Source organism: Phascolarctos cinereus, unplaced genomic scaffold (assembly GCF_003287225.1).
Source record: "Phascolarctos cinereus isolate Bilbo 61053 unplaced genomic scaffold, phaCin_HiC Scaffold_1;HRSCAF=81, whole genome shotgun sequence".
Taxonomy (NCBI): Eukaryota; Metazoa; Chordata; class Mammalia; order Diprotodontia; family Phascolarctidae; genus Phascolarctos; species Phascolarctos cinereus.
Window position 1 is genome coordinate 129,132,653 of NW_027555514.1, and position 144,179 is coordinate 129,276,831.

Genomic DNA, 144,179 nt, shown 5'->3' on the forward strand with positions numbered 1-144,179 from the left:
GAAATTTGTGGGTTTTTTCTTGTGATATCTCTTGGACTGAAAATTTTAATAAACAAATCTGATTTTACAGGTGGGCAAGGAACTGTACTTAAACAATATTCAGATCATTCAAACATAGATTTTCAAATAAGTAACAAATGTGTCATGTAGTACAGCATAAAATTTTTATTGGCATTTGAGATAAATGCATTACTCACCAGTGGATATGCCAAAAAAAAAAAATCTCCACCCTCTTTCCACCCCCACAGTGCTACAAATTATTATTTATTGAGCAGTGACAAAGTGCCTTGGAGTACAAAACACAGAAGTCATCATGGCTATCTCTTAAGTTTAATGCATTTTACTCATAGTGTTAAGACCAATAATGGTTACCATTATGCAATGAATGAGTGCATGGAAAAGCATTTATTAAACATTTACTGTGTGCCAAGTACTGTGCTAAACACTGGAGAATATAAATGGCAATGGAGGACAATCCTGTGCTCAAGGAGCTCACGCTCTAATGGGGTTGGGGTGAAGGAAAAAGGAGGCAGTAAGTGTAAAAGAGTTGAGCTACAGAGTAGATAACAAAGCCCAGGACTACTCTAAAGCAGATCAAATGACATTGCCCAGAGGTCTGAATGGTGTAGTGTCAGAGCAGATGGTAAAGCTAGGTAGTCCTCCATCTTAGCAGAAGAGTTGTAGTTGATAACTTGGAGACCATCTTATCAAAATAGTCATGCTACTCTTCCTGCCCTGCCACCCAAGGTGTCTTGGTCTGAGGAAGGGCAAAAGGAAGACCACTCTACCTTTCACTTCAATAAGCAATCCAAAGTCATCCAGTTGTATCCTGTGCTTAAATATAATGGTTTGGGACCAAACATTACTTGAAATTCTGCAAATCAACAATCCAACATTTATGAAGCATCTATTCCGTATAATATCAGGTGCAAGGTATACAAAGACAAAAATGAGAGTCATATCCTTAAGGGGCTTATATTCTAGTGGAGTGAAACTGCATGTACATAAGTAAATTAATAAAGTTAACTTCAGGAAGGAGAGAGTGCTAACAAAATGGGATCCAGAAAGACTTCAAAAACTGGCTTCTCAATTGAGCCTTGAAGAAGGCTAAAGATTGTGAAGAGTAGAAGTGGTAGAGATTTTTGAGTAGACAGCACAGTTAAATCAATGCTAGGAATATTAACTTGACTGCTTTAACTTTGTTGGGGTTTGTTTTGTTTTGTTTCATTTTAATGAGAGATTGGAGAAAGGGAGACAAATAATGAAAATATTGAAAAGTAAGGCCAAGAGATGAACTAGTGTAGCACCTCTGATTAGATAGAAGGGTATAGCTAGCAGATATTGTAGCAGTAAAATGGATACAAGTTGGCATCTGGAACATAAGGGTCAAGGGAGAGTGAAGAGTCAAAGAAGACTGTGAGATTGGAATCCAGAACTAGAAAGATGTTGATGCCCTTAAAGGAAACAGGGAAATTTCAAAGAGCAATTGGTTGGGAGAAAGGGGCAAATAATGTAATGAGTTCCTTTTGGTAAGGACCTTACAGATCACTTAATCCATCTTTATAATTTTACAGAGGAGGAAACTGAGGCTCAAAAACTTAAGAATGTGTCCAAAATCAGAGTCTGACATATGTATGGAGTGTCCAGGTGCAGAACGGCAGCAGACAGTTATTTGGGACTAGAGGTGCTGATATTTAAGACTGAAATTTAGCTCTGTAAGTCATCTACTTGGAAATGATAGTTCTACATACGGGAGCTGATGGCAGGCAGCAAGGAGAGACCAGGTCAAAACTTTCAGAGATGACCCATACCTAACAGGTGGGAGCAAGATAATTACCTAACAAAGGAGACTTGGCTCATCAAAAGCAGTTAGGTAGAGAACCAAGAAAGAACAATGTCAAAAATGAGTATGTTTTTCTCCATTCTTTCTGTGCCTGAATGTATTTGCTGGTAAATATTGCCCATCAACTAGGATATGTAATCTTACTCTGATAGATTTTAGCCACTTTACTGTTATGATTAGAATTTTAGGCATCCTGTGGGATAAATCTGTAGCTAAATAATACACTTATTAAGGAGTTTTTCCACAAATGATGTGAAGCTTTTAACCTTACTTTGATAAATCCATGATCACATTGATAAAGATGATCTCTCCACTGGTCTATATTATAATCCATCCATGCCTTTCTGTTTTATTCTACAGGAATCCTGTGCAATACTCAAATACATTGCCATTAATCCTACATAAAAGAATTTACCCAGTTTCCCACTAGCCTTCTTCTAATTCTTCTTGAATACCAGTGCATTTGATAAAGGATGTTGATATGCCATCCTTTAAGAAAAATGACTCAAACATAATAGCTTTGTGCTTTTTCTTTACTGTTTTAACCTGCTCAGATAACTTAATCAGTTTTTTTTTTTAATATATGAGAAATCTCTTCTCAAACTTGTTAAACTTGTGCTTGTTTATTAGTACTATGGGCTAGACTTGACTCAGGTCTTAGTAGTTTAGGTTCATCATTGAAATGAAATGAGACACTTGTAGAATCAAACCACAGTTAACCAAAGTGGATTTCCTTGGCCATAGCAGGAAAAGAGGATATTCGGTATGGATATAACCTCAAGACCTTTCACCATCTTGATCTGTTACAAGCTCTCCAGTTTACCAACTTAGAGCTTGATTATTAGTTCCCCTGAGTGCAGTACTAGAATTCAAGATTTGCTAAAAAGTTTTCTCCACCTTAAGTTGTGTCTGATGATTAGATTTAAGGCATCAGTCAAACATTACCTACTATGTGCCAGGCACTATGCTCTTGCTTCCCTGAGTCCCAGTTAAAACTTGAATTGCTTAATTTCTATCTACATCTTATTTTGCATGCTTTTAAAGTTAATCAGTGGCATATATGTATGAAGGAATTTTTTTATGCTTACTGTTAACATCAGATGTGTAGGATTTCAGGTTAGTCCATAAGGAACTTTGTAAACCAAGAAGAACACTAGATTTAGGATCTAGTGGACCTGAGTTCAAATCCCAGATATTTAGTACCCGTGGACAATTCCTTTACAAAGAAGGGGCTGCATGACTAGATACGCTGATTTTAAAGGCCCTTCTTTCTATGAATCTTAAGAACTTCTAAGCTTCAGTGGACTTTTGGAGTCAAGATTTGAATCCTGGTGCTGCCACTTAGCAGCATTGTGACCTTGGGCAAGACACTTAACAATTTTGATCCTCTACTTATCCAAAAGAAGACATTGTAATGAGTATTAACCAAGTCTTCCTATGTAAAGTGCTTAAGGTCTGTATGCTTAGAACTTTTGTATAAAAACTAAGCCAAATCTTTAACTTAGAGTTTCCTAATGAGTTTTCAAGGTTAAGTGACTTGACCATAGTCAAACTGCTAGAATCAAAGGTGGGATTGAACCCATCTTCCTGAATCCAGGTCCAGCAATCTTGCCACTAAGACAGCAGCTTCTTAGAATAATTTGTTTTATGTAATTGTCACCTATTAATGTTTCTTCTTGAAACATTTTCAGTTAATTTCACAAATTGGATTTTCTGTGTGGTAATCCATCTAGCATATCTATAGTAATCAGATAATTTTAAGAACGAGGATTTGTATACACAAACAGAAAGCAAATTAAAGATTCCATAGTGTTTGTAGGACCTTCCCACAAGGATTCTCTTTAAGTTAAATTTAACAGATTTTTAAAATATTATGAAAAATTCTACATATTGAGGAGGACACTACCAGATTCTGGAAGGCAGTTTAATTACCGGGAGAAGCTTTGCCAATTCCTTATCTCAAAGGTGAGGGCCTTTACTAAGTAACTTTTAGAGTCCTTTCCACCAATAAAGCAATCCTATGGGAGTGTGTGGGCTTGTATGCCTGAGGAAGAATGGGGCCCAGAAAGGGAAGATAGAGATTCTGAGGATGAGTTTTGCCAAATTCATATTTTTGCTTGTAGTTGGTCCCATCAATGGCTAGTCAATCTAGACCCATAAACATGGGAACAGCATTAGAAAAGGTGGGACAATTATTCTCATCTCACTGACTAGTTAGCTAGTATAGAAAGTATTCTCCCAAAGATTCGTCAAAATTGGAGATACTGAGTTTTGGAATCAGATAAATTAGTAATCACAGCCCAAGATGTTAAAGAGAATTGGGAAAGGCAAATTTGACTAATTAAAGGAGCAGCTCTATGTGTTTAAAGGTGGTGGTGGTTCTGGTGGTAAAGTGGCAGGTCTCCCTTTACCCTGGGAAACTAAGCAAACAATGGCCTTAACTAAGAAAGTAGACGACTCATCTGGCTACAGTGCTATGCTGGAGCTGAAAATAAGCTAATATAAATATCCAGAAAAGAATTGGTTTCCACATAGTGCAAATGAGCTGTTACAGTAGCCACTAAAATTTGTCACTGGGGTATACTAAAATGTGCAGAAATGTTAAGTTTTGATGGAGATAAGCTTCAACCCTTTCTGAAAATTCCCTTTCCTTCTCGAACATCTAGACATTCTACTAGGAACCAAACCAAAGTAGACAATAACACTTTAGGGGTGAGGACATATGGCATATCCCATTTTTCTTTCTTGTTAAAATGTCAAGACTTTGGGTTATGTGTCAGGGATCTTCAGATTTTGCTGGAAATCCACAATGGAAAATGGTTTGCTGCCCTACAGCAGGTTCACAATATGAGATTACATGTGTTGGTAAAGTACATTCGCTTCACCACTAGTTTCATGTGGTGTTAGTGCTACTCCTTCTATAGCAAAAGAAGTGAAAGGTTCACTAGTGTGGCATTCCACTCTGGCCCAAGAGTTAAAACGTTGGTGGAGAAGTCTCACATTCCATATTATTCATAGTTTGGTCTTCCATTTGCTTTTAAAGTATAGGAAAAGATGACTGGCCAAGAAGGGAACAAATATCTACTGGCCTAGGTGGGAGGACACATTGATTTTAAATAGATTGAGGGGTGTGAAGTAAAGAATGCTAAAGAGCTGTAATTCTTTAGATTTGGAAGGCACGAGTGATCTGATCTAGCCTCCCTCTAAGGTCAATAAGGGGTATCTGGGTGAACCTTTTCCCACATCTGGAGCTTGCCTTTCTCTCCAGCTATTTCAACCTTATACTTTTCACCAAGCCAGATTTTAGCCTTCCCTGACACGTGGCAACGTCTCCTTCTGCCCCTAGGATGCAATCGGGAGTGGATTTAATCAGTTAAAGAATTCCTTTTCCAGGAGGTCTGTTTCAGGTTTAGGTCATTCCGTGGAGCCGCAAAGTAATTGAAGGAGTGCAAGTCCCATGGTCATTCAGTAATCTTAGGCGGAGGGGAAGGGCTTTTAAACAGGATTGTTAAACGCCCCATCATTTTTGATTCCCCATGGCTGTGAGAGCAGAAATGCATGCTGGAGGGAGGTTTGTCTTTTAGTAAAGAAGTTGCTTTACTCATCACTACAGAGAATCTAATTTTAAGGTCGTAATTGTCACGTGGGACGTGTCCATCGCTCCAAACCGTGCCCCCCCCTTTCCCTTCTAGGCTACTGGGGAGCAAAGCCCTAGGGGATAGGAGATGGGATAGTGCTTCTCGCCCCCCTTTCCTAGAGCCCTTTGGGCCATGCAGCTCTCTATTCCCTTGGAACTTGAGTGGCTGGGTGATGCTAATGCACCACCAGTTTGCATCCGGGACGAAGTCCCAAGAACATCTGCAATTCCGGGACCAGAAGCGGGGTGGGGGTAGTATCCTCGAAGGACTTCTGCTGCAGGGGCTTGCCTAGGTTGGTGTTGGCGGCTGTTACTCCCCCCACCACCTTTCCCAGCCAGGCCTTTTGCTTCCTCTGGAGTGAGCCCGGCTGCGTTTCCTCCGCCCTCTCCAGCCGGCACATACCGACCAGCACTTCCCTTGGGTCTCGCCCGAGAGATACGGAGCGGCCCTGGCGCGGAGCCCTGCTCTTCCCAGAGTCGTGGGTGGCGCGGTCCTCGTTTTCCTCCCCTCCCTTTCCGGACCCAAATGTGGATGTATCTGGGTCAGCCTGGGAGGGGCCGGAACCTGACCGGGGCTGGGCGGGGGGAGGTGGGAGAGGGGGCGCGAGCTGAGTTGACAGCATCTTTCAGGTTTTTGGCATCTTCATGTTTCACGCCCCCATCCCTGAGGGGTCCCAGCCCACCCTCATCATATCATTCTCACCCTCTTCTACTCTTGCTCGGGCAGGGCTCCCGGGGAAAAATGACACTCCAGTGCATCCTGACAGAACCCCGCAGGAGGGACCCCAGTGCTTGCGGGGTGGAGAGGGAGCTTTTCCTATTGTCTTTCTATCCTGAAGTCCCTAGGCCCCGGGAACAATACGAGATAAAACTGCAGTCCTACCCCACTTCCTTGAGCACTCGCTGGGTGGCCCGGGAGGGTCTGATTACCACCACCACCATCCTCCCCCCACCCCACCCCGAATACACACACGCCCCCAGGAAAAGTCCAGTGAATCTTCGGACAGAGGTTGCTGAAACACCCAACTCTTTCCCGGACGTAGCGAGTTTCACCTTCCTTTCCTGAACATGACTAATGACACTTCTTCAGTATGGGTCAGTTGAGATTGGAGGTCCCACCTCCCACCCCCTCCCGGACCCTTTGGTTTCACAGAGGTATTAACCACGTCTTGGGGTTTGATTTCCTTCATCTTGACGGTCCCTAACAGAGAGTCCCGCCCTCCCCGCAATACACACACATTCCCTCTATTGGGGGTGGGAGAGGGGGGTGAGACGGCGCAGCGTTTGGAGATTCTGACTCCCTTTACTGCCTGAGGCTAATTCTTCTGGCTTGCCAGGAGGTGTGTGAAGAATCTAACTGGCCAAGAATTATTGATGGGCGAAAGTTGGGAGGAGGTCAAAAAGGTCAAGCGAAGGGAATAATATGCTCAATGCTGAAGGTTGAGTCCATGTCGTCTTTCTTCGTTTCCTATCCCTAAACAGTTTTAGGTATACAGGTTCCATAATCATTCATTCCTATCTCTTAGTTCTTTATTCTTTCATGCTAGGAACATGTATTGAGCGCCTGTTGTTTGCCAAGCACTTAGGTTAGGCTTAGAGATTGCAGACAAAAAGAAAACAGTCCCTAGCTCTCAGCTTTAAGGAGATGAATGTACAGAGATAAAACTGAATTACTTGTCTCTCCCTTCCTATCTCCCTGCCTGCTTTCCTGTCTGCTTTGCCTGTCTCCCTCCCAGCCTTACCTGTTTTGTCTATTTGCCTGTCTCTTCACTCCTTCTACGACCAGTATTTGTATGGAAACACCCCCCCGCCCTTTTCTACTCCCTCGCGTCGGTGTAAATCACGCCTCAGGAGATTTCTGTTTGCAGGAGGGGTAGGGGGTGTCTCCTCTCCCCAGCCGGTGCGTTCCACCCAGCCTTACGCCAAGAAGGAAGTCTGGAGCTGCTGGGGTTGTTCTCTGTAACGTGACTGCAAGGTGACTACCGGCCTCCTCGAGCCTAGTCAGAGGTGTTTCCCCCTTCCTTCCCTCCCTGTCCCCTCCGCCCCAACCCCGAACGTCTCTTGACATCATTTCATCCATCAGAGCTTAGGGGGAAAAAAAAAAGCCACCCACCCAGTGTGTAAGCAGAACCCTCCTCATCTCCACAGCCGTGCCTGCGCTCAGGCTGCGGAGAAGAAAAGAATGGAAACAGGGGAGCAGGAGGAAAGAAGACGAGCCCTCCTCGTGCGGTCCTTTCTCCCCGCAGCCTGGGAATTCGCTTCGGGGTGAGGCGCTCGCTCGGGGGGGCTGGAGGTCATCCCTGACCTTGAGCTCGCTCACTCCCTCTCCGTGTGAAACTTATCAGTGAGTCTTGCCACTCGCAGACGCGAGAAGGGGGCGGGGGGGAAGTAGGCTGCCGTGACGGGACGGGACGGGACGGGACTGGAGACGCTCTTCCCCGCGGCGGCTGCTGAGTGTTTCTTGTCCCCGTTATTTCTGTTCCATGGGATGGACCCCGCACGCACGTTGTGTCTGACCTGATGCGGACTGAAGGGTGTTTAATATGAACTCCTCCTCTCTCTTTGGAATCTGGCTTTCTGTTCCTCTGATCTTATCCTGGGTAACCCCACAAGTCAGCTCTTCATGGTGGTAAGTTCAGCACTTGACAAGGATTTTTGGAAGAGGGAAACTGGCACAGTCCTGGACCAGGGAGACCCTTTTCTGGGGGCTTTCTCCTGGTCAGAGACTGACTGATGGCGAATCTCAAATTCCCCGCTCGCCCCCCACCCCATCCCTCCCAGCTGCAGTTCAGCCTCAGAGCCCCTTCTTTTCCCACGACACGTCCCCATCCTGCGCCCCTTCGCTCTTCCCCGACAGATCATTCCGGCTTTGACAACCTGGAAAAAGCCAAATTCTTGCTCGAAAGAGTGATCGGATGTTGGTTTATTTGGATCCAGGATAAAGGCAGCAAAATGAGTCAAATTCACATCCTGTGGGGAGAAAGACTAACCGAATCTCTGGCACATACGTGTGTGTCTGTGTGCGTCTCTCTGTGTGAGTACAGCCATGGTTATTAACCTCCAAAAGACTTGAAGGGCCGATTGAGGCATGGCTTCATTTTTTTATCCCGAGAAACAATTAATGAGTGCTTCTGCATCATTTGTGTTCTTCCAAATTCCAAATGCCCTTGCCTTAATCGGGCAGAAACTCGCTATTCAGAATTGGTTTTATTGACTCAAGGCAGAGAGGTGACTATCCTCATTCCATCTTTCAACCAATGGTCTTTTTAAAATTTTTTAAATCAAGGCACTCTTTTGCAAAGCCATGACACAAAGAACTTTGGTTCTGAGCTTTGAAAACTCAGTCTTCGACCCATAGAAAAAAAAAAAGGAAATGATGTTTAATGGCAATGGGTCTTCGGATCCCTAGACAGATGTTCCAGTGTGGGAAAACCTTTCCCTGCCCCTGCCCTCTACTGTTTAAAGACTCTACAGTTGAAAACCCCTTTACATCCCTGCAACTAATAAGTGTAAGAACAGAAATGGGAAGGTTCAGAAAGACCTGTTATCTTGCTATTTATAAAGGATCTGACAAACCTAGCTTTTCTCAAGCCCAATAAAGGAACAGGGCAGGGAGATGACTGGAGATCTTCAAACCAGCAAGCCCAAGCTGTTGATGGGAAGAGAAGTTCAATTTCGGCTTAAAACCACTTAGAATGGGAAAAGCGTTTAGCCTTGACATTGCTGACATAGGATCAAAGATTGATTTATCAGACTAACCATTTTTCAATAAAATGACTATTTCTGTTTCCATAGGTGTATAAACATTATTTATTGCTACAGCTTTTTGTCACGTTGTCTCTTAGCTGTCACTTAAATATATATTTTTGGAAGTCACAGCTTCAACGATTTTATGATCATATAAAATAATGAAAATACAAGAAAAAGACATTTTCCCTGTTTGATCGCTTCAAAAGACACCTATGGCAGCTTGGGTTATATGAAAGGTACCTTTCTAAACAGTTCACTACTAATAGAGAACATCTGGGTACAGATGATGATGTAATTTAATTTTTGTTAAAGTTTCTTTTCAAAAGTCCTTTACCCAAGCTATAACACTCAATTTGATTCTTCCAAATATTTCATGTCCTTAAAAACAATAGAGGGGTTTTTTTCTCTAAGATTGTCTTTTAAAGAAAACAAGCTGCAAAATGGACATTTAAAACTGGGTCTTGAGCAACAATAGAAGACCATGTCTATAATCATAATGATTTCACATCAGTTAACACAGATGCAACAAATTTCTAAAATATTTGATTAATCTTAGGCAGGAGAGAGAAGGTGATCTCAAAGACAGATTTTCCCCAAAGCAAAGCCAGAGCACAGTTTTTTCTCTAAGAGCTTATTGAGCCTCTCTTAAGCTTTCTCCCAAAAATGCATTACATATCTCCTTTATTCTTCCCTCCCTACCCCATCCAAAACACCTTCTTTCATAGCAAATGTCCCGGTCACTATTGGTAGGCTTCCAGTTAGCTTCTGAGGAAAAAGCAGAGTTCACAGCATCACAGATTCAAGGGACCTCAACTGTCAATTAGTTCATCCTTTCATTTTACGGAGAAGGACAATGAGGCCCAGAAAGATCAAGCAATTTACCCAAGGTCAGATTGCAAATGGAAGAGCTGATCTTTGAACCTAAATTCTCTGACTCCAAATCCGACATCCTTTCCATGTAATGCTCTAGTCTCTTAGATTTGTTTTGCCAGATTACTTCATTATCACTCAGGCTATCCAGTAAATAATAAATTACCTTGAGACTTAATATGAAGCACTTTCCTCAATACCCTTTTGAGGTAGGTATGAAAAGTATCATTGTTACCAAATGAGATGATAATTGTAAAGCACTTAGCACAGTGCCTGGCACATAGTAAGCATTATATAAATGTTAGCTGTTGTTATCATTCCCATTTTACAGATCAATAGACTGAGTTGTTAGATGACTTGACAAATAAACAGCAGAAATGAAGTTTAAACTCAGGTCCTTTGACTTCAAGTACAGAGTTCCATTAGAGTGAGAAGGGTCACTAGAGTCCAGCCCCTTTGATTTATAGAGTAGGAAACTGAGGCTTCCTCATAATGGTACAAGATCACATCACTAGCAAACGGCAAAGCTTCAACTAAAAGCCCAATTTCCTGACTCCTATCCAATGTCCATTTCACTGCATACAATGTCCATTTCACTACACTGACATTTGCTCCTATTTCATAAGAAAGTTATACAAGAAGAGTACATTTGACAAGTGCTTTGAGCTCTTCTGACCCTAAGTAACAAAAATAATTATTTTAAAATACTTTTTAAAGAATCACTTAGCAGAACCTGCCCCTCTTGATTCCTGCAGGTATCTTCAGTAAGTCTTTTTCTTTCCTTTGGGATGACTCCTTGCCTCGTAACTAGCCACACTTTCTTGCCATCAGTCAGGATCCAGATGTCAAACTCCAATAGAAACAGGAGCCACTAATTGGGGGTACATAAGGATTCCTGCAGCCTGCATTAACTTTAAAAAACACAGATTAACATTATCCATGTCCTACCGTATTTTTATTTATTTTCTTAAGTGTTTCCCCATTACCTTTGAATCTGGTTCTTTTGACACATCTACTATAGAGTTCTCCCTTAGGAGATCTCAATCCTGCCCACTCGTTCCCTAGTTGCTCTCTTTCCTGTGTTTGCTGCCTGCAGGTACATGAGAGCTGTGGGCTCCTCAAGGGTCATGTGTGACAACGTGCCAGGCCTGGTCAGCCGCCAACGTCAGCTGTGCCATCGGCACCCGGAGGTGATGCGCTCCATCGGCCTGGGCGTGGCAGAGTGGACTGCTGAGTGTCAGCACCAGTTTCGACAGCACCGCTGGAATTGCCACACCCTAGATAGAGATCACAATCTCTTTGGCAAGGTCCTGCTCCGAAGTAAGTACCTTCTACAATCAGAGGGCACCAACATCATCATGTTCTTCCTTGTGCTTTTCAAAGCACATTGACAAATCTGATTTCATTTTCCCTGCACAGTAACCCATTTAATAGGTGAGGAAACAGATTTTTAGGTAGTTAGCTGACTTGCCCAGCCTAAATCTCACACCTAGCTGGTGATGACCTCTAGGCCTCCTGCCATCCAGCCCAGAGCTCTATCTATTATACCATGCAGATGTATTTTCCTTTATCATCAGGACAGATAATACAGTAGAGTCCCATTTGGATTTCTTGCCTCTTTTTCATACAGCTATGTCCCAAAGGGACATAGAAGCAAAGGATGAGGATGGTTCGAGTCTGGCATGTAGTAGAGATGTCCATGTTTGGAGTTCATGCCGTTATTATTTTTGTTGTTGAGTCATTTCAGCTGTGACCAACTGTTCATGACCCCATTTGGGGTTTTCTTGGCAAAGATACTGGAGTGGTTTGCCATTTCCATCTCCATCTCATTTTACAGATGAGGAAACTGAGGCAAACTTGCCCAGGGTCGCAAAGCTAGGAAGTGTCTGAGGTAGGATTTAAGCTCCTGACGATGAGTCTTCCTGATTCCAGGTGCAGAGCTTTATCCACTTCACTACCTAGCTGCCCACTGCAGCATTCGTTAAAGTTCATTATAATAACCTCCTTTTGATTTAGCCTTTTACAATTGATGAGGTCCTTTCCTCATTACAACCCTATAAGGCTCAAGTATTTATTGTTTTCCTCCTTATATAGTTTAGAAAGCAGGCTGAGACTAAATAATTTGCTGATAGCAGTATAGTGACCAAGCCAGAACTTGAACTAAGGCCTGATTCCAAATTCAGTACTGTAGGGTTTGGACTTGGTTAGGTGTTCAACTAGATCGTGCTGCCTTTTCTCTAGGAAGTATTTTTAAAATGCTTAACAGTTACTTGGATTGGGTAATCCTCCTCACTGTCATCCTGTACAGGGAAATATTGTGTTCTCACTCCTATTTACTAGCAAGGAAACTAAACCATGAATCAATTAAAAGAGCACTCATTAAGTGCCTACTGTGTGCTACAGTTCTAGGCTCCAGGGATTCAGAGAATCAAAGTGATCCAACAATTTAGCAGCTAAGACCAAATGCATTGGCTCTAAAAATGAAAAGTTCTAGGCTCAAATATAGGCTCTGCTATTTACTGACAGGGCCAGGACAGCTATGTGACCCCAGTGGTTAGAGTTCTGGGCCTAGAATCATGAAGATTGATCTTCCTGAGTTCAAATCGCGCCTCAGACACTTCCTAGTTTTATGACCCTGGGCAAGTCACTTAACCCCATTTACCCCAATGTCCTCATCTGTAAAATGAGGTGGAGAAGGAAATGGCAAACCACTCCAGTGTCTTTGCCAAGAAAACCCCAAATGGGCTCCTGAAGAGTCAAACATGACTAAAACAACTCAACAGCAACAAAATTTACTGACTTCCCAACTGTGTAATCTTGGGCAAGTCACTTACTTAACCTCTATGAGTATGTTTTCTTGTGTGTAAAATGAGAGCATTGTGTTAGATCTATAGATCCCTTCCAACTAAATTCTGTTGTTTTTAAATACCCATTCAATATCTTTGATTTTCCCATCTGCCAATAAGCCTATGAGCCTTTCTCTAAATTAAGTTATAGACTTGTAGGTGGGACCTTCGGTAAGGATTTTCTAATGGTATAATTGGAGGGGGGGGGGGAGTGTTTTTAAGAAGAAAGGCCACCTTGCTAGCTAGAAGTAAAGGGAAAGTGATCCTCAGAGCTTGATATCTAGCTAAGAGCCTCTTTCCCAGCTCAAATGAAATGCTTCTGGTTTCTCCACAAAATGCTGCCATTTGGAAATCAGACCAAAAGCAAAGCATTCTATGTGTGAATATCTAAAACCGGAAATTTTGCGTTTGTTTGTGCCCTGCCCACCTTATGGACACAACCTCCCCCCCCCATGCCTAAAAAAATCATCCAGGCTGTACACTCCATAGTACCTAATAGAGGGTGTTTCTATCATGTATTCATCACACCCCTATGGTTTTATGAGGCCAAATACATAGCTGAATGGCTGTAAAATCCCTCAAGGGAGTGATATGCTTACTGTTAGTGCATCCCTAGAGCTAATTTATTGCAATATTATAAGAACTAGATCCTTCTACATTCCTTTTGGAGTTTCGATATGATGTAGCAAATTTTTTGAAGGTTAACAGCAATTTCAGCTGAATGGTATTTCAAGGCTTCACCTAGATTAGCTCACCAATGAATCAATCAATAAAAGTTCTGATCTCTGTCCAAAAAAAGTTTATAGGTGCTGATGCCAGCCTGAGGAATTATGAGCTATGTTATGGGAATGCCTTCAAGTGGTAATTAAATTCAAGATAGAATGGGCATTTTCTTATCCAGAGTGTTTACATACATTCTGCATTACAGTGTGCCAGTTTGTAAAATTATTCCAGTTAAAAGCTGAGCCTATGATAAAGCTTTCAGACATCCCTATAGTGTGGAAATTTTCAGACCACAAATAGAACTAAATAGAGGTGGTTTCTGATTGTTGATTTCCAACAATAATAAGTTTATATAAGCTAGGGGATTCGTCCATAAAATACTTCGAATAAATCTTGCCAATAACTTCATTTCAGTGAATGCTGTAGAGTCAGTGGGGGCTTGGAAGAGGGGAAGACAAGTTGATAGATCAATCTGGTCTAAGACCTAACATGATTTTTGTTTTTATTCTAATGGCTTCAGATTTTTTCAGATAAAGCTGAATTAATTGAATAAAAGCACAAAAAATAGAATATTCACATGAAACTATGTTTATTCCTTCTTTTCACAGAAGGCCAGATTCCATCCTTATATACTCACCCTCATTCCCATTCAAGTCAATGAGGATTTTCTGTTGAATATGGGAGGGCAGAATTTGGCCTGAAGTGGCTTATTCTGGAAATAATCATGAAATTCCATTGAAGCCGTCCAAAAATGTTAACAATTAATTGTTTGATGAGAAGTTCCCATCTCAGAACTGTGAAGAGGTCTGAGAGTTGTTGTACTTATAGTTGTCGTGGCCAACATTTATATGGTACTTTAACATTTTCAAAGTGATTTACAAATATTATCTCATTTGAGCCTCAAAACAACCCTGGGAGATAGATGCCATTATTATCCCCATTTGACAGATGAGGAAACTGAGATAAACAGAGGTTAAAGGACTTTTCCCAGAGTCATGCAACTAATGTCTGAGGTCAAATTTAAACTCAGGACTTCCTGACTCTCTGTCTAGTGTTCTATCCACTGAGCCACTTAGCTGTCACCAGATAGATAGATAATAAAGTCAGAGAGTGGAATTGTTTATATGAGAAGGACACATGAAATGTGGGAAGATTCTATCTTTATAGGGGAGCCAGAAAGTTTCCTTTTGCTCCAAGGAATCAGAGCTTAGAAAGGATTTTGTGGAGAGGATTTTTAGGGGCTTTTCATTCATTCACTCATTTCACAAACCTTTATTAATCTCTTCCATGTATACACGACTCTTTGCTAGGCACAGCCTTAGGTAAGGGAAATAGTTTGGAGAACTTCAGGTGAAGACTGACAAACTACCAGTGGCTGGAATATTCCTTCTAGAAAACCCCAAAATTTGAAAATGAAACAAGTTTTTGAGCCATCAGTATTGTCTTTATGGCATAGATTCCGGTATAGACAGTCAAAACTGTTTAGCTCTAGTGCCCTGCACTACTAGAGTTTATTCTTAAACTCACAATTAGATAATATTCCATGTGATATGCTTATATGCCTTTAATAAATATTTGATTTATTTTCTTCAACTACATTTTGATAGGATAATTTTCTAAAATTAGAAAAAATCCAAAAGGTACTCTGGAATTACTAAACTCTTACTACTTAAAAATTCAAATGATTTGAGATTTATAACTTTTAACAGATTTGAAAGGAATACCTTTTTTTTTCCTCAGCAGAGGATCAGACATCCAATTTTGTATTATTGCATAAAAGTCATAGCATTTTAGTGATTCATTTAAGGCACTAAATGCAAAACATCTTAAGACTGTGTCAACGGGACATGGAAATACGTAAAAGAAAATGAAAAATCAGTCCATATTCCCAATGTTTTGTTTAAACAAACATACTTCTAGATATGTGTCATTGACATGATACAACTTATGTGTATATGAATAGGAAGTGACATCTTTAGAATGTTATTATCTTTGGAAATTTTTTTGGAGGGGAGAATGGAGGCCAGTTCAGTTGTATAAAAATAATTTTTCTTCCATCCAACAATTAATGTAACTATTATTTGAATCATTAATGTAACTATTATTTGCATACTAGGCCAAGTTTTTCTACTAGCAGAAACATTCTCCTGCTCATCTTTTTTCTTTAGGCAATTGGGGTTAAGTGATTTGCCCAGAGTCACACAGCTAGTACATGTGGCCACCTAGCTGCCCCATCCCCTGCTCATTTTCTTTCTTTTTTTTTCTTTTTTCTCTTTTTTAGGCAATTGGGGTTAAGTGACTCGCCCAGGGTCACACAGATAGTAAGTGTCAAATGTTTGGTCTGAGGCCGGATTTGAACTCAGGTCCTCCTGACTTCAGGGCTGGTGGCTGCGCCACCTAGCTGCCCCCCCCACACTCATTTTTAAAAGACCTTTTTATACATTGTTTAGAACATCTCTCTTTCATAGCATCCCTTGGTATGCATATCTATGCCTGTGCTTGTGCACACACACACACACACACACACACACACACACACACAGAGTATAATTTCATTTGTTCACAAAATGTTCAGATTAAAAGTTATTTGGTGGTGGTAATAAAAAGGGTAAGCTTTCAGGAGTTCCATTTTTAAACAGCCACTGTCACTAATGTTCTTTCTTCACACATCCTTGAGTTCCTTAAACTTCAAGACGGGAGACCTGAATCATAATGGCCACAATGTCACTTACAGCTAAGTCATTTACTATTAGTAAGCTTGTACGTTATCTTCAGTAAAATAGAGATGCAAGGTAGCTAGGTGGTGAAGTGGATAGGGTGCTGGGCCTGGAGTCAGGAATACCTGAGTTCAGATCCTTACTAGATGTGTCACCCTGGCAAGTCACTTGACCTTGCTTGCCTCAGTTTCCTCATCTGTAAAATGAGCTGAAGAAGGAAATGGCAAACCACTGCAGTATCTTTGCCAAGAAGGCTCCATATGGGGTCATAACTGAACAACAACAAAAATGTTGTATTGTGCCTTTACTTTTTTGTTTTAATCTCTTTCCTGTTGAGAGTTTGATACCACTAGCCTAGGGCACTGAGAGGTTCAATGGTTTGCTTCTGGTTGTATAGCTAGGATCTGTCAATGGCAGAACATGAACTCAGGTCTTCCTGCCTTTAAGACTGGCTCTGTATCCACTACCCCACAGTGTCTTTTAGAGTAATGTGGACTTGCAATTTACTTCCTAGCAAGACTGAACATAGCCCATCATGTCCATGAACGGACTAAGCAAGTTAGAAAAAGCATGTTTTCTCCAAGCACCACCTTTTGGCAAGATATATTGGTCTCTATTTAACTTATTTTACAAAACAGCTGAATTTCACTTAGGCGCTTTGTGAGTCTTACATTGTAAGTTGGGATACCTTTTTTAAAAATGACATATGATCATCACATTCCTCTCTGGGGAACACAAACTGCTACTTATGGCAAATATTCACACAACTTATTTTTACATAACTACTTGGAAATGTTCTGTATTTTTTTTTTGAGTTGTTGGGCTTGGGGGATTGTTTTTTAAAGACTGAGGTAAGTGTCATTTAATATGGTGAGGATATGTTTTTTCTGATTTTTAATAATGAGGCTAGCAGAGCAAATATTATAAAGAATGTATAATAAATTTTAGCCCTGAATGACAAATGGGAATGAACAGTGCTTCAATGCAAAATGGTGGTTTGTTCCCCCAGATGTATGGTTCAAAAAGTCACACTCATCTTAGTGTACCTATTGGATCACCTAATGGCTGTCATGTTTTCAGCCTTCCATTGGCACGAGGTTGTTCAGCTTCTATTCTGGTTGTTAATATATTTACTGTGGCAACCATTAATAAAAAAGCATGCTAATAACAATGAAATACAGCACCATTTGAAAAATGAGGTGCATAGGGACCCTAAAGAGTCTTATATCTGTCATTATACCACAACACTGTATTATGAGTTACTACAGATTATTAAAATAATTTAATGTAGTTATTGTGCTGAAATATGTACCTTTGAGTCAGTAAGTGAAAGTAGACTTTGCTCTAATAAAGAATAATTCTGAGAAAGCACAAAAAAAATGGCTTGGGCACAAGTCTGATTATAGGAGATAAATTTGTTTTCCTCCAGCAAAACCTAAAAATCTATTGACTGTCTTTTTTTGACCAATAGCAATGGTTAGTGTAGTCATTTCAGAGTAAAGTCAATTCACCATGCTTGTTAGCCACAGTGAGTAATTCAATGATAGTGCCTTCTCTAAGCTGTTATATGAAAGTTGACATGGAATTAAAGCAAAAGAGCAGTTCCTAGTGCCTCATTCTAGGTTCAAATGTTCTCCTTTCCCCAGCCTTTATACACAGTGTTTTCCATTCAAATTAGTTTCCGTATCTGTGAGGGTGCAAAATAAAATCCAAGTGTGTTTTAGAAGATAGCTATAGAGGAAGGCTTAAATATGAACTTTTAGAGCCAAAAGACCCTCAGTTCTTTCATTTTGCAGAAGAGGAAACTGAGGACCAGCTTTGTACACATTTCAAAACATTTAGGGATGCCATCAAACCAAAATATATTTTTATTTGCCATTGCACTAATGTATGTCTTTGTTGTTCAGTCATGTCCAACTCTTCTTGATCTCGTGGACCATAGTATGCCAATACTGTCCATGGAATTTCTTGGGAAAGGTACTGGGGTAGTTTGCCATTTCCTTCTCTTGTGGATTTCAACATTCAGAGATTAAGTGACTTGCCCAGGGTCTCACAGCTAGTAAGTGTCTGAGGCTAAATTTGAACTCAGGTCTTCCCAACTCTAGGCCCAGAGCTCTATCCACTAAGCTACCTAGTTGCCTAATGTATTACTATTACCCAAAACCAGTCCTACTGCAGAAAAGAGCCCCTTTGCCTGATTTTATTAGAATCTTCGTAGGGGTATTGCCTTGCTTTAAGAAAAGTTCATGAATATGTACTTATCTTAATACAAATTAAACAAATTGGAATATGATCAGTTGAATCACAAAATCTTTACAAAATGATTCCTCCTCAGCATCTGTATAGTGTTTTGCAAGCCTTATGACACTTTATAACATTAACCATTATCATTATTATTATTATTATTATTATTATTATTATTATTATTATTATTATTATTATTATTATTATGAAATCATGAGCTCCTCCAGGGAACTAATAACAAGATTTGATTTGATATGCACGTAACTTTATAGGGATGTATTCTTTACACAAAGTGAGGTCCAATGACACGTTCTGGGAAAGGAACAAAGCACCCAGAAGAAGGCAGCTTCTCAAGAAGTGCCAGTGCATCAGGCTGAAGTCATACGGAGATAGGAATACCAGCCGTCTTTTGAAGATGACCATTTTGATTACAGGTAGTCGAGAGGTCGCCTTTGTGTACGCTATCTCCTCCGCTGGAGTCGTATATGCCATCACCAGGGCCTGTAGCCAGGGAGAATTAAAATCTTGCTCCTGTGACCCTAAGAAGAAAGGAACTTCCAAAGATAGCAAAGGCACTTTTGATTGGGGTGGATGCAGTGATAACATTGACTATGGGATCAAATTTGCCCGAGCATTTGTGGATGCCAAGGAAAGGAAAGGAAAAGATGCTCGAGCACTGATGAACCTTCACAACAACAGAGCCGGAAGGAAGGTAGGCCACCAATAATTGTGCATTTTATACACTCTGCTGCAATTTTCAAAGCATTTTGTGAAAACTTTTCTTTTAATTTTCCCCCCATAGTTGCCTAAAAATGCAGACGTTGAGCTTGATTTTTCCTTTACTGAATAGGCTCACACAGGGAAAGAGGTAGGCACCAGCAAAGGAGTAGGCTAGAAACAAAGACTTATGAGCAACTTGCATCATGTCTAAGCTAAACTACCACAATCATACAAAAAGCAAAACTTTCAGTCAATCTTGGTTGTTTATACTAACAACCAGCACACTTCCTAATATCCCCTACCATAGGGTCATTGATTTCACGCTGGTAGGGCCTTAGTGGCTGCATGGCCCAATTTAGGCCTAACCAATTTAACTTTATTTTTCCTCCTTTGAATTGGCCAAATCTGCCAGTTGTTTTTGTTTAGATGCTGAAATCACCACAGGTATTCTGTGATCATCCGGGGACCTATATAACCTTCAGAGGCAGGGATGGGACATGGCAAATCACTTATTCATTCTTAGGGTGATTTCAAGGCATCTACTCCCAGATATCTCATAGAAGTCACTATGCATGTGTAGCATGGTAGTCTCCATCTCATTCATAGTTCTTTCTGTACCAGACCTAGAGCTCACTAATATAGAAAGTGACTGATTTTTGATTTATGGTGGTGAATGAGCTTATGAACCAGAGAAGAGACATGACCCCAAAGTGGCACACGAGGCCTTGTTTCCAATGGCCTTGAGGCTATTGGGTCATGTCTACATGTAAATGATCTATAACATTCCCATTAACCCCATCTATCTCCATGGCAGTATGATTGAAGTAACTTACATACCTGAATTTCTGCTCTTTATTCCATCATATAGAGAAGCTGACTGGGGTGACCCAGTGTTCTAATCAGAATTGTTCCATAATAAGTTTCACTGCCAACCAGGTAGACACAGTCGTAATCTTTGACTTACCTCAACACAACTTAAGAATGTGCTTGGGGATAATACATAAGAAAAGTCAACATAAAAATAAAAAGGTCTCAATGGGGCTTTAATGGGAAAAAGAAATAGGGGAGGATGAAAATCTGTTTGGATGAAAAACCTTTTACTAAGCCCATAGAGAAAGCAAGTCTGATTTAAAGAAACTTGGAAAGAAAAAACTCTTGGTCAGCGCAAAGAATAAGATGAGTGTGACCTGAACTGTTTACAAATAGTACCTTTCTTATTTTTATTAATTTGTGGACATATGGTGATAACTGCCAAGAATATAGACTGTCATTGTGCAATTCTACAACTACAGGCAATTACTGGTTGTGCAATTGGATGGAAAAAATGCACATTGACCTTTTCTTTGACATTTATACAGTTAAGTATATAAGTTGTAAAGTACAGTGTTTTTGAAAGGGATGTGCTGCTTGCTTCTCAGAGCTATGTGCACAAGCATCTTCCACCAAATGTTTGAAAAGGAAACATACCTGGAAATGTGTCAGAGAAGAAACTGACTTTCTGAACTAAAAATCTTAATTCTGATGAACTTTTTTTATCCGCTGTGGTAATTATAAGCTCTGGAGGACCAAAGATCTTGAGCTTTTTACTTTCAGAGACAAACAGCTGTAGGATTCAGCTGTTGTTTTGTTTCCCCTGCAGCCTCACCATTAGTAAGCTGCTTCTGATCTTAATAAAAATGCATATTCAAGCTTTGTAAAATGTAGGTTCAATTCATAACGGGCATTTACTGATCAAAAAAAGGAGCCTAATTTCATTAGATGTGAAATTTAAGAGTTAATGTGCTGAGAGGAAGCATGGCACAATGTAGGAAGCAGTCACCCTTGGAGACAGAGAGATCTGGGTTCAAGTCCCACCTCAGAGCTATTTTGGCTATGTGACCTGAGACAGGTCACTACCACTCTCAGTGTCTTGGGCTATGGCTATATAAGTTGGGGAGCAAGGAACAGTCTATGTTAGTAGAAAGAGCCCCTTCACTGTACCAATGAAACCACTGCTTCAGTCCAAAAATTTTTCAAAAAATATACTAAAATAGACATACAGCCCTCTACCCTCTGCTTATAAACCATATTCCTTCTTCCTCTGTGGTCACAGTAGAAAAGAAGTGGTGAGATTATTGGAGTAACCTCTGAGCTGATATTTGCCTTACAGATTGGAAAATAAAATTCTGATCTAAGCCTTTAACAAGAACTGTGAATGTATAGATCTGTGAGTCTTAAAGAGGCATTAAGAGGTCATCATAGATTTAAGACCGGAGAAGATCTTAGAAGTCATCTACTCCAGCCTTACAAGTTAGGAAACTAAATCCTATGGCAGTTAAGTGACTGTCTAAGGGTCACAGAGGAAGTGAAATGGTGGACTAGATAGAATCCAAATCAAGGAGCCTGACTCCAAAGCCAATCCATCCTACTGCCCCTAGCCAATCTGAGCAAGTCCAGGAGTCATAGTTCAACACTCTGACCAATCTGGCTTCCCTGGTTTGCTTCAAGACCCAGGAAAAATCCCACCTTCTACAAGAAGCCTTTCTGAATTCCCCCTTACTTCTAGTGCCTTCCCTCTCTTTATTATCATTAATTAATCCTGTACATTGATTATTTGTACAGAGTTGTTTACATATTGTCTCCTCCATTAGACTGTGAGCTCCTTGAAGGCAGGGAATGTCTTCTGCCTTTCTTTATATCCCTAGCACTTGTTATAGTACCTGGTGCATAGTAGGAACTTCATAAATGTTTATTGACTGACAGACTGGAAAAAACACTTTTTGAACATTTTTAATAAATATCTAAGAAGTTATCAAAGCAGCTAGTTAGAGAATCCTCACATAGTTCTATGTACCTACACATAAGGCTTTATAATGATGCAGTTAATGTTACCATTAATATAACTTATAACAAGTTTTTGCCCCTCAGTATTTTTTTTTAAAGCCATGAGTTCCATAGTCCTTGTTCTAATCCATTTTTCTACCTCTTGAAAGAAGGGGCAGCATGGTGTAGTAGAGAATGTATTAGACTTGGAGCCAGGAACACCTGAGTTCAAATCCTACCACTGATATTTATATTTGTGACTTTCGGCAAGCCACTTAGCTCTTGGACCCTGAGTCCCCTCATCTGTAAAAATCAGTCATTTGGACTATGGGGCCTCCAGGGTCCTTTCTAGCTCTGAAGCTGTGATCCTATGTGATGCTATAATTGCTAAACCATACTAAGGAAAGCAAAGAGGAAAAAAAAGATCCTATTAAAAACAAATTCTGGAGAGGAATCCCACAGCTTGTCTCAGAAATTTTTTTCCATTTCCTAAGAAGCCATACTGTTGAAAAATTCTCCCTTATAGGCAATACCAATTGGTAGACATTTAGGTCCAGGGAAAATGATTGATAACTATTCTCTATTTAACAGCATTTCATGAGATCAGAATTTTTTTTTAAAATAGCTGTCCAGTCTACTTTTCTCAGATAGACTGAATCAAGTTGAGGGTAACCAACAAGTCTTAAACCCAGTAAGTTAGGGGGATGATACGCTCAAGATTTGGAGAGAAACTAGCATCTATTTCCCTTTTTCTTCACAAACCATGCAGCAGTAGCATAGATAGATGACCCACCTCTACTACTCTTAGAGCTGGGCTTAATAGCATGTCAGAGTACTGTGAGGTATTAGCACCTTCAAGTCAGTAAACATTTATTAGGCACCTACTTTAGGCAGAGCATTGGACTAGGAGTAAGTAATAGGAAAAATAAATACATGAAACACAATAAGTAACTGAGTGTGGTAGCATATGCCTATAGACTCTGCTATTGGGAAAGTTGAGGCAGGTAGATTTCTTTAGTTCAGATTTACTGAGCTATCATAGGGCTAAAACCTATCTGGTGTTCATACTAAGTCTGGAACCAGTACGGTGAGCCCCTGTGATCAGTGGGCTATCAAGTTACCTAAGGAGGGGCAAACTGGCCCAGGTAGGAGATATAGCAGGTCAGTGCTTCAGTGGCGATCAACAGTGGGGTCAGGAGAGTTCAACGCTCTCTCCTTCCTTCTGGTGGCTGCCTTTGGGCCTACGCGCCGCAGCCATGGCCATCCAATACCCCATGGCCATAGGCCTCAACAAGGGCCACAAAGTTACCAAAAACGGTTTGAAGCTGCGACACTGCCGCCGCCGTGGGCCCTTGACCAAACACACCAAGTTTGTGAGAGATATGATCCAGGAGGTGTGTGGATTTGCCCCTTATGAGAGGCGGGCCATGGAATTGTTAAAGGTCTCCAAGGATAAGCAAGCCCTTAAGTTCATCAAAAAAAGGGTGGGAACTCACATCTGGGCCAAGAGGAAGAGAGAGGAGCTCAGCAATGTCCTAGCTGCCATGAGGAAGGCTACTGCCAAGAAAGACTAAGCTGGACCCTGTCAACCTTCCCCATTTACCCAATAAAGATTTGACAAAAAAACAAAAAACAAAAAACAGTGGGGTCAGGCCACTGCACTTCAAGCCTGAGTGAGAAAGGGAGAGACTTAGTGTCAAAATTTTTTTTTAATTTAAAATTTAAAATTAAAATTAAAATTAAATTAAATTAAATTTTAAAAATTTCCATTTTTAAATTAAAAAAATTTGAATTTTAATTTTAAAATTTTAAATTAAAAATTAAATTTTTGTATGGAGCTTACAGTCTAGTAAGAGGATCATATAAATCATGATATTGCATGATAATACATGATAAGTATAGAACTAATGCTATGGAGTTCCAAGAAAAGGAAAACAAAAGATTCAGTAGGGAATATAAATAGGGCCATTTTGTCACTACCTTGTTCAATTTTAAAAACACTTAAAAAACAAATCATATGGAAAAGAGGACCACAGTTTCATATGAAATCCTATTTTTGTGTATTGGAATATTTATATTTGGTGATGATTGCTAAGTCTATAACTTAAAATTTTTATTAAAAAAAAAAAGCACAGAGCTGGCAGATTGTGGAGGGTCTTGAACATGGATGGAGTTCCGATTTTATTCTCTGAGCCATAGGAAGTCTCAGATTTATGACCAGAAGAATTACATGATTAGCTCTCTACATAACGAAGATTGGTTTGCAGGCAGGGGAAATGAGACGGAGAGAACTATTGAAAACCATTTCAGTAGTCTGAGAGGGAGTGATAGAGGGTGTTAGGGTGCAGCTCTATGAATGGAAAGAAGGGGATAGATGTGAGAGATGCTGTAGGGTTGACTGCTTGGGTAGGTGAGAGGATAGGAAGAGAAAGAGGGAATAAGCATTTATATAGCTCCTACTCTATGCCAGGTACTATGCTAAGCACTTCACAAATGTTTGGCTCCTCACAACAACCTGAGAGGGAGGTTCCCATTATATAGTGGAGGAAACTGAGACAAAGGTTAAGTGACTTGTCCAGGGTCACACAGCTAGCAAGTGTCTAAGACTGAAATTGAATTCAGGTCTTCCTGACTCGTGTCCCAGTCTCTACCTACTGAACTTCTTCACTGCCTATAATGATGGGTAGGGAAGTGTCAAAGACAACAAGATTTTTAGTATCAAAGTCTGGATAAACTGGGGTATTACTGGAAGAAGGAGTGAAGTCAAAGGAACAGGTTTAGGGAGAAAGGTAAGAAATATCCTGAGACGTGGATATGTTGAGTCTGAGGTGATACCTTCACTTGGCTGTGTCTTAGAGGCAGCTGGAGATGGGGATCGTAAGCTGGGAAAAAGAACAGGGCTAAAGATACTACTCACTGAATAGCAGGGAAAAAATGTGAAAGAGCTGGGTCTGCTTGCATGAGACAAATGTTGACAGAGGGAATGATAGAAGGCTTTGTCAAAGTGTATGATATAAACAAATAATGAATGTGCTAAATGAAACATGGAGTCTGTGATCTCGTCAGTATTCTCTCCAAATGAAGCATATCATACAGTGTCCATACCGTTCTATTCTGTATGACTCTTCTCTATCTTCCTCCATAATCCTCCACGGAGGATTTCTCCTCTCCCCTCCATCCCCGACACTTCCCTTCCCCACTCTTCTGATATATTGGAGGCTTTCCTGTAGATATTTGACATTGCCTAAGCGCTACTACAGTATTTGTGCTGTTCACGTTTTCTTTTGTGTCCCCAAGCCCTGGCCTACAGTAAGCAGTCAATGAGTGCTTGTCAGTTGATTAATTGATTAATGATATGTAACTAGCTGACAGCCTTTCCCATCATGAACCATTTTCTTGATGAATGCTTTTATGTCACTTTTATCCTCATCATAGGTATGCTACTGCCTGCTTACACTTACTACATCTCTCCATTACTCAATAGGTCACACCACAATTTTGATTCTTTTGAAGATCAAAAAGTTCCATTGGTTCCAATCATGTAACTTCAGCAGGAAAATGCTGGGATTAAAAAGATGGGCATTTGCAACAAGGTGTAGCTTGAGATCATTGAAAACACTATGCAATGGGCAGCTCAGTGGTGCAGTGGATAGAGCACTGGCCCTAGAGTCAGGAGGACCTGAGTTCAAATCTGGCCTCAGGCAATTGACACTGTGTGACCCTAGGCAAGTCACTTAACCCCAATTGCCTCACAAAAAAAAAGAAAAGAAAAGAAAACAGCATGCAAGTTGTCAAATGCAATCCAAAAAGCTCTCCTCTTTTTTCCCATCGAATTCTTGGCTTAACTATTTGTCACTCCATAGGGCCTGTCTAAGATATATGTACTAATGAACTATTTCGATGAGCTGCCCACCCACCTACATGTCATAACCTGGGCATTATGCATTCTTCATCCACTTGGTTTTTCCTATGTGAATTGCTAGGCCAGTCTCTTTGGAGTGGCTGTGATAAGCAATGAGAAGACAATGTCCACGAGAATGGGAAATGCCTTTGGCAGAGTTATGTCTTCCTGTTTTATGCCTTGTTTGGTATAATTAGGGGATCATTAAACAATATTACTCTGGTTGGACCCACCAAGGAATCTTCCATGATATTAAAATATGAACAGGACAGCAGATTGCTTGCCTCCTGGGAGGGGTGGTGGAGGGAGGGAGAAAAAAATTGGAACTCAGAATCTTATAAAAAGTGAATGTTGAAAACTAAAAAAATAAAATAAAATTTAAGAATAAAATAAAATATACATAGGAGACACCTTGCTGAAGTGAAAGCTACATTTTGACCTCGCCAGTTAAATTACTGTTATCGTCGTTGTTGTTGTTTAAGTCAATAAGCAATAAATGCAGCAGGATCTTACATTTTTCCATACCCTTCAATTATGTGGCTATAAAAATGTGGCTGCTGTAGAATATGATCTATGAAAGCCTGCCAATTTCCTTGAAATATTTTCATCAAGTATGCCCTTGATTCTCATAAAGATTTCATAGAAATGAACATGAAGGGATATGGGTAGGTAATTTTGTTAATCTCTTTCTCTTTCTCTCTCTCTCAATGTTACTATACATGATTTTTCTCTTTTTAAAAACTGTGTCTTCCTCTTGTCATATCTTGAAGATTGCCTTCTGAGTGACTTCAAGCTTGTATCACCTTCACCATGAATTTTATTTATAAGTTCTTTATTCCTCAGTTTGAAGTCAATTTTCATAAATGTACCTTGCATATTCAAGTTGAGGAAATTTTCTAATAAGCCCAGTCATTTCTCTCAATATTAAATCTAATTTTTCCACATTGTTGTCCAGTTTTATAACTTCTTTCTCGTCTTTGTTTAACTTAGCAGATTCCCAAAGTCACATTTGGAAACTTCTTACCATTAATATTAACTATCTAAATCCTATTGTAATTCAGTGTTTCCTTTAAAAAGGTGGCCTCTTGGGGGGGGGGAAGGGGCAGAGCCAAGATGGCAGAGATGGCAGGGACTTGCCTGAGCTCTCTCAAATTCCCCTTGAAACAACACCTCAAAACAATTTTGGAGTGCCAGAACCCACAAAAGGATGCAGTGAAATAATTTTCCAGCCCAAGACAACTTAGTTAAGTTGCCAGGAAGGGTCTTTCACACCAGAGTGAGAGTGGAGTGCACTCCTTACAGGCTGAGCTCTTGCAGGCCGCACACTAGCACACCAGCCCCAGGCCTTGGAGGCCACTGTATGTATCAGCTGCCACTTCACTAACTCTCAATCCACAGACAGTAAGGGGGTCTGACAGCTCGTCAAAAGGAGATTATGGGGGTTCCTTTGCTGGCACTGGGTGCAGGACTCTGTTGCATTGACCATAAGTGGTTCCAGGTTGTAGTCCGAGGATGAGGAAGAGTACTAGCCCACCAGAGCTTGTAGCAGCAGGGGAGAAGGAACCCTGGTCACAGTTCCAGGGTGGAAAAGAGTGCTTGTGGTTTCTCACAGACCAGAGCACAGACCAGGGGAGTAGTAAACACGCCTCTTCTTAGATCATACCACTCTGAAAGCAGTTGCACAAAAATTAAATAAACAAACAAACAAATAAATAAATAAGTAAATGAATAAATAAATAAATAAATAAATGAGTGAGTGAGTAAATAAATAAATAAATAAATAGATGAGTGAATGAATGAATGAATGAATGAATGAATGAATGAATGAATGAATGAATGAATAAAACAACTGAAATACCTCTGAAGCTCAGGACAGTACTCCTTCCCTCCCTGGGAGCAGAGCCGAGTTTAATATAAAGTTAAAAGTCACAAAATAGGTGGAAAATGACAAAACAACAGCATATGTTAACATACCAGCAACATCTCTCATACTGATGACTCTTCTTGTATCTGATCTTGCAAACTTGAAGACAAATACATCTTTACCACCATTTTACTCTCTCTATGCAACAGTTATGTGAGGTCCTTGGCTGAATGTGTCATATATCCCTTTAGTCTACCCAAGATTATAATAGTCCCACTCTGGTCTGTTCCCACTCTCACTTACTCCTACTTCATGATAAAATTTCAGGTCTTAAAAACTCCTCTATTGTCTCACCAATACAGTAAAAGATTTATCTTCAAAAATCCCCATTCACTGTTGTGCTCTAGGGTTGTTGTTTTTAGAACTTTAATCAATTGTTTTGCCTTTGCTTTGCTTATTAAATTTCTCTTTAAAAATCCTCATCCCTAAACTGATTTACTTTCCACAGTCTTTAAGCAGCATCTTTTCCCTTGTGGAAATGTCCAGAAATGTTGTGGAGAATTGAATACATATTTTTATCTTTGTATTTGTTTTCTCATGATGTGTAATCCTATGGGGGATCAAACTGAGATACCTTGATAAGCAATCTTTTTCTTAAGCACTTGTAAAACTCTTATATATTGAGGAAGTTATGAAGTTTAAGGATAATTAGTCTGGGTAAGTGAAACTGACTTTTATCTCTAAGGATGTCGGGTGAATTCTATTGTTGATCTTTTGATCTAACTGTTCTGGGGAAATTTATTGGGCAATATATTGAAAAATGATGGTTAGATTCTTTTGATTCTTAAATTATCTCTTTAAACTCTATCTTTAAAATCTATCATCTTTGCACATAAAAATTTCAAGCCTTTTCCTTGTTGAATTTTCCTTTGATTTTGTTTTGCTGAATTTTTTACTGTTGTTGCCAGTATACCTACGAAATTGATCTCCCATTGTTTGTATTCTTTAATTCAAATTTTTTGAGGCTTTTCTCATGTTGCTGCTTTTGTTATCAATTTGTTTTATTCCCTTTTTAACTAATGATGGATCTCATTATAGACACAAGGCTGTAGATTTAGAGTTGGAAGGAATCTAGTTCAACATCCTGATTTGACAGAGGAGAAAACTGAGTCTTTCTTTACCCATGCCCTTTCTTGAAAAGTCTTTATTTTCTAGTTTTCTGTATGTTTTCCTAGATCCAGTTTTGTTCAGTGGGAAGTTTTTAAACATTGAATTGTTATTTTTCCTGTTTGGTGACTAAACCTCCATTGAAGGAGGGAGAACAGAAAAGGCATCTCCTCAGACATCTCATTTCCCACTAGGTTACACTCAGTCTGGATTTCTTTGTTTTTTCTGGTTACTCTCATTTTGGATTTCTTTGACTTCTTCACTATGACCAGTCTTTTGTGTTTGTCTTCTCCTATTAGACTATAACATCCTTGGGGGCAGACACTATCTTTTTTTTTTCTTTTCTTTTCCTCTGTGGTGTGTGTGTGTGTGTGTGTGTGTGTGTGTGTGTGTGTGTGCGCGTGCACGCGTGCGTGTGTGTCTGTCTGTCTGTGTCTGTGTGTCTGTGTTTGCTAACAGCTAAGTTAACATTTGTTAGCAGCCTAAAAATTGTGATGTGTTACCTTCTTCCTCCACCCTCACCCTACTTTTTCAACCACTCTGACAAAATCACTATAAAAGTACCTCTTCCTGGTTTCTGTTCCACAGAACCTCTAGTCTTTACCCCTGCCCCTCTTTTCAGCTTCCTTTTATTTGTCATCTTCTCCCACTGGGTTGTAAGCTCCTAGAGGGTAGGGACTGTCTTTCTTTTTCTTATTTATTTTCTCCAGTGCTTAGCACAGTGGCTGGCTCAGAGTAAGTGCTTAATAAATATTTATTGACTCTTGCTTATTGAAGTCCAGCTGCTCTTCCAGATTGAAGCAGTGCAAGATGAACTCAGGTTTCAGAAATCCCTGATGAGCTGAGAAAGGAGAGAAGAGAAAGGAAGATATGAGGAGTAGATGAAAGTTGGGTTTCTACCTAGATAACAACTGAAGGAAGCTGCTGTTTGCATCAGCTTTGTCAACAGTCTACCCTAAGGTTCAAAGGTAGCTAAACAAGCTAAGAGCAGGTCCTGCCGGTGTCTGGGTTTCCTGTGCACTGGCCTGGAAGGCAGGAAGCTTACCAGAGCATTAGCCCCAAGAAAAGCAGAGGCCTGAGGCTTTGTCTCACTTCCAACAAACAGGGAAGGTGAGAGTGATTTGATGGTGATCTTCAGAGTGTGAAGAAAAAATATAAGCTGGTTTTTCTACTACAGAAGGTGAAAGACCTAGAGAAAAGACTTCTCCACTCTCAGGGTCCTCTAAGAAAATGCTCCAAGAATGAAAGAAACCCTCTGGGTTGCTGTGGCAACCATATTCCATGTAATAAGGGCGCAAACTTAGAGAATTTTATTTATTTTTTAAAGGCAAACATTTATTAAATACTCAAGAACAGAGGACATTATTCCCTCCCCCACCCCCATACCTTAGATAAGCTCCTTCAGTTCCCATTCAAAGGCCTCAGTTAATAACATGAAAAGAGCTGTAAACACTGGGGAAAGAATCTTTAGGGACTTAAACCACTATCACTAAAATGTGCTGAGACTTTGCCTCCAAAAACCCTTGTTTTGAAATTTGTGTGTAAACACCATTTAAAAAAATGTGTATAAGAAATGGAGAAAAAAAGTCTTAATAACATTCAGGGCAGAAGAAGTTAAGGTCAAACAAGAGGAAGTCCCACCCACATTAGACAAGTGATTTAGGAAACAGGAGGACAATACCCTTGGTGGTCCGGTTGTTTGGACATCTGGTGCCAGCAGCTGAATTATCCATGACCACCCATTGGGAGAGAAAATGGCACCCCTCTAAATTTCCTTTGCTAAGAAAAGCTCCACGTGCCCTGCCTTAGTTCTGGCTTTGCATTTAGTGTTATTGTTGTTGTTGTTGTTGTTGTTGTTAAGGTCTCTGGTTTCATTAATTGAGAAGATGTCAACATGGATACGTTCATTGCTCCAATATTATGGCTTGTTGGTCTACAGACAAAGATCACATTTTCAAATACCAGCAATTCAGTGAATGAATTTAGATGATTTGCTCTATGATTCTTAACACACTCTGCTCTCTTTTCTGCTATTCCACCACTCTTACAGTGGTAGGAAGAGGGGCCTACACATAGACCAAGGGCCATTTTGTAATTGTGTTTATTTTATTTAATCAGTTTATTTAATATTGATTTGACAATCCATTTAATAATGTATTTGATCATTTAACTTTAAGTTATTTATTTTATTTATCTCACTAAACTCTTCATTGTTTCAAGTCCTTATTTGCACTAACCTAGGCTGGTCCTTGAAGAGCAGACATAATTTTTCTCTGAGACCATTTTAAAACCTTTTCAGCTTGGTATAGAAACTACTAGTATTTACCTTGCCCAGCTTTCAAAAACTTACAACCACCTCCAGAATGGAGTGATGGCATCTCTTTGTTCAGACCAATAGATCAGTGGGGTAATGGAGAATGGGGCACTGGATCTAGATGTAGAATCCTTTCTCATACACATTCTAGCTGTGTGACCCTGGATCCTCTCTCAATCTCAATTTCCTCATCTGTAAAATGGGGATGATAATAGCACCTACTTCATAAGGTTATTGTGAGGACAAATGAGATAGCATATATGTGAAGCACTGTTTCAAACCTTAAAGTATATCAGTGTTAGCTATTATTATCATTAAATCAGTCTCCTTGGTTAAATAGTTATTGATTTTCAGTAACAGATAAAGTGCTTAAATTTCATAAGGCACACCTCTGGACAGGTAGTTGAATTCATTCATCCGACAAATATTTGAATACCTATTATTTTATTCAGTTTAACAAGTACTGACAAAGTGGCTAAAAGGAAGCCTGGAGTGATAGATAGAGAGCCAGCCTCATCACCAGGAAGACATGGGTTCATGTCCTGGCTTTCTAGAGAAGATGGATTTGAGTTGGACTCTGCAGGGTTCGTAGGATTTGACAAGCAGAGGGGGGGAAGGGATTCTTAGCACAGATAAATGTAAGCCAGAGATCCAGAGGCAGGAAAGCATAGCGTGTGTGGAGAGGGGTGGAGAAGAGATTAGAGAACACCAGGAGAGGACTAGGATGAGAAAAGGTTGAAAGGGCAGGAAGATGTTCAGAAGTTCATCTGTCAGGCTCCACCCTGGGGCCCTGCTGTCCTGATGGCTGGGTCGGGGAGTGAGTGTGTGACAATTCACATCCACCCACTGTCTCTAGCCAGCCCCGCTCAGTGCTTCACATCCCATCCAGCTCTCCCCCCAAACCCCAGGCCTACCCACCATGGACATCTCTCCGTCTAACCAGCTGTGGTGCACATTCCACCTCCCATCCCCCCACCCCCCAATCCCACTTCTGGACCTTTTGTTCTATGAACGATAATCAAATAAAAACCACCATTGCTACTGGAAAGGGTGTGATAATCTGCTGCCCTAGAGTTCCCATTCACAATTCCTGTAACAAGCTGAACCAAAACTTCCTTCCCTTGACTACTGCCCAACTATTTGAGCTTTTTTTCCACATTAGAATGTAAATTCTTCCAGGACAAGGACTGTCTCCCTTTTGTATCTGTCTCCCCTAGTTATGATTCCGTAAATGGCCGTCCGGCTCCCACTTGAAGGCTTCCAGTGATAGGGAACTCACAGTTTCCCTCACTTTTGGAAGCTCTCTATGAAGATAGCCACATCAAAGTTTGGCTGGTAAATGCCTCCCTGAACACTTGTTCCTTAAGTGTTTTCTTTCCACAGCAAGGAAGAGGGCACAAAAATTACTATTTTATCTTTAAACTACTAAAGTAACCTGGTAATGAAGGAGACCAAATGGTTTCATTAGGATAGCACAGTTAGCTGTGCTTATATAGTTAGAAAGTCCTCTTAAATGGACTATCTTCAATATATTAAATGGGTTAAGTTGGGCCAGGCTGGTTATGGGAAGCCTACTGAACCTTCACTTCACTTTCCTGAGTAAGGGTCTCATCCCCTAAGGCTCTTGTGTCCATGACAGGCCATGGACAGAATGACATTACTATGACAAACCCCCTAAAAGTGCCTTCTGATGACTTGAACTAGGCTAGAGGCAGGTATTTGGTGGAGTTGGGTCATGGAAGACACGGGTTCAAATCTCACAATTGGAGGAAATGCCTTTATACCCTTGGGGAGAGGGGAGAGGAGAGGCAATCAGGTGTTTTCTTCTTCCTTTTTGCCCTCCAAAACTTGAGTCTCTGTTCTCTTTCCCCTTTCCATCTTGCGGCTTTTGGATTTGCCTTAGGAGCCTTCTTCTGGCTTCCTTAGACTCTTAGCCTTACCTCCCAGTTGCACAAACTGAACAGGTAGACTACAATGCTATCCATACCTCAAACAGTGGAGCCAATTAGTGGATTAACTGGGAAGAAAAAGAAGGATGAAAGGAGATCAGAGGTAGAAATACCTGCAGACACATAATTTGTTGTAGTTATTTAGTTCTTTTTCAGTCATGTCCTTTTGGGGTTTTCTTGGCAAAGTTATTGGAGTGGGTTTCCATTTACTTCTCCAGCTCATTTTACAGATGAGCAAACTGAGGCAAATAGGGTTAAGTGACCTGCCCAGGGTGACACAGCTAGTAAGTGTCTGAGGCCAGATTTGAACTCAGGAAGATAAGCCTTCCTGTTTCCAGGCCAGGTACTCTTTCCACTGTGCCACCTAGCTGCTCCCAGACACATAAGTAGGGAATAATAGAGAACTGCGTTTGGGAATAACTGGCCCTTTACTATTATGTTAACTTTTCAGCATATGCATGGAAAGCAAAAAGTAGTATGGAGGTACTTTTGGCTATGTGTCTATGTAGATTAAGGGGAGCATTTATTGGGCATTCCGTAACAATCTCCTGCCCCCATGCCTTTCCATAGGCTGTCCCCTATGCCAGGATTGCTCTCCCTCCTTTTCTCTCTTTCTTGAAACCTCTAGTCCCCTTTAAGGCCCAGCTCAAATGTCACCTCCTTCAAGAGGCCTTTACTGATTTCTCCTACTTGTTTGTGTCCTCAGTCATAGTGTTCTGTGACTTTAAACTGCGTGTATGTGTGTACATGTATGTATACATACATATGCATAACACACATGTATATACACATGTGTATACTGATATTTCCTTAACTGAGATGATGTTATTCAAATGTAACATCCCTGAGATCAGGGACTCTCTTACTTTCATATTTGTATCCCCCAACACAATAGCACCGTTATCTGCCACCTAGTAAACACTTAATAAATGTTGATCAATTGATCTATTGAATTCTTGTCCATGCCCAGAGGCTTTGGACTCTCCTTAAATATATATCTATGTCTGTTTACCTATATCTATCCATCTATCTATCTATCTACCTATCTATCTTTATATATGGCTTTGCTAAATAAATGAATAATGTAAATGTAATTGAAAGGACTATGTAACCTGCTCAAAACCTGTTTTGTAATACAGTATGTGAAAGATACTCATATCCTGAAGAGAGGGGGTGGAGTTGCCTTCCACCACACATATTAGTTGATAGAACCATAGAAAGTAAGGGAGAGATTACAGGTAATGAGTATGAATATGCTAATGAGGTGCTGTGTCATCCCTTTGTGAAATGTGAAGGAGTTCCTGGCTTCAGTTTCAGTGGCAGCCGGTCATTGATTGGGAAAAGATTGGTCCCACCCCTGGAAGTCTTTATAAAGCTCATCTTGCCGTGTCCTGGAAACATTTGAACTGTCTTAGACTTCAAGGGATTCAGAGCAGGGAATAGCTTTGTAGAATGTGACCCCTGTGCCTCTAGTAGGGCATCTAGATTGTAGGACAGGGATTTTTTTTTTAATCTTTTCCTTCATAGCAAAGCACTATTTGACCAATAGAAGACACCCGTAGGGAACGATTCAGAGAGTCTAGCCATTCGAGGTAGAGAGCAGACATATTCTCTATAAAGATACAGAAAGGCAGCATTTAAGGTGAGAAGCAGTTTCAAGGATCTAGGATTCTGGCAACGGAGTGAGGAAACTGACTATGGATTCAATATCTTGGCAACTGAGAGTTGAGCTGCAGGGAAGAGCAGAAGTGGGGAGGGAGGCCAGTGGGGTGACGCCCCCCTCACAGTAACACTGTGCTCAGAGGCGGGCCACATGAGGAATCCAGGAGAAGAGAAAGAAATTAGGACCCTAAAGCACCAGAGGTGTGAGTTGCCTTGTCCACATGTGTGCCTTATTATCATTATACTCTAAATTTGTGCCCACTCTTCCCACAGGTGCTGTGTGTATCTATGGGAAAGTATGCCCCAGGTTTATGGGGATAATGTTTTGTAGCTACTGTTCTTACTATGCCACCTTAGTAAATGCCTTTGCTTTGAGCTAATTGTATCTACTGGATGACTATTAAAGGTAAGCTAACCAGTGGGGGCTTAGGAACCATAGCTGTGGGAATATAGACCCACAGAATACCTTAGAATCTGGAGGTGAAAGTAGTCACTCTTCTGGGGACCCAATCTTGAAACCTGTGATTATTCAGTTGGAAATATATCCCAGAAAGGGTGGCACATATGTATAATTGATGTGCTAATTAAGAATTATTCATTAAAGAAACCCAATCCGGCAATGGCTTGGTTAGCCTAATTCAAGTTATAACTGTATGAAAACTAATAGGTATGCATTTTATTTCTTTCCTAATTACATGTAAAAACAATTTTAACATTCATTTTTAAAATTTCAATTTCCAAATTCTCTCCCTCCCTCCTTCTCTGGGATGGTAAGCAATTTGATATAGGTTATACATGGTAAGCAAAGTGTTAAAACTTCATTTCTTTAGGAAAGACTATACTTCATCCTTTTCACCACTTTAGACTGGTCTCCTTCCCCTGGTGAAGGTTTGATTGGCAATGTGGCCCGGTGGACAGAGCACTGGTTCCAGCCTCAGAGAACCAAAGTTTTAATCCCACCTCTTGTCCGTGTAACCCTGAGCAAATGACTTAACAATAGCAGGCTTCAATTTCTTCATCTATCAAATGAAGGGGTTGGAATAGATGGCTTCTTTCCAACTGTAGATCTGTGAGACAAATGGAATTAAGCATCCTCCCTTGCCCCCACCTTAATTTTAGGACAGAGAGACTAGATTCAAGTATAACTTTCTGATACAAACTGGCTTTGATCCTGGGCACATCATCTGACTTCTTGGTGTTCCATGGACCTCTCTAAGACTATAAATTACAGACCAGTGGCAGATCTTCATTAGTGGTTGGGTGAAGTGACAGGTTCCATAGCTCTACCTACCTTCCTAGGTAAATAAATAAATAGTGTTAACTGAACTCCCCCTATCATTCTCTACACTGACTGAGCTCTTGAACCCTTGCTAAAAAGCACCACACAAATTATCCTGAGATTTTAGGTGCCATGACTAAATTCATGGAGGGGAAGAGATAATGTAATACGTGTTACTTGGGTGCATTCACCTCTGCTGATATTTTGCTGCCTTTTCTGATAGGCTGTAAAGCGGTTCTTGAAACAAGAATGCAAATGCCATGGGGTGAGTGGATCCTGCACTCTGAGGACCTGCTGGCTGGCCATGGCTGACTTTAGAAAGACGGGAGATTATCTTTGGAAGAAGTACAACGGGGCCATCCAGGTAGTCATGAATCAAGATGGCACTGGTTTCACTGTGGCTAACAAGAGATTTAAGAAACCAACTAAAAATGACCTGGTCTATTTTGAGAACTCTCCAGACTACTGTATCAGGGACCGAGATGCAGGTAAGCCCTATCACATCATGCAGGTGTCACCATTCAGATTCCCAGAGGACATCAGTCAAGTAAAGTCCCATATCTACAACTGAGTCTTTTAATAATTTTGCTTCATTGCTTCTGTCAGGCCTAAAGCTCACATAATTTATAAATCATATTTAAAAGTATAGAAAGACTTCCCAAATCAACTGAGCAGAGAAACATGGACAATGATTCATAAAATCTATATTGCCACAACAAACAAGAGTTTTGGGGGAAATGATTGTATAGAGTTTAAATTCAAAGAGCCCTTTACATCAAGGTAGTCTAACTAGACATATTTTTAATATGTGTATATGTAGGTGTAATATATACATGTCAACTTATAAAGGGCATGAGCAGAACAATTACATTCTCTTTTTATTGGAGGATTTTGGGCAAACATTCGTGCCCACTCAATAAGTAAATATTTCTTGTGTGCTTTCAAATTAATTCAGAGTACCCAAGTGAAAGATACTAAATGGAGACTTACTAATGACATTCTGAATAATGAGTAAGCCAAAGAACAAATCATAGAAACAATTAATTAATATGTGAATGAGATTGATAACAACGAGTTAACATACTAAATTTCTGGGATGTAGCTGTATCAGTCCTCAGAGGAAAAAGCATAGAATGGAAACATAATTGACAAAATTTTTAAGGGGAAGAGTAATGAACTGAGTATGTAATTAAAAAAAAACACTAGAAATCAATGTTTTGGAGTACTTAATATAATTTAGGGAATTACACTGAATTTGCTCTCTGATGGCAAATTACTTGATATTTCTATCATGTCACACTGGGATTTTCAGCTGATTCCTTTTCCATTTCTTCACACAATAGCAGATCCATCACTGTTGACAGAGATTTGGGTAGCTATGGATCCATTTTGGTATTACCTATATTATCTTGATGCAGACTAAAGATTTAAATTGTGTGACTGCAGTAAACATGTGAGGAATTACAGGGAGTGATTTGTAAAAGCAAGACAGTAAGATATAGGAATAAGTGGCTTAATACTCAGTTAGACAAAGGCTTTATCTATACATATAGATGTCCATTTTAAATGAGTTCACTAGTCTTTTTGATGAGTTAATTCAGAAAAAAATAAAATAAAATGGGTTGGTTGGTTGAAATCAATTGATTTTTTCCCCCTTTTAATTGACTTTTTTTTTGGCCCTGAGTCTATACCTAACTCATTGTTTAATTCCCTTCGTCTTTTTTTTTTTTATTTTTTAAAGTCACTTCAGTGAACCAAAAAAAAAAAACAACAAAAAACAAAACAATGGTTGTATAGATTCTTAACTCAAGTGCTGCAGCTTTCAGGATTACTTTTCTGTCCCCACCAGGTGCCAGTCATCTTCCAATTTCAGCTTATCTTGTATGTTCTAATTTCATTGTCTCTTTGTATTGATAGTAGCTAGCAAAGCCTGGCACTAAGTATGTGCTTAATAATTATTGTTGATTGATTGATCATATAGATCAAGTTAACACTTTTTTAAATTGGCTTAATTTTTCACTTTTCTATGAGAAGTGTGGGTACAGCCTCAACTGACAAATTCTATGTTTTTAGGCATTGCTTAAGCAGGCAGATACAGACACAAATACACTTATGTGTAGACTGACTTGGGGCAGCTAGGTGGCAGAGACGGGTAGAGCCCTAGGCTTAGAATCAGGAAGGCTCATCCTCATGAGTTCAAACCTGGCCTCAGATACTTCCTAGCTGTGTGACCCTGGGCAAGTTACTTAATCCTGTTTGCCTTAGTTTCCTCATCTGTAAAATGAGCTGGGGAAGGAAATGGCAAACCACTCCAGTATCTTTGCCAAGAAAACCCTAAATAGGGGTCATGAAGACCCGGACATGACTGAAAAATGGCTCAACAGGAGACTTACTTTGTTGTTTCTTTATCTCTGAGCATTTCCTAGTAGTCAACCAGTATTGTGTCAAGTAATGCCTTTCTGTCTTAAAGCTGCCCACTTAGAAAATAACAATAGATAACATTTAAGATTTGCAAAGTGCCTTAAATAATGTTATTTGGTGTAATACAGAGCTGTCAAACTCACTTCCACCAAGTGGTCCTCAAAAATCCTAAGTACAGCCTGAACCAAATTAAGAAGTAATTGGAGAATGTAGGAAGGAAATAAAAAAATACAACACAACATATATAATGTCAGTTTGTGGCTTTCTAAGTCAACATACAACCAGCAGAGATCCATTTCTATTTGAATTTGACACCACTGTGAAGTGGATAGGAAAGAAAACCTGAAAGTTAGGAAAACCTGGGGCCAAGTCCCACTGGTTCTGACACATATTGGCTGTTTGACTCTCAACAAGTCACTTAACCTCTCTGTGTCCTAGGCAGGTGATGCCAAACTCAGATAGAAACCAGGAGACCACTAAGCTGTACATGTAGACCTTTGCGACTGTGTGTTGACTTAGTTTTAAAATGTAATATTATCTATGTTTTATTGTATTCGTATTTATTTTGTTAAACATTCCCAATTACATTTTAATCTGGTTTATGCAGCACTTGGGAGCGTTGAGTTGCATATTCGACACCCGTGTTTCATAATTATTTTCCCAATTAGTGATCTTAGGGAGGGATTTTGAAGCATTTGCCACAGATGGCTAGATAAGCTATTGCTTCATCTGGGCCATCGTGTTCTGCTGGTCCTTGTGAATGTCATCACAGGGGCTGTGTAACCTATGGCCTATGCCAATCTGTGTTGGGGAACACATTGCCTCTGCCACTATCCAAGGAGGAAATAACCCCATTCTTGAAGGATACATCTACCTCACCGCTGTGAAGGGCTGCTGTTCCTTATTGAATCATGCCTGAGAAATGGTTTCCCTTCTAGTAGGTCTGCTGCTAATCTCTTTTTGGTAATTACTCACTTTTGAGGCCTCTCCTACAGATCAGCTGATGCCTCTCTGTCCCAGTTGCTAATCTAATATTGACAAACCTGGGCTGGGGCACTTCACCCGTTCCCTCTTGCTAAGGGGCCCCTCTACTTTAGATCCAGGTCTGAAGTCCATCTTGGGTTCGACCCTAGAAGATGCCTCGTCTCTAATAAGAGGGGTTAGGTTCCCTTTTCTCACACTCTTGGCTCATTAAACCCCATCCTGGTGCCCCAGTTTTGTTCTAGACTCACATCCAGGGTTTCCCTCTGAAAGTATGGGAGTAGGGGAGTAGAAGGGTACACAAGACACAACGTGAATCAAGTGTGGGCCAACAGTTTATCTACTACCCTTAAAAGAAATGTTAAGGGGCAGCTATGTGGCACAGTGAATAGAGAACCAGCCCTTGAGTCAGGAGGACTTGAGTTCATTCTGGCCTCATACACTTGACAGTTACTAGCTAGGTAATCCATGCAAGTCACTTAACCCTGATTGCCTTGCCAAAAGAAAAAGGTTAAGTACAAAAGATTCTCTCAAGTGTACATTGACAGTGAGACTTTTAACTAAATAAACCGCAGTGCTATCTACTGCTATACCAGTCCAGAAGGTTGATACTTCAAATCATCTATACATGAAGCAGTATGCAGCACAGATAGCTCGGCATTTTACACTTCACCTTTGCTCTGCACTGTCTTCCTCAAAGTTCATGTCTTCTAGCGAGCCTGGCCAGGGCTCCTCCTTTTTTTTAGTGGCTGTTGTCACTGATACAACCGCTGTCCTTGCTGCTGGTCACTTCTCCTTATTGCACCCAGGACCTTGAAACTTCTCACACTCACAAGCTTAATTCCAAGCCTGATCACATTCACTTCAAGAACAAAATGTTCAGTCGTCTAGAAAAGTGAATAGAAATTGGAAAAGGCACCCAGGGGACTAGCCACAAGTGGGACTAGATGAATTAGTATTCCACATGGAGCAGCAGCAGGAATGGGGGAGAGCACGAGCCATCCCCTCACTCCCATTAAGGGAAGAGTAGAAAAAAACAGGAGAGCAGGAAAAAATGAGCAAGAAGCTATCTCTCCTTTTCCAAAGGTCCACTGAGTCATTGGCTCCTCTGGCTCATCAGTGAATGAGGGCATCACTTTATTAGTTGAAAACACCCATGTTCTTCTACCCCAAGCCACCACATGTCCAGAAGCAGCCAGGAAGTCATCATCTCAGATGTGCCCAAATGCTGAGTCACGAATGCCCCTTGGAAGTTTCCAGGGGAGCTCTGGATCACTCTGACTGGGATGGCCCCATAGGCCAAGTCATCTTTCATCACTCTAAACTGGCATCATGCCACCAACAGATGAATCTTCTATAGTGTTTCTTTGGTCTTTCTACTCTCTGTATAAGAGCCTTCTAGGTTGTTGGTAGGAAGCTGAAGGATCACATGATCAGCAACTGCTGGAGAGATTAGCAGAGGGAAACTGGGGCCAGGCTGAGAAACATTGGCTCTGAGATATTAATTTGGGTCAGGTTAAGGCTGATACTCTCAAGTAAGCAAATCTGCTGTCTGTTCTTAGGAATCTGTAGAGAAAACCTGAGCTCAGACAGATAGGAGAATCTGAGCTGAACCAGACAAACTTTCATACAAAGGAAAGACAACAGAGCAGAGAATGAGAGATGAACAGAAAAGCTGAATGTTCACTTTCCTAAGCAGGCTGAGACAAGATCGTAGGCAAGGTGAATGGGAGAGTCTTTCACTATGGACACAAGTCATGCAGCCACAAAATGAAGTTACTCAAAGGGCTTTTTTTAAAAAAGGAACTAGGCTATCTTAGAGGTGGCATCATCCAAATGCCTCAAAGAGGTCCACAATCCTGATACTATCTCTCAGCAGGATGGCCTCCCTGAGATCCAAGGTTTGTGCATACATGACTTGTGCTTCTCTGACTTGGTACTTCGATCATGTTCTTCCCTTTATTTGGAATACCATAATCTTCTACTCTCCCAACCCTTTTCCAATAATAATAATTAATAACAATTATGGTAATAATAGCTAACATTCATATAGCATATACTATGTTCCAGATACTGTTCTAAGCTCTTGACAAATATTACTTCAATTGATTTTCATAATAACATGGGAAGTAGGTGCTGTTATTATCCAAATTTTCTAGATGAGGAAACTGAGGCAAACCAGAATGTGGAGTATTTGAGGGCTTTTATGCCCCCAAAGTACTTAGTGTAAAACCTTAGGGCCTTCAAGTGATATAGTAGTTGGGAAAGCCCAGGCTTTGGAGCCAGAAGGTCCAGTCTGTGCCATTTATGAACAGTGTGACCTCAGTCAAATTACTTCACATCTCTGAGATTCAGTTTCCTTATCTAAAAAGTGGGGATAATAGTAGTAGTACCACCTACCTTATAATATGTGGATGATGAGATTAAATAAGATAATTTATGAAAAGTGTTTTGTAAACTACCAAACATCATTCAAGTGAAAGCTATTATTTGTTGACTATCAAAAATTTCTATTCCACAAAGAAGAGTAAGTTTATCATGGGAGGAAAAATCTATATTTTCACCACTATCATCTACCTTCCATATTCATTTTTTGTCAGCTTAAGTGGTCCTAGAAGAAGACAATCCTACAACAGTTTTCTCAGGCAAAAAAAAAAGTAAAAACCTATACTGGGAAAAAAATTCTGAGTGGTCTTGAAGGATAGTTAAATACTTCTTACACAGTGATGAAGGGCTGTTAGAGGGATCTAGCTTCCACCTCTCCTCTCCCACTTTGCAAATTCCAGATCTCCTTTACAAAGTGAAGGTGGAAGTGGGAAAGGAGGCATTCATTGAAAGGCTTTTAAAACACATCGAGCCCGCTTCTAAATTGCCATACGTCACACACACTTTTTCTTTTCAGCCTGTTCAGGAATTGCCAGCTGCTAGAATGAGCAAAAACATCGGACAGCTTGTACTGTAGGTGGGAAGTGGTTCGAGGGTTGTGTAAAAGACACTTCATTTATTAAAACTACACTTCTCTTCCCCAGAGGGGAACCCTTACCTCCCTGATGAGCTTCACCAGCGCCTCCATCAGCCTCAAATCGGCAGCTGTTCACACCTGTCCGATTGTTACAAATGTGCTGTTCCCTCACCCTTCACTGTTCTCCAGGCCACTGGGGGTGGGATCAATCTTCAGCACTGAACACTAGGTGCTGCAGAATTTCTGCTGGAAAATAAGAGCAAATATGTGCCCAAGTCCATAAGCAGTGGCATCCCTAAGCTTGCCAGTGGGTCCCCCTTCTGCAGGGGTCTACCACCAATAGTACAGTCAGAAATGGGGAAATAGGTTCCCGCTGAAATCATTCCCCAAGTTATGCTCTGACATGTTAATCTTTCTGAAGTAATTGCAATGAAATTGCAAAATGAAACAGACTTGGTGATTGGGAATAAAGTCCCCAAATACAGGAAAACTGAAATTTCTTGCCAGGTTTTCATAACATAATGATTATGAGGCACAGTGTTACATGTTTATGGAATGGAATAATTTACATACATACACACACACACACACACACATATTTGACTAACCTGATCAATCATAATAGGTTTATTTGAAAATGGAAAGAGAAGGGTCAAGGATGGCCCTGAATTTCCAAACCTGGATGATTGGGAGTATAATGGTACCTTTAACAGGCAGAGAAGTTTAGAAAAGGGAGGGGTCTAGTAGGGAATGTTTTGAGTTTTTGATCATTGAAACAGAACACTTGCGATTGATGACGAGAACTGGGATGTGACCATGATCATGTGTGGCTGCTGTGGAATGCAGGAGTAGGTCATGGAATTTAACTGAGAAGAGACTGAGGAACTGGGAGGTAAGCAGTTTAGGGAAGCATTTGCATGTATATTGGAGTGCCCTAGTAAGAGATCACCAGTTGGGGAGGAAAGGAAGACCATTACCCAACTTCTTGAAAAAGGCAGTAGAATACCTGAGCTAGACAACAACCACGGTGGTCTGAGTTGGGAGATACATTTTGATAGAATGAATTCAAAGGAAGAACAAGCTGAATAAGCATTAGCAAAGGGAAAGTCTGGCTGGATGTGGCCGTGGGGAGCAAGAAATACCCTGATTCCCACTCTGGGACTAGAGATATGGAAGAGCAGCCAGTGCTGGGGAGGGCAGCCAGAGAGGCAGAGTCACCCAGGATCAGCGGGATCTCTCTCTCTGACAGGGCCATCAAGAAAAAAAGAGCACCAAGAGTTTATTAGTTAAGGAATGGGAACTCGAGGGCAGAGTTTCAGGGGTGAAGAGGATAAGCTCCAAGATTAAAAGGAGGGAGGTTGAGGAAGAAGGTGCTTTATTTAATTAATTACCACAGAGGCTGAGAGGGAAACAGACTGTGGTAATTAGCTCCTAACAGGGGCCAGCAAGAAGTGGAAGTGGCTCTGCAGAAGATGAAAATTGTCTCTGGGGATCTGCCATTTTAGAGAGGAGAGGAAAGTGAAAGGACCCGCCCAATGTTACCAGGGCCAGTGAGTAGTGAACACAGGGCTGAAATTCAAGTCTAGTCCCTTTCTACCACCCCAGGCTGCTTCTGTTGCCTGGTGGTAAACAGCGTGGCACACAACTGTATTCACTGACTTCCTAAGAAGAGACAGTGACTTCTTTACTATTTTAACTCTGCTCTACCTTAGCTCAGTTATAACCATAGCTGACACGACCTTATTAAAAAAAATTGAATTTGAATGTAGTTGTTTCAGCTATGTCTGGTTAGTGTTTGACATAGCTAGGCATACGGTAGGTCTCTGTCAGAGTTCCTAGACGATTTTGTTGTTCAGTCATTTTTTTCAGTCACATTTGACTCTTTGTGACCCCATTTAAGGTTTTCTTGGCAAAGATACTGAAGTGGTTTGCCATTTCCTTCTCCGGTCCATTTTACAGATGAGGAAACTGAGGGAAACAGAGGTAAATGACTTGCCCAGAGTCACACAGCTAGTTAAGTGTCTGAGGCCAGGTTTGAACTCATGAAAAAGTTTTCTTGACTCCAGGCCCTGCCCTCTAAGAACTATGGTGCCACCTAGCAGCCCCATCCAGTTGTTTGGAATATATATACAACAAGAGGCCACACTACGTCGTGAGTAGAGAGTTGGCCTTGGAGTTAGGAAGACCTAGACTTAAGTCCTGTTTCTGCTATAGACTGGCATTTGCCAAAATGAGCAAAAAGATAGGATGGCTTGTAGGTAAGAAGTAGAATAGGGTCGTATAAAGGACACTTCACTTATTAAAATTGTATACTTTCTTGGGAAAATAACTTATTTTCTCAGTATTCTAGGAGCTTTGGGACTTGGAGTCAGGAAATTATGAGTTCAAATCCAGTTTCAGACATTTACTGGCTGTGTGACCCTGGGCAAGTCCCTTAACCTCTCTGTGCCTCTGTTTCCTTATCTGTAAAATGGTGATAATAGTAGCACCTACTTCCCAATGTTGTTGTGAGGATAAAATGAAATACTTGCAAAGTGATTTGCAAGTGTAAAATGCCATATAAGTATTTGCTGTTATTAGCTAAGACTATAAATTACAGAGAAGGTGCCAACTTGCATTGATAGGTAGGTCACTAGAGCTTTTTACACTGATAAAATCACAGAGCTAATTCCCCCCTCCCCGCCAAAAAAAACCCCACCCCAACTGTATCTTAAAAAGGTGTTACTACCCTTTGAGTTTTGCCTTTTCTAAACCACAAGAGTGACAAACAATTTGCTTATCCAAACTGTATTCTATTGGGAAGACATTACTTTTATTTTAAATTTTAATTAATTATAATTAATTAAAATTATAATAAATTATATTTTAAATTATAATTAAATTAAATTATAATTTCAAATTATAATATATAAATTATTTTAAATAATAATGTTTTTAATTTAAATTATATTATATATAAATTATAATGACCATGATAGATCCTTATGACCCGCAGTGGATAGAATCATGGATAAAGTAGTTAACTAAAATGTTCATTTTTCATGTTTTAGTGTTATGCTTTTACCATCATCTGTGGGTAATGAGACTGCTACTGTAAAATCTTTTCCAAGATCTGGCTGCTAAAGCATTGACCTCTCCCCATTTGACCCTGGACAGAGGCTTAACCTGGCAAAAAGGACTTTGTGCAGTAGAAATCCCTACTTCATAGAATGTTCTTAGTTAAAGTCAGGTAAAAGTCCAATCTACTACCAGCTGACCTAGCCAAAGACCGTTATTACTCTAAATTCATGGTATCATGGAATGTAGTGCTAGAAAGCTGAAGGACCTCTCACTTCAAAACCTCCATTTTATAGATGGGGAAACTGAGGCCCAGAAAGGAAAAGTGATGTCTCTGGGACCAAACCCAGGTCTTCTGATTCCAAATCCATTCTGTATCCACCCTTCCACAATAACTCCTTTGTATTTTTCTCTTTGAGCTCTGACATATCCCTGATATCATCTCTGGGAATGCTTTCTTCACCAAGCAGATCACAATCCCTAGGCATGCCTTCTTATCATCCTGTATAACTGGTAGTTGTTGGTACCTTTCCTGAAATACCTACAGGGAGTCTACCCCATGCACTGGGTGCCTTCTTCTGGTCCGTGGGTTGCCCATCTATTTGTTATCCTTCAGCCTTGCTACACGACCAGCCCACCTCCTTTTATGTAATGAACATGCCAAATAGGAGATGTTTTTTCCATAAGGTATATAAATCATTAATAGAATCCCTGACCAGCAAGAGAATATCACATCACACCAAGAAGAACCTATTTTCCAGTAAATGGGACTACCAGATGTTGAAATTGGGTTACTAACCACAGATACCTGGGCTCTGAGAAAGTCAATGGATTACACTACATTTTAAATCAAATAATATATGATTTCTCATTTTAGTTCCCTCATCTAGTTTCGTAATAACTTGGCCTTAATGTTATATGAACACAGGAACTGGTTTGGGTTTTTTTTTTTCTTTTTTGTTGCGGGAAAGCTCAATTTTGTTTAACTGGTCATTCTCTAAGTACTTTGCTGAATACAATCTAGATGGTCAGTAACCATTTTAAATACCAATGTACTTAAAAAAAATAACCAACTGAATTTGCTTGAGTATTTTGTTTAGAGATGTGTGTGTTGAGTGGAGACATAACCCAAATGTCCTAACTCTTTCCTTCCACAACCACAAGTAGCTTGGTTACCACATTCCTTTGCGTTAAGGCTCCAGAAGATCCCATTTAAAATGTAAATGTAAATTTTAGTGGGCCTAAAAGCAGCCATCAATTCAGAAAGCATTAAAGCTCAAATTTCCCTATAATTTAATCTCTATAATTAATCTCTGAAGAGGCAACACATTAAGGCTATTACTGGACATTAAAACCTTAGCTTAAATTATTTTAACTGAGATTAGTAAATCAGACAACAAGGCCCCATGGGAATGAGACCAGAGACACCAGAGATGAGTTCTGTTAGGAGGAGGAGGGAAGAGATAAGGAATTGTCTAGTAGGGCAGACTGGCTGGGGAGGCTCAGGGGTGGGGGAGGCAGAGGTCTGAGCTGTCTGTTGACAGTGTGAGGGTGTGGGACCTCAAGGGACCCCTCTCTGAAGGTGTGAAAAAGCAGAAAAAGGGATGGAGGAGAAGCCATTGAAAACAAATGTCAGTAATTTCATAATTTGATTAGGATCACTTTTAGAACCAACTGTTCACAAATCTTTTTACCCTTCTCTTTCCTTATCATACTACCTTCAAACCCCAACCATCCCTTAAAAAAAAATTCCAAGGAATAGCTATCTTGGTGTACCTTGTCATACCAAGAAATGGCAAATTGAAAACATGAAGTGTTCAAGATAAAAGTTATAAGGTGAAACACATTACATTTGTGTGTTTATATATATATATATATATATATATATATATATATACATATATATATATATATATATTTGTGTATACTTACACATATATACAGGGTGGTGGCTGTTCATCCTTTTTTTCCAAAGAGGATCAATGACATCACTGGGTGATGTATTGGCTAATTTGTGACTCTGTTCCAGAGTCATCAAAGTCCAGTGGCAAGGCTAAAGTCAAAATGATTGCCCTGGATATAATGCATATGTGTGTGTGTGTGTGTGTGTGTGTGTGTGTGTGTGTGTACTATGTATTACACAAATGTGATTTATTACATATACACACATATCTGAAGAGTTAGAAAGGATCTTAGAGGTCATCTAATCAAATTTTCTTATTTTACAGATAAGGAAACTGAGTCCCAAAGGCCTCAGATTGTAACACCCAGGTAATAAGTGGCAGAGCTAGGATTTAAACCAGGGTCTTCTAAAACCCAACCAGCCACTCTTTCCACTATTATCCCATATTTCTTCTTCAGTTGAATTAAAGCTGGGATGTCTCTTCTATAAATATGCCCTCTCATGGCTCAGATCCTAAGAGTACATCCCCACAGTGTTGCTGTCCATGCGACATTTCGCAGACCAGCGGCTTCATCGAACTGCAGGTTAGATCTTGAAAATTGGATTTTCTGGGACAGTTATTCTGTAGGCTCTGCCGTTATCTTCTGTGGTTATTGCACCAGGCATCTGGAAATCAGGGGAAACCTTTCAAGTCAGAGATAGGTTCATCTCCAACTGGAGGAATGCTACCCTGGCCTCCTAAGAAGGGGTCTGCACCTAATCACAGGCCACTTTCAGCAGTTCATAATGTCAGAGTGCTGACCTGAGACCAGGGTCACTCTGCGGTCTCCTTTCCAACTCCAGGGAACAAACAGAGCAACCTTTTCTCCAGTCAAGTTCAAGAGAGAAATTGAGAGGAACAGTTGTTTAAACTTGTTCCCTGTTGAAAGAGTGATACCTGGCTGGCAGCTGCCCGACTGCGATGTGGGATGTAAGCTATCAGATATCAGATTTGTTTCACATGGATCACACTCAGCAAACTGGGTTCACAACCCATGGAAACCTGATCCCAATCCCAGTACTTATGGAATAGTATTCTAGACTGGCTGCCTTGGGCGAACGTTTGTAGTTCATTTAGAAAACACTTCTTCAGTGCCTTGTGTGCAAGGCAATTGTACCAGGAGCTGGGGACTCAAAGGGTAGGTAGGACACAGACCTTGTTCCCAAGGAATTTCTGAGAGGGAAGAGGGACATACACTCAAATACCTGTCATTTGAGGAAGAATGAGAGAAGTGTGAAAGAGAGGTGACAGAAAAGTCCTATGAAAAATGGAGAAGGGAAAGATCATTTTCACCTGTGTGGAAAATTAAAAAAAAAATTTAAAGACAGAAGAGAAAAGATTAAAAATAGGCAAATTTACAAAGATACATAATAATATATGTATAAATATACATACACACATATGTAAACATACAAGTCTATACATATATACATATGCATGTACATGCAATGTATATATACATGTATATATGTGTGTATGTATGTACACACATACATACTTGTTTTGTTCAGCCAATTTTATCTTGTCTAACTCTTCATGACCCCATTTGGGGTTTTCTTGGCAAGATACTGGCATGGTTTGCCATTTCCTTCTCCAGCTCATTTTACAGATGAGGAAACTCAGGCAAACAAGGTTAAGTGACTTGCCCAGAGTCACACAACTGGTAAGCATCTGAAGCCAGATTTGAACTCAGGTGTTCCTGACTCAAGGCCTGTCATTCTATCCCTGTACCACTTAGCTGCCTACACACACACACACACACACACACACACACACACACACACACACACGCACTAAACTGATTTATAATCACTCCATTAGACTTAAGTTTCAATGAACTTTCCCAACACCTGTGATGAATGGATGGATGGATGGATGAAAAATAATTTATTCAGGATTCACTCTATACCAATCCTTGTACTAACTGCTGGGAATAAAAATATTTTTTAAAAAAGCTAGATAGTTCCTGCTCTTAAGGTGCTTACAATTTAATTAAAGATAACACATAAAAGAAAATTGTGCTTCAGGACACATGGAAAGGCCCCAAATTCTAAGGATGCAGTATTGGGGTAGACAGTAAGGTCAGGGGTCCTTAGGTTGTAACAGTAGGTTGGTGGCCCTCAAAGCAGAAAAGTTTCACAGAATCATTGATTTAGGACTGTTTAGGACCTTAGAGGTCATCAAATCTAATCCCCTCATTTAACTGATGAGGAAACTGAGGCTCAGAGGACTAAGTGACTCTCAGGGTGACAAAGTTAGTCAATAAGCCTTTATGAAGTGCCTACCATGTGCCAGGCACTGTTCTAAGTACTGAAGATACAAAAAGAGGCAAAAGACAGTATCTGCCCTCAAAGATGACAGTGCTGGGCAATCCACAGAGCGTAGAGGAAGGACAGATGATAAGGCCTGGAAGACTTTAGGAGGCTGGGACAGGGCAAATGGCAAAGCCAGGTAGACCTCTATCTGATCCGAAGCAATACAGTTGTTAACTCATCTCATCCAAGAGCTGTGTGAAGGGGTCAAACAACCCAGACAAGGGGCAAAGGCAGGAAAGGTGGGTACCCTCAATGAAGAGAGTGAGCTACAGCACAAAGATAAGGTTCCTTGAGACCTTTGAGTTCCATTCTGTGCTCTATCACAGGAGGCTTCCCTCTACTTTGCCATCAGAAAAACGGGAAGAATAAATGGCCTCTCCCTACCTCCAAGGACTAATCATAGGATTTAGAGCTACCTGGAAAAGACCTGAAACCTGGAAGTCCAACCCTTGATTTTATAGAGGGAGAAACAGGAGTCAAGAGAGATTAAACGATTGGCCTGAGGTCAAGGTAGTAAGTTACAAGATTTATAGCAGCAAAGTAGTAAACACTCAGATCTTCTCATTCCAAATTTCTGTGATCTTTCCGAGTAAGCTGAGGTCTGAGGAACGATTTTCAGGAAGCCACTAGGCAGAAAAGCCAAGAGGGAGGCAGGGTCTGTAGGTATAACATATATTTAAATAATAATAATAATAATAATAATAATAATAATATCACCTTGCAACTGTTAAGTGTTTTGTTGTTTTCTAGGCTTTTGTTGTGTTGTTTCATGTGATCCTCACAACCGCTTTGTGACAGAAAGGGCAGATAACCCAGATTTTAAGGATGGGGAAACTGAGGCTCAGAGCAATTCATTCAAGGCCACAAGGCTAGTAAGTGGTAGAACCAGGATTAGACAGGTCCCAAGTCTCTCTTCTTCTAGCTATCAAGTTCTAGCCAGCTACCATAGCATTTTCCTAACCAAATATTTGGACATGTTAGATCATGCTTACAACATAATAGATGTAGTTAGCTCTAAATTGTTTGTAGTGCTGTAATTGTAATTTGGTAGGACAATAGTAATTATTTATCCTCATTGACAGTGTTAGATGTTCTCATTTCCATTTTTAAAATGAAGGGCTCAGAAGAGCAAAGTGTCTTGCCTAAGGTCACACAGCTAAAAGTCCGTGGAAGATCCAGGGCTAGAAATGAGTTCTTCTGACTTAGTTCAAGTGTTCTTTCCACTGCATCATGCTATCTCTCTCCTCCAACCCTCTATTGTCCTCAGGAGGCCAGATTACATAAAGGTGTAAATCATAAAGTAAATTGAGGCAATTGATAAATAGATGTAAGATCTCTATGTGGTGATTTATAAGAGCTACCACAATCTCTCACCATTAGCTTGCCCTTGAATATTTTTAAAATCACTAAGAGAATAAAAATTCCCCTTCATGCTCAATGGTGCCTGAGATGACAACAGCAGCAACAGTCATAGGTAGCATTTACATAGCAAAGACATCACAGTCTAATGGAGGCGACAATAAGCAAACAAATAAGTTCAGATAAGTGACATACAGAATAAATAGGAAATAAGAGAAGAAAAGCAAGAGAATTAAGAGGAGTTGGGAAAGGCTCCCTCTAGCAGGTGGGCCTTTCATTGGGACCTGAAGAAAGCCAGGATGTGGAGATAGGGAGGGAAAGCATTCCAGGCGTGGGTGATAGCCAGAGAAAATGCCCTGAGCCAAGAAATAGAATATGGCTCAGCAAGGAGGCCAGTGTGGTGGGGAATAAGGTGTGAGAAGACTGGAAAGGTAGGGTAGTATTAGTTATGAACAGATGATTTTCTATTTGATCCTGGAAATGATAGGGAGCCACTGAAATATATTGAGTAGAGGGGAGTTAGGGCAGGGGAAGAGGAGTGACATGTCCTACACTTTAGGACAATCTCTTTGGTGGCTGAATGGAGAATGAATCAGAGAAGACTTGAGGCAGGCGGACCCACTAGCAGGATATTGTAGTAATTCAGGTGTGAGATGATGAGGGCCTACACCAAGATGGTGGCAGTGTCAGAAGAGATTTTGCAAAGGTGAAATTGGATATGGGTTGAGGAGGCTGAGAAAATGAGGAGTAGAGGATGACAGCTAAGTTGAGAATCTAGGGGATGGGGAGGATGATGGTACCCTCAACAGTAACAGAGTAATTTGCAAGGGAGGATAATTTAGGGGGAAGGAAATGAGTTCAGTGTTAGACATGTTGAATTTAAGATGTCTATTGGGCAGCCAGTTCAAGATATCAGAAAGGTAGTTGGCCATGTGAGACTGGAGGTCAGCAGAGAGGTTAGGGTAGGATAAGTAAATTGGAGAGTCATTGGCATAGTGATGATGATTAAATCCATGGGAGCTGATGGGATCACCAAGTGAAGAAGTATAGAAAGAGAAGAGAAGATGCCCAAGGAGAGAGACCTGTGGGACACCTAAGATTAGTGGGCATGACTTGGATGAGGACCCACAAAGGAGACAGATAAAGAACAGTCTGATAGGTAGGAAAAGAACCAGGGGTGAGTGGCTTTCCGAAAACCTAGAGAGAAGAGAGCGTTGAGAAAGATAGTGTGATCGCAGTGTTAAAGGCTGCAGAAAGGTCAAGGAGGATGAAGTCATTGGTTTTGGCAAATATGAGATCACTGGCAACTTTGGAGAAAGAAGTTTCAGTGAAATGTTCTACATGGGAGCTTAATGAGATAAACACACGAACCAATGGCAAGAGCAAGGAGAGATTCAGCGCCAAATCATATGGTTCATGAAATCATAGTATCTTAAGAGTTGGAAGGGACCTGAGAGGTCATTTAGTCTAACTTTACCTGAAATATGTATCTATAATATCCCTGAAAATCAGACAACTCCCCTCTGACTAAAAAGCTAAAATAATGAGGAATTTGCTACTTTTAAAGGCAGTCACTTCTTTATTTTTGGATAGCTGTAAATGTTAGGAAATTCATACTTATGTATGTATACATGCATACATGCACACACACACATATATACACACACATATATGTGTATGTATGTGTATATATATGTATATATATGTGTATATATATATATATGTGAAAGTTTGTATTAAAACTTTTTTTTATACTGAGTCTGTCCTATTTTGGAAGTTCTGCCACTATCCCACTATCTGCCATATCCCAATCTCACTGCTGGTCAGCAGGGGAGCTTTGACCTACTCTATTTCTGACTGGCTTCTAGTTGGCCCTGTGGGATAAAGCCCATGGCTTGGAGTTAGGAAGATTTTCATTTGAATCCTGCCTCAGATACTTACTACCTGTGCCACCCTGGGCTAATCACTTAACTTCTTTGTGCCTCAGTTTCTCCATATGTAAAAGGGGAATAATAAGAGCATTTACCTAACTCGAATGAGTTAATATGTGAAGCACTTAGAAAACCTTAAAACTCTATATAAATGCTAGTTATTATTATTATCATCATCATCATCATCCCTTCTTAAGCAGCCTAGTGGCTTCTCAATCTCAGGGAATCACCATATTGGTGCTGAATGTAGTGCAAAAACCTGATTGACTTTTGCCCTACTGAATCTCAGAACTCCTGAAATCAGAAAAATTCACCAACCTCAGCCTTCCCTAGTACTGGGGATTATAGGTGTGTACTCCCATGTCCAGAAATTTCTCCTTAGGTTGCGCCATAGTCTGCCTCCTTGTAACTTCCATCCCTTGGGCCTACTTCTCCCATCTAAGGTTCATCAGAATAAGTCTAATTCTTCTTCACATGACCACCCTTTAAAAATGTCCATGTGCCCTATAGGACTTCTCTTATCCAGACTAAACATCCCCTATGCTCCTCAACCTAACCTTTCAGAAGATTCAGAAGAGAGGAAAGTTGAATCATAGATTAGTCAGAGAGGGCCTCATGGATGAAGTGGGACTTAAATTAGGTCTTGAAGAGCATATATAAATAGAGTTTGAATAGAAGAACAGGAGAAGGGAAGGCATTCCAGTCAAGTGTAAGAATACAAGCAGAGGGGGCAGCTAGATGGTGAAGTAGATAGAGCTCTGGCCTTGGAGTCAGGAGGACCTGAGTTCAAATCTGGCCTCAGACCATAGCTGTGTGACCCTGGACAAGTCACTTAACCCCAATTGCCTTAAAAAAAAATAATACAAGCCGAGACATGAAAGCAAGAATGAACATAATGAATTCATCAGGCCACAAAAAGATCAACTTGACCAGTATGGAGTGAGTCTGTTAGGAAGTAGTGAGGAAAAAGATTGGATGGATTGGGTGGAGCCAGAGTATGGAGAGCCTTGAAATCCAGGCAAAGGAGTTGAGACTTTTACCATCTCTTGCCTTGACTATTGCAATAGCCTCCTAATCTGACTTCTTACCTATGGTCATTTCCCAGTCCAGTTCATCCTTTACAAACTGCAAAATTAGTATTCTTTTTTTTTTCTTTTTGGTAAGGTAATCAGGGTTAAGTGACTTGACCAGGGTCACACAGCTAGTAAGTAACAAATGTCTGAGACTGGATTTGAACTCAGATCCTCCTGACTCCCAGGCCAGAGCTCTATCCACTGTGCCACCTAGCTGCCCCCTAAAATTAGTATTCTTGAAAAAATGATTCTGACCATATCATTCTCTGGCCCAAATAAAGTCATGTACAACTTTGCCTCTAGGATAAAATACAAACTCCCTACTTAAAACCTCCACAATCCAGCACTACCATATTGTTCCTGATCGTATATACGAACTGAACTACCAGCTGCTCTCTAAGCTCAACAATTCCTCTCCCGTCTCAATACCTTTTCCTAGGCCATCCCCCAGTTCTGGAATGCCCTCCCTCCTCAGCGTCACCTCTAGGAATTCCTTCAGGGGTCCTCTTAATACAAAGCTTTTCCTAATCCTTGCCCCCCCCCTCAGAAAATCCTGTATTTCATCTGTTTACATATCCTCACCACCCAACTCTCCCAAAGAATGGAAGTTCCTTGAGGCCAACAACAGTTTCATTTTTGTCTTTATATTCCTACTTAGGGATAATTTATTTCCCTATAAAGCTGCTTAATTTCATCAGTTCTGAGATGGGATCATGACTCCTTGCTTGTTTGTTGCATTTTTTAAATGGTATTGGTGTTGTAGGAAATAAAATAAGACCTTTTGAATTCTTCATAATGTAGGTCAATTTGACATAACATGTTTACCCCCTCAATCTGTCTCTAAAATATGAATATGTGAAATAAAAATGCTTTCTGTTAAGCTGAAACTTTGGTTTTTCTAGCTGGTTTGAATTCTGAAGTGGATGTTGAAAGCTGGCACTGAGCAAAGAAAGTATGAGAGTGAGGGTCTCCATTTATCTTTGGCTTTTTCCCATTCAATTAATAAACTTGTGTTATTAATGACAATATTTAAGTCAACTGGAAGTATCACTGATAAACCACCAATATAGATAGCACAATTAAATGCCCACTGAATGACTGGCTTAAATGGATCTTGAAGTATGGCCTATAAGGTCAATATAATAGGCCTCTGTCAGTGGGGAGTGGCAGGAATTTCCAAAGACAAGGTCCTTTCCAGGGGAAGAGCCCTAACACTGGTTTTCTGAGGTGTGAACCTGGGAACTGTTAGCTGAAGCCCTCTGGTCCTTCTCTGCTGTCAAAAACACGCATAGAAGTGGAGACAGAAATGTTTTACTTGGGGAAACCTGACTATATTCTTTTATCAGTTGGAGGGGGGAGGGAAGATTATCTCCTAGTCCTTTTTTCCTTCCCTGTAAGCTTCCCTCTTCATTTTTATTACCAAAGGAGGGACAGATGGTTGGACTAATTGGACCCTAATAAAAATTGAATTACTTTGATTTCTTTTCACTGTGTGGATGTGTGAGCTGTTATATGTGTCAAAATGGGGAACTATTCATCTGTCAAAATAAGTGGATAGAATGAGTCTCAAACCAAATATAATATGATATTGTACAAATTATACTTTATAACATAAAGTAACTTTTTATTCAACCTTCTTAATCTTACCTGAGACTGAGAAAAAGTAGATATGGTTAATTGGATCAAAGATTTATGCCTCTCTCATCAAGTCCTACTCCCTCTTTATTTTCTTTTATTTTTATTTTGTTTTTCTAACTTGTTTTATTTTAAAATAGCCTGGTATAAATCAATAAGCTTCTGGCTTATAGAGTTAGTCTATGTCGGGGAGAGCATCATTTTATAGTTTCAACAGTTCTTGGGCTATGATCAGACACTTTGGTCTTTTACACTCATAACTCTAACAAGGATGATAGCATCACAGAATTTCAGAATTAAAACGATTCTCAGTGGTCATCTAGTTAAATGGGTGTCTAAACAGCAGTCCTGGCTATAATCCACCCAAAAGTAGTTATCCCACCTTTGCTTGAAGCCCTCAAGTGTATGTGAGGGGGAGCCAGCCACCTCCTGAAGCACATCTTTTGGATGATTCAAACTACTAGGAATTTTTTCCTTCTATCAAGCCTAAATTTGCTTCTCAGCAGCTTGCACGTATTGCTCCTAATTCTGCTCTCTGAGGCCAAAGAGTCGAAGCTGAATCTTTCTTCCATATGACAGCCCTTCAAATACTGGAAGCTAGAAAATATGTCTCCACAAGCTTTCTCCAAAAGACAATGTGCCATAGTGGATAGAGCACTAGCCTCAAAGATTAAAACACCTGGGTCCCACCTCTGACATACTGTGACCCTGGACAATCCACTAAACCTCTCTTAATGTCCCAGGCAACTTTACAAGACTATAAACTACAAGGAAAGAACAGATCCTGATCAATAGAGGATACTTATCACCAGGACTTCCCTTGCCTTATGAAATTATAAGTCCAATAATTTTTTAAAGGTTTCTCCAGACTAATTCCCACCCAATTCTTTCAGCCAATCCTCATATTGCACCAACATGAGACCCTTCATAATCTTGGTTTCCCTTCTCTGGACACTCTAGCTCTGCAGGTCTTAAAGTTTTGTAAGTACTTAACTGAAATACTGAAATATTGTGTGAAATCCCTTGGAGTAACTGAGGTCATTACAAGGTCCGTGAGGTCAGAGCTGTTTTCATAATCACACTAAAACGTTTTAATTTCTAATACCTTATATATTGGTAGATATAATCCACATAGACAAAAGCTCTTTGGCTGGGGGGTGTCCTCAAGAATTTTTAAGAGCATAAAGGAGTCCTAAAACCAAAATGTTTGAGGACTGATGCTCTAACTTTTCAATATCCTTCCTTATATATGATATTTAGAACTGAAATGCATGTCATTTGTGGTCTGACCATCTCACTCCTGCTTCTTTATTTTTCAGATTTAAAAAATGGAGCCAAAGATAGTAAAGCATGTTGCCAATGTCACATATATAGTCAAGAGCAGAACCAGTATTTGAACCCATGCTCTTGCCACTATATTCAGCCCTTTTTCCACTACCTAGCTTTTTACCGTCTCACAATTTATCCCTCCCTCACCACAGTGGCTCCCACCAGATCCATTCTCTCTTTGACCCTGGTGGAGAACTAGCTTAAGAAGAAATTATAAGATGGAGGATATGCCACCTTTTCAACACTTATCTTATTCCCACAAGTCAATAGACCCCTAACTTCCCCCCACTTCATGTAAAAGCAAAAGAAAACCTTAGATTATTGCGTTCCATTCATTTCATTCATTCATTCCACAGCCCTGTCAGTCATGTGAAGAAAGAAAAAAGATAACCCGAAAGACTCCAATAGATGAAGAAAGGTCAAAATGAGACTACACAGTATTGAGGCTGATTTTAAAAGAAACCTGTCAGAATTTCTATCTTTAGATAGCATTGCCACTCTGGGAGGTCATCCGCTTATTCGTAGTTGCTCAAAGTATTTTGCAAACTTTTCAAGCATGCGGAGCATTATTTTCCTTGTGCCCAGCACCGGCAAACCTTCATCTTCTGAAGCACATTTGAGTTTAGGCAATAGCCCCCAGCTATAGAATCACAGAATCTCATTTGGAAAAGACCTCAGAGACCACCATCTTGCCAAACCTGTGCCGGAGCAGAAAATCCCCCCCCCCAATAAAATCTCTGACAAGTGGTCATCCAGCCTACAGTCTTAGAGATGGAACCACTTCTGCAGTTTGGTGAAACATAGCGACCCCTTCTCAGAATTATTGTTTTGAAGGGAAAAAAATAGCAAATGGTATGCTTTGATCTGCATTCAGACTCCATACTTCTTTCTTTGGATGTGGATAGCATTTTCCATCATGAGTCTTTTGGAGTTGTCTTAGATCCTTGCGTTGCTGAGAAGGGCTAAGTCTATCAATGTTAGTCATCACACAACGTGGCTGTTACTGTGTACAATGTTCTCCTGGTCAGCATTTTTTTTAAATGCATAAACAATATACATAGGATTGCAAAAGAAACCAATGATATTGAAATAGAATTATCAAAATATTTTTTTAAAAGTTCATGGTCCCCGGTTAAGGAACCATTTCGTTTACTTGAAAGATCTCCAATGAGAGGGAACCTACTGCCTTCCACAGTAGCCCCATATGCCATATACCTGTCTCCCCAATTAGAATATGAGCTGTTTGAAAGTAGGGCCTGGTAAGACCACACACCAAGTATGTTGTGTTCAATGCCATATTTAAAAGCAAAACCAGAAACATTGACGTGCTAGTGCATATCCAGAAGATGGCAATCAGGATGGTAAGGAACTTGGGAACCATTTTCTATGGGGGTCAGTTGAGGCCAGGGGGATATTTAACCAGCAGAAGATTAGGGAAAGGGAGCAGGAAAGAGACAGGAGAGCTGGCTTCAAATATTTTTAAGGGCTATCACATGGAAAAAGGATGAGACCTTGCTCTACTTAGACCCAGAGGGCAGAGCTAGAAGTGACATTTCAAAGTTGCAGAAAAGTAGATTTAGTTCTACATAAGAAAATCTTTCCTAATGATTAGTGCTATCCAAAAGAGCAATGAAAATGTAATAGAATGGAATGGAAAAGCATATATTAAGCACTTGCTATGTGCCAAGCACTGTGCTAAGTTTTGGGAATACAAATAGACAAGCAAGATAAAGTCCCTGGAGTCAGGAATATTCATCTTTCTGAGTTCATTTCTTGCCTCAGACATTTACTAGCTGTGTGACCCTGGACAAGTCACTTAACCCTGTTTGCCCTAGTTTCCTCATTTGTAAAATGAGCTATTAAAGGAAATGGCAAACCATTCCAGTATCTTTGCCAAGAAAACTACAAATGGGATCACGAAGAGTTGGACATGATTAAAAATGACTATACAGCGACAACAAAGTGGACCTTACATTTTACTCTACTGCATTTCATTGTATTAGATCCAACTATTGTTCTAGTCCAGAGGTGGGGAACCAGCAGCCTTGAGGCCACATGTGGCCTTCTAGGTCCTTAAGTCAAAGGGTCTCACCAAAGAACTTAGAGGACCACGGGTGGCCTTGGGACCACACGTTCCCCACCCCTGTTAAGTTATTTTTCATCATAACTGTCATTGACCATATGAGCTATTTCCCTTCCCTCCAGCTTTGTGTCATCTCTACATCTGACATCTTGTCCAAAAGAATAGCATGAGAGACTTTTTTCACATGCCCTGGTGAAATCCAGAAATGCTTTTCATGCCGCTTATCTACCAGTTTAGTAACTGTCAAAAAAGAGATGAATCTGGCAGGTTTTTGATGTAACCATGCTGACTTTTAGCTTGCCTTTCTAAGGCTCACAATAAATTCTTTAATATTGTGTATGGGATAAGTCAGGGGAGCCACTCAATCAACCTGATGAGATTACAGGGCATGGGCCATTGTTTGGAGGCAACTGAAAGGTACCTTTCAATAGAAATATAGGCACACCCACTAGTGCCTTGCTGGTAACACACATTAAGAGCCCTTAATGATTAATTAACTGCCTTCTTCATGGCCTATAAAAACAATCTGACCAAATCCTCCCAGACATTTACTTTCCAGGGCTTACTCTTAGCCTTTTCCCATGTAACTTCTTCCTTTTGGAGTGCAGCCAGAGGTGAATGGGAGGAGAAATTGTCTCCCTCCTTCTGAACAGTAATGGCAACTCACAGCAGAAGCACATGGTAGTGGTCAATGTGTGCTTACATACAGCCTGAGTGAGGACTTCAAGGACAATGTTCCTGAAATGTAACCACCTGTATTGAGGTGGGTAGGAAGGATTTTTAATTTCCTAGAGAGCATGATTGAGGAATATAACATGCTAATCAGAGAAATAAGATTTGCTAGCTTTGGAAAACGTGGGCCCAGACAAGAAACACAAGAGGTTGTGGGGTAGTGCTTTCCTCAAAACAACCCTTTGGTATAGGTAGTACAAGCATTATCATCCTTACTTTACAGAAGATGAATCTGAAGCTCAGAGAGGTTAAGCTACTTGCTCATGGTCAAGCAGTTAATATCAGACAAGTCTCAATTCTAGTCAGACAATAAACATTTATTAAGCACCTCCTGTTTTCAGTGTTCTTTTCAGCACAACATATTGTTTTATAGTACCTTTCTGGTGGCTTTTAGACTCTTGGAAGGAAATTGATATAGTTGAACTTTACAGAGATAGACATAAATAACAAGAGTTTATAACCAGCATATCTCTAAAAGGGAAGCAGGAGAAGCTAGCTTGGTATGAGGGCCATGCCTGTGGAGTACTATCCCTTGTATAATGGCAAGACAGCTCTTCACACAGATAACATGATAGCAAATGTCTGCACTGACCATCCATTGTCTATTCCATCATTAGATCTAATTAGGTCTCAGTTCCAGGGCCCTTGGATTAAGCCAACTTAAACTTTTTTTGGGGGGGGGTCAAGGCACTTGGGATTAAGTGACTTGCTCAGGGCCACACAGTTAGTAAATATCAAGTGTCTGAGGCTGGATTTGAACTCAGGTTCTCCTGACTCCAGGGCTGGTGCTCTATTCACTGTGCCACCTCAGTGCCCTAAATTTAATGTTTATGTGCCCTGGGTGAGGAACATCATTGTGTCTCTGTATACCTTCCCTCTCCTGTTTCAAAGACAACTTCATCCTCATCAGCATCACTTATTTGGAGATCAGATTTGAAAGTGTTCCTTCCTGCTGCTAATGTCTCGCACTCTAGTCTGCTTCCCCCTCTGCCTCTAGGTTTGCATGAGGGAATCTCAGCCATAAAGGAGTCTTCTAATCTCTCTTCTGGGCCCTCATGGTATTCTTCATCTGTGTTCTGCAGAGAGCAAAGTGTTACCAGCTGGTTGCCACTACATTCAGCTCTTTGAGAATCCTGCTATGGGAGTTACTAACGTTACTAACTTTAACTACCTCTGAATTAAGATCTTATTAGCTCTTGTTGCATTTATCTGTCCTTCTCTCCATCAAGATTCTGATCATGCTGAGGAGGGCACTGAGTCCAAGATTCCTGTATTCAACAGATTCCAGATCAGATGTTTGCATTTCTGATAGCACTGTTACCTCATGGCCTACTTGCTGTCTTAGGAGTTATGTGACTTACACAGAAGAGATGACATAAGTCTAAGAACTGTTCCCTGTTAGATTTCAAATCACTCAAATAAGACAGCTAAACGAAATGTTATTGATAAGACTTTATTTTAGTGATGAGACAGTTTGTTTTGTCTTCCCTTCAACCGATGATGATGATGATGATGATGATGATGATGATGATGGTGATAATAAGTATAGTTTACATTTATATAGTGCTTAGTATGTGCCCGCCACTGTGCTAAGTGCTTTACAAATATAATCTCAAGTGATCCTCACAACAGCCCTGAGATGTTGGTGTTATTAGTATCCCTATTTTAAAGATGAGGAAACTGAGGTCACATAGCTAGTAAGTGAATGAGGCTAGATTTGAACTCAGGTCTTCCTTACTTAAGGTCTAGTACTCTATCTACTGTGCCACCTACCTGCTCCCACATCAGAAAAGAGCTTGGGAAGAAGGAAGTATAATCTCTAAAAGTGTGGCTATTTGGATAAATATTTATTGATTTAAAGCCAATGGGGTTTAATAGGGCAGGTGGATTGTAAAATGGGTCCAGAAATGTAAACTCAAAATTCAGAGTTGCTTTTCATGTTTAGTATGCACTAAAACATGAACATTTTCAAGAGAGGCATATTGTTATAATGGGAAAACCACTGGATATGGAGTTGGGAGATTTGGTTGAGTATTGGCCCTCATACTTAGGCTCTAGTATCTGAATAACACAGGACAACTTCTCAGCATATCAGTTTCCTTATCCATAAAATGGCCATGAAAACGGCCCCGGAAAACAGAACTAAGACCTGTGGATGGATTTGCATAGAGGTATATTTCAACTCAATATGGGGAAAGACTTCAGAACAATTAGAGTTATCCCCAAATGGAATAGAACTGACTCAGGAAGTAATTGGTTCCCAGATATTAGAGATCTCCAAGGAGAGTTTGGGTGACTATGGGTTAGGAACAGGAATGGGCTAGAGCCAGCTCTTATGACTATTGTTAAATTTTCATCATAAAACATTTGCACCTCAGAAATCCACAAACACTGTACAAATCACGACGACTTGTTGTTTTGTTGATTGTCTAGACTTAAGAGACTAATGGAAAAATGTCATTAATACAAATTAAAGGAATTTTTTTTTTAGCATGCCAATTGTTAAACATTTACTGGCACACTCCAATTAGAGATATTTTAGAGGGAATTCATACTTAAAAATTGGACCTCTGAGGTCCCTTCTAATTCTGGAGTTTTATGATTCTATTTGTACCTCACAGAGTTGTCATGAAGAAAGCATGTTATTGAACAGTAAAGTTATTATATAAAAGGAACTCTTATGAATAGAAGCCTGAACAGTAATGTCAAGTAGATTGTGTTCCACCTAAACATACCAGAACTTTGAACCTCACTGAAAATCCTGATTCATTTAGTGAATGAATGTGTAAGTGAACAATACATTTACACTTGTCATAAAAAGGTGTTATGGCAGCCTTTAACGTGCAATATAAATTGAACAGGAAATGAACATTCTATTGTTCAGAAAAAAATTAGCCTATTCTGAGAAATGAGTAGTTCCTTCCTCCTCTCTACCTGTAGGTATAAAAATAAGCACAATCTTTGAATGCCGGCAATTTTAGCACCAGCACAGGTGGTGCTTTAATTTGGAACAACTTTGAAGGAAAAAAAAAACACTTAATTACTTTCTTTTTTTTAGCATTCATTTTTTTAAAAATTTGAGTTCCAAATTCTCTTGCTCCCTTCTGTCCCTCCCCCACCCATTGGAAAGCAATATGATACCCATTATACATGTGAAGTCATGCAAAATATATTTCTATATTAGCCATGTTGCAAAAAAAGGAAGGAAAATAAAGTACGAAAAGATATTCTTCAATCTGTACTCAGAGTTCATCAGTTCTCTCTCTGGGAGTGGATAGCATTTTTCGTCATGAATCCTTTGGATTTGTTGTGGATCATTATATTAATCAGAGTAGCTAAGCCTTTCGTAGTTGACCATCATTACAATATTGCTGTTACTATGCACAGTGTTCTCTTGGTTCTGCTCAAAAATCAACTTTCAAGAAACAAACCAGCCCCATAGGCCCACTTGTATAGCCACTGCCACTTGCACCCAGGGGAGGCTTTCATCTAGGAGGAGTGTTCACCTTCAAAATCCGAAGAGCTAAGTGTCCACACTTGCCTGAGTATTCTGCTGTTCTAGTAATAGACACAACCTGAGATGTCAACATTTCCTGGGTTTCCCAGGAAGCCCCAAATAAGTGGATTAGGTTGAGTGAAGAGGACCACGCAGTGATCAGATGTGGAGATTCTACCACCATCTCTTCCCTTATTTCTGCTCCCCATCTTGCACTGGTGATGCCTTGGTGAATATTAATAAAATGTGTAGTTTTTGAGGAGCAAAGTTTTGTGGAGAGGTAGCATGGTATTATGGAAGATGCAGGGATTTGGAGTCAGAGGCTCTGGGGCTCCAATCCTGGTTCTTCCACTTAGTAGCTGTATGACCCTGGACAAGGCACTTTATTCCTCTAGGCCTCAATCTCCTCATCTATAAAATGAGAGTGTTGGGCCTAAAAGGTCCCTTCCAGCTCTACATGTATGATCCTAAGATTTAACTGACACCTTTACAGGCATATCACTAGAGAAGGTAAAGGGGTAATCAGGTCCAATTCTTCATGGAAGAATTCCCTGAGAATCATTGCTGAAGAGATGAAAAATGAAAGGAGAATGAAGATGTGGTTCGCTGACCTTTAACCTTAAATAATACTTCTTTAGGATAAGAAATCTAGATGAAAATAGTAAATTATCTGTTATCTAATCATTTGTCTTCTATTACACCAACTATGGATATTTGGAAACCTTTAAATTTTTAACCCTTTTCATCCAGACGTTTGACATGTTGTAGATATGGACCAACACCAAATGATCAGGCAGATGGATCTGGAGAAAAAGACGTCTTCCACCTTTGACCAGAGGGAACTCATCCCTTATATTTGAAAGACCAAAGAACTGAAAACAAATTGATTTTTTTGCCTGGATTTGATATGAGTCATACGATCATAGATTTAGAGCTGAAAGGTCATTAAGTTCAACTCATTTTACAGATAGGGAAACTGAGGTACAGAGAGGTTACACGACCTGCCCAATAAGTGTTGGAGGCAGGATTATGAACTTGTTTCTTCCTCAGTCCTGGTTCAGTGCCCTCTCCTTTATGCCATAATACTTCTCCTTCAATAAAAAGCTTGGTTCTTCTGGGGTTGCCTCTGTTTTCTCAATATCCTTGTGAGAGAATGGGTGCCTGTGGAGATACTTTTTCAAAAGGAAGTCAAATGAATTATCTTCCTTTCTCGCAAGTCCCTTTTCAGGACAAACTGCCTCCTAGAAAATTTAGCATCCTTATTAATAAAAGTGGATGAATTCACCAGGCGTGTGAGTTTCATATTCTAAATTGCTAATGCGATTAAGCAGCTTCACTCACCAATGTTGAATAATCCCCTGGGGGTTCCTACCTATGTAGATAACATCAATGCTATCTGTGGACTGTCCATGAATTTCCAAGTTCCAGTGTGGGAAAAAGGAGTGTATATGTCCTTTCCTTTTAAACCAATCAAAGGCATTCTCCTGTGATCTCCTCAGAGAAACTCTGTCTCCGTTTCTATTTCTCAAATCTTTCTCATTCATATTAACTTTCCCCTTGGGACCAATCAGATCTAGAAAGAAACAGAAGAATCTTCAGGGGAGGAATTTGAAGTTTCCAAACCATAATTGATTCATAGGAAACTCTAACCATCATTAACAAGAGTTGAAGATGGAGAGAATAAAAATGCTTCCCTTCTCTACTTTGACCTGGTCCCCTGTCCATCTATTGTTTTTAATCAGGGAGAGATGGAACAAAAGGGAAAAAGAAATCAGATGGGACATTGGGAGGTGAAAGAAAGAAAGATGTCCTTGGTTTGTGTTAGCTCTGAAGTAATGGAACAGTATTTAAATTAAATTTTTTTTAAAAAACCTTGGAAAAAAATTAAAACCTTGGAGTTTCCCTTCCATTTTCTGTTTGCTCAGGACTCCACAGATGCTCCTGCTTTCTCTTTTGTCTACCTTTGGCATAATCAATCCTGAACTTTCGCAGGGGTAATGTTCCTAGAAAATGGCATAAAAGTAAAAAATGCAAGTATTATTATATTGAACCTATGGGAAATAGGGTGGTAGGTTCCCACAACAACCAAAAACTGTAATCTTTTGCTAGAGATTGCTGAAAACATACTTTTCTGCATAACAAAACATTAATTTATAACTTTATAACAAAACATTGATTCTGAAAATGTGCACTTTTTCTAACACAGTAACTGTGAACTAACCCATAAAACACAGTCCACAAAATAAAACTGGTAACATGCAAAACATTTTTTCTCACTAATAATTCCCTAGAATTCTGTAACCTTTTGTGCTAACATCTCAATAAAAAAAAACACATTGATTTCAGACAATATTCATTTTTCATAATGCATTAAATCTATAGTAATACTGTACAACAAATAAAATTCTTAAAACTAAAACTTTTTTATAACATTAATCTTAACTTGCACTGTGTCAGAAGGTGGTGTGAGGGCATTGTGCTTTATAACAAATAGTTGCTTCATTAACCCCAAACCCACACCACCAGCAGCTGCAGACATTCCAGCATAAAGTTTGTCTAACACCTTTATTTTCTCACTGAGCCACATCACTGATTTTGCATGCTTGTTCTTATAGCCCAAAAGATATGCACTATACTTTGGGGGCATAATTGCTACTTAAAGCTTGAATTTTAAAGGCAAACAATGAAAATATGAAATTATTGTACATGGAACTCTTTGCAATGGTAGGACGAACAAGACCAGAGAAGTGCCTAGTAGGATACCAGCCACTGCACAAACTTGTGCATGTTACACCAATGTAAAACTGAAAATGAGGTTACTAATAAAATCGCACAAGTGCTTGAAGTCACAAAAGTTAAATGTATGAGTGTTGAAGATTGACTTTTTCAGTTTTATGACTTTTCCACCTTCATTTCAGTCTCTGATGAGGTATATGATCTTAGCATCATAGATTTAGAGTTGGAAGGGACCTTACAGGTCACTTACCAGCATCATCAACCCCAGGCAGCATTCATATCATCATGCAAATTCCACCTCCCCTTCGTAATGAAGCTTCTGTGACTTCTTTCTAGGTTCTCTGGGTACTGCAGGTCGTGTGTGCAACCTGACTTCCCGTGGCATGGACAGCTGTGAAGTCATGTGCTGCGGAAGGGGCTATGACACATCCCGGGTCACTCGAATGACCAAATGCGAGTGTAAGTTCCATTGGTGCTGTGCTGTGCGCTGTCAGGACTGTTTGGAGGTGGTGGATGTGCACACGTGCAAAGCCCCCAAGAGTCCCGACTGGGTGGCACCCACATGACCCACGCATCAACCAGCTGCCTTTTCTCCCCTGGGACTCAATCTGATCTGCAGAGACACTGGACTTTGGGGTTCCCCTGTAGTGGGGCATGTTTCTAAAGTGTACGGCAGGCACTTTGACTCACCAGAAGCCACCTCTCCCTTCCTGGATGCCTCCAGGACTGTGTAGTGCATATAAGTTATATCCTATTCTATTTACATTACTGGGTTGTAACACTTCCCTGTAACATAGCTATGGAATATCGTGAGATCTTTTGTACTCTTGGGAGGGGTTTTTTTGTGGGGAGGTGGGGAAGAAGAGATAGAGCTTGTCTTTGCACTACCCAAACTTCCCCCAAGAAGTTGACCAGGGAAGAAAGGTGTTCAAATGATGTTTCTCTGTCTTTCAACCGAATGCTCACAGCAAAGTGATCTCATGAGAATTTCACACAACTTCCACTAAATTATCTCATAGTTCCTAGAAGGATCGATCATAACAAGCTTTTTTACTTTGTTGTCTTTGGTCTGATCAAGAGATTTTAAGAGATGCCAGCATCATCTGGTAATTGGTAACTAAAGTGGTTTAAATACATGACAAATTTGAAATATGTGTTTTCCCAAGGCCATTTGAATTCAGCATTAATACCCAGTGTAATAAAATGGGAGAAAGCTCATGCCGAGTGATATTTTAATTCCCTACTATAGCATACCTTAGGTGAGAAAATGAACATTTTTATATTCAATGGAAAGATGCTGAAATTCCTGGGACATGAAAAATTCATTTGGAGAGGGACTTCCTTCTTTCCCAATAAACATATACATAAGACCTGAAAACAATTAAGAGCAATGTTTTCTGCTTCTCAGGTAAGGTAATTACAGAAGACAAGGATTTCATGATTGAGCACCTGATGATGCTTCTGTACAGATGAGCCAGAAAAATGGGAATCACATTCCTATTTGGTGTTTGCCATATGAATCATGGAGTCTTATAACTGGAACAATTTGATAATGATCGCTCTTGGGATGACAGGGCCAGGAATGAAAATGCTGATGACAAGGTTTCCATAACTAACCCAATAACTGCGGAAGCCTTGAGTATAAACAGATTGCAAAAGGGTGGCCCAAATGGTGTAAGGAGTGCCTCTGAGGACCAACAGTACTAAAAGTACAGTTTTAACACCCATTGCATTTAATTTTAATCATGCTTTTTTGACGATTGGGAGATGATTTGGTCCTGACCTAAGGCAAATGACACATAGCCTTGCTTATAAACTCCATAACCATAATGTATTATATTGCAAAAATATGAGCTTCGAGAACTACATTAAAGTGGCTCAGCTGTAATTATGTGAATATTAGTATGCAAATTGTGGTCTCCTGCTTTGAGTTAAAAAATGGCATTTGCAGAAGATGACAAACTGACTGTTAAGCTAAATGAATGAGAAGTGAAACGAGTGAAAATATTCATTGCTACCTCTGCCTATTAGATTCTTGTTCTAAGCATAATCTCCAGTACAGGAAATTAATTCTGGCAGTACACTATCAATGTGTGCACTGCAATAATTTTAAGAAATTATTGATTTAATCAGAATAAGTATTTCCTCCAGTTATTTCTTAAGGTGGTCTCTTCTAAGTCTTCCTCCTTCTTGACCTCTCTAATCCAATAAACATTTGTTAAGCACCTACTACGTGCCAAGCACTATACTAAGCACTGGGGTTACAATTAATGAAAAGAAAGACATCCTTGTCATCAAGGAGCTCACAGTCTAAAAGGAGAAGACAACACTCAAAAGGAGGCAGGGAAGGTTGGAGGCTGAGACACCAGAAGTATCTGGCATGGGGCCATCCTCCTCCATGGAACTGAAACCAGGTAGGGCAGTGGATGCAAAGTGGAGTGCTCTGTAGCATCTGACCTTGTAACCATTCTCTTCTCCTGGATGCTCTTTCTTCTTTGAGTTTTCGTGACCCAGCTCTCTGCTGGTTCTCCACCTGTATCTGTCTGACTGCTTCTTCTCAGTCTCCCTTGTCACATGATGATCCATATCCCACCCCCTAAGTGTGGACGGACTCAAATGCTCTATCCTGTGGCTCTCTTCTCTTCTCTCTCTACACTCTCTCTTTGTGAATTCATTGGCTCCCATGAGTTCAGCCATCAACTCTGTGCAGATGATTCTTCTCTTTATGTTGTTAGTCCTACTCTGTCTCCTGAGCACCATTATCTCATCACCGACTGCCTGCATTTCAAACTGGCTATCCTGTAGGCATTAAACTCAACATATCTAAAGTAGAACCCATTATCTTTTCCCCAAAACCCATCCCTCTTTCTAAAGTCCCTATTTCTGTTAAGAGCGCCAAAGCATCCCTCTAAGTCACTCATGTCCACAGTCTGGTATCATCCTTGATTCTTTCTTCTCCTTCATCCCCTATGTCCAATCAGTCACCAAGCCTTGTTGATATATCTTCCACAATATTTCTTATGCTAATTTCCTTTCTCTCTACTCACATGGCCACCACCCTGGTTCAGACCCTCATCACTTCTCATCTGAACTATTACAATAGCCAAACTGGCCTTGCTGCCTCCAGTTTCCCACCTCTCTGATCCATCTGCCACACAGCTGTCAAATTGTTCTACCTAAAGCACAGAACTCCCATGAGCAAGAAAAGGCAGTGGTTCCCTTATGCAAACTCCTTTATGTGGCATATAAAGCACTTCACAATATGGCTACCTTTCTAGACTTGCTGCACATTACTATACTTCACATAGTTGATGTTCCACTCAAACTGTCCTCCTTAGTCATCCCCACATAGGTCATTCCATCTCCCATCTCCATGCATTTGCACAGACTGTCCCCCATTGCTGGAATGAACTTTCTCCTCACTTCTCCCTTCAAGGCTCAGCTCAAGTACAACCTTCCTTCATGAGTTCTGTCCTGTGCCCCACATTTGCTAGTGTCCTTTCTCCCAAGAAATTATTCATATTTTGTTTGCATGTGTTTTATATTTTCTTACCTATATCCATGTTGTTGTTTTTTTTCCCTCAATAGAAGGTTAGCTCCTTGAGGGCAGGGACCATTTTTGTCTTTGCATCCCCAGCATCTAGCACAGTGCCTGACACATAATCAGTTCTCAATAAATGCTTATTGAATGAATGAATTGGTGAAGGTAGCAATTCCTCCATGCCCTACTGGATGGTCTTTGTAAGCTTCTGTAGACAAAAATAATTAATTGTTTGGTAGCTAACCTTCCAAGGATAAGCCTAGCCAAATTTAATTAGGCTAGAGCTAGACTTTTAATGACAGCCTTATTATATCCATACACAAACCTTTCAAGCTTGTAGGACCTTGCAAAGCTTGTCCATCATTGACACAGTCTTAGGTAATTCAGGTTCACCTCTGTGTCATGATAAAGTATTAGGATGGGGCAAAGAGGAGCTATAAAGGCATTTCTTTCTCATTACCCTGCTGCCAATCACTGACACTTTCTTCTTCCTTATTCTTTAATACTTTGGTACTTGGCCTCTCCCTTTCCCTACTTTACAGCAGTTTTAGGGGATCACCGACAATAACAATTCCAGGAGCTCTCATCCATGAGGACCTTCCCATTGCTGTGTTTAGTTGGCACTTTCTGACATTCTCAAAAATGGCAGGATTGAGCTCCAGCTGTGGTGGTATACACTTGTCACCTCTGCTGCCAAGGAAACAAGCTGTCAGATCTCTTGAGCTACAGGAGTTTTGAGCTGCAGTGGGTTAAGCTGATTGAGTTTGGCATTAATGTGGTGTGAACAGGGGAGCACCAGGTTGCCTAAGGAAGAGTGAAATGGTCCAGGTCCAAAATGGAAGAAGTCAAAGCTTCTATCTCGGTCAGAGTAGGATCAGACCTGTGAGTCTGAGGTGAGGTCTTACACTTCCAAACTTGGTGAGAGAGAGGAAGAAAAGGATAAAGGAGGAGAAGAAGGAGGAAGAAGGAAAACAATGTTGGCATCAGGATTAAAGCAAATCTAGGTTGGCTACTTCAGAAAAATATTAGTTATAGCGTGCAGTAAGCAGAAAGTGGGCAGATTGCCTTGAGATAGGCTCCCTGAACTAAACATGGGCGTTCCATGGATGACACACATAGGCCAAGGGGAGTGTGACTGGGCCAATAGACAGCAATGGCACTTAGCTCCTGTGGATTTCTATAGGGTTTGGCAGATAGGTGAGCCATTGATAATGCATTAACATACTAACAGCTGATCTTCAGAATCAAGGATTTCACTGAATTGAAAGTTCATTGGATTCTAGAACTTCATAGCTGAAACAGACCTTATTTAGTCCAAATCTGTTATTTTCCTTAAAAACAACAGCAGCATCAGCAACAACAACAACCCTTGAAGGTCCTGAAGGACTATGATCTATCTCTCTAAGACTTAGTTCTTTCCCCAGTAAAATTTCCCAATCACCTTATTTCATTCTAAGGAGTCATGAATTCTAAGAATGACTCATTGTTCAAAATAATCACCTTAATATCTTGCCCTTTTTAGAAAATGCCTTTGTTTAAGAAATGGCCTTATTAGAGGCTACATAATTTTAGAGTCTGGTAAAAATCTATTGTAATTATTGTTTTCAGTTTTACAAATCTTCATCCCAAAGGATTCCATAGAAATCCCTTAGCTTCTTAAGGGGTGACTTTTGTTTCCACAAAATTTTTTATTCCTGGGGAAAGTGCCCAGCTCTTCTGGTCCATAAAAATCGTCTGTAATATTGGTAGATAAGTAAGAATATCCATGACCTAAATAACAGGGAGACTTAGAGAAAGAATAAAATTTGCTAAAATTAAAAAAACTTTAAGACAACAGCCATCTCTTAAAGCTGTCTCCAGTATCTCATTTGAGTTATAGATACCCAAAATGATATCAATCAATCAAAAACATTTTTTAAAGTGCCTGCTATGTGCCAGGCAATATACTGGAAGGAATCTCAATGTCCATCTAACCCAACCCCTACAACATCCAGCCCTCCATGAAGACTGCCAATAAAAGAGAATGTAAGACCTCCACAAGGTAACCTACTCCACTTCTGGAAAGCTCTAATTGTTAGTGCAATCTTCCTAATAAACCCTAAATTTAACTCTTTGCATCTTCCTACCCATTACTCCTGCATCTGCCCTTGGGCAGAACCTCTCGTCCACAGGACCTCCCTTCAAATGCTTTAACACAGGTCTCTCTTCCCAAATGATCTTTTCTTCAGGTTAAACATGCACAGTTCCTTTTATCTCATTCTCATATATCATGTACTCAGGGTCCTTCCTCATCCTGACTGCTCCCCTCTGGACATACTCCCCCCTGACCAATATCCTTCTTAAATGATGGTACCCAGAACTGAACACAGAACTTCAGGTGTGGTCTGACGAGGTAGGAATTTACAGGGCCTCTCACGTTTTCTCACTATTGAATGCCGCTCTGAATGCAGCCCAAGATCACAGTAAGCCTTTTTGGTTGCAATATCATGCTGCCCATTAAGGCTTCTTGATATTCTTTACTCAATGTGATGTCCTAACAGGCCTCCCCTATTCTGTACTTGTGAAGTTGCTTTTTGAGCCCATGTATGATTTTGCTTTAACTGGGTGAAGATATTTTTGGATCCTGGCTCTCTCATTCAATACCTTCTAAGTTATATTCATCTCGTCAGCCCCAAGCAACCATTCTATCCATTTTTGGTCCTCTTTTTTCTCTTTATGTAGCTTTTAAAAAAACATTATTGTCCATGGCTTCTCTTGCCAGCCTCAGTTCATTCTGAGATTTAGCACTTTTGGTACTATTTTTATAAGACCACACCATGCTTTATTACTGGTCTTCGCTTCTGTCTTCCATGCCTATCCTTTTAAAATCTAAATTGGTTGGTGAGTTCCCTGTTTTCCATCCTCATTAGAATTGTTTCCCTCTATGTTTTCAGAACTTCATTTCTGAGGGTTTCCCATCCTTCATAATGACTTCCTATGGATCTATACTTCCCTGGAACCCTTTGAAATCTGCTTTCCCAAACTCTTGGGTACATCAGGCTATGCTTCTATATCCTGTATCACATACTCTTGGAGGGAGAGGTCATTTTGCCCCAAGTTTCCCATGATTTCCACCCCTATAACCAGTTCCTCTCTATTAATGAAAGTAAAATTGAATATAGAATTTCCTGTTGTTGGTTCCTTCGCCATTTGAAGGATAAAATCATTATTAAGACAAATCAAGAAGTCATTTATTACTTTGCTATTGGCAGAAAAAGAATCCTAGCAGATGTCTGGATAAATGAATGACCCCAAAACTTCTACATCATCCATTTGTTCCAGGTTTGTGTTCTATTTCCCAAACTCCTCATCAATTTCTCTTGTCTAGATAGTCTATAGTTTACTCTGATGACAAGATCACTTCTGGTTCTCCCTCCATTGTCCTTCCCCAAATGCTTTCCACCAGTTCTTTTCTCTAGTTCCTTACAAATATACCTTCCTACTGCTACCTAGCCCCCACCCCCAATCTTTTCTCTGTCCTGTTTCTCTTGAATAAAGTATACCCATCTAGAGCTATATTCATGACTTCATCCCATCCATATTCATGTGTTTCATCCCATCAAATCTCCATGATACCTATGAGATCAAATTTGCCTTCTTGCATTGGGACTTACCGTTCCTCTTTCTTTCACATTGCCTAAACTTTAGACATTTGTGTACAGATATTTGAGCCTATGAGTTTTTAATATAAAATCTTTTCTTGGATTTTTTCTCCTGTTTACTTCTTAATATCTCAACTCTTATTCTTTGTATACTGTAGCTACCTACTATGGTATCTAGCTTGTTAAACAGACATAGTTTTCTCCCTCCTCATTCTTTTTAGTTTAAAGTGCTTTTGGTTAAATTTGCAAGACAGCTAGCAAATACATTCTTATTGGCCTTTGTTAGGGGTACTCCATCCCTGGCCAAGAATCTGCCATCTCTGTATTTTATGCTATGGTCTTACAACCTCTGAGGTAGCTAGGACAAGAATTATTATTCTCATTTTATACATGGAGATTATCAGACCCCGAGACATTAAGTTACTTGCCTGTGGAGGTATAGTAAATTGATGGAAGCTTTGGAACTATAGCCAAAGTATCAAACCTCATTCCTTCTCCTGAGTTAAGAACTCCCGAGGGCTTAAATTTCTAGTTCCTGAATCCTAGAAGGTGCTAGCAGGAAGAAGGCTAATGTCCTATAAGAAATACTCAGTTTCAATTGTGAACCAGTGAGACTTCCACTTGGTATCTTCTACTTGCTGAAAAAGGGGGTTATATCCCCAAATCTTTCTGTATCTGCACCATACTAAGAGAACTGGAGAGTGGAATCTTATTTTATACTAACTCCTTACATGTTGGAGAAGGAGAACATTGGAAAATCATCTCTATATCGGAGAAACAGGTTGTAGGCCAGGGCAGGCAGGGCTTATTTTGAACTCCTGATTTAGAGTTTAGTATATTTGGGATATGCCTCAGGCAACTCCCTAGGATTTATCTACTAAGTCAGAGATTCAGTGGAGGGTGTTCCCCACCCATGCTGGATGAAATCATAGCTTCTTCCTGTATCCCTGTGATAATAGCTGACATTTCTGTAGTGTGGTTTTCAAGTTTGCAATGTACTTTACATGCATTCTTTCACTTAAACTTCACAACGATCTGGTGAGGTAGACATTACAGTTTTATTTTCCCACTTTATAGATAAGGACTCTGAAACTCAAAAAAGTTTAAGTGACCTGCTTTGGGGCCAACCACCCGGAAGTTATCCAACTAGTCAATGGCAGAAATGAGATTCACACCTAGGCCTTCCAAACTTCAAAATTCTATCAGCTCTACAATGCTGCCTTCCATGATTCTGAAATGGGGGGGGGGAGGAAATCAGCATTTATATAGTGCCCACCATGTGCCACGCACTGTGCCAAGTGCTTTACAATTATTATCTCATTTGATCATCACTGAGAGATAGGTGCTACTATTATTCTCATTTTAGAATTGAGGCAGTCAGAAGTTAGGTGACTAACTCAGGGTCATGTAGTTAGTAAATGTCTGAGACTGGATTTGAACTAGGTCCTCCTGACACCAGACCCAGTGCTCTGTCCACTGTGCCACCAGCTGCCTTTGTGCAGTAAACTCTTAATTATCTTTTCCTTTGGAAGGGAACTGCATCATAGACATGATAAAACATTTAAGTCATGTAAATTCATTAATCTGGAACTGGCAAAGATTTTATCACAGTGAAAACTTTTGAAAAATAGAAAAAAAGATTTAGATGCTTGTTATACAATATTTAACACAACAAAATTCCATAGTAAAACAAGGCCTCTGGCTGTCATTTGGGGTTCTAGCAAAAGAATTTGCTGATGTTTGGCCTAGACCATGTGAGTTTTCCTTACCTCCCTAATGATGTTTTTCTCATGCAAATTATTACTTTATATTCCCTGGATACCCACTACCAGACAGCCAGAGGGGACAAAGTCACAGGAAGCAATTAGAAGCCAGCCTGGGCTTAAACATTAGCCATGGAAAATCCACAAACTATGGAAAATTAAGAGCTAATTATAACCATAATAGAGATGATGATGACGACGTTGAATTTCAGTTTACCTAGTGCCCAATTCATTCTAGGGTTGTGTCAGGTGATAGTGGAGCTGCATTATCTCTTTTAAGGCACTAAAACTTTCCATCCTAAAGGAGACTCTACTCTTCTTAAAAAGTTGCTTTTTCCCCTAAAGTTACCTTTGTGACCTAAAGTCCCAGGCATACTATTCAGAAGTGTTGTAAGGATAAAAATCTTTGCATATTATCCCTGAGTGCAGTATGGACCAGAATCTCCAATAATATTTCTTCATAGGGCTCGTGAGGTTCCCCAGACTCCCACCTGCTCTAACTCAGGATCCATGTACATTTTGGAAGAAGTACAGGCCTGGATGCCTGAAGACCTTCCCATTCAGAGATTTTCTCTAGTAATACAGGTCATCATCTCCTTTGCAACATATAGTCCTAGCTACTTTTGCCACTGATAATGTTAAATCACTTGCCCAGGGTCCCAGCAGTACCTGTCAAAGGTAGGACTCTAACCCATGTCAAATGAGATAGTATATGTAAGCACTTTACAAACTATAAATGCTATGAAATGGTAGCTGTTATATCCATGATTCAATAATACTGAAAAAAATAGAGGTATTATACAGACTCCCAAGTGGACCTGAACGCATCTTTTGTGTCTGTCCATTGTGTTAAAAGCTGAGTAGCTTCATCTCTAAAAGCAGAAATCAAACATTTGCATGATGGACCTCACTGACTCTGAAACTACAGCTTTGCTAAATTTCCAGAGACATCTTGGAACAGTGCTTAGAAAGACACATCCGCTGTCATGAACTGGCAAGTGAGACAGGCTTATTTTGACTTTCCACCTACCTGGATAGAGAAGAAGTCCACTCATCAGTGTTAATACTTGCTCAACATAGCAGGGGTTGGGGGAGATTCTTGAGAAGTCCCAGTTATTCAGTTTACAATTTTCATTTCTAACTTTTCTTGCTTCCTCATATGAACATGGATTCCTGGTTCCTGACACCTCCAGCTCTCACCCAGTGGATACTGTTAATGTCATCATGATGGATATAGAGAGTATGATTGTTGTCTACAAGACCATATTTTTCTGTGAAACTGAAACATAATAAAAAGGAGATAGATTTTCAATGTTAACTCGGTGTTTCAAACTTTTAATAGTATCCCTGAATCCTAAGTTTGTGGTGGGGGCGGGGGAGAACAGAAACTGAAGAAGTCATGGAGTTTATATTTCTGACCTTGTCAAAGGCCACGCTTAGAAGTGTGTAGACAAATTAGTAACTAGGCTGTTTCTAAAGTCTTCCAGAGATGGCAGGTAATCACCGTATTTGATCATGTTTTGTGTGTGTGTGTGTGTGTGTGTGTGTGTGTGTGTGTGTGTGTCTGAGAGAGAGAGAGAGAGAGAGAGAGAGATTGAAATATTATCCCAAGTTCCATTCAGTATTTTCTAGGGATTATACTGAGAAGCAACAGCATAGTGAATAGAATGCTGGTTTTGAAACCAGGAAGATCTGGGTTAAAGTCCTGCCTCTGACACATACTGATTGTGTGACCCTGGGCAAGTTCTTTAACCTCTCCGTGTCTAGGAAGTTCTCTAAGATTTTAGGTTGCAGATAAAGTGGTAGCATGCATTGGTAGGAGTTTCCTCACCCTATACCAATGAAATCAAAATTCTTCTAATTAAGTGCTACAGAGCACTGCCTTCACTTCTCACCACCTGCTCGTTTCTTCATCCTTTGTGGTCTGACTTCAGACTTCACCATTCTAAGGAAACTCTGTTCAACAAGCCGAGGGTCTTTTCTCAGTCTTCATCCTATTTGATCTTTCTGCAGATTTTTGACACTGTTGGCTTTCTGATTAAGCACTCTCTCTTCTCTTGGCTTCCACAGCACTGCTTTCTCCTAGCGCTCCTGACACCTGTGTGACTAATCATCCTTGGTCCCCTGTGCTGGATCATCATCTGTATCTGCCGCCTTTTAGATTCCCAGCTTTCCCCGAAGCTCAGTCCTGGGTTCTGCCCTCCCCTCCTCTCCTCTCTTTCCATGCCCCTTTCTTCCCTCCCTTCCCCTCCCTCCCTTCTCTTTTCTGCTAAAATATCATCTTTACAGATTATTCTCCAACCGATATATCCAGCCTTCATCTCTCTCCTGAACAGCAGCCACACACACAGCTTCCTACCAGATATCTTCTCTAGGATACCCTTGTTGGCCACTTAGAAACGCGTCTGAAACAAAATTTCCCTTATTCCTCCCCTTCTTAAATTTGCCCCTCCTCCAAACTTCTCTATTTCTATTGAAGTTGCCTCCCGGCATCTCTCAGGCTATCCATATTTGTAACTGCGGAGATAACCCTTGACATTTCTTCTTCCTGGCTGTTCATATCACAAGACTTATGGATTCCATCTCCACAACATCCCCTTCTCTCCATACCTGAAACTACCGCCCTATTTCAGGGCCTCATCACCTCTGTCCTAAATTATTCCAACACAGTCACCTTCCTTTCTAGTCTGTCCTCCACACAGATGCCAAAATAATCTTCTTTAGGCACCAGTCTTGTCTCACTATCTCATTCCCCTACTTAAAGATCATTCATGGCTCCCCCCTGTCTATAACAGAAAATATGAATACTTTAGCCTAATATTTAAAGCTCTCCACAATTTGTTACCACCTATGTTTTTAGTCTTCCTTATACTATTTCCCTTCAGCCAAACTGAGCTCCTAACTCTCTCTCTCTCTCTCTCTCTCTCTCTCTCTCTCTCTCTCTCTCTCTCTCTCTCTCTCTCTCTCTCTCTCTCTCTTTCTCTCTCTCTCTCTCCTTTCCTCTCCTCTCCTCTCTTCTCCTCTCTGCTTCCTCTTTCTCCTCTCTTTTTTCCCCCTCTTTTCTCTCTCCCCCGTCTCTCTCCCTCTTCCTCTCCCTCTTTCCTTCCTTCTTCCCTCCCTCCTTCCTCAAATTACTTTTTAGCCCTTGCTCTGTGTACACACTAAGTGTCTGTTGTGTCCCTCCTTTCTAGAACGTGAGCTCTTTAAAGGCAGAGGTTTTCCACTTTTTCCTGTATCCAATACCTAGCACAATGCCTTGTACATAGTAGGCACTTAATAAATGTCAATTGTTGACCTGAAATGAAGAAGGTTACCCTGTGTGTCAGTGATGGTCATTGTCCCACTGACATCCTAGGGCTTCACAAGCTTCACATGTATGACATAAAGGTGGCCAATGTGACCCAGCCCTAAATTTGGAGTCGGAATCCTGGCTCTGCTGTTTACTAACTGTGTGACTAGGGATGCAAGCAGGAACTCTTAACCTCAAGTTAAGATGTTTTCTGGGGGAGAGGAAGAATTCATCAGCTAAGACGAGGAAGAAAATACATCCTTATTTTCACTAAAATTTAGCATTTTCTTCAATTACTTCAAAACATGATTCTGAGGAATGCTCAATAGACTTCACCAGGCTGCCAAAGGGATTTATGACACATGAAAAAAAAAAGGTTAAAACCCCCTGAATCTTGATGATCTTTCATGTCCAGTCCAGTTCTGTTTCCAATGACCCACCCAAAAGTTTGATGTGTTTTTTAAAATAAAATTCTGTTTTTCTTATGTCAGAATTTTGATGAAGGGTGGAAGTCCCCCTACTCTGATCACTGGTCTTTGGTTTTTCCCCCAGTGGTCCATAGATTCCCATTTCAAATAGTATTACAGTCTTTTCCTAAGTTTCACAAATAAGGGGAGTCACATGATGAAGCAAACATAGTTCAGATAATTAAACAAACAAAAACACCTCCAGAGTTCAGCTCAGGCAGAATGTCTCAGACTGATGAATAGGACAGGAGGCAGGGAGCTTCAGAAACCCCAGCTGTGAATGCTTAGGGGCTTCATATTACAGGTGGAGGTCGAAGGCTTCCAGGAGAAATAGCAGGAAATAGAGAAAAGCTAATTAGAATCAGAGGTCCCAAAGTCAACATGCCCATGTCAGCTTTGGCCTCCGCTCCTTGATCATTATTCTCGCTAGTCTTGGAGCCTTCCTGAATGGCTCCAAAGGCTGAGTCTTCTTCTCCAATCCTTGTTTAATCAAGACAAATATTCCTAGCCTAAAAGCAAGTCATCTCCAGAAGGATCATGGCTTTTTTTTTTCCTTTTCTATTTTACAACCCGAATGAGAAAGGAAATGGGAGTGTCATTTTCCTATACATTGCTGTAACTATAAACAATGCCTTATCTTCTTAGCAACTATCATAAAACATTAAGTATTTAAAATATTTACACCAGCCCTTGGAGATTTTCCTCACAGGGTTTTTGGGAGGCTCAAGTAAGATAATGTATACAAAGTGCTTTGCCAACTTGAAAAGCACTCTGGAAATGTCAGTTATCATTATTAGACATAAAACTTTCCTATGGACAATTGTAATAGACTCATTGCTCTCCCTACTCACAGGCCCTCCCCTCTCCAATCCTTCCTCCACCCAAAATGACAAAAGGACAGGACAGACCTGACAGTGTCACTTACCTGCTGGAAAACCTTTGGTGTCACTGTCTACTGCCTATGGGTTAATATGCAAACTCCCCTACCTGTCATTTAAGTCCCTCCTTGCTGGGAAACCTACTTTTCCAACCTTAGTTCATATCATTCTCTTTCACATACTTTAAGCACCAGTTAAAGTAGACTTTGAGATGTTTTCCAACCTTAATGCTCCCTCTCCCATCTCTGGGGCAGCTAAGTGGTGCCATATTGCACAGAGTCCCTGGCCTAGAGTCAAGAGGACTCATTCTCTTGAGTTTAAATCTGGCTTCAGACACTTACTAGCTGTGTGACCCTGGGCAAGTCACTTAACCTTCTTTGCCTCAGTTTCCTCATCTATAAAAATGAGCTGGAGAAGGAAATGGCAAACCACTCCAGTATCTTCGCCAAGAAAACCCCAAATGGGGTCATGAAGAGTCAGACAAAGCTGAAACAATTAAACAACCGGCAACAACATCTCTTTGAATTTGCACAAGCCACTCCCTATCCCTGCAATGGTCTGCCTCCTTAACTCACCCTCTTAGAATCCTGAGCTTCCTCAACTTACATCCCACCTTCTTCATGGAGACTTCCCTGATCCTTCCAGTTTTCAACCACTCTTTCTTTCCTTGGGTTTACTTCATTGGGTACAGCTTTGTCTTCTCTCTCAAGGGACTTCTTGAAAGCATGAACTGTTGAACTGTTTCCATTTATGACTTTATATCCTAGCCCTAGCACAGTGCCGTGTGTGTGTGTGTGTGTGTGTGTGTGTGTGTGTGTATGTATGTATGTATGTATATGTGCACTCACACATATATAGTAAGTTCATAATAAATGTTTGTTGTACTAAATTGAAAATGTCACTTGTGATGTATAGTAGAGATGCTCTTTGCTGAAAGAGCTTCTGTTCCTGGACTCATATCAGCCAGGTTCAGTACTAGGTAAGGCTTCCCAAAAGAGATCAGGTTTTCCTCACACCCTTTGCTTTGTTACACCTCTGCTCCAGAGTTCTGGAAAAAAATCTCTATAACAAATTCTAGGTACAAGTCATGTCTACTGTTTGTCCTAAAAGGGATAAACAGGATCCCTTCTAGAAAAGGTACTCAATAGATAAAGTAGTTATCAGGTATAAGTCAGTTGGGGCAGCTTAGTGGGCACAGTAGATAGAGGGCTTGGCCTGGAGTCAGGAAGACTCATCTTCCTGAGTTCAAATCTGGCTTCAGACACTTACTAGCTGTATGACCCCAGGCAGGTCACTTAAACCCTGTTTGCCTCTGTTTCCTCATCTGTAAAATGAGCTAAAGAAAATGGCAACCATTCCAGTATCTTTGACAAGAAAACCCCAATTGGGGTCACAAAGAGTCAAACAGGACTGAAACGATTTAATGACAACATAGGTCAGCTATTTACAAAAGATTCATTAACAAATATTTAAAATGTGAAATAATAGCCCATCGTACCTATTACACTTTCCAGGGAGGTAATGACAGCTTTGTATGACTGTGAAACAGATGTTTCCCCTTCAGCTTAGATCTACACTGGCCTAGCAGCTCCAGAAAACACCCAGATGCCAACCTGCATCAGTGAGGAAGTTTTCCTTGCAAGTCCCCTACACCAATAAAATCATAGGACCAGGCAAAGAAGGAGAAGGAGAAGGAGAAGGAGATGAAGATGGAGAAGAAGCAGAAGGAAGAGGAAGAGGAAGAAGGAGGAGAAAAAGAAGGAGGAGGGGGAGAAAGAGAAGGAAAAGGAAGGAGGAAAGCAAAGAGAAGAGGAAGAAGAAGAAGAAGAAGAAGAAAGAAGAAGAAGAAGAAGAAGAAGAAGATGAGGAGGAGGAGGGAAGGAAGAGAAGGAAGAAGAAGAGGAGGAGGAAAAGGAGAGGAAGAAGGGAAGAAGAAGAAGAGAAGAGAAAGGAGGGGAAGGAAAAGAAGAGGAAGGAGGAGAAGGAAGAAGAAGAAATAACACGTATATAGTCTTTAAGGTTTGCAAAGCCCTACATTTATTAATCTCATTTGATCCTCACAGCAACCTCGTAACATCAGTACTATCATTATCTCCATTTTACAGATGAGGAAAGTGAGTGTGAAAGAGGTTAAGTGACTGGCCCCAGATCACAAAGCTAATACATTTCTGAGGCAGAATTTGAATTCAAGCCCAAGTCCAGTGCTTTACCCACGAATCATAATAAATAGCACTTTAAGGTTTGCAAAGCACTTTACATTTATTCTGTCATCTGACCCTCCCTCACCACAGCCTTGAAATATTGGTGTTATTATTTTACATTTTACAGTTCAGGAAATTGAGTCTGAGAGAAGGTAACTTGCCCAGGATCCTACAGCTAGTAAAGGTCTAAGGCAAGATCTGAACTCAGGTCATCCTGAATCCAAAGGAGAAAATGAACATGCAAGTACTTTCGGAACTATCAAATGCTATGCAAGAATAAGAATTTTTTTTTCATGTTGCATGACACAGGATGATAGGAAGCATGATAGTGCACAGTTAGGGACACTTGGGGTTTAATCCTGCCTCTTACATGTGACCATAGATAAGTCATTTCAATATGACACGTTGCTAAGATTATAAATAGTGAGAGGAGTTTCAACATCAAGAGTTTCTTGTGCTGGTAGCATCTCAGGTCCATACCAAAACACAACCCTATGGGTAGAAAATAATAGAAGCTAAGATATATAGCACCAACTTTGTGCCAGGCACTGTGCTAAGCACTTTACAAGTATTTCATTTGATCCTCACAACAACCCTGAGAGGTAGGTCCAATTCATAATCCTAGTTTTATAAATGGGGAAACTGAGTCAAACAAAGGTTAAGTGCCTTGTCAAAGATCACACAGCCTATAAGTGTCTGAAGCTGGATTTGAACTCAATTCTTCCTGACACCAGGCCTGGAACTCTATCTGCTGCGCCAATTAGCTTCCCCACAAATGACCTTTACAAAAGAAATTGGGAAAATTTTCAAAATGCTAGGCTGCCAACTACAGGGGTGGGGAACCTGAAGCCTTGAGGCCACATGTGGCCCTCTAGGTCCTCAAGTGCAGCCCTTTGAGTCAAAGACACACTTGAGGACCTAGAGGGCCACATGTGGCCTCAAGGCCACAGGTTCCCCACTCCTGAACTAGCATTTCCAGGGAAACCTGTCTATCTGCTCTCTTCCATCTTCCTGCTTGAATAAGACCTAAGGATGCAGGCTACCAAACAGGCCCCACTGCATTTTGGAATAGCATAATCCAGCCAACAAGGTATTGTTCCTGACTTGGCAGAGAGAAGGGTGAGTCTGGTTTGGAAGGAGAGGAAAAACTTTATCTGTGTATGCTGATTCATGAAGGAAGGAGATGAGGGAGGGGGAAGAAGGACAGTGCAATGGAATCCTAGGAAGTGAGGGAGCTTGTACCCAGAATCATTCTGAGAGGATATGGAACAGATTTATACTCATGTTTATTCATGATAATGAAATAGCTGTCCCAAGATAGGCATTTTAATTTGGGAGAAAGCTGCAAGGGAATATGTGCAATCATGGAGAAGGTAGATATTTTTCCAAAAAAAAATTAAAATCAGTTTAATCCTGCCTGGAACATGATTCATGCTTTTGGAGCAAGCAGCGGTATGATGAGATAGTGTCCAAAGGCAATTTTCTTTTCTTTTTTTTTTTTCTTGGACATGAAAGAACTTTTTCCTTAATCAGAATAACAAGCAGGCTTGGTGGACTATGGAAACACCTATGCGGTGTTAAGAAATTTTATCTGCCCCCAATACTTCCCTCCCCCTCCAGACCTACCACTAGGCCTGACATTTCAAATTAGTATAGTAACTCCTTTGGGTTAAGGCGTTGTCTTCAGAAAGCTTCCACCACCATGCATTTCTGCTATCTGGGAGGGGCAGTACATTAGGAAGTTAGCCTGTCAGGCTATTTGGCTATCTAGCAAAGGGTAGGGTTTTGAATGAGTGGAAGACGGGACAGATAAGTTTTAATAGAGGAAAGGGACCTGGCTTACTGGGAAGGCACCACTGAGTCAAAAATCTAGGGAGCAGCATGAGGGCATGAGTTACCTTTGGGGGACAAGATCAGGCCAAAACAATGTGACTCGGTCCTGTCTCCTTCCAGCTTTGCTCCTTAAATTTTATCCACTTTACACATTAGCTTAGGGCTGTCCCTGAAAGACTCTATTATTCTAATTAGAAATGTTTTTCTTTTTTCCTTTTTGTATTTTACCAGAAACCAGATTTTTCCCTCTGTAATTTTAAAGTGCCATCAAAAACAGATGAAAGTAAACATTTGTTGATTGAAATTTTAGCTCTTTACAGAGTCTGGTCACAACAAGGGGTTTAATAGCCATTACCTGTTCCCTTGACAGTCCTGTTACCCCGAAATGTGATTTGTTATACTGACACTGAGATAATGGCAAAGTATAAATTGAAACAATGATCTCCCATTTTGAACCTGGCTTCTCAATAGGTCTGGAGGTGGTGACAAGGTTAAACCATCTCCCCAGCCTACTTTAGTCACCTTCAGTTTTCCAAAGCTTAGTTAGCATCCCTCCCATGGAAAAATTTAAAGGGATACATCAATAGCAATGACCTTAGTTTTCACTACGTCATAGGTAGCAGATTATACTACAATGTAGAAAAAAATTGGCAGCCTTTACTGAAAGAAGGGAATTAGAATCTGTTGAATTAATCACACCATCTTCTATCAACATTTCCTCTGTTGTTGTTACTCAGTTGTGTCTGACTCTTCATGACCTCGTTTAGTGTTTTCCTGGCAAAGATACTGGAGTGATTTGCTATTTTCTTCTCCAGCTCATTTTAAAGGTTAGAAAACTGAAACAACGGGGTGAAATGACTTGCCCAAGGTCACACAGCTAGTAAGTGTCTGAGGCCAGATTGAAACTCAGAAAGATGAGTCTTCCTGACTTCATGCCTGGTGCCCCATCCACTGTGCCACCTAGTTGCCCACATTCTCTGTTGGGGCATGGGTTATCAAATATTCTTTAGATTGCCTCCCCCGTTCTATGTCACATATCTTTCTTAATCCAGATTGTTCACCTTAGCTTTTTTGACTGCCATGTCATACTGTTCTAGCTTATCATTCTAGAGTTCTAAGGGAACTTACAGGTTATCTAGTCTGTCCCCCTCCCTTTTTACAGAGGGAGAAACTGAAGCTATGAGAGACAAAGTGATTTGGTTAAGGTCATGCAAGTAATAAGTAGTGGAGTTGGGATTCAGTCTTATGACTCCAAATTTACTGCTTCCATATTGGTGCATATGGAAGTTACAATCCACTGAAACCCTGTTGCCTAGTATTACTACTCTCACGCAGTTGATTTTTTGAGCCCAAATGTAGGAACTGACATTTATCCCTAGTAGATTTCATGGTATAAGAATCAGCCCATCATTCCATTCTGCTGAGATCTTTTTGGGTCCTCAAATCCGTCACTCAATATTTGCTATTCCTTTCAGTTTAATGTCATCTCCAAATGTGATATACATGCCATGTATGAATTCCTACATGTAGTGATTAAATCATTAACAACAGCTCAGAGCTAAGGACAGGGTCCTGTAGTATTCTACTGAAGACCTTTTTTCAATTTAACATTGACACTCTGGGTCTAGTCATTCAACAGTTCCAATTTCACTTCCTACATTTTGAAAGTTTTTAAGGGGTAGAAATAGGTGAGAAATATTGATTTTTTTCCCCCAGCATTGGATTGGTGGCCTATAACCTAGAATAAACTATAGAAATGTCACTTTTTAGACCATCCTAATTCAATATTTTTGTAGTGTACTGGATGACTTGAATATGTTTTCTTAGGTCATAGAATCATAGATTCAGAGCTAGAATAGAACTTAGAGACCATCCAGTGCTTCTCAAAACTGTGGGTCACAACTCATGGGGTCATGACCCACAGTTTAAGAAATGCTGAAGGGGTCACGAGTGGAAAAACTTTAACAAGCCCTGAATCCAACCTTCTAATTTTCACATGAGGAATCTCAGGTACAGAAGAGGCAAAATGGACCAAGGTCATACAGGGTCGTAAGTATCTGAGCTGGACTTTGAACCCATATATTTTGACTCTGAACATAGTGCTTTTTCAACTGTCCCCCACTACAATGGCTATAAATATAAAAGGCCAATCACTCAGTGAGGCCTCCCATTCTCCATGAATCATTTAGGTCCCTGAGTGATTCTTACAAAATGTCTGAAATTCACAAGGCTCTTCAATTAAATGTTGTGATGCCCTAACCATAAAGTCTACTGCAGATAGCCTATATATGTGTATATACATATATATTTATAATGTTTATAATGCAATCTAATAAGAACTATTAGTCTTTTGAGTAACATTTGAGCTCTTAACTTAACCTCAAAGTATGTAAAAGTTACATACTGTTAAATAAAAGATACCTACTGGTCCCATTCCTTTTATGACAGGTTTCCTTATCCCAATAGATCTTTTGCGCTTACATCATACTTTAAATAAGTCTTTTTACCCCAAGACCAAGATCAGCTTACTCAATCCCTCAAGAAGATGATATGATTTCATCTAAGCTTTTCTTTGTAGGCAGCTAGGTGGCATAGTGGAGAGTGTTGGGCCTAGAGTCAGGAAGACTCATCTTCCTGAGTTCAAATCTGGCCGCAGACACCAAATAGCTGTGCAACCCTGGGCAAGTTGATTAATTCTGTTCGCCTCAGTTTCCTCCTATGGAAATGGAAATGGCCAATCACTCCAGCATCTTCTCCAAGAAAGCCCCAGATGGAGTCACAAAGACTCAGATAGAACTGAAAATAACTGAACAACCTACTGAAAGCCTTTCGCTGCTATGGATTCCAATGGGAGCATCCATGATAGAAGCACATGTGTCTAAGAAATCCTAGAGTTCATTTGTAATAATTTGAAGAATAATGATGATATAAGGGCATTACCAGTTCCCCCAAAAGAAGATGGATAAATTTATAACAATGCATAGAATATATCTGGCTGTGGAGATCTAGGATATCAATATATCCATCTAGATCTGTTAATTTTTTGGAGATGATGAGAGAGGGAAAGAAAGTGAAATCTGACTGGGTGCATCAATGACAGTCAAAGTGAGGATAAATGGTGGTGGTTTGACACTCGGTATATCCTCCACTAAACTTCCCGCCAACTGGGGCACAGACAAGAGGATTAGAAAAGGGATGAATGCTGGGCAGGGGATCTGAAGAACAGCCCAAAGGTGGGGCTGATGTTTCAAATATGGTGGTAGCCAGGTGTGATGGCACACACTTGTAGTCCCTGCTCCTGGGAAGGCAAATGTTAATGGATCATTTCATTTGGGCTAAAAGTAATCAGGTACCCGCACTAAGTCCTTTATCAATCTGGTGAATTTTTGGGAGAGATGGTATGGGTTGGGGGTGAGGGGGGCATCAGGCTGCCTAAAGAGGGGCAAACTAGCCAGAAACAGAGCAGGTCAAAGCCGAAGCTTCTGTACTGATCATCAGTGGGGTCAGGCTCATGAATAGTGGCTACACTTCCATTCTGGGTGAGATAGGAAGATTATGTTTCAAAAACAAAACAAAACAAAAAATCCAACATGATGCTTTCTTTCTTGGACAAAGAAGAAAGGTGGGAGATCCATGATCTAGATAATTGGCTCCTGAGTGGTGGTGATACTGGTTCAGGGATTAACTGTATCTAAAATAAATCAGTGTCTTGGTGTTCTCTGTAATTCTTGGATTACCTAACCATCATTCTCTTCATCTTTTGATTAATTATACATGTATGCCTTGCCCAGCCTCCTTGGAAAGCTCCATAGTGAATGAAATCTTACTTATACATAGACTTACATAGTCAATGAAATCTTACTAATGATGGTATTATTCATATAACAGCTTAGTAGATGTTCTTTAAGTAGAAGTTCTTTAAGATTCTTCAATTCAATGATTTTTCTTTCAAAGCAGCTCCAACATTTCTCCATTATTTTCTTTTTTAAATTAAATTAACTTTTTTTTTTTTGTGAGGCATTTGGGGTTAAGTGACTTGCCCAGAGTCACATAGCTAGTGAGTGTTGTTATGTGTCTGAGACCGGATTTGAACTTAGGTCCTCCTGACTCCAGAGCTGGTGCTCTGTCCACTATGCCACCTAGCTGTCCCTAAGTTAAATTAACTTTTAAGGGTTAGCAAGTAGTTATTTTCTCTACCTCTCGTGATCCCTCCATTGAAAAAGAAAAAAAAAAACACTATTCGTGTAACAAACATGCAGTCAAGTAAAACAGATTCTTACATTGGCCGTGTGCAAAAAAATGTGTTTCATTCTATACGTTGAATCTATTACCTTTCTGCCAGGAAGTGGATAGCATGCTTCCTCATTGGTCCTCAAGAACTGTCCTTCCTTTTCTATTCCCACTGCTACCATACTCAGTCAAAAAACATTTATTAAGCACCTACTATGTGCTAAGTGCTACAGATACAAAGAAAGGCAAAAATCAGTCCTTCATCTAAAAGTCACAGTCTACTGTTGGGGGGGAAAGGGGGGTTTGACAATATACAAGCAACTATATAAAACAAGATATATACAGGATAAATTGGAGGTAAACAATAGAGGGAAGGTACTAGTATTAAAATGGACCAGGAAATGATTTTAAAAGAGTTTGGCTGAGACTTGAAGGAATGCAGGGAAATTAGGAGGTGGAGGGAACAGGGAGAGAATTCCTAGAATGGGGACAGCTAGTATAAATGCATTTTTCAAGGCGGGTTCTTATTCAAGGCAGATACCATTTAGAGTAAGTGGCAGGTAAGTAGGAGGAATCTTGCAAAGATTCCTAGCACTATACCTGAATTCCATGAATAGCCTTCCAACTGGCCTCCTCATTTCTAGACTCTACTCTCTGTATAAATGAACCTTCATTATATCTCTGATATCAAATAATCAATGGGTTAAAGTCCAAACTCATTGACCCTCTCCACTTTGGCCCCAACACATCTTTCTGCCCTCATCATCTATTAATTCCCTGTCCAAACTTTTCATCAGCAGAGTTGGACAACTCATTGTCCCAGGAACGTATCAGACATCAAGGCTTCTCCCCTCCCCTGAATAGCCTCTGGCAACATAGCCCAGACCTCACAAAATCCTGCTGAGGTGCCACTTCATCCATGAAATCCCCAAACACACCTCAGCTCATAGGAAAGGAACAAGCACTTAAAACACCTACAATATGCCAGGCACTGTACCAAGCGCTTTAAAATATCCTTATTATCATCATCATAATCATAAAAATATCCTCATAATAAAAAATGATCCTCATAACAGCCCTGCAAAGTAGGTGCTATTATTATCCTCATTTTGCAGATGAGGAAACTGAGGCTGGTAGAGGTCAATTCATTTTCCCAGTGTCACATGACTAATAAATATCTGAAACCAGTTTTGAACTCAGGTCTTCCAGACTCCAGACCCAGTACACCTAGCTGTCCCACAAGGATCTCTCCATCTTATAAACTTCAGTCTGATCTCAAAATCATAATTTTAGAGTTAGAAGCACATATGTAGCACATCCCAATATTTTATTATTTTTATTTTTTTAATAGGCAATTGGGGTTAAGCGACTTGCCCGGGGTCACACAGCTAGTAAATGTAAGTGTTCGGTCTGAGGTCGGATTTGAAGTCAGGTCCTGCTGATTTCAGGGCTGGTGCTCTATCCACTGCGCCACCTAGCTGCCCCTCACATCCCAATATTTTAGAAATGACTGGACTGAGATCCTCTGGGATTTAAAAAAAAGTTTTTATTGATTTTTTTTTTACATCCTGCTGGTTTTTCCCAGTGTTCTTTCCCCTTCTCCTCCAAAAAATAGGGTTTTTTAAATTTTTTTTAGGCTATTGGGGTTAAGTGACTTGCCCAGGGTCACACGACCAGCTAGTAAGTGTTAAGTGTTTGGTCTGAGGCCAGATTTGAACTCAGGTCCTCCTGACTTCAGGGCTGGTGCTCTATCCACTGCTCTCCATCCACCTAGCTGCCACCCAAAATAGTATTTTTAAAAACAGAATAAGAAAAGGAAAAAAAACCAGTACAATCAATTAATACATTGAAAAAAAATCTTAATACACTAGCAATGTGCAAACTGGCCCTGAAGCTTTGTGTAATTTATTGAATGTGAATGTACGTAGAACCTTGCAGAACCTGTAGTAATAGGTGAATGTTAGTGGTTATTATTATTTATTATTCTTATGGTAATTTCATTAATGTAGAGAATCCCCCATGTGGAAACTTCGTCAATGCTGATCAGTAATTTGCAGTTTAAAGTATCAGAGGATTATCTGAAGGCGCTGAGAGGTTCAGTGATTTGCCCTTAGCCACATAGCTAGTATGTCTCAGAGTCAGGATTTGAACTCCCATCCACTATGTCACACTGTCTTGCAGATAGATAGATATAGATATATAGATATCTTGCAGATGGATATAGATATATAGATGTAGGTGGCTCAATGGAAGGAGTGCTGGGCCTAGAGTCAGGAAGACTCATCTTCCCGAGTTCAAATCTGATCTCAGACAGTTAGTAGCTGTGTGACTCTGGGCAAGTCGCTTCACCCAGTTTGCCTCAGTTTCCTCTTCTGTAAAATGAGCTAGAGAAGGAAATGGCAAACCACTCTAGTATCTTTGCCAAGAAAACCCCACAGGGGGTCATGTAGAGTCAAACGTGGTAGAAGTGACTAAACAACTCTGTGTGCATATGCACATATATATATACACATATACATACATATATACACATACCACCTAGATACCTATACACATATGTATATGCATGTGTGTATATATATGTACATATATACACATACATGCATACACATATGTCACCTTTCCTATTAGATCATAAGCTCCTCGAAGACAGCAAGAGTGTACTGCATTTCTTCATTGCCCTCCCCACACCTAGCACATGGGTAGGGATTTAATAAGTATTTGCCATATGAGGAGAAGACCATACTTCATCTGACCATTTCAACATCTGGATCCAATAACATCTGGAAAATGTAGTTTTATGGCCTTCAGAATAGATGCTGAAAAAGGACTAGTGAGTTGTTTGCTCTTTAAACACAGCAAAACAGAAGCCTTAGCATTTTATATGAATATGTATTCAACTTATTAGACAGGAAGGCATTTCTGTAGGTTCATAATTCAGTTTTATCAGGTGATGTTTCCTCATCGACAGAATTCAATATTAAAAGTTATAAATAAAGTCTTTACAGAACAAAACATCTCAAGGAGGTATTCTTGTTTTTGAATTTCCTTACAGAAATGGGACTGCCACGTATTAATTGCATATTAGGCAAAGGGGGGTGGAAAGTTACACAAAGGGGAATGCCTAGTCAATGAGAACTGGCATTTGGCAGCATTCCGGAGGCCGGGAGAGTTCGCATGAGGTGCCTTTCTAGCCAAGGCCAGGTCTTCAGCATAAATGACTTGATTATCATTGCTGTCCTCACCTTGCACACACACCCTATCCCTGTAGGGTCTCCACTCCTTTTCCCAAGAAGGTGGGCTCTGGCCTTTTGAATCCTTCAGTAGTAATAAGTAACGTCCAATTGCAGCTGCAGGAGTGATGACAGAGAGATGGGAGCTGGAGGAAACAGAGGAGCCAGGTTTCCTGAGTTAAAGAAAAGCAGAGAATTGAGGTAATTAACAGAGGTGATGCCGTCAGAAAGCGGATTGGGCCTCAAAGATCTAACTTGATCTTGCTGTGGGAAGTGCCGACTGAAGTGGCCTAAATTAGTCAAAATGGGGCTTCCATTCTCCAGATTCTCACCTTCTCTTCCACTTGCTTTAGACTGGGCTAGGTTGGTTAACCAACCTGGAGAAGTAGGAGAGTGTCCCCTGGCTCAACAGAACCAATCAGAGGCTCCACAGAAAAGCCTTTGATGAGAAAGAAAGAAAGAAAGAAAGAAAGAAAGAAAGAAAGAAAGAAAGAAAGAAAGAAAGAAAGAAAGAAAGAAAGAAAGAAAGAAAGAAAAAGAAAGAAAGAAAGAAAGAAAGAAAGAAAGAAAAAGAAAGAAAGAAAGAAAAGAAAAGAAAAAAGAAAGAAAAGGAGTTGGCTTCCTTCTGGAGAATTCAGACCTCTGAGAGAAACGGGCAGCTCAAGATTCCAGGTAGGGAAGGGGATAAACACACAATGTCCTTTCTTCACAAGCTGCACTGAAGGGGCTAAGAAATCAGCCTGAAGGGAAGCTTCACTGAAGTGAAACAAGGAGTCAGCTATCCTGATAGGAAACTGGGAGTCAACATTATGGCACAGTGGTTAGAGAAAGGGACTTGGAGCCTGGTTAGACCTGAGTTTGAAGCCAGCCTTGATAATTGCCTATTCTATGACTTTGGGCTAGTCACTGAACCTTTTGGTCTGAGTGTCTTCACCCATAAATTGCAAGTTGGGAGAGAGGGGGAGGGGGTTGGACCAAATGACCTCTAAGGTCTCTTCCAGCCCTAAATCTATGATCACCTTTGGATCAGGAACTCCTGGATCCCTGGATCCTCACTTTGTAGGCAAAGGCTCCCACATATAGATTTTTGAAGTCATGGAAATAAATGATACATCCAGAATTTCTTGAGTCAGACCCTCCCTGTGTGTAAGCTGCTTACTCCCTTGGGATCTTAGGCTCCTGTGGTAGACTTTTGTTTTTTGCTTTCTATAGGCCCCAAGGGTTCTATTTTATAAGCTGTTGCTCCAGTCCACAGGATGAATGATTCCAGACTATTTCATTCTTTGAGATACTTAATGCTTTATAGTGCACGGTGGGCTAAGGAAGGAGAAGGTCCTAGGGGCCTGGGGTGATTAAAAATTGGTATCAGGGTAGGAGAAAGAAATGAAAGAAGGGTACCAGAAGAAATAAATGGTAGCCCACTGATAATTTTTGCTATATACCAGGGTGGTGGGACCCAGTGATTGGTAAACATTGCCCTAATGAAGAAAGAGTTAATACAGTCTATTACCAGGGATAGTCCTAGGTCTTGAGGCAAGTAGGAGCTAAGAGTTGGACTTGAGTAAATTTTATCAAGGTTTGTGGGTGGTCCAGAAGGACATCCAAATGTATTGGAAGGATGCAAGCAGGTCTTTACGTGAGTAGTAGGGAATCATCAATATGAATAACTCACAATGTGTAATTGCCTACTTAGACTTACACCCCAGGAGTGGGGCTATGAATCATTTACTCTGGGAACTCCTGACTCTATTACCCTTAAAAGCCTGGATTCTGGAAGGGGTAGGTAATGCAGACTCATATTCCCTTATGGCTCTGAGAAACTTCTGCCCCAATTTCACTAAGGGTTTAACCATGCCCACACACACACACACACACACACACACACACACACACACACACACACACACACACACGTGTTGAACATAATCTATAATCCACAAAGGGACTGACGTTGGCATATTGTTTCCTGGGCTGAGCGTCTTGACACTGGCAGAATGTCAGCTATTTCCTCATGAATGAATCGTTTGGGTCTTCATGGCATCACTAAGATTTCTCTGTGGCAATTTTTATGCATCATTCAATCATAGGGTCTAAAGCTGGAAGGAAATGAGGTTAGATTTAATTTTCTTGTTTTACAGATGAGGAAATTGAAGGCCAGAGAGGGAAAATCATTTATTCCAGCTCCCAGATAGTAAAAAGCACAGCCACAATTTGAATCCAAATCTATGCTTTCTTCTGAAATAGGAATTATGGGTAAAGTCAGGAATCAAATGGTGGGTTGGCTGTTCTTTCTCCTAGATGCCAAGATGGCAGCATCCATCTGTCTTAAAGTGACCTAAGTTTACACTTAGGAAAAAAATGAATAGGATCATAGGAATTGGGCCTAGAAGAGAACCTGGAGATGTCTAATCCCCTCAGTTTACAGATGAGTCTATTAAGACCCTGAGTGGTGAATCAGCTTGTCCAGGGTTTCACAGGTAAGCAAGTCACAAGCTCTCAAGTCTTGTATCTGTCACTTACAATCAGGCTCATCGATGTTCCTCTGCTACCTGGGGCTTCACCTTTTTGGAACAGTTTCCTTCCTTGTATTTCTTTAAAATAAATTTTTTATTGATGTCTTTTATAATTGATATCATCATAGTTTTCCTTAGTATCCCTTCCCCTCTTTACCAGAAAAGCATGGTACTTTTTAAAGACAAAAAGAAAAAGAAAAAAAATCAGCACAGCCAATCAATACATTGAAAAAGTCTGAAAATATGTTCAATATACAACCCCTGTGAACCTCTTATTTGCACTACAGAGTGGGTTGAGAGTGTCTTCTCATATAATCTCTTTTGAGTCATGCCTTGATCTTTATAATTTTGCAACATTTCATTACGATTTTGTGTGTGTGTGTGTGTGTGTAGTTCTTTCCATTTTCTTTGTCATAGTCATTATATATATAGTTTTCTTGGCTCTGCTTACTTCATTCTGAATCAGTTCATGTAGATCTTTCTGTGCTTTTATATATATATGTCACATACATTATTTCTTACAGCACAGTAATATTCCATTGCATTGATGGACCACAGTTTGTTTAGCCATTTTTGAATCAATGGAAATTTACTGTTTCCAATTTTTTGCTATCAAAAAATGCTGCTCTAAGTATTTTGGTGTATATGAGAACTTACCTCTTATCAATGACTTCCTTAGGGTATAAGCCCAGTAATGAAATATCTAAGATAAAGGGTATGGACACTTTAGTCACTTTAATTACTAATTCCAAATTGTTTTCCAAAAATGACTGTATCAATTCACACCTCCACCAACAATGGATTAGTGTGCCTATTATCTCACAACCCTTTCGACATGGACTATTACCACTTTTTATCATGTTTGCCAATTTGCAGGTTGTGAAATGAAACTTCAGGGTTGTTTTAATTTGCATTTCTCTTATTATTAGTAATTTAGATCATTCTTTTGTTTAGTTGTTAATATTTAGTAATTCTTTTATAAAAATTATTTGTTCAAATCCTTTGGCCACCTATCTTTTGGGGAATGGTTATTAGTTATATTGTTTTTCAATCAGTCAGTCAAGTCTGACTCTTCATGACTCCATGGACCATATTGTACACGAGGTTTTTTGGCAAAGATACTGGAGTGGTTTGCCATTTCCTTCTCTAGTGGATCATCTTTTGTCAGAACTCTCCACTATGACCTGTCTGTCTTGGGTAACCCTGCATGGCATAACTCATAGTTTCTTTGAGCTATAAAAGCCCCTCTGCCATGACAAGGCAGTGATCCAGGGAGGAGATTAGTCTTATTTTAATATATATTATATATATATATATATATATATATATATATATATATATATATATATATAATAAACACATATATAGGTATATTCATAGAGATATATGTTTGTGTATATGCATATATGTGTATATATATATATATATATATATATATATATACACGTACATGTATATATTTATTAATTTTGTTTATATCTTGGATACCAAATCCTTATCAAACAAATTTGATACGAAGAGTTTTGCTCATTTGATCACTTCTGTTCTTAGCCTAGGTATATTCGTGTTATTTGTGCAGAAGCTTTTCAGTTTCATGTAAACAAAGGTATCTATTTTATCTTTGGTATCTCTATCTCTTGTTTGCTTAAGAATACATCTCTAAGAACTGAGTTGAATTTATAAGAATGCAAGTCATTCTCCAACTGCTAAATGGTCAAAGGATATGAATAGATAGTTTTCAGAGGAAGAAATTAAAGCTATCTATAGTCATATGAAAAAATGCTCTAAATCGGTATTGATTAGAGAAATGCAAATCAAAATGACTCTGAGGTACCACATCACACCTATAAGATTGGCTAACATGAAAAAACAAGAAAATGATAAATGTTGGAGATGTGGGAAAATTGGAACTCTAATGCATTGTTGGTGGAGTTGTGAACTGATCCAGCCATTCTGGAAAGCAATTTGGAACTATGCCTAAAGGGCTATAAAATTGTGCATATCCTTTGACCCAGCAATAGCAGTTCTAGGTCTGTATTCCAAGAGATCATAAAAACGGGAAAAGGACCCACACATACAAAAATATTTATAACAGCAATTTTTGTGGTGGCAAAGAATTGGAAATTGAGAGGATGCCCATCAACTGGGGAATGGCTGAACAAGTTGTGGTATATGAATGTAATGGAATACTGTTGTGCTATAAGAAATGATGAGCTGTCGGCCTTCAGGAAAACATGGAAAGATTTATATGAACTGATGCTGAGTGAAATGAGCAGAACCAGGAGAACATTGTATACAGTGTAATGACTGACTTTGATAGACTTAGCTCTTCTCAGCAATGCAAGCATCTAAGACAACTCCAAAAGACTCATGATGGAAAATGCTATCCACATCCAGAAAAAGAACCGTGGAGTCTGAATGCATATGGAGGCATACTATTTGCTCTCCTTTTCTTTTGTTGTTTTGTTTTATTTCTTCTTTCCCATGGTTCCTCCCATTAGTTCTAATTCTTCTATACATCAAGACTAATGTGAAAATATGCTTAATATGAATGTATAAGTAGAGCCTATATCAGATTACTTTGAAGGCATAGCCAGAACAGAAGTATAAATATTTCCCATTTGCCTGAGCACCCAGAAGCACATTCTGACTTGTACCACCTTAGTTCCTAGGGAGAGTAGGTTCAGACAATATAGTTTCCATGTGGCATTGGCAGTGGTACCCCCACATTCATGTCTAAATGCAGCACTGCTACTACATGAATCTCGTTTTCAGCTGCTATTAAGTTGCATTGTGAAGTTCTCTTGTTCCCTTGGGACTCAAAGCTGGACCAGCTGAACACAAAACTCATCATGACCTTGACTTCTAGACCATTTGAAATTCAAAAGGTCATAACCTCCAATCTCCTTCACCTAAAGCAAAAGAACACATGCAAAGGCAAAAATCATTTTTAAAATGGAGGCCCATATTCACAGCAGCCTTAGATGAGAAAGGCCAAGGCTTTTCCTCTTTATAGCATCATCTCTCTTCTCTGACTAGAGGACCATCAGTAGGAATAAGTCACCCAGTGCTGGTCAACTGGTGCCTTTCGAATGTACACATAATTCTGGCTCTGTAGCTAATCAGAAAGGCCCCTCTTCATCCTGTGGTCAACAGACCAGAAACAGTCACAGAATACCTATGCGACCTCCAAAGTGTCTCCAAGGCATTTCTGTTACATGTTATGACCCTCTGGAAGAAGGTTCCCCGCCTTTTTCATGTGGGGACTGAGTCAGAAGCATTTTGTGCATGCTTATGGAGACTAGACTCATTGTCCCATCACCCATTTTATTGTTAGCACCTCATCCCCAGAAAAACTTTCATCATTTACCTCAAGGACCTCTCCTTTGTGGTATCCCTGCTCTCACTGGTGGCAGAGGATCCTTTATCTAAGGAAACAGCATGATTCAGTAGAGAGAACCGTAGGAGGCTTTGAGTCAAAGGGCCTATGTTCAAATTCTGTTTCTGACATCTACTGCCTATATCATTTGAACAAATTGCTTAATCTCCCTGAGATTTAATTTCCTCATTGGTAACATGGTGGGTTAGACTGGATGTCCTCTCAGGCCCCTTCTAGCTCCAGAACTTTGGGTAGCATGTGGCGTTCATCAGGTCCTCCACTATGATACTCCACTGAGTCTATATTCTCATCAATGTAGATATTCCCTCTGATGATGCAAAACACAATTCATACATTTGTGTGACTCTTGTCCATGACCCATGTTCTCTATAAAGGATCCAACCATTATTCTGGGACCTTCCCTTGAGTTCTATACTTAATCACAGGGATAGCCATGGAGCTGTAGGCTGTCCATTGGTTCTTCCTTCCTCTTACTACATGAACAGCCTAGCTTCTTTGTTGATCCTACAATTCTTTGGCTGCATCCTTTACATTGCTTCTTCTTTGAAATTCCTTGTTGATAAAACAAGTAATTCCAATCTAGGAATCTGCCTACAAAAAGGAAGCACTTGGCATGTAGTAAACATTTAATAAATGCTGTTTCAGTTGGGAAACAATTTTTATAGCAAGTGTCTTTAATAAAGGCCTCATTTCTGAAATATATAGAGAACTGAGTCAAATTTTTAAGAATACAAACCATTCCCCAATTGATAAATGGCCAAAGAATATGAACAAGCTGTTTTCAGTAGAAGAAATCCAGGCTATCTATAGTCATGTGAAAAAATGTTCCAAATCACTACGGATTAGAGAGATACAAATTAAAACAACTCTGAGATACCATCTCACACCTACCAGATCAGCTAATATGACAGAAAAGGGAAATTATAACTACTAGAGGGGATGTGGGAAAATAGGGACACTAATACAGTGTTCATGGAGTTGTGAACTGCTCCAGTCATTCTGGAGAGCAATTTGGAACTGTGCCTAAAAGGCAATCAAATTGTGCATACCCTTTGAGCCACTACCAGGTCTGTGTCTCAAAGAGATAAAAACAAAAGGGTGAAGGCCTATTTGTACAAAAATATTTATAGGAGCTAAGAATTGAAAATTGAGGGGGATGCCCATCAATTGGGGCGTAGCTGAACAAGTTGTGGTATGTGATAATAATAGAATACTATTGTGCTATAAGAAATGATGAGCAGGGTGATTTCAGAAAAACTTGGAAAGACTTACATAAACTGATGCAAAGTGAAGTGAGCAGAACCAGGAGAACATTGTACACAGTAACAGCAATATTGTACAATGATCAACTGTGAATAACTTAGCTGTTCTCAGCAACACATTGATCTGAAACAATCCCAAAGGACTCATGATGAAATCCGCCTCAACAGAAAGAACTGGTGGAGTTTTTTTTTATGTTATGTTTTCTTTTGTTCTATTTCCTCTCTTACAACATGACTAATATGGAAATATGTTTTACATGATTGCATACATATAACCTATATCAAATTGCTTACCATCTTGGCGGGCGGGGGGAGGCAGGAAGGAGAAAAATTTCAAACTCAAATTATTTTTAAATGAATGTTTAAAATTGTCTTTACATGTAATCGGGACAGAGAGCCCAATTTTGATACAATACACTGTATCCTTGTTACATATCCTTGCAATATTATAGCAAAATAAACCTCCTTTGTTAAATGTTTTAAAAAATGCTGTTTCATTCATTCCTTCATATGACAGGAAAAAAATCATTCCCACGATTGCAGGAGACTGGCATTAAGGCTGACTTAGGAGAGCTGAGAAAAGAGACCAGGCAGCAAAGGTTAGAATCAGGTAGAATCCTAGATTTGGGGGCAAGCAAGGTAGTGTGCAGTGGACAGAGTATTGGGTCTGGAGTCAGGAAGACTTGAATTCAAACATGTCCTCCCATCCCTTCTAGCTATATGACCTTGGAAAGTGACTCAACCTCTGTCTACCTCAGTTTCCTCAACTGTAAGATGGGGATGATAATAGCACCTACTTCCCAGGCCATTGTGAGGATCAAATGAAATAAAATTTGTGAAGTGCTTAGCATAGTGGCTGGCACATAGCAGGTGCTTAATAAGTATTCCATTTGATTTGGAAGGCACAGTAGAGACTGTCCAGTACAATCCCAACTTAAAGCGTGATTCCTTTCTATTATACCCCAACACGTCATTCAGCCTTTGCTAGAAAACCTGTGATCATAGAGTCCAAAGAAAAAATTGTTTCTGAGGCCCCTGGTCCTGCAGGCACCTGACTCTCTGGTAATCTGGTAATCGATCCCCTTAATTGTACAGACCCAACGATGTTCCTCTCCAGGAAGTAGACAGCTTTGGGCATCAAAAGTCAGCCATAATATAAGCATAGTGTCATCTGTATGGATTGGCCCTGAATGTGTCTAGGCTTTACAAATCGTCCATAGTCCTTCACATATATCCACTTTACAGACACCTCATCTCAAAAGCATCAAGAAGGCTACTGAGAATACAGAAGTTAGTTTCTTTTGATTAAAAGACATACTTGTCCAGAGACTGATTACTTTCAGATCCAATCTGATTTCTTTGAGCTTTTGGACCCTTTGTACATCAATGTGCTGGTTCAGAAGAGAATCGTTTTGCAGCCCTGTTAGGTGAACTACGAATGAAGCAGCATCGTAGTAGCCAACAGTCTCTCCTCCAATGACAGCTGCAATGACATTAGAGCCAGACATTGCTTCGTGAATTCAAGTGGCTTACAGGTTTTCCTCACTCTTAAGAGGCTTTCTGATAAATGGCACTTGACCTGTTCCTTGTATGGATGTAGGCAGCCCCAGGATGAGCTGATTTATTTTGGACAGGATCTGGTTCCCATTTCTCAAGGGCCTTTGGCATCTTGCTCTTCAGAAGGGTAAGTTTCCGTGGGTCCTAGATTCCCTTGAGTTCTAGTCTCTTGGAGTCAAATGTCAGATAGATTTCCCCTATTATCTTGAAGAGCAGAGGTGCCTGGGGCTTGTCACACTTGCCAGGTCAATGACTGTCTTGTAGCTTGAAAGAAACTTTCATCTCCAGAGGCATTCAAAGGGGCAGCAGCAGACCTGTAATGCTTATGGAGGAGAAAAGAAACAGTCATTGTCTTCCTTTTCCTTTAGTTAGGATCACAGAATTTTGGGAGAGGCCTCAGACTTCAGAACCATTGTAGCCAATGCCTGAACAAGGATCTCCTCGATAAAATACTGGTCATGGACCCTTTACTTCTTGTAACTTTAATAATTCCCATCACCTTTTTTTGAACTGGTCCATTCCACTAACATCATTAGTAAGTTTTCCTTTACATCAAGCCAAAATCTCTCTCTTTCCACAACTCCCACTCATTATGGCTCCTGGTTCTGCCTGCTAGGCTCTAGTACAAGTCTAATCTTTCTTCCAAGTAATCAAGTCAAGCCTGAAAGCATTTATTAAGTGCCTATTATGCTCTAGTTACTATGCTAAGGGCTGGGGAATATCACTTCAAATATTTGAAAGCTGTTAGACTTCAGACTAAATATCCCTAGAATGTAAGTCTTCTCTTCCTCAGACTAAATATCCTCAGTTCCTTCAGTGATCATATATATGATGGTGTATGGCATGATCCCAACATCCTTCACCATTTTGATCACCCTCCTCTGGAAATTCTCTAGCTCTTCAATGTGCTGCCCCAAATATGGTGCCCATAGTCGAATACAATATTCCAAATGCAGTCTAACCAGGCCAGAGCTCAATGGGCCAATCATCTCCCTCATTCTGGATACTATCTTTCTTTTTCTTTTTTTTTTTGGTGAGGCATTTGGGGTTAAGTGACTTGCTCAGAGTCATATAGCTAGAGAGTATTATGTGTCTGAGGCACTGTGCCACCTAGCTGCTCTATCGTTCTTAATGTAGCATAAAATCACATATACTTTCTTGGCTGTGCACCAAAACTCCCAGATAGTTTTCAAAGAAACTGCTACTTATAGTATCTAGCAGGGGCATGAAGTGTTGCCTAACTATTCCTTCTCACTTTTGTTTTTTTGTTGTTGATTCTTTTGGAAGCTAGGTAGTGCAGTGGATAGAGCACTGGCCCTGGAGTCGGGAAGACCTGAGTTCAATTCTAGGTTCAGACACTTACTAACTGAGCAAGTCACTTAATCCTGTTTGCCTCAGTTTCCTCATCTGTGAAGTGAGCTAGAGAAGGAAATGGCAAACCACTCCAGAATCTTTGTCAAGAAAACTCCAAATAGTGTCATAAAGAGTTGGACACAATTGAACAAAAATAGCATCTAGCTATATTTCCCATATCTTTTATTATGAAATTGATTTGTTGAATCCAAGTGTAAAAACTTTACATTTATTTCTATTAAATTTCTCTTTATTTGATTTGACCCAGCATTTTAGTCTAACATCTTTTCCTGATCCTGTCATCTGACTCGTTGACTATTCAAGAGAAATATGCCATCTATGTGTTTACCCAAGTTACTGATTAAAATATTAAAACTTCTGAGGTCTAACACACATGTTCAACTAGAGACCTTCCTAGCCAGCAGCAAGCCATGAATTATCATTCTTTTATTCTAATCACTAGACCAGGTCAAAATTCACCTAACTGAAGTATTGTGTGGTCCACATCTCTCCATTTTGTCCAAAAATGCCATGAGAAACTGTTAAATGTTTTACTGAAATGTAAGTAAACTATATCGAAAGAATTTACCTGATGTATCTGTAGTTAGTAACCCTGACAAGATGAGAAATGAGATTGGTCTCAACCCTTAACTTCTATTCCAAAGAAAACACAGAGATTCTGCTTTTCTAGATAGTAACTCTCCAGTAGAATGGTCCTTTATCCCCACAATCTTCCCATCATTTCTACCTCAGCAAACAATTCCTTCTGACTGGTCAGAATAGGGTCTGGAACAGCAGTTCCCTTCATTGTCCCCCCCCTCTTTTTTTTTTTTTTGAGTAATGAAATGATCGGTTAAGGTAAGTGAAGGATTTGTCAACCACTTTGTTTTTGGTAGGGAGAGAATTCTACTAGACAGTTCTAGTAGATGTCTTGATAATTGAAGTCCTCTGCCACTGCTGTTTCATTTTCCCATGCCAGGCTTATAATCTATTGCCCGTATTATAATTCAATGACGATATTACTTCTGTGATGATAATAATAGCTAGCATTTATACAGCACTTTAAGATTTACAAAACACTTGACAAATATCTCCATTGATCTTCACAACAACCTTGGGGCTATGATTATGCCCATTAGATGGAAAGACTAAGTAAAATAAAAGTTAAATAATTTGCCAAAAGTCCTATGGTTAATAAGTATCTGAGGCAGGATTTGAACCTCGATCTTCTTGACTCCAAATCCAACATTCTATGCGCTCTACCACCTAGCTACCTTGATGATATTCACCCAAATATCCTCCACCAGACCACACCCCTCCCCAAAGGGAGAACTCCCCGGTTCCTTGATGTTTTCACATTAGTATTTGTTGTTGTCGAGAGTTGTTTCAGTTGCGTTTAACTCTTCATGACCCCTTTTGGGGGTTTTCTTGGCAAAGATACTGGAGTAGTTTGTCATTTCCTTCTCCAGGTCATTTTACAGATGAGGAACTGAGGTAAACAGAGTTAAGTGACCTGCCCAGGGTCACCCAGCTAGTAAGTGCTGAGGCCAGATTTGAACTCACGAAGATGAGTCTTCCTGATTCCAAGCCCAGCCATCTATCCATTGTGCCACCTAGCTGCCCCCAACAAGTCTTTAGTGCCTCCTATTTGCAGGTACTGTTCTAGGTCTTGGAGACGCACAAATAATGAAAATGTCAATATTATTATTATTTCCTACATTGAAAAAACATTGGTAAATGTGGTCATTCTATATTTGTTGCTGTTCAGTCATTCCAGTCATTCTTTATCCACTGTGCCCTCACACTGCCCTGTTCAAGCATATCTTCTTAATACATTATGCTTCTCCTCCTCCTCCTCCTCCTCTCCTTTTAATTATCCTCTTCCTATTCTATATATTATACCTTTCTGGAGCCATATTCTGGTCATAGATCTCCTACCATAGGTCTGGTCTGGTGGAGGATATTTGGGTGAATATCATCAAAGTAGCTAGGTGGTAGAGAGCATAGAATGTTGGATATGGAGTCAAGAAGATCGAGGTTCAAATCCTTCCTTAGATGCTTATTAACCATAGGACTTTTGGCAAATTATTTAACTATTACTTTACTTAGTCTTTCCATCTAATGGGCATTAAGTCAGTCATTAAGTCAGATTTGCCTTCTAGGACCAGGATCACCTCACTTATTTATCTAGACTTTGTGTGTATTTGTGGAAATATATCTGAGGTCAAGGGTTTTCATTGGTAGCTCTTTTTTGGATTTTAATTCCTATTAATTTCTGGTTATTTTTACTCCTATTTTTTTTTCTATATGATAGCTACTGTCTATGTTATTTAACTTGGTAGATCTATGGACCCAATTTTCTCCTTCTTTCTTTTTAGTTTAGCACCCTGTTATTATATTTGCATGATTCCAATTAAATATGTTCTTACCAGCCTTAGTGGGTACTCTCTATCCCTGCCCAAGAACCCATACCCTCACCCCGCATCATATTTTAAGTTGTGATAGAGAAATCCAAATGCTGTTCTCAAAAATGATCTTTTTAACCAGTTGTTGACATTTCAGTGAGTTCACATAGAGTAATTTCATAGGAACCTCAGGAGATTAGAGGTTGGCTATAATAATTTATTTTAAAAATTTTATTATCTAATTCATTTACACATTTTTAAAAAATACTTTTCCCATTGCTGGCTAGCTAGCATATTCTTGTAAGCTGTAATATTTTGAGGCTCTAGAAGGACATAATATTGATTGCTAAGAAACTTCTTTGGTCCGTAGATCAATTGGGAGAATATCTACCTTACCTGTTTTCTGCTTGCCACCACTGCACAGGGAAATGAAAAAAAATAAAAAATAAAAAAATAATCCAAAACGATGTTGCTTTTGATGAGGTCCCAGTGAGAGATATCATAATAGTTTCTTTCTTAGTGGAATGAGAGTATTAGTGGGTCCTTGAAGTCTAGCCTATCTATCAAATTCTATGAGTCTAATTCTTGATGAAATAAACCTGTTGAGACTGTCTTCTCACAAACATGAGTTTCTTCAGCGACACACCTAGAGATGTCCAATGGCCATTAAGTCATACTCTGAGGACTACTGCTCTATCTCCATGCAAGAACAACTAAAAGACTTAAGGGCACATGTACAGCTCAAGTGTTTTATGTGTAATGGTTGAAGCCCTTAGAAATTATATTGTTGTTCTGATCAAAATAATATTATGTCATTTTAGAATCTTGAGCCTTAAAAATTAGTGTTTTAATTAACCAGCAATAGAGAAATAACAATAGGTAACATTGATAGAGTACTTTAAAGTTTACAGAATCCTTTATATAAATTATCTCATTTTATTCACACAACCCTGTGAGGTAGGGGCTATGATTATCTCCATTGTATAGATCAGAGGGTCCCAAACTTATTTGGCCTTCCACCCTCTTAAAAAAAAATCACTCGGTGTCCTGCTAGAAATCTACTTTCTTTAGCCCTTTAATTTTTTTTTTGAAATTTGCATCATTTCAAAACATACATATTTTTTGAAATGATGCATCTTAAATTTAATAATTTATTGTAAATTTGTGGGTTTTTCTTGCACTGAAATTTTGATGATGCAATATTGAATCATGTAACCATATAGTATTATCTTGTAAACAAGTCATTACACACATATTCTTGCTGATGCATGCTGGACTTTCTGACAATGTGATAACCCGCTCATCTGCCAACACTTGCTTATTAAGACCTGTTGGCAGACTCGCATTTTGTGTATTTATTTGGAAAATAATGTAATCACTACAACTTTAACTCTGTTATACAACAGATGAAACATGTACAAACAGTTTTTCAAAATTTTCTTTTCCTCTTTATTTTTATTCAATGTCCCCCAGTTGTACCCGAGGCTACTACCACCCCCCTGGATCATTTCAGTGCCCCCAAAGGGGGCAATATCACCCACTTTAAGAGCCTGTGTTCCCAAACTGAGCTTGATAGAGGTTAAGTAACAAGGCCAGGCTCCCACAGCTATTAATTACGTGTGGTAGGATTTGAAATCAGGTCTTCCTAATTTCAAGTTCAGAATTCTATCCACTATACTCCCTAGCTACTCTCTTTAAAAAATTGTAAAGGGATTAGATGTTAACATTTCAAAAGCAAATTATCATGGACATTTTTGGCTCCAACCTACCTTTCCAGCCTTGTTTCCCATTACCCTTTCATGCCCTCGATATTCCAGTCAAACTGGATTGCTTGATCCTTCTCTCCTCTTTGCACATTCACACACTTCCCCTTCCTTCCCCGTGCTTGGAATGGATCCCCTTCTCATCGTTGCGTTTCTAAATGTCCATCTTTCTTCAAGGTCTGACTCTGATGTCACCTCCTGTTTGAAACGTTCCATGATCTCTTTACCCTCACTCCCCAGGTGTTGCTGCTCTCCCTCTCAACATCATCTAGTTTTATCTGTGTGCATGTTATGCCTCTTCCCCTTCCCTTGGTAGGCTATAAGCGCCTGAGAGCAAGCACTGTTTGATTTTTGTGTCCTGGTTGCCTAGCATGCAGCCAATACTTAATACAGTTTGTGTTGAATTGTAAGTAATACCGGTGAGTTCTTGCTCAAATCCTTGACTTGACCATCCTCCCCTTTCTTTATACCTGCCTGGGTTCACGTCTTTCCAGATAATAGCTGATGTCTAGCTCTCTTCAGTACTCCCTCTTCTAATACCCAGATAACAGAAGTTTACAGTTAAACTAGATAATAGTTTATTTACAGAGCATGCAGATCTTCTCCCCCACCCCTCAACAGAGTCTAAGTGGGAAAGAAAATGCTGTACAAAGTGATGGAAGGAACCTTTCAGGGAGCATGATGAACCATGGAAGAAACTGAGCCAGCTCTCTCAGGTTAGGCTTATGGCAGTCCATATTTAATGGTAAATTGTAACTGTGGAGTCAGAGTTATTCATAAATGTATACCCAGGGGTGTAAAGAGCTATAATATATGAACTGACTTTGGAGTAATATGTAATATGCTTAATGTAACATTGCAACCAGGGGAGCTATTTTTTAAGAATAAAACAACTGGAGAGTGTAAATATCATTAATACAGAATGAGTGACGTAGAAGTTCTCAATGAACAGGGGATTTTCTCACTCTGACAGTCTCCAATTGCAAGGGGACTTTGCTGCTAGTCACTCATGTTTTTAAAAAATTCATATAAGATGGAATTCATTTGAAATAAGACCCACTGGGACTGGGGGTGGTGGAGGCTTTTGAAATATAGCTCTCACTTTGGTCAGGACCACAGAGAGTAGCAGCCACTGGTCACCAAGGCAAAGTGGAGGAATTGAAGTGGAACTGGTGGCTTTTTCAGGTGATGCTGTTGGCTTTTGCAGGAATTGTTTAGACAACTCAAATGAAAACAAGTATTGAACTGCTTATTGTTTAAACTGACAGTTACTCCATTCTCCCTGATCTCTCTGTGGTCTTAGGTAGTAGGTATCTAGTAGAAGTCCTGGGTTTAGTCCTGGGTCACCCCTTGGGCAACCAAGGTCTAGACACAGGGGTGGGAAGCCTGTGGCCAGGAGGAATCCAAACTTCACAGAATAAATCCCCTTAATGAAAGGATTTGTTCTGTAAAACTTGGATTCAATCTAAAGGCCGCACCCAAGGACCTAGAAGGCTACATGAGGCCTCGAGGCCATAGGTTCCCCACCCCTGGTCTAGAGTCTTAGAGGATCCAGAGCTGGCATCTTTAGTCAGCATTTGTGTCTGTTGGCACATTCTAGACCCTGGTCACCTCAGCGGGGGCTCCCTAGGCCCAGGACTTCTACTGGATGCCCATAGCCAAAGACCACTGAGGATTCAGGAAATGCAGTGGCTATCTTAATTCGGATAATAGCTGTTCCATACCTATTTGCACTTGAATTTTAAGGATGGAGAAGGAATCATTCAATCTGTTGATCTGAAGAAGGAGCACCATGTAATTATGCAACACTGACCACTGGTACCTGTGACTTCGTTTTCTTTACTTCCCAGGTGGCAGAGTACCAATAATTCAGGTTGGGTGAACTGTACATTCTGTGCCACCATAAACAGCTTAGGTGTAGGACATGTGATTGTTACTCCATTTCTCCAAACTTAGGGAGGGAGAGGAGGAGAAGCCTATACAGCTTCTTAGAAGGATTCTTGGATCTGGCCAGTTTCCTTGATGTTCTCCCCTACTGCGGTAATTTGAGCATCAACTCTAGAAAACACCTCATCATCTCAAGTAGCCCCTTCATCTCTAAGCATGACTCTACCTTTTTGGTACAGATGATTTCTTCAAACTATCCAGGGATAAATCCAGGATTTCTTTTGGTCATATGGTCCAGGATTTTAAATCTTCTGTGGTCAGTTGGTTTGCCCTTCTGTTCTACCTAGATAATGCTCTTGCCATGTTTGGGGTTCATAGGCTTATAGATCTACAGCAAAAGGCAAACTTTCAGCTCGTCTGGTCCAATCTTCTCATTTACTAGTTGAGGGAACTGAAGCCCAGAGAGGTCATACTGACCCTAAGTGGTGAGCCAGGATTTACCTCCAGGACAGCAGGGTGGTGAAATGGATAGAGTGCCAGCCTCGAGTCAGGAAGACTCATCTTCCTGAGTTCAAATCTGGCCTCAGATACTAAGCTGTGTGACCTTGGGCAAGTCACTTAATGCTGTTTCCCTCAGTTACCTCACTGTAAAATGAGTTGGAGAAGGAAATGGTAGACCACTCCAGTACCTTTGCCAAGAAAATCCCAAATGGGGTCACACAGTCGGACATGACTGAAAAATGATTGAACAACAACCTCTGACCCAGTCCAGTGTTCTTTCCATAACACCACATGGCTCAACAGAGTTCGATTAGCTGGTACCATTTGTATGATGGCCACAACCAACATTCATACAGTGCTTCAAGGTTTGCAAAGCATATTATAACAATCCTTGTTGGAGAGAGGCTGTTATTGATTCCATTTTACAGATGAGGAAGTGTGTGTGTGTGTGTATGTGTGTGTGTGTGTGTGTGTGTGTGTGTGTATGAGAGAGAGGGAGAGAGAGAGAGAGAGAGAGCGAGCGAGAGAGAGAGAGAGAGAGGAGAGAGAGAGGCCTGGATGAAAGCAACTAAAATTGATCATTGTGGGAGAAAAAGTGCCGTGTAAATTAAAAATTATACTACTGTCAGGATAGTGGAACAGGGAAATTTTATCACATAGTGAGATCATGATTTTAGCTGACAACAGCCCAGTTAGCTTGCTCTCTTAGATAGCAAAACAAGTTGGTTTTGGCCTGGATCTATGATATCATGGGCACAGGAAACAATGTGGAAATTCTCTCCACCCAAAGATTGTCAGTCAATCAGTAACCATTTATTAGGCACCCATTATGTGCCACGCTCTGTGCTAAGTGATGGGAATGCCAAGAAAAGTAAAAACCAATGCCTGCTCTCAAGAAGTTCATGATCTAATGCAGGAGACAGCATGTGAGCATTTACATACAAACAAGCCATATACAAGATAAATTGAAAGCAATCAATGACAGGAAGGCACTAGAATAAAGAGGATTCGAAGGTGGGATTTTGTCTGGGTGGAAGCCTGGAGACTTGGATGAGGAGGGGGAGCATTATAGGCCTGGGGCAGAGGGGGAGAGTCAGTGAAAATGCCTGGCTCCAGGAGATGGAGTATCTTGTTTAAGGAAAAGCAGGGAGGCCATGTCACTATGGAAAGAGTGGGTATGGAATGGAGTGTTTGGTGTAAGAAGACTGGAAGGGTAGGGAGAGGCTTTGAAAACCAAACAAGATTTTATATTTTGTCCTGGAGGTGATAGGAGCTGCTGGAGTTGATATGGTGGTGACCTCTGTAACTCACAGTTTTTGTGCCTGGGGCACAATAAGGGGTAAGTAGTTTGTCAGAGGCAGGAATTTAACCAAAGTCTTCTTCTCTCTAAGGCCCACCCAAAGGTTCCTTATACCATATTGCCTCACACTAAAAGACATAAAATGAAAATGTTTTGCTTCTGAAGTGCTGACAACTGCCAGTGACTCCTGGCCCATGGAGGACACTCACTTTGCTCTCTTTCCCCACCTCAGGGATGTGGTGTGGTACAATGGGAAAGGACACTAGACTTCAAGTGGAAGGGTCCGGGTTCAAATTCTATCTCTAGTATTTATTGCTTGTGTGACCTCAGGCAAGCTACAGAGCCTCTCTGGCCATCAGCTGACCCTTCTGTAAAATGAAGGGGGTTGGACTGGACGTCCTTGGAAGTCTACAATGTCTGGCTCTAAACCTTGGGTCCTCTGGGCTCCACTCAGCTTTGAAAATGTTTCTATCTTCTACCTTCTCACTACCTCTTCTATGATTGGTTATTTACCCATCTCCTAGCTTCCTCTTGCCTTTGGTGACAGTCCCTCTAGGTTTCGTTGTTGTTCATTTATTCAGCTGTGGCCGACTCTTTGTGACCCCATATGAGGTTTTCCTGGCAAAGATACTGGAGCAGTTTTCCATTTTCTTCTCCAGCAGATCAAGGCAAACAGAGGTTAAATGACTTGCCCAGAGTCACACATCTAGTAATTGTATGAGGCTGGATTTGAATTTGTCTTTTCCTAACTCCAGGTCCAGTGTGCTCCCTGGGTGTTTTCAAACACCTCCCCCACCCCTATGCCCCACCACCACTTGTGGTGTGTGAAGAGTAACAGAAGGCATCTTCAGTCTAGTTGCTTGATATTTTCATTAGCACTATTTCTGGAAGCAAATTGAAAGGAAACCTGTCAAGAAGAAATACTTGTCAACCAGTAATTAGCCAGCATTTTCATCAGACAATTTCAGGTTGCTAGGTACAGTGTACAGTCACTGGACCTGGATTCAGGAAAACCTGAGTTCAAATTCTGCCTCTAATATTTACTAGCTTTGTGACTCCGGGCCTCAGTTTCCTCTCTGTACCTCAGTTTCCTCATTTGAAAAATGGGGATAATAACTGTAGTCCCTCCCTCTCTGTGTTGTTATGAGGGTCAAAGAAGATAACACAAGTGCTTTGCAAACCATTAAGGGCAGTATAAATGCTGGCTGCGGGGCTATTGTTACCACCACCATTCCTTCCCTTTGGCCTCTTCTCCAAGGCAAATCCCTCTTTCACCTAGCCCTTGATTTCATTACCTCTGATCTCTACTGAAATAATCTCATGGACTCCTTTACCTTCCTCGCTACTCACCCACTTTCTGATTCCTTTCAAATAATTCCTTTTAATGGCTACTAAAATTGCTCTCTCAAAGGTCACCAGTGGCCTCTTAATTACTAAATGTAATGACTTCTACTTAGTTTTTCCCCTTCTTGGCTCTTCAGCATCTGACGAGGTTTACTAATCCCTTATTGAAAGTCCTTTCTTGACTTCCATATCATTTCATTACCTCAACTCTCCTACTTCTCAGATCACTTTTTAAATTATTTCCTCCTGCCCCCTAAGTATAGCTGTTTCCTAGTATTCTGTCCTAAGCCACTTTTAAATAGATGACTTCTAAATCTACATCTCCCAGTACTTAACACTCACCAAGCCCCAAAACCAAATCTACTTCATCCTTCAATGCACTTTTCCTCCTGAAGTCCTCATTTTTTATCAGTGTCACCACCACTGTCCCCGTCATCCAGGCCTGAAACTTGGAAATCACTTCTTACTTCTCCCTTTCCCACACCTCTCCCTGCCACACTTCCCATTACAAAGCCTTGTTGATTCTCACTCAAGTCTTTCAAATTCAGCTCTTCCCTTCCATTTTGAGTGCCATAATCTCAAATGAGGCGCTCATTCTTGGAATAGTCTTTTTTTTTTTTGGTGAGGCAATTGGGGTTAAGTGACTTGCCCAGAGTCACACAGCTAGTGAGCGTTATGTGTCTGAGGCCGGATTTGAACTCAGGTCCTCTTGACTCCAGGGCCAGTGCTTTCTCCACTGCACTACCTAGCTGCCCCCTTGGAATAGTCTTCTAACCAATCCACCTGCTTTAATTCTTATCCCCACTAATCTAGTAGATATCCTAATGCAAGATTCATTTAGCAAATTCAGGTTCTGATCATAGACTGTTGGCTGCAAAGGTCCTCTCACATCCATACTACATGCCCCGTCAAACTGACTCACTCACTGCAACCTACGTTTCTTGACTTCATGACATCTCCCTCTATCCACAATTCCTTTCTTGATCTCTCCAGAAAGAAGAAACCACATCTTCCTCCGAACTCACCTGGCAGTTTTTTGGTTTTTCACAGTACTCATTATATTCTACAGTGCGCTGTGTTTTGCACACATGTGCTCTTCCCTTCTAGACTGCAGGTTTTATAAGAGTGAGGGACTGCATCCTATTATGTCTGAATTTGGCAAATTATGTCATACAGTGTCTCCCATATAGGAGACACTCACTCTGGGTTGATGGAATGAGTGGCCCTCTCCACTGTAGATCTTACCTGTTGAAGTGGCTCTGTTTCCCTTGGACTCAGGCATGCCTTCAATAATGGGAAAATGGCAAACAGAAGTCAAAAAAGGAAGATTGTGTGACACTTTCTACTGTTTACTTCAACTGATTTCTAGGCAAATAGTGACCTTTATTAGCAGTGAAACTGTGAGGTGGGGGGGGGATGTGAAAGAATGACTTCTTAAGAATCACTCTTCACTGTTCTACATATTTAAAAGATGTCTTCCTCAAGTGATGATGGTTGTAGGTTGTCTTCTTCTTCCACAAAGTGAAATCCTTGGGTGGTCATGTGTAACTCTTGCACATATTCTATACGGGGCTTTTTAATTGGTACCTTGTCAGCTAGAGTGAGCAGATGAACCATTTCCATTGAAATACTTCTCCCATCCATGTGTCATCAAACAACCATGATAATTTTAAAATTCTGCCATTAGTTAAAATGATTAAATGAATAACAGTATCAATATTGGTAAAAATGACCATGTTCCAAACACAAGCCGTTATGATACCCAGCTCAGGTGTAAAAAATAGTATACAGATTATCATCAGGGGTCCTGCTTCCATAACTTACTACCTGTGTGACCCTGGGCAAGTCCCAAGTAATTTGACCTCTCTGGGCATTATTTTCTTCCTTTGGAAAAGGAGGGCGGGAGTAGATGTTGAACTAGTTGGCTTCTAAGGTACCTGCCAGTTGTGAATCTACAATTTTACAATTTTATAATTCATTTCTATGTCACAAAGACTTCAGATGAGTCAATAAATGAAGTGGTCCTGAAACAACTCCACTAGATACCCTCAAAAGCACATTCTCAGTGATGAATTGTACTGCTATTTCCTTCTGTCTTTCTGGCACATTGATTGCCTATGGGGACAGTCAATTTTGGGGTGAGCAAATTTCTAAATTTTGAATAATAAATTAAGTCAGGGGTTCTTAACCCTCGGTTTAAAAAATAGTTGATAATTGCATTTCAATGTAGTTTCTTTTGTAATATTATACATTTTATTAATTTAAAAACATTATCCAGAGAAGTGATCCATTAGCTCTAGCAGGCTGCCAAAGAGTTCTGTGACACAGAAAAAGGCTAAGTGTTCCTGACTTAGGTAGTGACTCGATTTTCTAGGCCACGATTGTACTAACTTCTATCAGCAATGATGCTATATTCAGAACTTGAAGCTACAATGACTGATTTCCCATGGAGGCACCAAAGTTCTTCAGGGACACCAAAAGCTACAAGACATTTGAAGACTTAGTAAGAAACAACTGGTTGCTGCAATACACAAAAGTTTATTTTTGAGATTTTTTTTATCTTTTCTGAAGGCAAAATATAATAGAACTGAACATCAATGTATTTTGTACAACAAAAACTTTTTTTTAATATGAGAACAGACAATCCATGAAGAATTTTTTTTTTAAGTCTTAGAATGGCTTCCCTTTAAAAAAAAATCATGCTTTCTCGCGGTCAACAAGGAGTCGGCATGGAAGGTATCATGGCAGTCGGGTCGATGCGGGGGGTGGGGGGGACAGAGAGGTGGGGGAAGGCAGGGGTGGGAGAGTGTTTCCCTTAGATCCTTGTCAGCTGGTGCCACAGACTGGATGGCAGGATACTTTCTACTTTCTCCATGACGAAATTTAAAGGGGCAAACAAAGTGCTGAGGAACTGCAAAGAAACCAGAGAGACATGAGAGTCAGAAGACAAAACCTCATCCATGAGCGATGACACACATCCGTATTCTGCACTGTACACCTTCACAACGCAGGCAGCCTCCCAAGAGAAGCACGGCTTATTTACATATATAGGGAATGTCAATCACAGGGTGGAGAGCCTGCAGGAAGGAATCTCAGAGGTCAGCTGGTCAATTTACACTTGGGAGAACTGAAGCTCTTCCAGGTTAAATGACCTTCCCAGAGTCACACGTATATTCAGTACTGGAGGCAAGATTTGAACCCAGGCATTCGAGCCTTTAATCGCTCCATGCATTATAGTGCACTGCCTCACAACTGGCAGAGCCAGGATTCAAACCCAGGTCCTCTGACCCCAAATCTGGCACGAGTCTAGGTGACAGAACTTGAATTCCAGCTCTTTGGTTTAGATAGGTGAATGGGCAAAGTGTCTTCAAAGGGCCTCTCTGCTCCTCGGACAGCCATCATTCCACAGTTCTACCACTCCTCTGATGCAGACAATGCAATGTATGCATAGATGAAGTGACTGGTTCAAGGCCCCATGGCCAGTGACAGCTGGGAATAAAACACAGGCCTTCTGCATCCAGCTCCCCTATGCCTGACCACTTTCAGTGGGTTCTATTTGAATACATCAAAGTTCTGGGACTTCATCGGTGTGAATATTCCCTCCATTGATATGGCTGGCAAGGCTGCCTTGACTTATAAGACTATGTATGAAAGTAAGGTTGACTACACTCTGATCAATCTGCTAATGAGCCTTTCTAAACAGAGTGAGGCTGGTGCCCAGACAATAGGAACACAGTCCAATCAGATCAGTGCTCAAAAACTTTCTCACTTGCATAGCACATGCCAACGCTTACGTTCCACCAGCACAGTCCTTAAGAACTAAGGGTCACATTACTCCAAGATGAGGGTCTTGGAGAGCCTGTATGGAGGTCAGTCTATTATGGGTTTGAAAAAAAAAAACTCCAAACCAGCTATCGGCATCTTTTGCCTACAAGAAGACTCCATGTTGCTGGAGAATTGGTTGAAAGAACAAGGGATACTTAGTCTGGAGAAACTCAGTGTCCCCTTTAAAAAAAACCCAACAGAATACATTTTTTTTTGTCTCTATCTTGTTATAAAACCAAGAATCTACATTTAAGTGAGAGAATAAGTTCATGTTTTATTTGATAACAGATTAGATCTACCAACTCTTATTTTGAACTATGTTTCTAATCTGCCAAACTGACCAGCACCTGCCAGAAAATCACGCCTAATCTACACAATGAAAATAGTGGCATATCCAGTCTCTTGGGAGGTACCATGCCATTGCTTGCCAAGTCATCCACTTACACCACAATTCTCTCTCTCCTCACTTTTATCCATAACTTGATTTAAATGCCTCATAACTGTATGTAGCAGAATAAATCAGGACAGAGTACAAGGTAAGTACTAAAGAAAACATCTGATACCCTAGGTAAATATATTTGGCTCATTTCTATTTAGTTCCGCAAGTTTTGAGGGTTTAGCAGAAAAGTGTAGAGTATATAGGGAGATTTCTGATAACTTCATGTAATCACTCTCTGTTGAAATTCAATTCAACAGTTAAGTGCCTACTTAGTGCAAGGTACCATGCTGTGTAATACAAAGACAAACACACTGAAATTTAGGTGATCTGCAGCCCATCTGTGTTTAGTAACTTGGGTTCCCAAGCAGGGTGCTTTACTCTCAAAATTCTGAGATGCCATATTGTGTGTCATTTTAAGAGAAGTGCTTTAAAACCTACAGGCTGAGAAGTGAGTCATATAGTGAGCACAGGAACGACTCCACTGAGTCTGACACCAGTAATGGTGTATCCTGAGGGACAATCCTTCTAATACCAAAAATACAATAAGGTGAAATTTGGACAACAGAATTACCAGTGACGTCTATAAAATTCCACTTCTGCCTACAAAATGGCACCATGTTATTGAAAAATTGGTTCAAAGACCAAGGGATACTTATTCTGGAGAAAATATAGGGTGGAAATGATGTCGTTTGGTATCGAAAGCATAGTCAGATAAAAGCACAACAGCTTGCCTGTTGCATATGACTAATGATAACTTAACATGTGATAAATGTCAAAAAAAAAAAGATGCCATCAATGACATGACATGTAATCATGACATGTAAGATGGCAAAGGGAAGGAGGCTGGACATGTAGCCAGAGGGAGATGAAGAGTCTGGGTGTTGTACTGGTTTTTAATGAAATATTGAAAGACTAAGAGGAAGGCCTCCAGCAATCATCTTGAAACCCAAGATAAATGAGCTGATAGGAGAGTATGAGGCTGTCTTGCATGAGTTGAAGTTGCCAAGCCCAGATAAACAACAAACATCCTAGAGTACCACGACTGGTAGATACGATTGTTGCATTGCTACTGCTGGTTGTTAAAAGATCATGGGGAGCAAGAGAGGTGATATCCTGATTTTTTTTAAAGGTGAAAGAGTAGTCTGTGCACTATAGCCAAATCTGTTAGCCTTAGATTCCTATAAAACTCTAAAACATTGAAGATGTAATTTATAGCATTTAGTAAAAAAAAAAAGTTATTAAAAACCAGCATGGTTTTATCAAGGATAACCAGTCAGACTAACTGCCAGACTCACTTAGTTCTTTTTTCTACCCTCACTATGTTATAGGACTGGTGGATCAGAGGAATACTGTAGGTTCGTTTGGTTTTTTAAACCTAAATTTTAGTGAAGTATTTGGCAAAACTTTATATGATAGCTTTGGGGACAAGATGTAAAAAGGACAGTACAGTTAGGTGGATTTGGAACTGGCTGGATGATGTGATCCAAAGAACAGTCCATTAATGGGTTGGTGACAGCTTAGAAGATTCAAGTGCCCCAGGGATTTGTCTTTGGGCCTATGATGTTCATAATGACATGGATGAAGACACAGATGGCCTGCTTACTGAATCTGAAGACTGAGAAGGGACAGACGATGGCCAACAGGAACCCCAAACATAAGTGACTAAATAAAATAGGGGCAAATGCAAAGTTGTACATGGGTGTCCATTGGTTGAATAACAGTTGAACAAATTATGGTATCAGCATATAACAGAATATTAAGCTATAAAAATTATGATGAATAATTCTGACAAACTTGGAAATGCTAGTATGTACTAACACAGAGCAAACTACATTGAACCAAGCCAACAACTCGTATTATATCCAGAACAGTGTAAAGTAAAAAACAAATAGAAACTCTGATCAATGCAGTGATGAATGATGACTTCACACAACTGACTGTTAGTGAAGCATGTCTCTCACCTCTTAGCACAGAGGTGGACTTGAAGTATGGAATTAGGCTTATGTTTTCAGACTTGGCCAATATCTTAATTTGACTACACACACTAGTTCCACGGGAGGGTTCCATTCAGAATGGGAGGGAGTCATAAAGAATTGACAATAATGACAAACACACACACACACACACAGAGGCTTTTTTTTTAAAGAAGCAAATAAAAGTAAAGTTCTACATTTAAATGAGAAAAACAAACACCCAAATTCAAGATGGGGGAGGCATATGTAAATGAAATCATGTGAAAAAAGAACTACGAGTTTTAGCAGACTGTGAATCAGAATGAATTAGCAGTTTAACACAACAACCAGGTTAACTGTATCCTAGACTATCCTGAGAATTGCAGTGTCCAGAATGATAGAGGCGATATTCCCACTCAGCTAGGTCCTAGTTCAACCAAATGAGGCGTATTGTGTTCTGTTCTGGGCACCACATTTTAGAAAAAGCATTGGCAAGCTGGAGTGCTTTCTTAGCAAGGAAATCAGGATGATAAATTGACTTAAGAACATGCCATGCATAGAAGAATCGATGAAACTGGGGATGGTTGAGTACAGAGAAGAAAAGATTGGGGTAGGGGATGGCAGTCTTCAAAGACATGATGGATTAGCACGAGGAAGGAGAATGGTACTTGTTCTAGATCTAGGAGCAATGGGTAATGTTGCAGAGACAGATTGTGGCTTGATGGAAGTAAGCTTTTCAATGATTAAAATTGTCGCAAAATGGAATAAGTTGTTTTGGGAAACAGAGATTGATTTCCTTAGTACAGCCTTTTAAGCAGAGGCTAGTTGCATGCTCATTAGAGATGTTAAGGGATTTTTTTTAATTAAAGTATAAGTTGGACTAGATAGCCTTTGCAGAGCTTTCTTATGGAATTCTCTGTATTAGGTAGATGCCCTATGGAGGACTTATGGAGAAGATGAGGAAGAATCATACAAGATGAGAAGTTATAGATAGATTGCAATCTATGCTAGTAAATACCCACCATGATGAAACTGGAGACCCACTGAAATATTGTGGTCATGCGGAAGACGCATTAGTTATTTTTTTTTCCTATTTGGTCTAAAAAGTAGAAGCAGGAACAACGAATGGAAGTTTCAGAGAGGTGGCCCTTAGCTAAGGGGAAAACTTAACTAGGACTGTTCAAAAGTGAAAAGGGAAATAGTGGATTCCCTCGTCATGGGTGGTTTTCAATTAGAGAATGGATATTGTTAATTGGATTCTTTTTCAGGTACAGCTTTGATTAAATAATCTCTGAGGTTCTTTCTAACTTGTGGTTCTGTGATTATAATAAGAGGCTCAGAAATTTCAATAGGCAGGAGCTGGGTAAATGAGGCGGTCCTGTTCATGAAGCTGCCTCATGTCACTCCAGAGGCTCACAGAGAAGTACTAAATTTTCAGCTCAGTACACTAATGAACTGCTAGGCCAATGGGCTTCCATGCAAGGGATCATAATATTTACACTCATCAAAATATGGTTTATGGAACCACAAATGAGGTGACAGAAAGATGAGACTAAAATATTTCTTTGGAAGAAATGATTTTCCCCATCCTTGAACTGAGAGGATGAACTAGCATGCCATGTAATATTTAGAATCTAGAGGTAGAGGATCTCTACACAGTATCGTACAGTTTAAATCCTGCATTCTACCAATAACAAAAGGTAGGACCAAGCAGAGATCAGAGAGGTTCTTTGCCCCAAAGTCATGCTGAATGAGGAATGAGTAAATAGTGAAGAAAGGAATCAAACCTGGGTTTTCTGACTCCAAATGCCACTCTACTATGCTATGTCTGTAAATATACACATGTTTTACAATCAACCAATGTTTCTGGACATAAGCAATTAATAAAGGAAAAAAGCAGCTTCATTTATAGTCTTGGAAAGTAAAGTTACTTACAAAGTTAAGCCTGAATTAAGCACAACAGATCACCCTAGGCCTGGGTAACAGCTCTTCTATCTCAACATGCAAAATTTCTGTTCAGATGGCAAAGACAGATTAGTCATGTCTCAAACTGAAACTCACAACAATTAAATCAGTGCTTCATGGTGAGAAAAAGCAACTGAAATAATAATTAAAAAAGGAAGAATGACACTTCAGTCGCCTGAGTCTCATTTCCCTGAAATTCCATTATCTCCAAGAAGGTCATGGCTCCCAGTGTGCATCATTAACATTTGAAACGCCCTTACTTATCTGAAGAAGTTCCAGGTGCCCTACAGCAATCCGACAATTGACATTTCTCTGTAATCAATATCTGACTTCAAAGAAGCTCTGGCCTATAACTGAAGAAGAGAGGCTAGAGTCAGGGGTAGGGGTGGGAGGAGGTGCTCAGTCTCGGGACAGAGAACAGAAGAAGCAGAGACAGGACACTTGAAAGCAGAGAGGGTCAGAAGGCTGACCTTCCCACATTCTGTGTGAGCCCGGGCTGGAATGATAACTTATTTATATGAGGACCCTTATCTTAGTAACCAAACATAAGATGAGCGAATTTTAAGTCACAGAGGCGATCACCTCTTCCCCTCCCTCCCTTCTTAAAACCGCTAAATGCCTTTAATTATACTGTTTCACAATAACAATACACACTTCTTTTGGTTTTTCTGATGTCAACAGATCGACATGTTTGTGGACAGAAAAACATATAAATACACTGGACATTTCTTAAGTTCAACACAACTCGTGGGGTGGCATGTAGATAGTCATTCAATCTTGTTTGCACTTACAAAACGACATTATCCCAAAGGCATTATCTATGTCCAAACTGAGAAAATCATTTTCACAAGCTGAAAATGCTTGCCAACAGCCCACAGGGCAGCAGTGATAACCTATGGGGGTGTCTGAGGAGCCCGGGGAGGTGACGGGGTGATGAATGTGAAGAGGACATTGGGGGCAGGGTGGGGAACCGAAGTGAGATTGTGCTTGTCTCATCCAGGCAATCCATCTTCAGTTTCCACGAAGGCCCTTCTTATATTTTGGAATCGCTAAACCTTAATGAAGGGTAAGATGAATGTGACCCTCTGGATTTAGTGGTAGGGCTAACATAAAACAACAACAAACAACAATAATTTCCAATCCTAAATAGTTGAACAAACTATGACCCATGCATGGCATATCAGCACAGAACTCTAAATTCAACTCAACCCAATTAAATTCATTTATTAAGCACCTACTATGCACAAGGAACTATGCTAGATACTGAAGATACAAAGATGAAATAAGGCACAGTCCCTGCCATCAAGGAGCTTACAATCTAATTTATATTTCATAAAATTTATCATTTCATTTATCTAAACATAAAATCAAGGCTCCTGAAAGTTGGAAAAGGAGAGATGTAGTTGGTATGAAGGCTACAATGGATATAGTACTCCAAGACACCGGAGGGATAGCTGTGTATTCAAGATATGGTGGTCCTCCTCTTGCTTGGCAAGCACTATTGCGTCCCCAGCTTTACCTCTCCCCTCCCAACCCCTTACCCCAACCAAAACGACGAGCGTCTGAAACTAAGCTTTTTCATGGGTAACAACAGTTTTGAATAGGAGAGGCTGATTTGCATCGTAACCATGCGTTTACAACAGGGCTGGATATGACTCAAGTTGCAAGTCACACTAAATCAAAGTCTTTGTGAAATGCGTCATCTTAATGAACAGAACAGATTCAAAGGCACACCTTTTTTGAATAAGGCTTTTGATTTGTGGGGCTTGGGGGTGGAGAGGAGGGTCTGGGGTGTGAAAAGAAGACACCGAGAATGATGCTGTGAAAGGAATGCCGGATTTGGAGTCAGAGGTCCTGGGGTAGAATCCCAGCTTTGCCACTTTATGTCCTTGGACAAGTCCTTTAACTGGTCTGGGTCTCAGTTCTTTTCACTGTAAAATGGGTGTTAGACTAGATGATTGCTAAGGTCCTTTTCAGTCCTGAACTTGATGAGGATGATCTAGGGTGAGGCAAACGTATCCTGATTTTAACTTTTACTAATTGGATTTTAATCTCCCTAGAGTTTAATCGACTTGTTTGTGGCTAGGTTGAAAATGGAAGGAAGTATTCATAGATAATTGGACATAAATACAAAGTGGAGGGTGTTTGGAGGAGTGTGAAGGGTTATAAACCATGTCCTATGAGAAACAACTGAAGCTTTGGAGACAGCTTTGTTTGGAGAAGAGAAGAGATGCGAATGATAGCTGCCTTCAAATATCTAAAGTGCTGTTAGGTGAAAGAGAAAAGACTTCTGTGTTTACTTCATGGGGCAGAAGGAGGATCAATGGGTGGAAATAACAGGAAAATAGATTCTGAAAAACCTTCTATGCATTAAAGCTGTCCAACAACAGTAAAGTAGGGAACTCTCTTATTGGAAGTGGCCAAGCTGAGACTTGGATACTGCATGTTGGAGATACAGAAGGGACTCTTGTATTGGTGAAGGGATGGTACTAAATGACCTCTCAGGTCCATTCCAGCTTCAAGATTTTATGATTTCAATTCTCAATGCGAGCAGGGGCATTTGATTTGAACACTGATTTTTACAAGAACCAACACAAATGCAGCTAAAATGAACTATACTACCCCCAAAGCTCCCCCTTATCCCCCATTCTAGCTGCTAACCAGGGTGATTAAAAAAATCAGTACACTAAAGGTAGAATTCCTCCTCCTCCAACTTTTTTTTTTAAACCTTGTCTATCTTGAAATTTAAAGGGAGAGCCAGAGAAACCCAAACCCCATGGTAATGTGTTTTCTTATTTCTTTTGTTTGATAATCATCTGTGTGCAAATCTGCAAACCATTTCTTCCAGCCCATGTTGTCTAATATGATCAAATGACCTAATGAAAAGCATCGTCTCTAAGGACAGACACTGATGTGTTTTGTGCTGTCACTAGAGATTGCCCAAGTCACTAAGTGCCTTAATTGGCAGTGCCCTTCCCTTTTGAATGGCCCTATCAGCTTAATAATAGTCTGGGTTGCATGTGAGCCCATGAGTGGATGGTACAACTCTGCACTTCCCCTCAATTCATTTCCTCAAACGAGCCAAGGATTTATAGCTTTTTATTTTTAATTTGTCTTCATGAGATTAACTTCAAAAATACAGATTCCATTTACTGAATGGGAGAAGCTACAATATCCTAAGCTTAGAAATATGTCATATAATTCAAATGAGATAAACAAAATGGAATTATCAGTTGCAGATTCCCTAAGCTTTTGCACAAGTGACATTCAATGCTTAGACTTCTCTGCTACTAAGGAAAAATCCAGGCGCTCAACAGTCGGCAGTGGCTAGTTCAGGGCCATCTCCATTTCTAAAATGCAGGGTCTTGCTGGCTTCCCCTCTGGGTCACTTTGGCTTTGCTCTCGCTTTCCCTGAGGGCTCCATACTGAAGAGTACTCACAGCTTTTGCGAAGACCCCCATAAGCTCTGGGAACTGATGTGTCAGGAGGGCCAGCATGGCTGTGAAGGAACATAATCCAGCAGTGAAGAGAATAAAGAAAGGAAGCTCCTTCTTTGGGTAAACTGATACTTCATGGAAAGCTGCGGAGAAGACACGAATGGAACAGTTAGTATTGAGGTGAATTTACTTTCTTTGCATAGGGCTTCTAACACATTGGCAGGTGACTGTGGTCTGATAGAGAGGAGGCCCCAGATCTAAATTACTTCAGCTTTCTACCTGTGTGGCCTTGGGCAAGATCCTTTAACTTGGGGCATTCAATTCCTCATCTGTAAAATGAGAAGGATGAGCGAGATGGCCTCTGTGGTCCCTCCTGGCTCTGAATCTATGAGCTAGGCTCCAATACAAAATGGCAGACCTCGAACAAATAAACCTCTAATCACATATTTACTCTAGTCCTGCCTGCATTCTCCCATTCTCTCATTCCTTTTCACATAGTCCTGGCTGGTCATGGTGTCTTTTTAATATCCGATCTCTGTGCTTGGCAGGATTGGTTTTAAGTGATAAGGGTTTACCCTCACAACTGAGGTTCCTCCAACTGTGTGGGTATGTCAAGGGGGTAGGTGAGACATGGGAAGACAGTGATCTGTGCTAATTCTTTGTGTGACTCAACATTCCTTATTTAAAGCATCCCGACATTACCTCTTTACCCTTCTTTGTGAACACTGCTCCATACTTCACTTCAACAAGTATTAAGTGCTCACTACATACAAAGCACTTTGTTAAGTGTTGGGAATAGAAAGATAAAAATAAAATCATCCCTGACCCTAGGAACATACATCCTACCAGGGTAGGGAAGTGAATAGACAACCCACACACAAATAGTAAACAGAGCTGATGTGAAGAAGCAAACAATGGTAACAACTGGAAGGGTTATTATTTTTTTAATGGAAATACTTGTTTTATTTGGTGTTAGGTTCAGAATTTTTTTTTAAAGATTGCTGGGTTCATGTGACAACTGCTGCACAGAGTAGGCTGACAGAAGGAACTGCTGTTGGTTTGTATGATAAATGTTCCTTCCCACCACTACAAAATGTAGCTGTTGGTGCCCCTGGAGAACCTCTCTCAGATATTAAGCTTCAAATCTATGGGCAAAATAATAAGCTAGTTTTGTTGGTGGAATGTTTATGGAGGACTCCTTGGAGTTTTAGTGACCACCTGCTGAATTCACAGGCAGTCCATCCCACACTTTCTGCATCTGGAAGCATCCCAGCTTATGTCTAGGAGGACCCCAGCTCAATATAGTTGCCTGGCTCATAGTTACAAGGATCTGCCAAAAGCTATTACTTTGGGCCAAGAAGAAGAAGATACTGGTGTCTACAAGGGAATTCTATGTTATGGTGCCCCCAGGTCCTGCTTTTTTCTTTCTGAGGTGGACAGAGACAATAGGATGGGGACCATCACCTCAGTGTCAATGATGGAGCATTACTAGAAGTGGAAACATAATTTGATTATAATTTACGTCATTGGCCAAGGAAATTGAAGATGTAAAGATCTTTTCCTCAACAGCCAATGAATAATAAAGCAGTAAGCTATACATACAGACTAGAGTGAAGGGGAGGCCCAATTCATATATTATGCTTTTTCTTTGGGGATTAATGTATATTGGATTTTTAATAGGCAACATGATGGTCTTTCCTTAAAATAAAACCCACAACTCTTCTACCTCAAAAAAAACCCAACAAAAAACCAAACAACCTTTTTTTTCAGGAGGTGAGATTCACATAATCTCATTCACTTGTACAACGTGGGCAAGACTTTTTGTTTCTGAAGTTTATAAATTATCCTGGTTTTAGAGGTTCCTTTCAGAAATGTTAGCCGTGGTCTGACTACCTCATAAGTCTATAAGAAGGCAAAAGTAAAACTTAGTTGAGATATTAATGAACTATTTTCTTCTAACTTTTCTAAAAAATTGTCCTTCTCCTACTCTCAAACTCCAGGGAAAGGAGAATGTTAGGTTTAAAGTGTTAGGCCATTATGTGCATTCTCTGGTATTGAGCACAAAGTTCTATACAATCATAAGTGCCATTTTGTAATAAAAAAGAAAGCTAAAATCTACCAACGTCTTTTTAAAAGAATAAGGAATTTCACATTAGGCCTGGTTAGTAAGGAAATGAGTAAGGAACCTCCTGCTACTTCAATATATGATGACAGCAATTAGTTCTGCACCTAAACCCCACAACTTGATGATTTATAATTGGTTCAATCATCTGAAAATATGCTATATACTCCACCCTCCAATGTTATAGTATTCTTTAGTATGAAGTATTTTGTACATTATATCTATGAGATATTGATATAATTGGGGTGATTAAAAAGGGTGGGAGAGAGAGAACTTAGCCAAGGCTAGAAGCTTATTATCTGAGAGAGAAAAAATGTCCTAACACAGATCACATAAAAAGCCTGGAAGTGATAGTTGTACACAGTTTACCCAAAACTGATTTGATAACAATTATTTAGCCCAAATTGTCAAAACAATGTTGTAATACACTAAATTCATAAATAATACTTTCCACATGTGGTATGGGTCACTAGATTGTTTGCCTGTAAAGTCCTTGAGGGCATTATCTGTCTTGTTTGTGCTTCCTTACACTGATGAGGCTGTAAAAGTTCTCAATAAATGTTAAATCAATTAGTCAATCAATCTGATGCACATGGGAAATCCCTCCAACCAGGAGGATTGCATCACCAAAGAAAGCTTACCCTACCTCAATCTTCCCTCTCTGGCAATGATGTCAAGGCATTTAGACCCCACTTTGCCATCCATGACTCATCCATATCCACAACTCTCCCCCTGAGTCAGTGCTTTCTCTTCAAATTAAAAGTCCCTAAAATGCCATTGTACATGAAGGAATATGCTTTTTAATCTACTGCTGTTTCCTTCTACAGATCCCTTCTGATTCTTACCTACAGTTTATCTCAAACCAGAGGTACCTAATATCCTGGGCACCCAATAAATGGCAAATATTTTTGCTTTAATTCATATTTTCCTTGGGTTTTATCCTTTGAAGAATTGGGAGAGTTTCTAACCCATTTGAAAATAAACGAGTTACAAGAACAGGAATGGCTAGTGGAAAGAAATATTACACTTTTATCACTCCCCCCCCAACCCCCGCCCCGGCCTGAGTGCAAAAGCCATGTTGGTTAAAACCAGTTGCTTGTTATAGAATTCAGTTAAAACTTACATGGAAGCAGTTCCCTGTCTGCTGTTTCTGTACAGATTGGATAAGGGTAAAAAAGATGACCTTTTTCCAAAGGATAAGGGATCATCCTAAAAGCTGAAAAGGAAAAAAAAAAGAAAACAACCAACTTATTATAGGCTCAACATTCACTTTACTGCTTCACAATTTCAAGAAAGATTTTGGGGCATTTTTAGATTTTGGAGAACTACCACAAATAATGTTCAACCTATGTGAACTCTGATCCCTAGAGCAGATAAGTGGGCAATGATGATTATGATATATTACTCACGCATTAATCTCACAGTTCATGTTGTGGGCGTATCTCACAAACTGGGGTTGGGGGGGGAGGGGAAACCATCAATAATAATGACCTGACCCATCATCTGTGAAAAATTCAAAAAATGTTATGAGCACTGACCCAAGAATTCAATTGGTAGTAAAGCGCTACACGAACATAAATCTGAATTGATTCATTTGGAACATGTTACAAATGTAAAACTATGAAAGGCATTTTTAACATAGCGTTTTCTAAATGTGTCCAAGTCGAATAAATTTTCAACCAGGATAGATTTAAAGGGAAAAAAAACTCAAAAATGCCAGATGGGGGGCATTTTTTTGAGCTTATGAATAACTTTTAAATCTTCAAAATCATGTGAAAAATAATGGATCTAGACAGAGAGAGAGAGAGAGAGATTGATTATCTGCATTTTGATGATGTCAGGCCACCTGAATAATGCTCTTGTGGCTTATGATAACATAGACCCTGAGACTGAATTATGGCTTTCCAATCAATCCATCCTTTCCCATGATCATGGACATTATTCTCACTGCTGCAATGTCATCAGCATGTTAGTCTCACAGTTCCTATGAACAGCATTCACTGAGGTGATTTTTCCTTAACAGATGTCTTTTAACTACAATACCCTGTCAGCGTAGGGCACAAGACACAGAATGCAATCGAACAACCATTCTCCCTTCCACACGTTCTCTTGCATGTGGAATGGGGCATGATGACTACATATGAAGCATGATTTTCAGTTTCAAAGTAATTGCAGTTACATCCTAAGCTATGTAATTACCTAACCCATCTCAAAATGCTGTCAATGTACATATTTATCTTTTGCATACTTATTTCAAACAGGACTAAGAAACGCAGAATGTTCTCCCTCACAAGAAATGACAAGGTTCCATTGTAACCAGCTTCAGTGCACATATGGTATTTATTCTGGTGTCTGAATATTATTTAAAACTAAAAACATTATGTATGTGATTCCAGCATTTGGAATGCAGTCAATCTACACCACAGTGGTATCACTCTGAGGTTACAGCACATTGCCACAGAGAATATAAATCACAATAAACTCAGGATTAGAACAGAGCCAGTTTGCTGGCAGTTTGCTGGGGTAAAAATGTTATCAATTTTCTTCTAGTAACAGAAACCTCTTAAACAGAGATTAAAACATTAAAAACACTCCAGGCCTCAGAGCTTCTTAAATGAAAGGCTCACCCTAGTTCAATCTGATTTTTTTTTTAAATTTCATAGAAGGGAAGATGACTTTTGCTGTAACATATACGAAAGAGGTCTCTCTAAGCAGACTGTTAGCACAAAGACCACTAGAAAGAACCAAACTTTCTAAATGAAACTAATCTTTTTTTCTTGGTGGCGGGGAGGTTGAGGGTGGGATAGGGATAGGACTTTTATTACTCTTTTAAATGATACACTAAAATCTCTTCCAGGAGGCAATGAATTGAAATCTAAACTACAATATGGTACAGTTTTAATACCATTTCCCATAAATGATGAATGCTGAGATAGCATCCCAAAAATGTGGAAAAATCTACGTGGAGAATGTGCTTGAAATTCAGGTTCCGTACATGCATCTTAAAAAATAATAATGTTACTATAATTAAGCACTTACTATAGTTCATATGATGTAAACTTTCTGTATTCAAGGTGGTTATTAATGTGAATTTAAATTTCATCCATAGTTGAAACTGGATTTTCCACCTCAGGGAGTCATTTTAAAAATGAAGTATGGAAATGCAAGGCCTTGAGAGTGTTAAACCTTAAAAAAATCCAGTGGTTTGTTGGTGCCTTTTCAGTGTTCTGTGCCAAACATCTTTTCTTTTGGTATTTGGCATAAATATCGAACTTGCATATCAAGATATTCTTTTTCTTGTTCTAAACTGTTTTGGTTGGGAGGGGGGCAGGGAGGAGTAGGGAAGAGGTCAGAACCTTTTATAGTACACAGCTATGTATTCAAAGTGTGCATGTTTATATGTATGGGTGTATTTTTCCATGACTATAAATGCTTTTGTGGAGCTCTTATGGTCTCTTGTCAGTTGTCATCTGCTTTAAGTCCATTAAATAACATTAAGACTTTTGGCTTCACTAAACAAAAACAAATACAAAAAAAATATTGTTCGGACTGGAATTCTATCCCTTATCCACCCTGTTGTGCTTAGGTTTAAAAATGTGTGAGATAAGTCCTGGAGATCTTTGAGACAGCTGGATAATAGGTACTGCATCAACTATTCCAGGCTTAACTCTCCCTTTCCTAGCTTCTTTTCATTTCGGATAGGATCCTCCTCCTCCACGTTGGATAGAAAGTGTCCTTTCCCAAACGGCGTTCAGCCAAACCTCCAGTCATTGCACGAGCACTGGGATATGCCAATTTGGGGATAGAAAGAGCTCTGGAGCTATTATACGCAGAAAAAAGTAATTTGTGCAACTCTTTTTTAGTAGTTAGTGTTTAGTTTAGTAGCTAGTGCTCTGATTATGGAGCTGAAAGAACCCACATCTATCCCTTCCTCTGTTTTCCCACGTGGAGGCTACTACTGAGGGCTCAGAATTATGCAATCTGGATATATTATCTGTCACAATTATGTTAGCATTACCCTTGGCAATGGAATTGCTCTGTGGGCTGGGCATTAGAATCACACTCATTGTCTGTGGCTGGATGCAAAGAGGAGGGATGAAGGCCTCTGCAAACCTCCACAGTCCTCCATTCTACCTGTTCTCCCTAGGTCGAGGTTGACCACTGTGGCAACCCTCCCACTTGAGTGATCTATTTCTGGAAATATCCATAAAACATCTGGAGATCCATAACCAGACATACCCACAAACCAACAAATTTCCAGGGACTTGTACACACCCAGATATTCTCACAACCTACTGAAATCTAACATGTATGTGGCTTTGGGCAAGTCACAATCTCTTTTGCGCTTCAGTTTCTTCGTCTGTAATATGAAGGGGTCAGATTAGATGGACTCCAAGGTATCTTCTAGTTCCTAATCTATGAACCTATTCCCTCTCACCCATGCTATACGTCACAATCCTTCATCAAATCAATCATTCAGACTATAAAATGAAACTTTTCCCTCTGCACACACTCCAACTCAGCTCTCAACATATTCCATCTGAACATGCAGGAGCCGGCTTCTTGAACCTTCCAACCATGCTGATGATCAGCAGAACATCCTCCTGCATGTTCCTTTATAGCACAAGAGTAAACTGTTATAAGCAATTGGGCCTTTATCAAGTTGTATGCAAAGCTACCAATTATTTAGGGTTTATCAAATGGACATATCTGTGATAACTCTTCCATAGCAACTGTAAGAAAATAAATTTTTGAAGAACCTACAGTGGCACAGCGGATAGTGTAGCAGGCCTGGAATATTCATCTTCCTGAGTTCAAATCTGGCCTCTGACACTTCCTAGCTGTGTGACCCTGGATAAGTCACTTAACTCTGCTTCATTTCCTCATTTGTAAAAATGAATTATAGAAGGAAATGGCAAAACCACTCCAGTATCTTTGCCCAAAAAAAAAAACCCAATGGGGTCACAGAAAGTTGGACACAACTGAACAACACAACAACAATTTTGTGGGTTTTGTATTCCTGTCAACTAGTCAGTCAACTAGCATTCATTAAGTGTCTACTATGGGCCAGGCACTGTGCTGAGGACACAAAGAAAGGCAAAAAACAGTCCCAGGTCTCAAGGAGCTTACAGTCTAATGGCGGAGAAATCTTGCAAACAATTATGTACAAACAAATTAGCGAATACTGATTTAGGTTCTAGACTCCAAAAAAACATTTTTTAAGGACTTGATGCCAACAGATCTTACAGGTAGGAAATTGAAGGTACTTTTTCAAATTATTCAACCATTGCACAGCAAGGATTTATAGAAAATTTAACCTTTAAAAGAGTTATCCATCTGGTGCTAAGTGAATTTCAGTTACTATGAGCAGGTAAGGGGGAAGTAAAGGAAAAAAAGGACTCCTTATCAACAAGTGTACAGTGTATACAAGGGCTATTGGCAATGAACTAAACTGATAAGTGTTTTTCACAAAATTGGGGGAAAGACATTTTTATAAGCTTTTAACATTCAGCTGGAGTTAACAACTGAGTGTCATTTGCCATTAAATTCAGAGACAGAATAAATGAAAATTAGAATCTCACACTATTTATCAAAACTGGTTCCTTTTTTCCCCATTCAAAGGAAAATTCATTTTTAAAAAGGAAATTAATGCCTGTTCCTTTCATGGCATCTTTTCCATCCTGTTAAGAAACCCCAAACAAAAACCTCAAGATCAACATATTTAATGAAGTCTCAGAATTTCCCAAAAGAAAAGTAAGCCTATGTCCCACTTGGTCAAATGAAAAAACAGAAACAAAGGAAGGCTAAGTGAATTGACCCAAGGTCAAATACTAGCCTTTGGAGAATAAGGAACTAGAAACCAGATCTCCAAAATCCAAGTTCAGTTTTCTGGCCACCAGACTACAGTGTCATTAAATAAATAAATACTATTAAAATAAAGCCTTGAGGCAGATGAAGTATTAGGGAGTTAATGGTTTATCAGCATTGGAACCTGGTAAACTGGGTAGAGAGGGTGGCACATTTGAAGGAGGGCTTCATGTGGTATGATGCTGCTTTAAATGGAAGCTACTACAAACAGGATTTCTCATTTATGTATATACTTTATAGACCATATAATCTGGTCACACTTGCAATGGTGTGTGTGTGAGGATAACCAGAGCCTAGAATGTTTAAGACGAGTATAATTCAGATAAGGTGGCAGCTGCTTAATGAACGAAGTTACATTGTAAAAACACAGCATAAAATTTTGATAAATAAAACATTTCTTTCCTTAGTGATTATCCAGACTTTGAGGAACATATTGTGTAATTTCAGAGGCTGGGGCAGTGATGAATCAAACATTTCTGGAAACCTCTGAAATGTTGATATATTTGTGGTAGAGAACTGAGATTTAAAAGGAAAAAAAAACCCATCTGCTTCAAACCCATGCAATTTCAGTCATGCATCAGCTGGGCTTTGAAATTTTATTTAAAATAGAAGCTAATCTATCTGATTAATAGGAAATGATTTGATTCCATGGAATGACAGTCATCCCAATGTAATCATTTATTAAGAAAGAAAACCCCAAACCAAAAAACTCAACCAAAACTTGTGACTAGAATCTGAAATCCCCTCCTGGACAGCAAATATTTCACCAAAACAATCACTATTATGAGGGAATTTTGGGAAATTTGGTGTGGTTTAAAAAAAATTCCTTTCTCTTCCCTCCATCCAAACAAGCCCTTACTACTTACCACCAGCCTCAAAAATAAAAGCAGCAAAAGGGCACTGCTTCTAAAGAAGCAGTGAAATTACTTGGGCCAAAAACTAGGGGTTTTTTTTGCCTGGGAAGCAAGAGATGTCAAAATATACCACCAAGTGGCTGACTGGATGAATTGCAGCTTCCTTTAGCTCCCCCAAAAGGAAAAAACCACCTGCAAACAACTAGTGCAACTTCAAAGAAGGCCCCAGCACAGTACTGATAGCTTTTGGCATCATGAGACCCCATGACATGAAAGAAGGAGAACCACACATGTGCTTCATCTGATCTTAGAAGAAACATGGAATCTCCCAGCTTCACAGGATGGCGCATAGAAGAGACCACTTTCACTGAATTTTCCTCACTACTGGAGGAAACTTAGCTGTGACCTACACATTAACTAGGTATGGAAGCCGAAGGAGAGTAATTCATGTACATCTTTGTTACTAGACTGTCTGGTAGATGGGCAACTGTTTTAAAAATGCGCTGTAGCACTCTCTTAAGTAGCCTTTGGGAACAGCCTTTCACGTGAAAATTCATTATCCCAGTCATTTATTCAACAGGCATTTTAAGTGTCTACGATGTGTAATGCACTGTGCTGGCTATTACTGAAGATAAAAAAAATAAGTAAGACATGGTTACTGCCCTAAGGGAGCGTCCAGTCTAGGTGAAATCATTTCACGTTGAATACATTTTAAAGTAAGTGTTTTCTAGTAGCTCACATTTATCTAATGCTTTATATACAATGTCTCATTTGATCTTCATGTCAACCCGATAAAGAAGGCAGTATTGACCACTAATATTACCGTTTTACAAATAAGGACACTGAATTTAGGAGAGATGAAATGACTTGTCGACATTTATAAAGCTTTATGGCAACACCAAAATGTGAACGAGTGGTCATCCTACCTCTGCCGCATCAAGCAATGACATAATTTCTAGAGTTGAATTCTGCAAATAAAGGTATCAGACAGAATTCCCCTTGTGTTAGGTTAACCTCAAATACAGAGGGGTCACAAGCTCATGTGTTTAGCAGACGTTCTCACCCTGGGGTCCCTCAATTTATTTTTAAAGCTTTTGATGACTACCAACTTGATGACTATCCTTTGTTATCCTACTTATTTTATATATTTAAAAACAGTCTGAGAAGGAGTCTCTAATCTTTACCAGTTTACCAAAGGAGTTCATAACAGAAAAAGGTTGAGAGCTCCTGGTTTAAAGTTAGTATTTACACCAAATGTTTGAATTTTTTAAATTTACACAATGTTACATAACTATGATTTTAAGATTTTCTAAACTAGTGAAAATTTCTCATTTCTTGTTAAAAAAATTATTTTCTAAAACTGGAGTCATTAGGTTTCTGGTATAAGAGCAGAATATGGGAAATTAGAATTAAAAACAAAAGGATTTTCACAGTAGTCCTGAATTATGTTGCCAAAATGGCCATAAATACCATGTAAAGGGAGGGCGTGGCTATTACCTCATTTGACATCAGCCTTAAAGCTTGTATACATCCTAGCGTCTCTTAAGAAGCTATTTTTGATTTGTCATTCCTAAAATTACCCAATCCCTTGTTTAATATACTACTGAAGGTACTGATTTCCAGAAGTTAAGGGAGTAGATGATTTATTTGTCTTACTTAACTTGTTTCATTTTCAAAGAGTCTTCTAAACGTTTTGAGATTTAGTGGACAAATAGATGTCAACCTAATCCATTCATTTATTTATTTATTTTATAGGTCTTGATCATATTTCTTTTTAGTCTTTGCCTTTTCATACACAACAGTCATAATCTTTCATGTTCTACACTCTCGAAAGTGCCTTTCCTGCTAAACCTATCTCTCCAATCATTTTAAATTGTGTTTTCTAGTTCCATCAGGTTTTTTCTTGAGGTTCAGTATCAAGATTGCACATGGTATTTAAGAAACGTATTAGAAATATATGTGTTGTAGAAAAAAAGAAAATGCTTTATGAAAGGTAGGTTACCATTTTCTGTCTTGTTTCTAATACTCCTTCTTGAGGAGCCCTAGCATGGTCTTTTTGGCTACACCTGTCCATTGAGATGACATCCTTAAGGAAGAACTGACAATGGCTCCCAGACTCTTTTCTTCAGTCACAGGGGCTATCAGTTGTCAATCAATGTCAATTACTCCTTGAGGGTATTATATCAATATGCAGATGTAACCAGAAACCCCAACAAATCAGTGGGTATGTATAGAGATAGAGAGCTGGGCCTTGAGTCAAGAAGACCTGAGTTCAAATTAAATGTGTGACCTTGGGCAAGTCACTCAACTTCTATTTGCCTCAGTTTCCTCACCTATAAAATGGAGATAATAAAAGCACCTACCTTCCAGTGTTTTTGTGAGAATAAATGGAGCAATATTTATAAAGCGCTTAGCACGATGCCTGCTACATAGTAGGTGCTTGATAAAAACATTCTTCCTTTCTACCCACTTTAAAACTCACTGGCCACTTCTTTGCCTACTGCTAAACAATCAGTCTGAAGGTTTACTGGAAAGCTGTAATGATAGGCTGTGTATCTGAATCCAAAGTCTGCCCTGCCCACCTTTTCACCCCTGAATTCTTTCAAAACTTCTAGGTAAATGCTGTAGGCCCAGTAATTCATCGACATTATTCTTGTCGATCTGGCTAAGAAAACCCTAGAAAATAACCACTATTTTTTGTAGTAGCAACTTGTCCAGTTCACATGATTGGCAATCTCCCACCAACTAAAAGAGTTCATTCACTGTCAGCCTTATTATCAGTCCCTCAGAGTTCTTTTCAATGGCTTAATTTTTCATTTATACTTCACTGGCCAGGCTTTTGTTGTGGGCTTCTCAGATCTCATTTGGGTTACTCTTCCACTTTTTGGAAATTCCTTCCCCCAACTGTCCTGCAAAATTCTTTTTACTTTGCCAGCTGGGCTTGCACCTGCAATTTCTGATCTTTGCCTACCTCCTAAAAATTATCTTTAGGCTTCTTATAGGTTACTAACTTTTACATTTTTATCTTATTTTTTAAAAATCCAAACTGTACAAAGATTCCTTTGTTTGAAATTTAAACACCTGTGTGATAGATTTCTGGGCTTTGTCAGTACCGAACACAAATACCTTATGTGTAGCAGGCACTTAATAAATGTTTGTTAGATTCCACTCTTGCATTAGGATGCTGAACTAACAACTATAAGAGTAACACTAAATCACCGGGATTGCTTGCTATCCAGTAATCAGAGGATTTAGATATGTCTGGATCCTTAGAGATCCTTCAGTCCAATCCCATCATTTTACAAATGAGGCATTTGAGAGCTGAGATGACTTTTTCAAGGTCCATAGATACTAAGCAGCAGAATCATAATCTAAGCTTTAGTTTTATCATTCTAAGTTTACTGTTCTTTCCTTTATAACCTTGTCGCCTCTTTAAACTAAGTCCAAAACATTTCCCCTCGTCATGGGTTCTTAAACTATCTGTGTAAAAAACACTCCTTTGCCCCAGCTATAACACTCTGCTGCACCTTTCCTCCCAATGATGCATTTAATTTAATTTTTAAAAATAAGACCTGAAAGAAAGGAGGGGGCTAGGTTATGAAGGGCTTTAAAAGTCAAACAGAGGTTTTTATATCTGATCCTGGAGGAAATAGGGAGCCAACAGAATTTAATGAATAGGGCAATGATGTGTTCAGGAAATACAATGTGACAGCTGAGTGGAGGAAAGAGGAGTGGAATGGGGAGAGACCTGAAGCAGGGAGACCAACCACCAGGTTACTGGAGTAGTCTAAGAATAAGGTAAAGAGGGCTTGTAGCAAGGTGGCTGTCAAAGAAGAGGAGGTTAATATCCAAAGAACTTGATAACTGATAGAAGATGGAGAGAGAGAAAAATGAAGAGTGAAGGATCGTATCTAAGTTGTGAGCCTGGGTGACTGGGGGGATAGTAGTGCCCTCTCTAGTAACTGGAAAGTTAAGAGGAGAGGAGGGTTTTGGAGGAAAGATAATGAATTCAGTTTTGGACATGATAATTTTAAGATATCTACGTTGAGGTTAAGATGTCCAATCGGACAAGTTGGAGGTAAAAGATTAGATATCAAGAGAGATTGGGGCTGGACAAGTAAATTTGAGAGTCATCTGCACAGAGGTGATAACTGAGACTATGGTCTGGTAGTCTTTGTTATCTTTTTATTATGGAACCATGTAATATCAACCTAGAGATACTACAGTATTTAATTTTCCCAATAAGATTTTTATTCCTATTTTAATTATCCCTAATTATACCACATCTTTCCCACACCTCTTTATTCTTTCCTGCAGTTTGTAATCTCAAATCATTGTATCTCCCCAACCATCATCAAGTGTCTAAGACTCCCACTAAAGCAAGGCCACTACTTAGTACTAAGTATTTTAATTAATCTGTTTATTTAGGTTTCTTGCATTTATACACCATATTTTGGCTTTTCTGTCCCTTCCATAATCTGTCTGATCTATGAGTTGATGGGTCAGAATTCCTTTTTTCTCATCCTCATACCACTTCTTACATATTTGAGAAAGACTAAAATAAAGCCAATAATAGGCCCACAACCAGATGGTAGCATTTATACACTCATGCAAGTCATAAGCCCAGGTGTACTTTCTGGTATTGGATAACATACACCTGCAATATATTATGGGGGGGAGGGGGACCAACAATAAAATCAACAACCCTCAAGCTCTAGAAGTAAATTATGTAACTAGATAATATTAATTCTCCAAGGGAACTCTTTTCTTACCAGTCTATCCTAGTGCCCAATGGAAAAAAATAAGAAGACAAACTGTTTGAGTCTCATGACTGCCAGTTTCGCTTCCAATACTTATTCAAAAACTTTTTCTTAATTTTTATTCAACGAACATCTATTAAGCACCTGTATAGGCACGGAAACATACCAAACACTGGGAACGCAAAGACAAAAAATGAAACAGGCTTAGCCCTGAAGGACTTCACATTTTCCTTCTTTCCTTCCATTCTTGGAACATGAGGAAAAGGCCAGAAAGAGGAAGAATCATAAAGGACTACACACACACACACACACACACACACACACACACACACACACACTCTAAACAGAAAAAAAACACTGAAAAATATTCAAATTTCAATGAAGTGCAATACATTTTTCTCATGAAAATAATGACAAAACCATGATTCAATTAATTGCATCACATGACTTTTCCCAGATTTTTCTGAGTAACAGTACACTCTGACTTCTGTGTATTGAAATCTACTTGATATATTTATATGTACTTAATTAAAAAAACCCCACCACTTTGATAGCAATTCACATTTCAATACTGTTTAAGGGCTACAAAAGCCATTTCTTCACAAGAACCTTCTAAGTTAGCTAGTACAGACATTATCATCCTTTTACAGATGAAGCTACTGGAGCCTAGAGAGATAGAGTGACTTGTTTTCAGTCACACAGCTAACAAGCAGAGAGTTTGGACTGGAGTACAAGCTTTCGGACTCGCCACTCCTTTGCTCAAAAACCTCTAATGATTCTCTCTCCCTCTGTTGCTTACATGGTAATATAAAAACCTTTCCAGCTTGTCATTCAAGGTTCTCTGTAATTTGGCCTCAATTTACCTCTCTAATCTAATCTCCCATTAATCCTGTGCTCCTTGTTGTTACCCTGACACCATTTATACACTCTCATTTTAGAGCCTTGGCTCATGTGATGTTACCAACAGGGAATTTACATTTCACTCCCTTTAGAACCTGACCTAGCCAAATTCCATCCTTTCTTCAGTCTTGCTCACATCCTACCTCCTCCATGAAGTCTTACCTCATGGCTATAGAGCACACTCACTTCTCCATCCTCTTAGTCCCTACAGTACTACACATTGTTTACTTTGCTGGACCTGCGATAAATACATTGATTGGTAATCTAACAGTGAAAGAACACACCTTATTCATCTCTTCTCATTCTATATCGCTCTTATCCATATCCACTGGAAGTATGGGGGTATTATTCATAAGACACTTTAAGCAGCCTTTTCTTTTACTTAATTTTCATATGTGTATGCCTTTCCTTCCCCAATTAAATTACAAACTCCAAGGATAGGGACCTTCTTTCTGCATACCCATGTTCAGTCTCTAAAACAGTAGGAAATCCAATAAATATTTACTGAATGGATGAACATATATACAGCTTGTATATAGGTACACCCTCTGCTCTTCTGTACTCAGCTGGTCTAGCTGCGAGATGGCAAAACAGGTGTTGTTTGGTGAATTACCTTGGAAAAACTATATATGAAGAGAGCGCGCGCATACGCGCATACACACACACACACACACACACACACACACACACACACACACACACACGTATGTATGTATAGGAGTCTAACTTCATACCACATATTACTGTCCAGAGACAAAAGTTTCTTATGCTTTGACTGTATGTTTGCAAAGAAAAGGTGATGAAAGCTTTCATCTTCATGATTGTATAAACTTCTCTTCTCTCTTTAAAGGTTACATTATCACAATAATATTCACCTCAGTGGGGAATTGTGAGTCTGATTAATTAAATGTCTCTAACGTGATTGCAGATCATAGATGAAAGGAGCTATATAAATGCAAATTTTCATCATTCATCATAAGCACTTTGGGTAAAACAGGTTTAATATCTTTTCATGTTCTTTTTTTAGGAAAATGTTTCAAAGAAAGAATATTACTTACTGCCTTCCCACGTACAATGTAAAAGATTCAAAGCCCCCTCCACCCTCTTCCAGTGCTGAAGATGAAAGAAAGCATAGGCTATTGCTTCACTGTCTCCTCTCTTCAGAATATGTTCTGGGGGTAGGATTAAGCTTTTCATTTCTAGTAGGTACTGAAATAAAAAAAGGCAAGAGACAGATGTGTTAATATACAGTAATTTGGAATTCAACAATGTATACAGAAAGACCAATTTCCCTAAAGTACTATTCATGAGTATTTCATCAAACCTGAAATCTCATTAGAACATTTGAATGCAATTATTGAAATATCCAACCCTTCCAAAGCTTGCTGACAGATGGTTAATGTTGTAGAAGTCTCCTATACTGGGGGCCAGAGAAAATTTCAGTCATAGATCTCTGATCAAAAGAATAATAGACTCAGTCACCATAAAAAAAGACAGATTAAGTTTGGATGCAATTACAGGTACATATTTAATTCTGTAGCCATGATAAAATATGTAAAATGGCCATATATAAACTACAGCATGATATGACAAAACTAACCACTTTAAAGAGACTTACATTGAACAGGAAGGACAGCAATTGATTTTAACTACATGGGTCTGGCAAAGAGAAGGATATGGTACTTTTATCAATTCTAAACTAAGCTATCACTATACTGCTGGTGATTCTATCCTTCCTCCTTATATCTCAGCAGATAACCTTATTCTACTTTACTGGGACAACTGAGACCATCAAAAAATCCTCCTAATATCTTCATCCATTTTCTCCTCCTCTCCAATCTTTGAAGAAAGAGATAAACCTTCAAACTGTCCAAGTAGACCCCTTTACTTTTGCTCTTGGTCTAATCTCATTTCTTCTCTGAGAGCTTGACCTTTCAGTCACTCTCATCTTCAATATGTTCCCATCTACTGGTTCCTTCTCTGCTCCCCACAAATATATTTAGGTCTTACTTGTAATTCACTCACACACACACACACACACACACACACACACACACACACACACACACCACGTTTCTCTTGATTTTATCTCCTTACGCTCTCACCCTATATTTCCCCTACCTTTCATTGCCAAACTCATAGAGAGTTATCTATAATCACTCCACTTTCTCACCTCCAGCTGGGCTTTCAACCCCCATTAGACTTTTAACTGCTAACACTTTCTTGTCAAGGTTACCAATGATCTCCTAGCTACCAAATCAAAAGGACTTTCTCTGTCTTCATTCTCCTTAATCCCTCTATTGTGAAACTATTAAGTATAATCTCCTCCTGAATATTCTTTTCTCCTTGTCTTCTATGACATGGCTCTCTCTTGTTTCACCTACCTGCCTCACCACTGTCTCAGTCTTCTTGGCTAAATTATCATTCATCTCCTTTCCCATTAGGAACCTGTTTGTTCCCCAAGGCTCTTTCCTCTGCCTTTTCATTTTCTCAACTCTTCTTTTTGGTCATCTTATATAATACCATGAATTTTATTAACAATGCAGTTAACTCTCAAATCTATACATCCAACCATAATCTCTCTCCAAACAGTTTGCTGGATATCTATCTTGGGTTTCCCATAGACATTTAAACTCAGCATATCGAAAATGGAGCTCATTATCTTCACCTCTATCTTAAACTCATGTTTTCTTTGAACTATGAATTTTCTGTTAGGGACATTGCCACCTTCCTGGAAATTATATTCAAAACTGTGGAATCATCTTAGAGCTAGGGTTCTGAACCTTTTTTGTGTCATGGATCCTGCTGGTAAAGCCTATGGACCTCTTTTCAGAATAATGCTTTTAAATGAATAAAATAAAATGCATAGGGTTACAAATAAAACCAATTACACTGAAATAAAGATGTAATTTTTTCCATCCTAGTTTACAGACCCCCAGAAATCTATCCCCAGGCTAAAACCCTTTAGAGTCTTCCCTTTCTCTTCCCACATCCAATCAACTCTATAATACCACACTCATATCTTTTCTTATATTTTCCTCCTTGTCTCTACTCAAATAACCACAATTTTTATGCAAAGCCCTCATGACTTCTTGTCTGGACTACTGTAATAGGCTTTTAATTGATCTCTCTAATCTCTCCCCTATCTCATAAATGCCTCACCCAACTTACAAATGATTTTCCTATAAAGCAGATGTCTTATTACATTAATACCCTCTTCAAAAACCTCCAGTGCTTCCGTACTGTCACAGAATAAAAGTACAAATGCCTTAGATGCCACATCACACAATTAATTCCAATAGAATTTTCAGTGCACTAAAATGCTCAAATTTTTTTTTTCCCCGCAGAAGCTGCTGTCTAACACTGCCTCTCTGGTCAGTGTTATCAATTTAATATCAGTTAATAATTATTCATTCTCAATTAATTATCAACCAATAAATCAGTTAATCAATTTAATATCAATTAAAATAAATTTAATCAGTGCAGACATTTACATTTATCCCAGAAAGACACAGACTCATTCTGAAAGCTGCTCTGGACGGGCCAGTCAGAGGGATGAAATTTTCCATTCTTGGCATCAAAAGAAAAACAAGTAACCCAAAACACTGCAATAGGTGTTGGGGATACAAAGATGAAAAATGACTGTTCTTGCCCTCAAGAAACTTATAATCTAATATGACACGTACAAAGCAAGTTGTGTAGAATGTGATGAGACCAAAGGAGATGTCAAAAGAGCTCTAAGGAAATTTAAGAAAGAGAGGAAAAAACCCTTAAGCTGGGGTGGAGGGAAGAGAGAGAAATAAGGGTGCGTATCAGGAAAGGTAAGAAGTAGAGAGCCTTTCATTAGAATGCCCAGAGGGAGAAGAATAGAGTAGGACTGTATGGGCAACACTTAGTAGACAAATCTGACTGGAACAAAAGATGGGTGAAGGAGAATGACGTGAAATAAAGCCAGAAGGGTACGATTATGACAGGGATAAGAGCTGGAAGGTACCTGAGTGACCATCTTGTCCAACTCTTTCATTTTAAAGATGAGGAAACTGAGGATGAGAAAGGATATTACTAGTCCCAGGTCACACAGGCAATAACTGATCAAACCAGGATGCCAATGCGAGAATTCTGATTCCAAGTCTGGAGCCATTTCCACCATATCACATAGATTTCAGAGTGGAGTTGAATTGTGGAGGTCCCTAAAATAACAGCTTATATTCATAAGGCATTTTAACATTTGCCAAGAACTTTACATGTGTTATGCCTCACAGCAACCCTGTGAGGTAAAGATTACAGATACTACTATCTCCATTTTATAGAAGAGGAAATGGAGGCTCGAGGGAAAGGGGCTTGCCCAGGGTCACAGCTAACAAGTGTCTGAAGCAACACTGGAGCCTAGGTCTTCCTGACTTCAAGACCACCACAGTATGCACTATGCCATGTTTTTCTTTCCCCTCATGCCAGGTTAAAGAGTTTGTGTTTTATCCCACAGGTAAAAGGATCTCACTGAAGATTTTTGATCACAGGAGTGCAATGTTATATAACGGCTGGGTTAAAATAAGAATTTGATTCTGACATTAAGATCAACTTATCTCCAAAAATCCTTGTTTTCATCATTGTGGGCACTTTCTTGATTTATACATATCACAACTTTGGAAGCTAGGTGAGATGGTGGATAAAGTGCTGGGCATGGTGTCAGGAAGACCCGAGTTCCAATGTGACCTTCAACACTTGCTAGCTGTGTGACCCTGGCTAAGTGACTTAATTCTGTTAGCCTCAGTTTCTTCAATTGTAAAACAAGAGATAATAACATCACTTGCCTCACCGGATCATTGTGAGACTCAAATGAGATAAGACTGCAAAGTAACCAGCACAGTTCCAGGCCCATTGGAGGTAGTCAATAAATCCCTCCTTCCTTCCTTTTCTTCCTTACTTTCTCCCTGCTTTTCTTTTTTCCCTTCCTTCTTCCTTACCTTCATCCTTTCTTCACTTCCTTCCTCTCTCTCATGCAAAAAGTCTTCATGAGTTGTTTTAGCCAAAAACCTTCACCATCTGTTGGGCCATACTTTTGTATGCTGCCCTGATTACTTAGCTAGGCTGTCCTCAAATGGCTGAATGCCTGAGAGCCCGGGGAGGAGGGGCGGGGAGGGGTCTGTGTTGTAGCCAGCAGGACCTGGGGCTGTGGTTTTTGAGCTCTGGATGTGGTAGCGGTGGCAGCCTGGAGGATGTCTAGTCATAGCTCATGAATCCATTGGTAGAAAGTAAGCTTCAGCACAAGGACTAGTTTTTGCTTTTTCTTTGTATCCCCAGTATCTTAATAAATGCTTACTGATTCAGATTGGATGGGCAGAAAGTGCTGGAGAATACACTATGCTGGCACTGCTCTTGGGAACCCAGGGTCAGCTCTACACTATGAGAAAGCATTAGGGAGTACAAGTTAAGACCAAACACAAAAATAAAAACTGGCTCATCTGTCCAAATTTTAAAACAAGTTAGATTTGGAATTTATGAGAATCAGTCAGAAGCTAAATCAAAAATAAAATATGCTTTGCTTCCTTCTGGTCTCATTTGGTTTGGGGAAATACTTATTTTATGATTTTTCATGAGAATCTGTATGTGAAAAAACTGTTCTTTTAGCCTAGTGAACTGGAGAGCACTAAAGGAAAGAGACCTATGGAGGAAGAGGGCCTGGCACCAGTAAATGGGGTGGAGTCTATGTAAATTTTGGGGCCAAAGAGAATTTGGGAAGGCCTAGTTATTTAAGAAAATTGTTTGCAAAATAATGCTTTTGAGCCTCTAGTAACATACAACCCCCACTCCTGAAATATCACTCCCCAAAGTTTTAGGATCTATGCCCACATAGCTGGTGTTATAAAACTAACCAAAGCAAGTTCACACCATGGAAACCTAACTTCCTTCTCATCATATGGATTTTATGTCTAAACTAGGCTATGCCTATAAATTAGATTTATATTCTTGTATGGTTCCAAACACAATGTTGGCCCTAACCAGATAATGAAGACTAATAACAACAATGTGCTATTTTTTGGCTAAAGTTAAAATGCCTGGCACGATCCGTTCTCAACATGTGCAACATTTAAATTAGAAAAGCATGGAACAACATTTCACATCTTACATGTCAAGAGAAAAATAAATGGAAGAGGGCAGATCCCTATCCACAAGTATGCAGAAATCAATTAGAGTAACTGAGGCTTGAAAATCAGAGAATTCTATCTGCCTGTCTATAATAACTATTTGGCTCCTACCAGCTAGACTTGCATACCAACTTATTTGGTCTGCCATCTTTCTTCTCATTTTCTTCCCAGATTCCCAAATAACACTGCTCTAAAAGTACAGTATTTCTAAAGGATTCAGAAGCAACTTTTCAAAATGTATTTGTACCAAGATCTTCTTTTTCTCCCCCTAACACCCGAGCATTTATAATGAAAACTATTAACTAAGACGATGATTTCTAAGAGTTATGAAATAGTTTACTCCTCACAACTGATAGAGTTCAAGAAATGGCTGGTGAAGCAACTATCAGGAACAATGAAAAAGGGATTGCTTCATTGGCTTGCAGGTAGGACTAGATGGCCTCTAAGACATCCTCTTACACTATGATTTGATGATTCAATAATAACAAGTTAAGGAAAATTACATTAACTTTACCCTTTATGTAACTATCAATGCTAGAGAATTAATTTCAAATTCTCCATGGTCTTTTTACTACCAGCAGCAAATTAAGTCATGTTAAAGCCAGATACAATGATGAGGGATGGGGTCGGGGTTGGGGATGTCAACTCAAAAGATGTCTGAGGAACATTTTTCCTGCTAAAAGCAGATAATCTGATAAATTGCTGGATTTCCTTGCTACAGACTTTTCTTTCTCCAAAGGTAAAGAAAATGATCAGAGGTGCTATTACCCTAGACCTAATTTTTTTTGTTTGTTTTTCACTAGTCAGTGGGGTTAAGCGACTTGCCCAGGGTCACACAGCTAGTAAGTGTCAAGTGTCTGAGGCTGGATTTAAACTCAGGTCCTCCTGATTCCATGGCTGGAGCTCTATTTATTGTGCCACCTAGCTGCCCCCCTAGACCTAGTTATGATAATCAAGAAAGCAGCTGGCAAAGCGAAATGTTAGGAATCTTCAATGATGAGTGATCATGTTTTCTTACAACTCATTATAGCTAAGGAAAGAAATAGTGGGTATGGTCAGATGTATATCTTAGACTAGAAGTGGCCCACAACACTCCTAAGTACAGCTTGAAGCAGAAGAAAATGAAAATGGGAAATATCTGAAAAATAAAAAAAAACCAAAACAATAAAAGCCGCTAATATTGATATGTGGTTTTCTAAGTTAATATGT

At 39.9% G+C, this 144,179-nt stretch overlaps 2 protein-coding genes and 1 pseudogene across 12 annotated transcripts in view; 2 read left to right on the top strand and 1 right to left on the bottom strand.

The window, feature by feature from the left end:
- Positions 1–7,752: 7,752 nt before the first annotated feature.
- On the top strand, positions 7,753–76,604 carry WNT2 (Wnt family member 2). 2 transcript variants are annotated; one of them, XM_020976030.2, is made up of 6 exons: positions 8,018–8,109; positions 8,338–8,514; positions 11,197–11,420; positions 19,065–19,342; positions 36,512–36,776; positions 66,678–76,604. In XM_020976030.2, exons 3-6 carry the CDS (start codon positions 11,201–11,203, stop codon positions 66,905–66,907), a joined length of 993 nt encoding a protein of 330 aa, XP_020831689.1. In that variant the 5' UTR covers positions 8,018–8,109; positions 8,338–8,514; positions 11,197–11,200; the 3' UTR covers positions 66,908–76,604. The 2 variants fall into 2 exon arrangements, with proteins under 2 accessions (XP_078010228.1, XP_020831689.1); XM_078154102.1 differs by lacking the exon at positions 8,338–8,514 and having other exon boundaries at positions 7,753–8,109.
- LOC110200647 (large ribosomal subunit protein eL36 pseudogene) lies at positions 23,340–23,762 on the top strand (annotated as a pseudogene).
- Positions 76,605–113,224: 36,620 nt separating the features above from the next.
- ST7 (suppression of tumorigenicity 7) overlaps positions 113,225–144,179 on the bottom strand; it is a 283,470-nt gene continuing 252,515 nt past the window's right edge. For 7 of the 10 annotated variants that reach the window (XM_078154112.1, XM_078154131.1, XM_078154116.1 and 4 more), the window contains 4 exons: positions 137,883–138,033; positions 125,566–125,658; positions 122,324–122,463; positions 113,225–113,613 (listed from right to left, as the gene is read on the bottom strand). In XM_078154112.1, coding sequence (XP_078010238.1) covers positions 113,518–113,613; positions 122,324–122,463; positions 125,566–125,658; positions 137,883–138,033 — 480 coding nt within the window. In that variant the 3' untranslated portion in view covers positions 113,225–113,517. Of the gene's footprint in view, positions 113,614–122,323; positions 122,464–125,565; positions 125,659–125,851; positions 125,946–137,882; positions 138,034–144,179 lie in introns of those variants that run through there. The other 3 variants (XM_078154113.1, XM_078154138.1, XR_013486445.1) reach the window with 2 other exon arrangements.

Coding starts and splice junctions, on each gene's coding strand:
- WNT2 (XM_078154102.1), top strand. CDS start 8,024: ATGAACTCCTCCTCTCTCTTTGGAATCTGGCTTTCTGTTCCTCTGATC. Junction 19,343..36,511: donor ACAACAGAGCCGGAAGGAAG/GTAGGCCACCAA, acceptor CTTTTCTGATAG/GCTGTAAAGCGGTTCTTGAA. Junction 36,777..66,677: donor TATCAGGGACCGAGATGCAG/GTAAGCCCTATC, acceptor ACTTCTTTCTAG/GTTCTCTGGGTACTGCAGGT.